The sequence below is a fragment of the Mauremys reevesii genome, linkage group 10 (assembly GCF_016161935.1).
Source record: "Mauremys reevesii isolate NIE-2019 linkage group 10, ASM1616193v1, whole genome shotgun sequence".
In the NCBI taxonomy this organism is placed as follows: domain Eukaryota; kingdom Metazoa; phylum Chordata; order Testudines; family Geoemydidae; genus Mauremys; species Mauremys reevesii.
In genome coordinates, this window is record NC_052632.1 from 53,290,199 (window position 1) to 53,426,449 (window position 136,251).

Sequence of the window (136,251 nt, forward strand, 5' to 3'; positions counted from 1 at the left end):
AGGCTAACAAATCTTGCTGTCTACGGGGACAAAGCGGCTGAGATGCTGACAAGCTGGGTTAATGCTTACTGCCTTTGCTGTAAGCTGCTGGCCTGAATTTCAGAATCTAGCCAGCATGGGTGGCTGCACAGCCCAGTCAAATCTATGTGGAAACTAGCTCTCCCTTTATCAGGGCTGCACTCTCATTTGTGCTGGGAGTGCTGATGGCTGGATTCCAGGTGGGGAGCTGGCTTTTACACTTCAGGCTCATCAGCCCCTTTAAAACAAGGCAGAGCTGCGGTGGTAACCTGTAGCTGTGTGTGGCCAGACCTCTGCAGGAGGGCAACACTGTCACAGTACCAGGTTTACAATGGCTCCATTGAGCTGGGTCCATGCTCAGAAGAGGCCCCAGCCTGCTCTGCTTGCATTATGCCTCAAGATCCCACTGACTCCCCTTGCCCACCACTTGCTGCTCTTGGCCTGTCTGTGAGCTGGCCCCATCCCCTGCTCCTCTCAGCCCCCTGGCTGGACCCCAGTGCACCGCTGGCTCAGGGCAGTCTCTGCTTCCCCCCACCTGTCTCTCCAGAGCTGCGCTGCCTGGGCCTGGTGCAGAAGCCTGGCCAGTCTCAGCCAAGGGTGGGGTAGGGTGGGGGGAAACAGCATGAAGGGCTTGGCTGGGCCCCTCCATGCAAGTGCATCTTGAGGGACCACACCAGGGCAGGTCCTGGCCCTAGCTGCGTCATCTCCCAGCAGGGAGACAGAGCTGGCAGGGCTTGGGGGAAGGGAGTCAGAGGTGTGTGTGTGTGTATGGGGCTGTGACAGGATACGGAAGATGTGTGTGTTAGTGCACTAGGGAGTGGGGGTTCTGTGGGCAGGAGTGGTGGTGGGCAGGGTGCTGTTGGTGGGTCAGGGGTGTGTGTGCTGGGAATAGTGGCTCCAGGGGGCCTCAGGCCCTAGGGAGTTGGGCAGGGGAGGCTGTGTGGTGTTGGTATAGGCCTGCCCCCAAGAGGAAGGGTCATGCTGGGAGCACAGGGCAAGGCAGGCCCCTGTGCATCTGCAACTGTCAGTTTGTAAATAGTGCCCTTGCACTGGGCAAAGCAGGGCTGCCCCTTACCATGCCCCACTGCTTCCAACTGGCCCCTCACTCCAGAGACTGGCCTCTCCCCACCATGCTCCATTGTGCCTTACAACTATGTTTGGCATCAGGCCCACAACTGGTTAATCCAGCCCTGACAACATACCCCAATTTAAGCACCAGAATCTATTTGTCCCAAATGCCATGTGAGCTGCAGCAGTTCTGGACCTAAGTGTAAACCCTTATCATCCCTTTAGCAGCTGTGCTCCCTGGTACTTAACTGCTTGTATCTCCCCTCCAACAGCTGTAGACCCATGGTAGAGAGGGGTAGCTCAGTGACCCAGGGTTGTGAGTTCAATCCTTGAGGAGGCCATTTGGGGATTGGTCCCGTTTTGAGCAGTGGGTTAGACTAGATGATCTTCTGAGATCCCTTCTAACCCATATAATCTATGATCCCCCAGCCCTGTGCTGTCACTGTTGAGGCAACAGTGGCTGCTTGCATTTTTTGTGTAGCCACGCTCCTAGTGCCCAGTTGCTGCTGGAAGTGTATGTCCAGGACCATGGCTGCTGGCAGAAGATTGAGGGGGCTGGGTATATTACCATTCACCAAGTGCAGTTTGTACAAAATGGGGACTCTTCTCCCAGGAGGAAACCACCTTTGCATAGGCTGTTGCAGACAGTTAAGAGGTGGGGATGGTTGGGAGTAGCAGTGAACTGGAGCTCAAAAAGCAGGGGGTGGGTCAAACTCAGCCCCTTAAACAGCTGCTCATTGAGTTATGCAAACCTCTTCCACAGAAGAGACAGAAAAGTCACACACTATACTGCACAAGCTGGGAGGGTAGTTAAATCATCCCTTGTAAGTAAGTGTTGCAGCAGCACTAGTGATCTGTATGCTGTGTATAACCTGGGTGCTCAAAAGGTCTGTTACACCCCGCCCCCAACACACACACACACAGTCTCCACTCCCTCTTTGAATACCTGTGAAGTGGCTTTTCCCCTCCCCCTCCCTCCTGGAATGCTTGTGGGATGAATAGGGTGCTTGAACAGCTGGAAGATCAGAAGAGCTTCCAGGTAGATAAGGCATCTGGGACTCTAATTAGGCAGCGCTCACACCCCTAGTGCATGGACACTGTCCAAGGTGGAGTGTGACCAACCAGACACAGCCACATTATCTCTAGTTGCAGGGGAAGGGGCCATGTGCTCAGCAATGCACTCACAAGCTTGTACCTCCCATGAAGGCCCTTCACCCGGAGTGCCTGCATTCCATTGTGCCTCCACCACTGCCTGTGAAACACCTTAAAGACTCCTGACCTCTCCAGTGCTGTGCCTGTCCTGGGAGCATGAGTATACAAATGTGATGCCCCCTGTCCCCCCTTTGAGCTTAGCTATCAGTATAATAAACATGCTGCTTTCCACCAAACTCTAGTAGGTCATTAGTCCTCCCTAAGCTGACTAGCTGGCCCAATTTCAGGGAACAGTAAGCCTCAAGGCCCCTGTACTAAAGCAGCCATTGCATGCTGAAGTCAGCTGTCTGTTTTCCAGCATCACAACTGACACTAGCACAGCTGTTAAATGTTTGAGGGTACATCTACACTACAGGATTATTCCGAATTTACATAAACCAGTTTAGCAAAACAGATTGTATAAAATCAAGTGCAAGCAGCCACACTAAACACATTACATCAGTGGTGTGCGTCCATGGTCCAAGGCTAGCATTGATTTCTGGAGCGTTGCACTGTGGGTAGCTATTCTGTAGCTATCCCATAGTTCCCGCAGCCTCCCCCGCCCCTTGGAATTTCCAGGTTGAGATCCCAGTGCCTGATGGGGCAAAAATCATTGTCGCGGGTGGTTCTGGGTAAATGTCATCAGTCACTCCTTCCTCTGGGAAAGCAACGGCAGACAAGCAATATGGGGCAAGTGTAATAGAGAACCCGTGTATCATAGAACCAGAGAGCACAGCTGATCTCTGTCAGATCCTGCAGAAATTATGAGCTGTATGCTATTCACAGGGGGTCCTCCTGCAACAACTGCACCTGTTGATTCCATTCTCCCCCAGCCTTCCTGGGCTACCGTAGCAGTGTCCCCCCACTTGTGTGATGAAGTAATAAAGAATGCAGGAATAAGACACAGTGACTTGTTGGTGAGAAATGAGTGGAAGGCAGCCTCCAGCTGCTATGATAGTCCAGACAGGACATTAAGCAGTGTGGGGGAGAGGAGCCCAGCATCCCGCTGCTAGTCCAGGGACAATTGAATCTTTTTTTTACACATGAAGGCTGGGGGCTGATGGAGCTCAGGCCCCTGTTGCTATGATGAAGACGGTTACCAGCCATATTACACCATCTACCATAAAAAAAATCAAGAGTTTTTAACACAGGCGCCCACAGTCGACCTCACTGGATGCTAGTCAGCATGGTTACCAGTCCTTTTGCACTGCCCCATGTGCCAAAAGGCTGATGATGACGACAATGGATATCAGCCATATTGCACCATCAGCCATCCATGGCGGGGGGAGGGGGGAAGTGAGGATGTTTGTGACTGCTGCAGCATCACGTCTATCTGCAGTATTCAGTAAAGATAGGGTGACATGTAAAAGAGTTAAGAGAAGATTGTTTTCCCTTTCACTTCTGGGGGGGGGGGGCGCATAAATTGCCGAGCTATGCCCTGAACTACCACGGACACTGTGTTTGACCCTAGAAGCATTTGGAGCTCAGCCAGGAATGCAAATGCTTTTCGGAGACTGCAGGAACTGTGGGATTGCTTGAGTCCTCCAGTCCCTGCTCCCTCCCTCCATGAGCGTCCATTTGATTCTTTGGCTTTCCGTTACGCTTGTCACGCAGCAGTGTGCTGAGTCCCTGCTATGGTGTCTGTGTGGAGAATTTTTAAAAATGATTTTGAATTTCATCTTCTGTATGGAATCATAGAATCTCAGGGTTGGAAGGGACCTCAGGAGGTCATCTCGTCTAAGCCCCTGCTCAAAGCAGGACCAAACCCAACTAAATCATCCCAGCCAGGGCTTTGTCAAGCCTGACCTTAAAAACTTCTAAGGAAGGAGATTCCACCACCTCCCTAGGTAACCCATTCCAGTTCTTCACCACCCTACTAGTGAAAAAGTTTTTCCTAATATCCAACCTAAACCTCCCCCTCTGCAACTTGAGACCATTACTCCTTGTTCTGTCATCTTCTACCACTGAGAACAGTCTAGATCCATCCTCTTTGGAACCCCCTTTCAGGTAGTTGTAAGCAGCTATCAAATCCCCCCTCATTCTTCTCTTCTGCAGGCTAAACAATCCCAGTTCCCTCAGCCTCTCCTCGTAAGTCATGTGTTCCAGCCCCCTAATCATTTTTGTTGCCCTCCACTGGACTCTCTCCAATTTATCCACATCCTTCTTGTAGCGTGGGGCCCAAAACTGGACACAGTACTCCAGATGAGGCCTCACCAGTGCTGAATAGAGGGGAATGATCACTTCCCTCAATCTGCTGGAAATGCCCCTACTTATACAACCCAAAATGCCATTAGCCTTCTTGGCAACAAGGGCACACTGTTGACTCATATTCAGCTTTTCGTCCACCGTAACCCCTAGGTCCTTTTCTGCAGAAAAGCTGAGCACCCAGACAGGGGCTGTAATGGAGTGCTGATAGAACACATTTGCCTGCCCTTACAGCGATCACATCTGCATGGTCCATGCTGGAGCTCTTTTATTTTGATTTTTAACTGCATCGCTACACGTGCTGATTAGAGCTCCACGCTGGGCAAACAGGAAATATTCAAAAGTTCGCGGGGCTTTTCCTGTCTACCTGGCCACTGCATCCGAGTTCAGATTGCTGTCCAGAGCGGTCAGTGGTGCACTGTGGGATACCACCCGGAGGCCAATACCGTCGATCTGCGGCCACATTAACCCTAATCCGATATCGGAATTCCGATACTAGCGCTACTCCTCTCGTTAGGGAGGAGTACAGAAACCGGTTTAAAGAGCCCTTTCTATCGATATAAAGGGCCTCTTAGTGTGGACGGGTGTGGCGTTAAATCGGTTTTACGCTCCTTAAACCGATTTAAATGAGTAGTGTAGACCAGGCCTGAGTGAGGGAAGGCAGAGAGGATTGGCAGTTTCTCCATGCCTGTAGCAGGGAGGGTGCTGTCCAGGCTAGGCTAGCAGGTGAAGCACATAGCAGTCTAGCCTAGTCCCATCCAGCCTAGGAAACAGCTAATTCTTCAGTGTTTGGTCATGTGCCAGCAGTGGCAAATGTTCATCTCCCAAAATTGGACACCACCATATGCTGAAGCTCATTCAGGTTCTCTAGTGATAAAGGAATGAAGACCTCTTCCGCTGTTAGCGGAAGGGGTGCTGTTTCAGGTCATGCTGCCAGGGCCACTGCTCTTCCACTAACATGCAGCATTTAACCTACAGCCTTCAAAGACAGCCATCATTGAGCTACAGCATTTTCCACAACATCATATAGCCATGACGTATTGCCCAGCCTGTGCCTGCCACCATGCTGGCCCATGTCAGAGGCTGGAATATTTCCCAGTGAAAGAACTGCTTTCTTTGTTAGGCACACTTCATGCAAGCCCCCCTGTAAATCAGAGCATTAGATTAAATGAGTAATATATTGAATCAGTTTCCAACTGCTGGGATTTAGTCCAGTCTGTGCAGGATTGGGCTCAGCAGAGCACAGGCATAATCTCCTTGTTTAAGGAGAGTTTCAGAGGCCAGGTCTATGGATTTGGGCACACAGGACTCACTACAGAACTAACACTAGCCATGTAGAGATTTGTGCTCAGTCTGGAACTTCAGCTCTGAAGTTTAGGGAGTGGGGTGGGTTCCATGCCCCTGCTACTTACTTCTCAGTCATGGAGAAGTGGGTAATACGCAGGCATTCAGTAAGCCCAGCATGCAGATGATCCACACCAGATAATTCATTGCTGCCAGAGTTTCCACATAAATACTCACCCACTTATCACCTTTATTCTTGACAAGGTCTTCATTGCATCTCAATCCCAGGTGCTGAATTTTTTTTTTTTTTTTTTTATTCTCGCTAATCTCCAAAATGATCCCTGATAATGATCACTGGAACTGATCACTGATCTTACCCATCAAAACTCATACAGAAAAAGCTCCCCTTCCCAGCCTGCTCGCATGGGCTCTCTTCTCACCAGGAAAGTTTCCTACCCTCTTCCCCCTCCCCAGAGTTCTGGTGAAAGCCCCTTGCCTTCTAATGAAGTCACTTTGACCTTTTCATGTTTTTATCGGTTTTAACTTTTACTCACACTTTCATGTGGGAAGGGGTCCAATCTGCACATACAATTTGTGTGCCACATTACAACAATTATTAATGCCCTAAAGGGAAGTCTTTCTTTTAGCCCCAGACAGTACTGCAAGCTTCCCCAGTGCCAGTGCCCCTCAGGCATGGCCTGGCAAGGCAAGGCAGGAATTTTCAGTCCTTGGTCTCCAACCAAGAAACTGTCTGCCAAGGCCTGGGCTGAAACCCACTGAACAGCCATCAGGTCAATGCTGCCCTGGGCTGGCTGTGTGCGCCACATGCCCCAGCCTGGAAAGACTGTCACTACCATTCCCCTGAGTCAGCCAAATCTCAGAGGGCTTAAAGAAGAGCAGCACAGTGAAATCAGGGTCTGTCTTTTATTTATATACAAACATCATGTAAAAGCGCCAACAGTTTGCTTTTCTAAGCACAGAATAATTCACTCCTGACATCAAACAAAGCTGACACCTGAACCACAAGTCAGAACTCAACCCCGAAGGAGTTCATTTTAAGACTTCCAGTTGGTTTAAAATGTTTACTCGAATATACAGAGTACAAATACCCTTGCACTGGAGCAGTTTAAAATCAGGGTCTCACTTTGGGCTGTGTTTCTCTAACCAATCAGCTTAAAGAACAAAATCAACCATTTCACATTCATAAGCCAGAGGGCCAGAGCCCCCGCGTGCATACATCTGACCTAGTTTAATGACAGGGGTGACAGACAACCAGAGAAAGAGCAGATGTTCACTGTGTTTTGATGGCATGCACTCAAGACACAAACCAGAAAGGATTACATCAACTGAAATAAACTGAAGTACAGAGCCACTGAAAAATGGAGATTCGGCAAAGGCTCCCTGAATAGCTTTGGGTTCAGCATCTCAACAACATCAGCTAGTTTTAACCCTCAAAATCTACATATCCTCTTCCTAGTATAAAAAAAGGAACCAGAACAGAACCGCGTGCATAGAATAATTCATACCATACCCATTAGCGATGGACCTCTGGGCAGTGACTCTTCGTTTTCATGCAAAAACTGATTGGGCTTGAAGGGTAGAGGATTCACATTTCCAGTAAGTTAGTTACAACCTGGTGGCCATTTAATAATAATATAGTTAAATTAAGTTAAAAACAAGCCCCCCTACAGTGCTGCGCTGAGTTATCTACACACTTGGATGCACTGCCATTAGTGGGGAGAAATGAAATGTCAGGCTCTAGGTAGCACAGTGAAAAAGTGCATTGAGGGAGCTTCATCAGTTTTTCTATCCCCCAAACATAGACATTAAACAAACGTGAACAGAACAAAATAAGAACAAGGCATATGATGCAAACCTACATGTCTAGGGAGAGAGCAGCACAGTCAGAAATGGCTAGAGCCATACACCTTCCCTTTCACTGCACCGTGTGGGTTCGATAGACGGGTGTTTCATTAGGGGGAGGGAGGGAGGCTGACAGCATCGGCTAGAGCTGAGGGTGGTGAAGGCGGACGAGTGTGGCATCCAGACTGCATCCCCACCTCTTACTCCGATAGGGGAGTGCTCTTGGTGATGGATTTGGACAAGCCATCCAGTGAGGTCACCAAACCCATTGCACTTGTGATTGGCCACCGATGTGAACCCAAGACGCTGGTGACAAAGGCTAATGGCTACACCACTGAGTCCCAGGTAAAAGCTTATTAGAAAGTCAAGGCAAAGGAAATGCAGATGCACACACAGTTTCTATTATCTTACACTAGACAGCTCCAGCTCATCCATGTGGCAGCTCGGAGCACAGAGGGCCCAAGTCTCCTGAATTCCATTGAATGAATGGGAAAAAGATAAGGCCCATTTTTCTAGCTCTCAAGCTCACTGTCCACTAGATTTGGGGGTGGGGGTGGGGGAGGAGCAGGGAAAAACTGCTACTTAATGCTGAGTTCCAGAGAGAACCAACCCTCGCCCCTCCCGCAGGCTGAGCTTTCTCATCCCTTGGTGACACAGGCTCTGTTCCCAATGCTAGAGGTGTATGGTGGGGTTTACAGAACCCAAAGGGTTAAAGTGGCTTCATGATTCCAGCAGACTCACGGCAGGAGCTACTGCTCCATTCTCCATCCCTGGCTTTGTAATGGAAGTTTCTCAAGACTACAACTGAGGATGAGAATTTCTAGTAGCTGCCAATTTCCGTACAGAACTAGTGGGTTAATGCCTGCACCCGCACTGCAAGTAAAGGCCTCTCTCTTCATCTGTGCCTCAAGATGGCAGATGCCCTCTGTAACCCACTGCCTCTGGGCTGCTGTGTAATCACCCTGGGGCTACAGGAGCCATTACACCCATGGAAGAGCCAGACCTAGGGAGATACAGCCAGGGACTGACACCTGAGGCTCCAAGAGCCCAAAGCACTTCAAAAGAAACAGAAAACATCCCCTGGACACCTGCAAACTAAATAGAGCTGCTGCTTCTCCATCTCCTTCAGGGCAAGGCTGAGCCGGCTGGGCGCCAAGGCAGGAAACAAACATTAGCTTTGCTCAGCTGCATAGCACAGCCAGATGTAAAAGCACAACATACAGAACTGAATGAACACTGGCCCTAAAATAAAACCTTCCCTTTCACACCACATAGTCCAGCAACGTGCACCCTCCGGTTGCTAGCCTACAGACAAAGCAGGGAAACGGAGCGAGTCTAAGCGTCCAAAGAAAGCAACCAGTCAGAGACACTGCATTTCCTGCAGACAGGTCGCCTCTTCCTGGGGCTGGATGGATGCGCTTGCTTTGAATCTGTGGTTTGTAGAGAACTGCAACAGTCAACTAAACTACAGGATCTGTCTGCTTTAAAGAGACAGAGCTGGTGAGCACAGGAGCACCCCAGCACCCCACCGTCCCCGTGGGAGCAGACGGGACATCTCGGCGTATTCACAGCTTCTAGAGAAATAAGCGAGCTGCCTGCATGGAATGGAAGGACAGCACCCCCGTTTTGCAATGGCTCAGTCTATCACTAATTGGGCAAGAGCCCGTTGGAATGGCCGCCCCCCGCATGCTGCCAGCTGAAGGATGTCTGCCTTACATCACTTTAACAGTGGCTACCGACAGTGACTGATGTGGGGGATGCAAGAAGGTGAGGTAGGACAAACCACCAGAGGTGGCTCTGACGGGCAGACATAATCCGGGAAAGTCTCTGTGCAGTCTGATGCCTCATTTGCTATCCTGGTTCTAAGCCCTCTGCAAACAGCTGTAAGGGTGAGAACAAGATGGGACGGCTGGAACGGCAAGGCGAGTGTCGCAGCTATTCAGTCTCACAGCCTAGACAAGCTACTTGTCAGAGCTCACAGCTACACACCAGCTCTAGCTGTTTGGGGTGGGCCTACGGCTTCCTCGTCAGCATGTGAGTACCGTCGCTCTACTACAGCTTTCTAAGCTCTTTACAATGGAAGGGGAAATAAACACACACTACCAACGTAGGGCTAAGCAAAGGAGCATTCTGCACGTGTAGATCGGCGTGGAGGAGGGGGTGACGTCATTCCAGCAGGTGTGGCTCCCGGGGGTGCTGTTAGCACATGCGCTTGTATGTGTAGATGTAGGCTTTGCAGTTGGGACAAGTGTGGGTCACATCCTTGAAGTCGTCTATTAAACATGGAATCAAGCAGCAGCCCAGATCACATCTGGAAAAAGAGGGAGAGATTGAAGCCAAGTGAGCAGGGAGGGCACAGCAAGCACCGTAGGGGCCTCCACCCCTCACAGCCTGGGCAACTAACTACACACACGCACCCCCCAGAACAGGGACACTGCTGCCACCCCAGACACCCAGTGAAACCTGCTCCCACTGAACCCTGGTGGCTTCCCTGGTAAGTCCTAGCATCCCTTTGGAGCCTGGTACAGACACCTCCCCTCCCACTCCCGCAGGCTGAGAAGAGCAACGCCTTTTAAGGGTCCATATTTAAAGAACACAGCAAACACCTGATTTAACGTCTCTCACTGCTGGATGGAAGCTCACGATTGGGAGTGCAGGGACGCCCAGCAGGAAATTCCCCTTCCAGCTAAAAACCAGTCCCATCCCCACGACAGGCGCTCTCCTGACACCACAGTGAGTGCAGTGGGGGCAGCTTCCTGCTAGCACCAGAGCCGCCGGAGCAGCAGCTGTACTAGGGAGTGGCCAGAGCCCACCAGCAATTGGCCTCAAGCCCAGCTAAGATGGAAGGCAAGGCAAAGGGCACACACAGGGACGATCACACACACTGCAGCTCGGGGTCCCCATGGTGCCTCACTACCTCCTGGTCCAATTTCCTCCTCCGCCAGCAGCAGGCGAGAGGCCCAGTCCTGTGTGGGACTCTGTAGGGGATAAAGCCAGCTGGATGAGTAGCCAGTTAGTGGAGAGGAGAGGTCAGTGCTGCTTGGGCAAGTCCATGGCTTGCTCCTTTAGCTCTTCCCTCCCCCAATCCATCAGTGACCAGAGTGGAAGGCACCAGAGAATGGTAAAGTTCCTCCTCCTCCCGGCACATACCCAACAAAGCAGCAGAAGAAGCCGAGGAGGAAGTTCATGAGCCCTATCTCATGTGTGATCGCGGTGGTGATGGCCTGCTGGCAGTGAGGACACACTGTCTGCACGGGGCTGCCCTGGAATATTTCTCCCTGCAGCACGGTGACGGTGGTTGCAGCCCCCGATGGTACAATGACAGTTGCTGTGTGGCCACCAGGAGAGGGGTAATGTCCCGCAGCCGGGTAATAGCCCATGGGAGGGTGAGGTCCTGGGGGTGGATAATAACCTGCCAGTGATAAACACACACAGTGAGAGGTCTTGGCACATTAACAAGCGATCCCTATGCCACGTTTCTGAGCAGTGGGATGACGTTAGCACCCAGCTGCTCAGTACTCCCCAGCTGGCTGGCTCTGTGGGCTCAGGACTGACAGTCAGTACACAGATTCTGGTAATGCCTAGGGCCAGCCAGGATCGGGGCCCCACTGAGCTGGGTACTGTACAATGAGTCGTAGGCACGTCGTACCCCAGCGAGTGCAACCGAGGACGCTGCAGCCCTGTAATTGCTAACCCAGCGCATGGCTCTGCGCAGAGTGGGCAGTGTGGAGAGAGGAACCACACAGAGTCTGTTGCAGATTACCATCGACGCCTCTCCGGAAAGTCAGGCTGCAGGGGCCCGGGAGCTAAAGCTCCTTCCTTGGTGCTAGGAGACCCCTAGTGAACATCTCTCCCCACAGCACAGAACCCAGCACCAAAGTTCTGGGAGCTCCTGAGAGTACATAGCAGCCACTGTGTTTGCCTGCCTGGTCCTGACAGTAACTGGCACCGCCTCACGTGACACCAGAGCCTATCCTGCCATGCCACAGAGAGCTGCGACTGTGTATTCACTAGCAGGGCAGCTGGCATGGTGAGAAGCCCCGGCTGCTGCAGAGAGCAGGCAACAGCCCAGTCAGATTTCTGGGCTCCCCTCAGTGCACCAAGACAAGGCGTCTGGAAGGAGCACACATTCATCGGAGCTCCCGCTGAAAGCCATTCTCCACATTACCCAGCCCCTCCAGTACTCACCATGGGGCATGTAGGGCATAGAGCCATCTGCAGAAACGGGAGCGGGGATGTACCCCGGCTGCAGGGGTGGCTCATACGGGGGTGGCCCAAAATCTGAAGGGGGCACAGGCATCCCATGGGGCTGGACTCCAGCAGTGGAGACTCCGTCTGAAAGGAAAGGCAGAAGGCATAAAGGATTAGCTGGACTGGAAGGAGGTCGCTGGGGACAGTGGAGGGGCAAGGCAGCGAGTGGCAAAGCAGAGCTGAGCTGAGCGTTCTAAGCCAGGCTGCAGTGGCAGACAGGCCCCCAGCATATAGAGTGCAACATTAAAGGGGGCCTGGCAGAGACCAACCAAGTGGAGAAGACCAACTTAATGTTGCAGTGAGGACCACACCTACAACCCACAACTGGGCAGTGCCAATAGGAAGAATCCAGCAAAACACTGGAAACCCTATGCTGTGCTGTGCTAGAGGGAATTGGGAAGTGTGTGTCTCAGCCAAGTAAGCTCTGCCAGAGAGACCCCAACATCTCCCCTTGCCAACTCGGGGGCTTTAACACCCACCATGTTCAGAGAGCAACTCATCTCCGGTGAACATATTTAGCAGGGGGTGCCCCTCCCTCCCACCCTCCCAGCCAGTACTGGAAGTCCCCCGCACAGGCAAAAGGTGCTGTGCCGATCCGGTTAAACCTAGAGCAGATCCCGGAGCACTGGGATTAAAGGCCCAAACTGTGGAAGGGGCATTAGCTGGAGACCAGCTGCATTTCGCTTGGGCACTGGCCTAACAGCCCACTGCAGTTCCAGCCAACGTCTATAGCTCAGTGCCTCACTCCCTGCTCTGCGACCATCTGAGCCATGGCTGATGTGAGTTCTGTTGCAGAGCACTATGGACTCTTTGGGAGGATAGTTATGAACTACAGGCGAGTCTCATCTTACACTGGGGTTACGTTCCACTGTCAGCGCGCAAAGCGAAAATCGCATATAGTCAAAGTTACATTGAGTGTAATGGCAGGAGAAATCGCCCGCACTACAGGTACAGTATTTAAATTGGTATTTTTCTCTTTTTTTTGTTTTTGCCGACCGCACAAAGCTGAATTCGTGCATGTTAAATGTGCGTAAGATGAGACTCGCCTGTACAGTCATTCAGTCTGGCCAGCTGGGGGAGCAGCCAGGATGAGAGGGGGATGGGCAGGACCATTTGGGAGCTGAACTGCCCTGCCAATACTCACACAACGTCAGACTCGCCTGCATCTCCCCTCTGGCTGCAGCTGTGCTAGACAGGCAGGTTTCAGCCCCAGATCTCCACATCTAGCTGGGCTCCGAGATGGATGGATGGATGTGAACTGGGGACCATGGAGTCCCAATATATATGCATCCACTCGAGGGGTGCACAGCAGGCCTCCACCAGCAGCTTGGCTCCTTTTGCTCTTGGAGCACTAGGATTTTAGACCTGCCACGCCCACCCTGCCTCAGACTAACATGCTTGTGCTGCATTGTGTCAGCCATGCCTGCAGAGGCATCCCGGTGCTGGGTATCTCAAGGGCCTCCTCGAACCCTGGGGAGCACCTGATCCACGCCCCAATATATACAGGCACTCGCTACTCAAACCAAGCTGTAGTTACCGGGAAGCACAGCTCTCCCCCTCGCTCAACACAGGGGCAGTGCCAGGGCACGGGCTGATACTCAAAGTGCAGTAAAGTCTCCCTCAAAGCTGATTTGTATTAAGGAGCTAAGAAATCCCTGCTAGCCGTTCCTCTGCTTTTTTGGGAGGTACAAAGAATGCTGGGCAGCCACCCTGAGTCCGGCAATCCTGGGGCTGAGCGTCTTCAAAAAGGAATTCTGGGAGACTCTTGAGCAGCCAATCACTAACCCTTTAAGGTAAAGGGCTCCTGGCATGCTGGGATTAATGCCTTCCTACCGGACAAGAGGTGCAGGAATATGCACAGCCAGATGGGTTTGAGGAAGCACATCTTGGTATCTTTTCAGCAGAGCAATGGGACCGGCTTGGGGCCCACCAAACCCCAAGTGGCCAGGAGAGCAGTGAGGAGGCAGTATGGGAGAGAAATACAGAAGTGGAACAATTCTCTGGCTGCTTCAGCTCATGGAAACCCTCTACAAACCCCAAGGAACTGTGCTGCATGCTCATCAGTTCTACAGCACCATGCAGCGGTGGCAGGATTTTGGGCAGGGCCTGGGTGTGAGGGGAGAAAAAGGGAGGATCCAGGCAGCTGGTACTGGATGGGATGGGAGCAGCTGGTACTGTGAGAAGCAGGAGGGGAGAAGGCCCAGTGGGAGAGCTCAGGGACTTTGTTTTAGCCATGCTGGGTCTAAGGTGGCAGCGAGCCATTCAAGATGGGACATTGGAGAGACAGAGAAACAAGACTGGACTGGAGATGAGAAGCAGATTTGTGAGGGGGTACAGTGGAGTCACAACAGCTGGTGAGATCATCCAGGGCAGGAGGAGTCAAGGATGGACCCCTGAGAGACACCAGCTGAGAGGCAGAAAGTGGGAAAGCTCCCAAAGTTTGGGTCAGAACCCACAGAAGAGCAGAGTTACTTGGAAGCCCAGAGAGACAAAGGACAGGCTGCAGGAGGGTGATCAACTGAGGCAGCAGCTGGGTCATGGAGCACAAGCAGAGGAGAGGAAGCGAGATTTGGCCAAGGGCCCTGGTGAGAGTAGCCTGCGTGAAGACAGAGGCAGGGGCTCCTCTACAGAGAGGAGTGAACCTGCTTTGACTAAGTCTGTCACTCCTTGGGCCAGCAAGACGAGGACGAGAAATACACTGCTCAACTGGCCAACCGCTGAGTCACTGGCTGGCAGGTTCAGGAGAGAGAGGCAGGCCCTGCCACACTGGGCTAGAGTCTGGCCTGCACATAGAGTCACTTGGGTGGGTGACCAGACCTCTTGGCAGTCGGGAGATCCTGGGATGGTTTTATTACAGCTTCTCCAGCTGCCCACTGCATAGCTGCACCACAGACCTCTCCTTGCCTCCCTGTTAGGGAGTAAAGGGTCTGAAATCGAGGCGGAGCAATGTGCTGATTTCACTGCTGTAGCTGCTCTGCATCGACTCCAGCGCGCCCCACCCAGCAGTGTGTCTGTAAGGAGACCACCTGCCCCTGGGTTTCCCCTGCATCTGCCCTTCTCCCTCTGCCATTGGGACTGGATTACGACATAGCCAGGATGCCCCATCCTCTGCAACTTACCCGACATGGTGGGTGGGCCATTCTTCTCTTGTAGTAGCGGTGCTGAAGGTCCCCCTGGGTAGGGTGGGGGCGGGTCACTGGACATCGCTTACAGCTGGTCTGCAAGGAAAAGAATTACAGTATATACAAACTCATCACCCTTGGAAGTACAGAAGCATCCACCCCCCCACCCCACCCCACCCCACCCCACACACCCGCAGTGCAGCTCAATGCTGGCAGACAGGGAGAGCTTTAGGGTTACCAACAGGAACCAGATTTTTCCAGAAGTGTTATTTTGGTGGGATCCTAATCCAGCTCATCGATGGACACTCACTGCAACCCTAACACCCTGGGCTATGATCTTGTCCTCATATCTCCTGAGCTAAGCAGCTGAATCCGCAGCCGCGGGTTTCCCGTGAGTTCGAGCTGGGGCCAGAACTCATGGGAAACCCATGGTGCTGCAGACAGCACGGCTGCGGATTCAGTGACCCTCAACTCCTGGAGCAGCTGCAGGTCACTGATGCAATTCCTGCATATATTTCCTAAATGCTTTGGGATTATTCAGGATGGAAGCTGCTCTATAAAAGAGATCAGCATCATCACTGTAGGATCAGAGATAGAGGATGCACGTCTGAAATAAACATAGGCCCTGAACTCTGGATCCACACTTCATTCATGTTAGAATCAAAGCTTTGTCTTACGTTAAAAAGAGCAACACCTAGGGGGCAAGAGCAGGAAGAAAAAGCCCATAGATCACTGTAGGAAATTAAATATTTGTTCCTAGAAGTGCCTAGTCCGCTTCTAAGAGAGGCCTAGGAAAAGGATCATCTTTAGTTTCCAAATAGTTTTACCTTTCTTCTCCCTAGAGCAGGGCAAATCAGATGCCCTGATTCAGTCAAGAAAATGACAAAATTCTTGTCTAAATTCTGTAGTCTGAAAGTCATGTTAATCTGATGAAGCTGTGCGAGGGGAAACACACACACACTTTATCAAATGAGCAAAATGATTTCCCCACACCCCAGAGGTGGATTTACAATAAAACTCAGGGTGCCCTGGCACGGGGCCCCCCCAATGATAGGGGGCCCCAGGGCCAGGCAGCTGAGGGGGCAGAAGCTTGGTCCTGGTTCTCCTGCTGCAGGCTCCGCACCCAGTGGCATCCAAGCTCCCCACTCCCCTTTCCTCCCAGTGCTTCCCCCACCCCCGAACAGCTGTTTGCCAGTGCTCAGGTCGCTCCGGGAGGGAGAGGGAGGAGCGGGGCGCAGTGCGCTGGGGAGGAGGCAGAGAAGAGGCCGGGGCATGGCCTTAGGGAACAGGGTGGAATCGGGGGAGGGCGGAGCAAAGGCAGGCCCCCTGCACTCCCCCTACACATACCCCCTCTTCAGCCCCGTGTCATGAGCAGCTCAGGGCGGGGGTTGGGGTAGGGCGGGGTAGGGCAGGGAGCACCCCTACAACTCCAGCCCACACCCCCAGCTCTGATCTCTGCATCCCCCTCACACACCTGTAGCCCCCTGCCCTCCCTGGCTCCTGCACCCCCCACACATACCCTGCCCCTCCCACCCCATGCCCTGACTCCTGCACCCCCTCACATTCCCACCTTCACCCCTCGCACCAAATGGGAGCTGCCTCAGATAAGCACTCCCACACCCCAATCTCCTGCCCCAGCCCTGAGCCCCCTCCCGCACCCTAAGTCCTGCCCAGACGCCGCACCCCAACAGTTTTTTATAAAGCGCTCTTATCCAAAGCGCTTTACAATAGTTAGCCAACAGTACGAACAATATTTGGAAAGACCATTAAGTGGTCCGCCAAGACCCCCAGCGATTTTCAAGTGGTCTGTGGAAAAATAAGTTAGACTACAAAAATAATCAAGGTACCTCACTTTATTTTCATTTACTTCCTATTACTTATAGGAGAAGGATGAAGGGAAAAAAGAATGAAAAACGGGGGTGGGGAAGGGGAGATAGAGAGAATGTTCTTTTTCTTGGCTGGGTCCCCAGGAGGGGCCCTAAAAATGAAGCTGAGCACAGGGTCCCACTAACTCTAAATCTGCCACTGCCACACCCCTTTCTGGATGTGCTTCTGTATACATGTGTGGAGAGTGGCACAGCTCCTGCAAAAGAACTGTGTATCTGCACAAATCTCCATTCAGGCCAGTGGTTGTTCCCTCCCTGTGAATCAATAGGGAAGATGCCTGGGCGGAAGGTCAGGATCCAGAAAGTCCTGGGTGTTTTATTTGCACTTACTGGGAATGGCTTCTTTTCTGGATGTTTTAATGACTAAGAAAGCATGTGCCATTGCTGGGGGCTCTCTAGAGCCCCACTCCTGATGGGGACAGTGCACGTGCCAGTGGGGAACCAGGGCTCTCAGGGTTAGGACATTCCTTGGCAGATTATAAATGCATCACAATTGGAGCCTACATTCTGTCTTTTCACTAGGAAGCCCAGTTCAGGTCAGGTCATGCAGTCCCAGGCTGGTGTCGAGCACACTGGCAGCACTAGTGGTGACTGGGTAGGCATGTAGATAGCACTTTGTTGTGGGGCAAGAGCTGGGACTTGCCCTGGGGCTAGACTGAGACTGTGTGATAACAACAGATTACTAATCATGGAGACCAAGCACTACCATACAGCCTTGTGTAGGTCAGACACATTCCTACCAGTATTTCAAGACAGCTTTTCTACGTGGGTGAGGAATGCACTTCATATGGGAATCCATTTGGAAACTTCTCCCCAACCAGGATCTTTCCCTTGCTTCAGTCCGGACAACAGGGTCACCGGGAATGATCTGCTGAGCACCTCATGCTGAGGTAGGGCTCCTTAGTGGGAAGGGAAAGGGGGTGGGTATCAGTTTACCCGTAGGGCACTCATTTAGCAAAGCTTTAGATAAAGAGATTAAGAGGGTGGCTTATACACAAGTTTATACAGCATTTCTTTCCCCTTGAGCAGTATTTCACAGTGATTGGCAAGGGGTAAGAAAAACTATTTCCCCTCCAAACAGAAGCACATAGATCTTATGCATGCTGCAGCTTGTTTTTCAAAATAGCTATCTATTCCCTGGTCCTCCAGCCCCCAGGAACAGAGTATTTTTTAGGGTCACTGTTAACCATTGCTGGCTATTGGGGCAAACGGCACTGAAATGCAGCAATAATAAAACAGCTCAGACTCTGCCAGCACAGAATTCACTGCATCACAGCCAGTTCTAGGGCAATTTCATCCCCTTAGCCAAGTCCAGCACTGAAGGACTGGGATTCCAGACTCCCACTGCAGGAGAGGAGGGGAAGAGTGACTTGGCGATGCCTAGAACTGGGATGTAATTTTTTGCCTGCTCTACCACCACCTGTCTCTGAACCACACGTCTGCTAAATAAGACGGATGCAGACAAAGCCTTGACATGAAAAATTAAACAAGGCAAGTACCTGAGTATGGACAAATCTATACAACAAACACTCACCTTTCTCAAAAAACTTCAAACATGCAGCAAGTGTCCCCTGTGAAGCATTACACCCATTTCACAGAAAGCCAAACTGAGGCAGAGGTAGACTAACTTCCATCTGTTAAGACTTATAGCTCCTTTTACCTGTTTAGTTTATTCTGCTCATATTTTTCCAATGACCTTCCCTGTTTCTTTTATAACAGATCATTCAAAGCGTAACCCAGTCAAGGAGAATTTTGTAGGAAACTGCAGAAAAATCTTACCACAATCAATCACCCTCTTGTCTTACAAACTTTTACTCATCCAGGAACCTTCTCATATCTCCAGGGGAGCAAGGGAATCCATCAAGGCCCATATGTTTTCAGCTGTCTCTATTTATTTACTTAAGCCAGACTACACTACAGACCTATATCAGAATAACTCCATCACTCAGTAGTATGAAAAATCCGCACCCTGAATAACAGTTGTACTGACCTAACCCCACGTGTAGATAGCACTACAGTGGTTCTCTCATCAGCACAATAACATCTTCACTAAAGCGCTACAGTGGCACAGCTGCACCAGTACATGAATACAAGCCCTCAGATTTATGCTCTAGGGCATCCTTGACGTAATCTCAAAATGCATTGTAAGTGCAGCGCTTGGGGAAAATCCATCAAACAATTACAATCTTCGTCAATCTCCATTTTCAAATGCCTGGGGGGAAACAGTACTTATTTCAGAGTAGCTTAATCAATTTGCAGCATCTCTCTAGAGCGTCATTCTATCAGAGTGACCTACAAAGACAGACATTGGTTTTAAGCCCTTTTTAGCTTAATTGAAATAACAGGAATGTCAGGTCTGCTCTTCCCCATTTGTGCTTGGGATCTCCACGAGTGACTCACATATGGATTGAGAGCTCTCTCAGCACTGAATTGAAGAGGTATTAAATCCTCCTAAGAGACCTGTTTTGCCTCAGAGGCTGTGGCTACACTTGCATTTCAAAGCGCTGCTGCGGCAGCGCTTTGAAGCGCTAAGTGTAGTCAAAGCGCCAGCGCTGGGAGAAAACTCTCCCAGCGCTGTCCGTACTCCACCTCCCTGTGGGGAATAACGGACAGCGCTACACTGGCGCTTTGTAGCACCGCAATTTGCAGCGCTGCAGAGGGTGTGTTTTCACACCCTGCTGCAGCGCTGCAAATTTGTAAGTGTAGCCAAGCCCAGAGTGTTTGAGTTAAACAAGTGATAAACAAAAGCGTTACATTTGAAACACTGATCTTTTCACTAAAAGTCACTCTCCCCTCAGTTGCTCAAGTCCCACTTACTTGGTACATGTAATCCCAATTATCTTAATAGTTCACGACTCATCCAGATAGGTCTTGTCTGCCCTGGAAGACTAAATGTCTTATGTGAAAACCCAGGGAGGGGGCAAAAAGCCCAGGAGGCCTTCTTTATAAATCATAAAGCAGCGAGAGAGCACAAACCCACATTTTGTGTTTGCCAGTCACCTTAAAGGCTCTACAGATTTTGGTAGGGTAGGGCAAGAATTAAATACAGTAGATCTCTTAAATCCTAACTCTCAGTCCAGAGATTATCCTGGCCACAAGCCTCTCTCCTGTTTTTAGGGCTAATACACTTTTTTTCAGGGTGTGTGACAAATTTCTGCTCACTGGAAATAGGGAATAAGGATGCTTAAGGAATAACCCATCTTTTAAATACTCAGAGGGACTGACCCTTCAAGCAAACATTAAAACACCAACTGCTCACCCCTCTCTGCCTGTGGCTGCTAAACTGCCATTTCCTCCAAATTGCAACAAGTCAGGATGCTGCACTACAACATGTAAGTCACTTTCATTCAGGATGTTAGGAGGGGAAAGAATGGGGGGGTATCAGATGTGCCCAAAACAACGCTTTTGGCCCAGTGAAGAGGAGTGCTGACTGATGCATTCCCAAAGGAATGCGTCCAGCCCCCCTGGGCTGGGCAGGCAGTGGCGATACCAATCGGTCGGAGGGCTCATCACCTATATACAAAGTTTCACTGCTTTAACTCAAGGTGCTATTTTAAACTCATGCAGTTAAAGGGCTGCAAAACGTATGTGGACACTACCAGTTTAAACTAGGCTTATTTCTGTTTAGTTTAAGTCTAGTCTTAACTGATGGAAACTAAACTGAAATAAGCCCCCTTTTAAGCCAAAACAAGTGTGTCAATAAACTAAAGCAAATGTGTTTAGACAAAGCCTAAGGTGCTATAGGATCGAGGCAATGAGGTAGGACAGAGAGAGGATCTCCAGGGAACTGAGAAAAGGGACATACTAAACTATAGTCCCACAGGATCTGCCCATTCTAATAGACCAGGAGTCGCCGAACTGTAGCTCGCAAGCCACAGGCAGCTCTTTTACCATTAAAGTTCGGCTTGCAGAGTCCCTCCCATGGACCTCATTCTCTACCTACCAGACTGGAGGTGGGGGGAGCTCAGGACCTCTGCCTTACAGCAGGGTGGTGCGGTAGGGGCTTCTGCCCAGCAGGGAGGTGGGTCTCGGGGCTTCAGCCCTACAGGACGCACCTGCCAGGGCTCAGGGCTTCAGCAGGAGCGGGGCTGAAGCTCCAACCCCCAGCTCCCGGCACGTGCATCCTGGCTCTCAAACTTCTGAAGACTGCCATATGTGGCCTGGAGGGCCAGTAAGTTTGACCACCGCTGTAACAGACAATGTGATTAAAGCGTTGGTTTCAAAGATTACGATGGCCCCAAGGGAGTGCTACGGCTGTGTGTGTGGGGGGGGAGGGGGTTACACTTCATTTGAAGAATTTTATCCATATGGCTCCCTTTCAACAACTGAACCCCACTGATGGGCGCACCAGGGTGTCATGGAAAATAACCCCCTCCAAGGATTGGTTTGGCAAAAACATGGTGGGCAGCAAGATAGCTCTCCTAAAATAATCAGAAGTGAAACAGATCATAAGGGTATGGCTACACTTGAGAGTTGCAGCACTGGTGGAGGCTTTCCAGCGCTGCAATTAGTAACTGTCCACACCTGCAGGGCACATCCAGCACTGCAACTCCCTGGCTGCAGCGCTGGCCGTACACCTGGGTCTGCTTGGGGAATAAGCATTGCAGCGCTGGTTCTGCAGCGCTGGTCGTAAAGTGTGGCCACACACCAGCGCTGTTATTGGCCTCCAGGGTATTAGGAGATATCCCAGAATGCTTTTAACTAAATTATTCCCTTTGTTTTGTTATGAAGCCTCTCTTTGTTTTGTTGTGAACGGCTCGGGGCTCTGGGAGCTGCTTATCTAAAAAAAACAAACACAGCTCCTGTTTGCTGTGATCAATCTGTGAACAATCAAATGAGATATCCCCCTCCCTGCATGATTCATAGGGGTTGAGTGTTTGCTTTTTGCTTGACCAGCAGCAAGAAAGGGAGTCGGCAGCTGCTTATCTGGTCTGCAGGCTTTTGCAGTTAAAGAGTAAGGGGTCGGAAAAAGTTTCTGATTTTGCAAGTCAGGGAGCTGATACACAGTGTTGGCTCCAAAAATCCACTCTCTCTCTCCCCTGCTCCCTGTCACACTACACTCCACCCCACCCCCCCTCTTTTGAAAAGCACGTTGCTGCCACTTGAACGCTGGGATAGCTGCCCATAATGCATCACTCCCAACAGCGCTGCAAATGCTGCAAAAGTGGCCACACTGCAGCGCTGGTAGCTGTGAGTGTGGCCACACACCAGCACTGTCCCTGCACAGCTGGACGACAAGCGCAGTAACTCCCAGCGCTGCAACTCTCAAGTGTAGCCATACCCAAAGGCTGGCAACTAAAATGTCACCATTAGGCTTCTGAATCACCAGCCTCTTAAGAGGAACAGAGGCAGTTCACACCTTGCCAAGCTATGGTTTCAGGCTGTGATTTTGCAGGTCAGGGTCAGAATGTTTTCTTTGCTACAAAAAGGGCTAAGAACTGAATTAGTTTGTAAATGAAAGTTTAAATTCTGTATAAACTAATGAGGCCATCAGAAGTATTCATCCCTTTTCCCATTGTAAGAATGTGCCCATAAAGAGAGACATGCAAAAGGCAAGAAACATCTGTGCATGCCTTGTTGTTCCCGTAAGGTGAAGGCAGAAAGCCTGAAAGTTGCTAGCCCCCTAAAAAGAAGCTGTCATTTTTCCTGCTTGTTTTTAACACTAGAAACATATGGCTTGTTCTACCCTGTTACTGCTGGAGGACTCTACGCTGTCTGGAGAGCTAGTGGCAGGTGACACCACAAGATGCTGAAATCGAAGCTATAGGGGGAGGAGGGTATTTTTGTCAGACAGTTTAAAGCTCTATTTTTCCATTTGCCTTTTTTTTTAACAGCAAACTCAGAACACTGGCCAATCTGTTGGAAGCTGAATCTTTAACAATTATATTTCCTTCCACCTTCACAGGAGGGCTGACAGCCCTCTTGGAGGACTAGAGAAGAAAAACGGGGAAGGCAAAACTTGACATGCCTGACATTGCTAAGATTAAAATAATAATAATAAGTCAGGTTTCATTTATACATCATGAAGCAGCAAAAAAGCCATGAACAATTTCCACGTTCTTTGCAAGTCACTTTAAAGTAGCACCACACTGTTCAGTATGCCAGCCTTCAAGACAGATCAGGAGCTAAACTCCCTTCTGGGGATCATTCAGCTGGAATGCATCCGAAGAAGTGAGCTGTAGCTCACGAAAGCTCATGCTTAATAAATTTGTTAGTCTTTAAGGTGCCACAAGTACTCCTGTTTTTTTTCAGCTGGAAGGCTAAAGCAGACATGCAAAGGAAACAAAACATGGGTTTGTGCCCTTTTTTGCTCCTGATGTGTTTGAGAAACAAAAACTCAGGCCCTTCATGTTTGTTTTTGTTTGTTAAGCAGGGAGCATTCTGCTTGATTTTTCATTAGAAATTCAGGTCTCGGCTAATGTGGCAAAACTAGGATTACAAGTCAGTATCATAAGCATCAAGGAAACAAAATGCAAGCCACTGAGACAGGGAATCTGAATTAAAATCACTTCCTACATCTTGTTTGGTTTAAAGTTCATTCAATTCAAACACCTGAGAAACCCACAGAATTAAAACTCTGTTACAGATTTAGCATCACAGGCCCTTCAATTAAGGACGGAGAATGCTTCCAATGTACATCTCTGGGCCCTACAAGATCTCCAGCACAGCAGAGAGCAAAAGGCTCAAGATTCCGAATACTGCTAAACAAGCAGAATCCTCCCACGCTTCCCATAAGAACATAAGAAAGGCCGTACCGGGTCAGACCAAAGGTCCATCTAGCAGAGTATCTGTCTACCGACAGTGGCCAATGCCAGGTGCCCCAGAGGGAGTGAACATAACAGGCAATGATCAAGTGATCTCTCTCCTGCCGTCCATCTCCATCCTCTGACGAACAGAGGCTAGGGACACCATTCTTACTCATCCTGGCTAATAGCCATTTATGGACTTAGCCACCATGAATTTATCCAGTCCCCTTTTAAACACTGTTATAGTCCTAGCCTTCACAACCTCCTCAGGTAAGGAGTTCCACAAGTTGACTGTGCGCTGCGTGAAGAAGAACTTCCTTTTATTTGTTTTAAACCTGCTGCCTATTAATTTCATTTGGTGACCCCTAGTTCTTGTATTATGGGAATAAGTAAACAACATCACTCATGATTTTATATACCTCTATCATGTCCCCCCTTAGTCTTCTCTTTTCCAAGCTGAAGAGTCCTAGCCTCTTTAATCTTTCCTCGTATGGGACCCTCTCTAAACCCCTAATCATTTTAGTTGCCCTTTTCTGAACCTTTTCTAGTGCTAGAATATCTTTTTTGAGGTTGAGGAGACCACATCTGTACACAGTATTTGAGATGTGGGCGTACCATGGATTTATATAAGGGCAATAATATTTTCTCAGTCTTATTCTCTATCCCCTTTTTAATGATTCCTAACATCCTGTTTGCTTTTTTGACCGCCTCTGCGCACTGCGTGGACATCTTCAGAGAACTATCCATGACGACGCCAAGATCTTTTTCCTGACTCGTTGTAGCTAAATTAGCCCCCCATCATGTTGTATGTATAGCTGGGGTTATTTTTTCCAGTGTGCATTACTTTACATTTATCCACATTACGTGATTGGGCAACAAAATGGCAAATGAAATTTAGTTTTGTGAGATCTTTTTGAAATTCTTCACAATCTGCTTTGGTCTTAACTATCTTGAGTAGTTTAGTATCATCTGCAAACTTTGCCACCTCACTGTTTACCCCTTTCTCCAGATCATTTATGAATAAATTGAATAGGATTGGTCCGAGGACTGACCCTTGGGGACCACCACTAGTTACCCCTCTCCATTCTGAGAATTTACCATTAATTCCTACCCTTTGTTCCCTGTCCTTTAACCAGTTCTCAATCCATGAAAGGACCTTCCCTTTTATCCCATGACAGCTTAATTTACGTAAGAGCCTTTGGTGAGGGACCTTGTCAAAGGCTTTCTGGAAATCTAAGTACACTATGTCCACCGGATCCCCCTTGTCCACATGTTTGTTGACCCCTTCAAAGAACTCTAATAGATTAGTAAGACACGATTTCCCTTTACAGAAACCATGTTGACTATTGCTCACGAGTTTATGTTTTTCTATATGTCTGACCATTTTATTCTTTACTATTGTTTCAACTAATTTGCCCAGTACCGACGTTAGACTTACTGGTCTGTAATTGCCGGGATCACCCCTAGAGCCCTTTTTAAATATTGGCGTTACATTAGCTAACTTCCAGTCATTGGGTACCGAAGCCGATTTAAAGGACAGGTTACAAACCTTAGTTAATAGTTCCGCAACTTCACATTTGAGTTCTTTCAGAACTCTTGGGTGAATGCCATCTGGTCCCGGTGACTTGTTAATGTTGAGTTTATCAATTAATTCCAAAACCTCCTCTAGTGACACTTCAATCTGTGACAGTTTCTCAGATTTGTCACCTGCAAAAGCCAGCTCAGGTTTGGGAATCTCCCTACATCCTCAAGCGTGAAAGACTGAGCAAGAATCCATTTAGTTTCTCTCTCCAATGACTTTATCATCTTTAAGCGCTCCTTTTGCATCATCATCATCAGGCCCCCCTTGTTTGGTTTAGCAGGCTTCTCTTGTTCTGATTTTTTATTTTTATTTTTTTATTTTTTTTTTTTTTTTTTTCTTTCTCTCTTCTTCTTTTTCTCTTTTTACTTTTTTTTATTTGTTTTGTGTTTGTGTGTTTTTTGTGCTTTTCCTCTTTTTTTTGTCTTTTTTTTTTTTTTTTTTTTTTTTTTTTTTTTTTTTTTAATATTTTTTTTTTTAAATTATTTTTCTTTTTTTTTTTTTTTTTTTTTTTTTTTTTTTGGTATTGGGTTTGGTTGTATATTATGGTTTCTTTAAAATTAAAAGGGCCCCATGCAAACTTTACTTTTTCTTTTTTCACTGTTTTTTTTTTTTTTTGTAACTAACCCTCATTTTTGTATTTTTTCCCCCCAAAAAAAAAACAATTTTGAGTTTTTTTTTTTTCTTTTTTTTTTCTTCTTTTTTCAGAAATCTTTTGGAATCCTTGGAATTCTTCAAGATCAAGGCAGCAGGCATTCAAATATATTTTAGAAAAGTATAAAACTAAAGCATGTTCTGCAGTCTGGGGAACATGCTGGGAAGCGAGGAAAAGAATAAATGACATCTGAACCTGACATCACACTCTGTCACACGCTATGTCGCACTCTGCCTTTATCTGACCAAGGCACTTACATTGAGAGTACCTACTCACAAATGAACACTTCTTGTTACCAGATACTGGGCAAGACAGCAAATGGGTGTGACTACAGTTTACATGAACAGTGGAAACTGTTAGAAATCCAGTAAGATCTAATGAAAGGTCAGTTATATTTTTGAGCTACTCTACTGTATTTTCCTAGGCACAGGCTGTGCATATTTAGCATTATTGTCCAGGACCAGAACCCCACCATGCTGAAAGAGCCAGCTCTACACTGGCACACTGTGACAGGTTGGATCACAGAAAACCCCTTGGGAGCTGCCACCCGATGTGCCAAGACTACTTCTATTCCTGTTTTCCCTGCCAGCTCAGGACTTCAGCACCCTGTTTTGCCGAGCCAGACACTCCTGTCAGCTCCAACAAAGACCCAGGGTCTGAATTACCTGTCCCAAAGCTGTAGGTTATCCTGAAAGCAGCTAACAGAAGTGTGCTTGTCTTGAGCACTCAGATGCCCAACTCCCAATGGGATCTAAACCCAAATAAATCCGTTTTTATCCTGCATAAAGCTTATGCAGGATAAACTCATAAATTGTTCGCCCTCTATAACACTGATAGAGAGATATGCACAGCTGTTTGCTCCCCCAGGTATTAATACATACTCTGAGTTAATTAAAAAGTAAAAAGTGATTTTATTAAATACAGAAAGTAGGATTTAAGTGGCTCCAAATGGTAACAGACACTACAAAGTAAGTCACCAAGCAAAAGAAAATAAAATGCGCAAATCTATGTCTAATCAGACTAAATACAGATAAGGTCCTCACCAGTTCCCGAATGCTCCCTTTTACAGGCTAATCTTCTTTTAGCCTGGGTCCGGCAATCACTCACACCCCTTGCACACTGTCCTTTGTTTTAGTTTCCCTTTCAGTATGGGGTGGGGGGTGGAGAGGCTCCTTCTTTAGCCATCTGAAGACCTCTTGGAGGGGTCTCCCAGGGATTTAAATAGACTCTCTCTTGTAGGTGGAGACCCCCTCCTCCCCGTGTAGAATCCAGTCACAAAAAATGGAGATTTGGAACCACATGGGCAAGTCACCTGCCCATGCATGACTCAGGACTTGCAGGGAGCAGCCATTAGCCACATGCTACCTTGAATATCCTCAGGTAGACTTCTTATGTGGATTGGAGTCTTCCAAGCTCTTTTGTCTGTTAAATGCTTCCTGATTGGGCACATTCCTTTCCCAAGAAGTGACCAAATGTTCTAACTAAAGCTATGGCTACACTTAAACTTCAAAGCGCTGCCGTGGCAGCGCTGCCGCGGCAGCACTTTGAAGCGCTAAGTGTAGTCAAAGCGCCAGCGCTGGGAGAAAACTCTCCCAGCGCTGTCCATACTCCACCTCCCTGTGGGGAATAACGGACAGCGCTGGGAGCGCGGCTCCCAGCGCTGGGGCTTTGACCACACTGGCGCTTTGCAGCGCCGCAATTTGCAGCACTGGAGACGGTGTGTTTTCACACCCTGCTGCAGCGCTGCAAATTTGCAAGTGTAGCCAAGGCCTAAGGCTACTTAGAAATCAAGCAATTATACAGCCAATGTTCATAACTCTGAACACACAAATGGTGCCTACATACAACTAGGATGAACATAACCAGTAGATTATAACCTTTACATAGATGTGTTACATGGCATATGTAGCAAAACTCTATTCCAGTTACATCATATATACCTTTGTAAGCACCCCCCCATATGCATTTTCCTGAGCACAGGCTGTGCGTATTTAGCATTACCATCCAGGACCAGAACCCCACCATGCTGAAAGAGCCAGCTCTACACTGGCACACTCTTCCAAGAACACCTTGAAAAATAATTTACCACTCACACCCTGCTGCCAGCTTCCAGCTGTAGAAATATGGCTGCTTCCAGGGTGGCAAGCTTCTCTGGTGCAGGGCTGGAGAGATCCACTGGCAGAGCAAGACAAAAGCAGCATGCGCGCGCACACACAAAAATAATGACATTCACCTTAGCAAATCCATCTAGGGTGACCAGACAGCAAGTGTGAAAAATCAGGACGGTGTGTGTGCGTGTAAGTGCGTGTAAAATAGGAGCCTATATAAGAAAAACACCCAAAAATCAGGACTGTCCCTATAAAAATCAGTACATCTGGTCACTCTAAATCCATCCGAGTCAGACAGATGATGCTTCCCATCTCTGTTCTACAGCCTGCCTCTCTCTGCAGGAAGATCTTGGGTTCCAGTCACCACTGAGACACGCATTCTATCACATGACCTTGGGGTGACCTTCCATGTGCCTCAGTTGACGCAGCTTGAAAACTGAATAAGCAATAGAAACCTCACTGAAAACCAGATGCTGCATCCAAGGCAAGATTCCCAGGGAAATAAATTACAAGCAGAACGAAACAAACAGCATGTTGCTGTTAGGGTTCACCTGCTCCTTGGCCAAAAAAAATCAGATTTGTTTTTCCCCACCCAGCTCCCCAACAAGAGAGATCAGGAAAAACTGTAAATAAATTCTCAACTAAAACAAAGGCTAATTCTCCCCCAGCATCCCTCAAAGAGTTACACTATGGGAGGAGCACTCAGAAGGACCTGTGCTGCGCCATTTGTGCCTCCAGGTGGGCTGCTTTGATCATGTACTGTTTGTCTTCAGCATTGACAATGCCAGAGCCGAGTTAGCAGGAGATGGTTAACTTGAACATTTAAAACAAGCCTGCTTAAAAAAAAAAAAATTAAACAGCAAATTAGGCTGCAGCTCTTTGCTCTACACTTAAAACTAAAACCTTAACCAGAAACCAAACCCCAGCCTTGATACTGCTAAATGGGAGCACACAAGGACAGCTCAGGCACGCGTTCTACTTCGCACCATCAAAGCGGTTGTATTTGTTTCTTCAGACATTTTTCTAAGTATAACATGGAGACCGAGAGCACAACACACACCAGGCTGTAGCATTAATCACTGAGAAATTAATATCCCCACAATTATTTGCTGTCTTGCCCTGTGCTGACAGCGAGGTGGACTCAGAACACAAAGGGCAGGCTGCAGTATTCTGGGTGTTATAGTGGATGTAATTAGCTCACTTAAAATGAACAGCACAACCCAAATCTTAATTCTTCTATCCCTTACAAGTCTCTGCTCTAGAACGGCTCCAAAGCTAGAATGGCAGGGGTGCTGCAGGCCAGAACTGACACACATTGGCAGAGAAGTTTGCACATCTCACTGTGGGCCAATCCAATGCTCCATAAATTCAGTGGAAAGTCTCCCCTTGATTTCAATGGCAATTGGATATGGCCCAATATCCAGATCTAATCTGGAGTCTAAAGTTTCATAAACCCCAAATCACATAATCTTGTCCATAGCACTATAACTAATGTAGTCTAATAATCTGTCCGGCAGTAACCTATGCTGGGCTTGTTGCATTGTTTTGTAGTTCAACATATTATTGAGTGAAATAAGATAAATGTTCCTATTTTAGATAAACTCCAAATGCAGCAATTCTGCAAAGCATTAGAAAGTTCATCACTGCATATACAAAGTGCTTCTCTTCCTATTTTCTTCTGCTGGAATGTGTAGTATAATAGGTTACTGTTTATTGCAACAAACAGATTTATTTTTTTAATGTATCCCATGAAACAAGCAGGAAGGACAAGGCTGAGTTCATGACGGAGTTGGCTTGTTTACACTTGAAATATTGCAGCCGCACCACTTTGTGCTTCAGTGTAAAGTGTGGACACAATCTACGCTGGCAGGAGGGGTCTCCCATTGGCATAGGAATTCTTCCATCGACCTAGCACGGTCTATAACAGGGATTAGATCATCTTAACGACATCGCTCAGGGGTGTGGATTTTTCATTTTCTCTCTCTGCAGATATTCTTATCTTAGCACTAGGGAAGCTGTGCATGCTTGCTTGCTATAAATGTCACGTAGCTGTTGTTACTGAAGACTTGTGAGAAATATCCTCTAAGTCATTTTGATTTTTCAGATTCCATGGTCATTTCTAGCAAGGACACATGGTCTTGCAGTTAAAACAGAAGCCTGGGAGTCGGGAGATGTGGGTTCTTTTCCCAACTCTGCCACAGACAGACACCATGGGCAGGTCACAGATGATCTGTACCTCAATTTCCCCCTCTGCAAAATGACAACACTAATTCAGTGATGGTGTGAGGTTTAGTTAATATTTGCAAAGGGCCTGGAGATACTCAATCAAGGCTTACGAAAGATAAAACTTGCAGCTAGAAGGTGGACTCCTGACAGTGAAAGACCTTAGATTTTGGATAGCATGCTAAGCTAGGCACAGCTTCAGGACACCTTCCTTGGGCTAACAGAGATGCGGGTGGCGCATAATCACTAAGGCAATGTTCCAGAGAAAGACTATATATAAACACTCACTAAGGATGGTTCAATGATGAGGGCACTAGCCTAGGACTTGGGAAACCAGGGTTCAATTCCCTGCTCCACTTCCTTTGTGACCTTGGGCCTCTCTGTGGCTCAGTTCAGATGGGGACAGCCCTGCCCTACTTCACAGGGGTGTTGCAAGCAAGCATTAAAGATTGTGAGGTGCTCAGATACAATGGTAAGTACCTAAGATAGAGAAACTGAATCCCAATTAAGCAGACCCTGAAGCCTTGGAGGAGGTTGCTTGCTTCTCACCAGATGCTGCATTGGTTTTGTGGAGTTGTCTACCAGGAGGATAAAGATGGGAGAAAAGGATGAATCAGAAGCTGAAAACCCCATGGCTCCCACTCAGGTAGATCAACGTAATGAGTTGTGGGCCATGAGATGATGCTAAGTGAAAAGGTGACACACAGACGCTGCTAGAGATATCTCCACTGGAGGGAACTTCTAGAATCATAGAAATGTAGGGCTGGAAGGGACCTCAAGAGTCATCTAGTCCAGCCCCCTGTGCTGAGGCAGGACCAAGTAATCTAGACCATCCCTGATAGGTTTGTTCAACTTGTTCTTAGAAACCTTCAATAACGGGGATTCCACAACCTCCTTTGGAAGCTTATTCCAGAGTTCAACTACCCGTATAGCTAGAAAGTTTTCCCTAATATCTAACCTAGACCTCCCCTGCTGCAGATTAAGCCCTTTATTTCTTGTTTTACCTTCAGTGGACACGGAAAATAATTGAACACTGTCCTCTTTATAACAGACTTTAACATGTCACACTGTCTGGAGTGGCTCACAAGCGTGAGCGCCTACCTCAGGGCAGACTGTCAGTAACAGAGCAAACACCCCCAAGCTGGTGGCATGTTCTATAATTAGATTCACCAAGCCAATAACAAATGTGAACGGATCACTATAGCAGTCTTACCAGGGAGTCGCAGACAGCCTCCTGAGACTCTCCAGTTTATCCGGCCACCCAAACTGGACTTAGTGATCAATGGTCACTTACGCCAAAAAAATCACACCACATTCAGGTGGCTTCCAGTCACTTACCCCCCAGATCAGTTGGTACCCTAGATCTTACGCCAAAGACAATGTTTGTAGCCAATCCTGTAATAAATTATCCATAGGTTTATTCACTAGGAAAAAGAAATAAGACAGTTATTTACCAGTTAAAGCAAGCAAATATATACAGTGAAACCTCGCTATAACGCGATGTTTGGGGTCCAAAAAATTCCATCACGATAAATGCAGGGTCACGGTATAGCGGGGTTTCAAGCCAGTCAGTTTAAGTCAGTGGTCCCCAACACGGTGCATTGATGTGCGCCGCCCAGTGCTTAGTGCCCAGCAGGGGAGAGAAGCCGCGGCCCCGCGCCTGCCGGGGACAGAGAACTCCAAGGCTGCGGGCACCGGTGCTCTCTGTCCACGGCAGGCGCGGGGCCGCGGCTTCTCTCCAGCTTCTCTGGGGCTGCAGGCACCGGTGCTCTCTGTCCACGGCAGGCCAGAGAGAAGCCGCGGCCCACGCCTGCCGGGGACAGCGAGCACCAGCGCCCACAGCCTCGGAGTTCTCTGTCCCCGGCAGGCGCGGTGCTGCAACTTCTCTCCCCTGCTGGGCACTAGACGGGGGCACATCAATGTCCTGGCAGGCGCCATGGTGTTGGGGACCACTGGTATTAGGCCTTAAAAGGGAGCCAACTTATGATCGCGTTATATGCGATTTCACATTATGGCAGGGCGCGTTATTGCAAGGTTTGACTGTACACACAAATGAGTTATCATCTAAGTCCTAAGAGTGACAGAGTTGTAGTGATCTGTCAGTTAAAAGACAGGTTTCAGAGTAGCAGGCAGCCATGTTAGTCTGTATCTCAGTTAAAAGTGTCTTTCAGGGCAGATGCAGGAGGCAGCCCCTGCAGATCTCTGGCTTCAGTTTAGAGTCTCTGGTCAAACAGCCAAAAAGATGAAGTTCCTTGTCAGGGATTTTTATTCCCTTCCCCCCTGAATTCAAGATGATGGACAAGTTCATGTGCATATCTCCTCTTCATGCAGGTGTGGGGAGAAGCAATCAACAAAGTCTTTTGTCTTCTGATGTTCCACAATGGTTTGTCTGGTGTCTATGGACCTTCTTTTGCTGGGAAGGAGATAACACCTCCTGTGTTTCACACTGGGTAATGTTTCTCTCCCGACTGTGGGGGCTGATAGTTAAGTGTTTGCTCTGCAACTATTACCTTATAACAAGGGACATAGACATTATAAGTGAGATTAATGCACGCAGCAACATACAAGCATATAATGGAGTCTAAATACATTCTTAGAAGACTAATATCTGTTTTGAGCAAAATGAACACACAGGTAACCTGGCCAGGTCTCCAACTATGATACCATCAGTCCTTAGCTAATGCCCAAATGGCTTAGGCAAGAGCTAGCATCTAGTCTGTCAGTGTTGTAACATATTTGAAGATGGCTATTGGGTCCCACTTCAGTCTTCTTTTCTCAAGGCTAATCATCTCCATTTTTTTTTGACCTTTCCTCATAGGTCAAGTTTTCTAAACTTTTTATCCTTTTTGTTGCTCTCCTCTGAGCTCTCTCCAATTTATCCACATCTTTCCTAAAGTGTGGCACCCAGAATCGGACCCAGTACTCCAGCTGAGGCCTCACCAGTGCCAAGTAGAGCAGAACAATTACCTCTCGTGTCTTCCATACAGCCAGCATGGGATTAGCCTTTTCCACAACTGCCTCACATTGTTCACTCATATTCAATTTGTGAGCCACTATAACCCCCAGATCCTTTTCAGCAATACTACCACCTGGACAGTGATTCCCCATTTTGTAGCTGTGCCTTTGTTTTTTCCTTCCAAAGTACTTTGCACTTGCTGTACTGCTGGCTTGTGTGCTGCATCAAACACTAGTTACTGCTCACAGGATGTAATTAGAGCTTTCTGTATTCACGAGGTAGGGAACACAACAGATGGTGCAGGCTTATTCTTAAATGCAGAGGCACTGGAATGACCCATGCTTCCAGCAGCTCTTTGCCAGAACAGGGATTTAGTTCCTTTTTACAGTTTGGTGGTAGCAGTCACATTGTATTTTGCTCCTCACTAAGCCCCCTCAAAATTTAGCTCAGGATTAACACAGGGACACACTGGGAAGGTCCCAGATCACACATGGGGTAACACTGTGATACCCTGAAAAATGTTAGGGGTGCCCATAGCTAAGTCTACTCTGCCAGATTGTGGTGCGCCTTACCCCTGCACATTTCTGGGTGCTAAAGACATAGCTACATGTGTTCATACATACCAGGAGCACACATAGGCACTGTTGCATATAACAGCAGCTAACAGAACTCCCCAGCTAAGCTGATATGCATTTGGGGAGACAGCTCTAAGAGGGGCAGAAGTGAGAGCACCAACCTGTCACCTCTGGAAGCCAGTTTAGATCACAAGTGCTTGGGAAGTGCTCAGTATAGCCACTAGGGAAAGTTCAGTTACATCACAACACAAGGCTCTAGTCCCATTCTGGAGGAGAGACTTTCTTGTTCACTTGTCAGAATTTCACATGTGTAAATGTGTAGGAAGTACTAGGCTCTTTGCCTTCCTCTCATGCCCCCCTTCTGTGCCAGTTCACAACCCCCAACTCAGCATTCTTCTCAGCCCCAATTCACTACTCATTCTTCTGTGGTTAGGAAGAAAGGAGGTTGTGACCTTCTACTCTGGTGTTGTGTGGACGGGTGCTCCGCTAGGTCACTCTAATCCTTGACTCTGGGAGCCAGCCTTACCCTGCTCTGCTGTGAGAACTCCCACTCCTGGGCTGTTCACACACAGCCTCTGGCATGTAGGCTGCTCCCAGCTACGTGCAAACGAATAACACTAGCCAATATCTCCAGTCCCAGACACAACCCTCCGTCTTGCAGTGTCCAGTTATCCCCGCTGGACGCTGCAAGCTTATATGAGTTTGATCAATTTCTTTGTTAAATTGATATGTACCAGGCTTGTTATCCGAAGGGGAGTCTCTGACATGCTTCAAACCAAACGCACTGCTTCAGGTAGAATAAAAAACAAATGTATTAACTATAAAGATAGATTTTAAGTGATTATCAGTCAAAGCATAAGTCAGATTTGGTCAAATGAAATAAAAGCAAAACGCATTCTAAGCTGATCTTAACACTTTCAATGTCCTTACAAACTTAGATGCTTTTCACCACAGGCTGGCTGGTTGCTCTTCAGCCAGGATTTCCCCTTTGATCAGCGCTTCAGTCGCTTGGTGTGGTGTCTGTAGATGTATGTGGAAGAGAGAGGGAGAGCATGGCATATGTCTCTCCCTTTTATCATGTCCTTTCTTCCCTCTTGGCTTCCCCCCACCCCCCAGGTCCCTTCAGCGTCAGGTGAGCATTACCTCATCGCAGTTCCAAACTGAGCAAAGGAAGGGGGGTGACTCCCTTGAGAGTCTAACGGATTCTTTTGTTGCTACCTAGGCCGCGTCTATTCTTCCTGTGAGTCTGAGCTGGATTTGTCCCATCTATGGCCTGTTGAGGTGTGAACTGCCGTTCTGCTTCTGGAGAGTTTTTGTCTGGGCTCGCTTTAAGCCATGAGAATACATTTTCAGCCTCATAACTATATACATGAAATTATAACCTATAACATCACTATAGTAACAACGCTCAGTACATCATGAGCCTTCCGAAGCCACCCGATATGATAAACTTTGCATTGGATACCCCACAATCATTTTACAAGGATGAACATGGGGGTGCTGGGTGTTCTCCCGACGTACAGAGGTCTCTTGGCCTTTGCATGAATGAGTCTTTCAGGGAGAGGACAACTTCTCTGCCAGGCCACTTCCTTCTCCCTGCTTCTAACTGCGCTGTCTCCCTTATCAGAGCAGGGCTAGAGCAGCAGGTCACCTCCACAGGTGAGACGAATGGCAGTGAGGCCTCAAGACCCTCCGAGACCTCCAGGCAGCCACTCAGCAGATGCCAAGAAGGGGCACAGCCTGGACATGGTTGGCCTGGTCCTGTAGATACATCAAACAGGATCAAAGAAAGTGCAGGATGAGGTGAAAAATATGTGAGCCCCATAAACTCATGCTTAACATAAAGCCATGCCTTCGTTTGACATAATTGAGGCTCAGTAAGCAGGGCACTGAAGAGACGTTGTAAGTCAGGACTTCAAGGTTCATTGACAGATCTGGGATAGGGAGCTCATGCAGCACTTACCAGCACTAGACTAAGCCAAGTCTGTTACAGCAACAATGTTCACCCAAAGATCTCAAAGTACCTTACGAGGGAAGGCAAGTATTCCCATTTTACTGTGGGGAAACAGGGGAGGGATGGACGGATCACTTGATGATTACCTGTTCTGTTCATTCCCTCTGAAGCACCTGGCACTGGCCACTGTCAGAAGACAAGATTCTGGGCTAGACAGACCTTTGGTTTGACCCAGTATGGCCATTTTATGTTCTTAAGGAAGGTTAAGTGAGTTACCTAAGATCATTCCATGAGCAGGTGGGAGAGTCAGGACTAAACTAAGCTCTAAACTTCCCCCTTCTCTGTGTGACACTTTCATAGACACCAAAAATCACAATAAAAATATTTTCAGATTGCAAAAGGATGCAGACTTTTGATTATAAGCTCTTTTGAATCCCACTGCAGTCAGGGCATATTCTACAGCAAGCCCTACAAGACCTTGGACTAACATCACCTTCCAGTCGCAGCATTTCAAAGAACCCAGCAGGTAATCTGGAGTGACTGAATCACAGAGAGACACAGGCTTGGCCTCTGTCCCCTTCCCCACTTCAAAATGACACTGATCCAAATTATTACACTGGCCCACCAGTGCAAATTTCTCTAGTGTAGACAGGCCTATTGTGAAGGCATTACAAATCTGTGAAAGTGTTCCCTAGTGCTGTTTGAAACAGTAGTACATTAAAGCACACTAGGGAACATTACAAAGAAATTACACATGACAGCATATACTGTACAAAAAGAAAGCCCACCCAACCCCCCTGATTTTGGACATCTACATAAAACTCAAAAATTGCTAAAAAATAAATCCTGAAAAATGAAGTTAAAAAACACTGAAAAACAGAAGCCCTACTTATGATGGATGTTTTATGAGAAGCTACGAACACTTGAGACAGATCCTTGGGAATACAATAGTTTGATCTCTACTCTTGCACTGATTCAATGGTCAATAATTTGACAAAACTGGGAACTTGGTGGAGTCTGCTAAGGCCCTCTACAATAGGGATGCCAACTGCCACCGCCAAGAAAGAAATCAGAAATACTAATCCCCTCTCTGTAATTAAGTTAGTAATAAGGACCATCAACACAAGAGATCCTGTAGGAGAGAAACATATTATCCATTTCTTAGTCAAGGTTGAATAAAGCTTTCCTACAGAGAGAAATGCAGCTTCCTGTTGGGTGCTGGACAAAGTTACCCATTCTAGTTCTGTCTCCCCTCACCTGACAAAGGGAGCACTACTAAGGGGCTACCTGAGTACAAGCACTACCATCTATGTGGAGTGGAAGGAACACCTCCTGCCAGCCAAATCAGGACTTGGTGAGAGATTTCCCCATGCCTAAGCTTGGGGTGATTCTAATTCCCCCTCCTCTCCTTTTTGTCAGTGTAAATTAAAACATCACTGTTTGGGCAGGGTTAATGTATTATTGGCGACCAAGTTTCTAAAAGTCTAAAGCTTTCAAGACTAGCCACTCCTTCATGAGACTAATATCACATGCCATGGCTGTGAAACCCTTCCAGCGAAAACCCTCTTTCTGCCTTTTCAATGAGAGCACACTTTTAGCCAGTTTAGAATCGAACCCCTATCAGTCTAATGCATCTTACAGCGTCTCTTACCAACCTGCATGAATTGGTGTAGCCTGAAACAACTGCTAAAGGATTTTGACTCATGTCAATCATACTTTGAAGCAGAGTGTTTCAAAGGAATCTCTCAACCCTCAAAGGACAAATGTGTTCAGATAGCATCTCCAAAGAGGAACTGTAACAAATCTAGTGAAATATTTTCCCTTTACACTCTGCCTCCCTTTCCCATCCACAAAAAGCCCTACATTAAAAGCAACATTTAGGGCTAGCCTCAAAATCCCACACACCAATAAATTCAGAGTGAAGAAATCTTACTCCATCCTTAACTTACACCATCATAATCAATGGCATCACACAGAGGTAAAAAAAAAAAATCTGTGTTCTTTCCTGGACCTTTTGCGGTAGATGAAGATGGAATATACAGTTTAGAAAATACTTCTGATTTTTGTTAGTAGAAATGGCAGGCAGCTCAGGTCCTGCCTTCTCGCACAGTACTGGCAGAGTTTGGCAAGATTTTTGGAGGATCAGGATGGCTGAAAGCCAACTTGCAGCTCTTTCCAACTTCAGGGAGAGTATTCTGAGCCTTCAGAAAACTTGCTCTGTTAAACTGAGAGCTCCTCTTTTTAATCATAAGGCAGCAGTAAAGGCACAAACTGTGTTTTAAAGATTAATGGCAAACAATAACTATATGCAAACCAGGCTATCAGATATGATCCCATTTGGCTCATGTAAGGATGCAGTTGGAAGCTTCAACTCTGAATTTAGTTTTTGCAGGTTCACAGCTACTATTTAAACAGATTGTAATATATAAAAAAATGTGTACTGCAAATGTGACACAAATGGATGTAGCATTGCATCAAATAATTTATTCTCAAAGGGGCTAATTTACTCCTGTAGTGGAACATTTATAGTACTTTCTTGGCTAGGAAGGTTTTTAGTTTGGTTGGCTAAACATGGAATATCCAAAAACATGGAGGGGATTCTTAACAGAAATGCAACACTCTGTGTTCCAAGCCCTGTCCTATTTTTGTTAGTCTAATGGCTATTGGTAACCCCAGTCTTTGAGAAAATATACAATGCATCAAGACTCTATAAAAAGCAGCTGTTATTTCAAGTCAGGGGCTGCAATATCTCAAGAGTCTTGATGAATATAGTTTTGTTCTTTATACAGTGTTATCTTAATCTGTCTCTGGTTGTGTCTAATACAAATTAACTTCAAACTGCCCCATCAACAAGTGATGGGAGACAGCATGATCGGCCCGGCATGTGCCACATGTCATTGGTAAGCAAGCCTCTTCCAGCCAGTGATGCAGTAAGCTGATGGACTCCCAGAAGAAGCTGGCTCCCCCACACACATTTTTTAAAAAATTACACAGGCTGTTTCTAACTAAGAAAGACATCAAAAGGATTCACACTAGTTCACATGATCTCCCCAACTGTGAAGTTATATAGAAAAAAGTAGGCTCCCAAAATGATCCACATCCATTAGCTTAAAATGGGACAGCATTTTCCTCTAGTCCTGTGGTCAAAACTTGCAGTGTTTCTGCGATGCTGAGATACAATACAACAATACAATGTTGTGATGCACTGTGGGATTGTCTACAACCTTCACAATTTTGTCTTGCATGGCAGATCAGTGAAAACCCAAGCTTGACAGCAACCCGAGAATTAGAGGGATACAGTCAAGGCTTTAAAAAAGTATTATGATATACATATGGATAGGTGCAACAGCGTCAGAGAAAGACGATCACTTCAGACTCTGAAAGAGTTCCAAGCAGTGGTACTGTTTGTAACACAGAACTGCAAAAGCACAACCATGCAAACAACCAGCTGTACAATGCAAACAGTCCCTGGAGGATTTGTTTACCATAATATTGGGGCAACAATATGCCCCTGCTCCAATCCTGCATCTTAAAACAAACAGATGATTGGGAAAGAGAGAAAAGATCACAGAACAGATTGAGAAAATCTTTAACAGCACCCACTGTCAGTCAAAAGCAGGAAGCACTGTCAAGAACTATCATCTCAGGCACTGGGAAGCACAGAAACATCAAGAAAGCACTGAATCACAAGAACCTGAAAAATTCAAAGGAAGGAAAGACAGGATAACAATTGTCTCAGCATTTAAATGTCATGCAGACACTCTGGCAGAATAACCTATATTTGCCTTGCAAAATATGGATAATGTCCAATTTTAGGGACACTGCTATTCGATTAAGAGGAACTATTCCCACCACCCACATCAAAAGAATGCAACATGCAGCGTGACATATCGGCAGACTTCACTACAATACAGCTCAGGACCTCCCAATTTCAAAACAAAAGGATGAGAGCAATTACAGCAGGTCTGCTACCTGTGCAATTATTTTGCAGCCAACCTCAGTCCTGCCCACAACAAAGCAAATGAGTCCACCCCCAGAGCTAAGCCACAGTTAAGTTTTGTTAAAATCTGTCCACAACACAATCTTTAAGTCTGTGAGCTAAATTAAAAATCAATATTTCAATAATTCTCTACAGGAATTTAAGCTTATTTGTCTATAGATTATACCTACTCTTCCAGCTGCATGGCTTTTGGAGGGAACACAGGGGATTTCTGAGTGATGGTGGTTTAGGTTTAATGTAATTAATATTCAGCTGTTCTTCACATCCCATCTGGAGGATTCTACTTCTCATGCAATGGCTATTTAGGCCTCAAACCACCTTTTTTTTTGGGGGGGGGGGGGGAAGAAATTGGATCTAATTTATCTGGACAGTCTGACGCATAATTAAGTTAGAGAAACAATGAAGGCAGGAAGACTGAGGTCCACCAGCATACGCCCCCCCTCACTAAACTGATTATGTGAGATGCATCCACTTAGAGACTGATGGATAATTGTGACTCAGAGTTTAAGTGGAAAGTGGAAAAAGCCAAGGTTTCTGCCCATATGCCTAGTTCTACTTGAAAAGCCATCTTGCAAGGAGGACTCCTTAATGATGGCATTTTACAGGACATACACACAGCTCACACCCTTTCCAAACATATTCATTGTATTATTAATGTTAGTGAGCACATCACAGGCTCAAAACTAGCCAAAACTGGTGATGACCAATGACTGACCATATGCATCCTGGATGGCTGCCTGTGTGAACAATCCAGTTCCCAGCAGCCAGATGTACATGTTACAAAAATACCAACACAATGGGCATTTCTGACTCTCTTTAACAGAGACAGAGGACTGAATGAGTCACAAAGACCAAACTGCCCTTCTTACACCTAGGCCAGGTCCACACTAGAAGCTTTTGCTGATATAGTAATGTCAGATAGTGGTGACTTTTTTATGACATTTTTATACTGGCAAAAATCCCTAGTGTAGACAAAGTTATACTAGCAACAAAATGCTTTTGCCAGCAAAGTTTACAAAAGCAATCTTTTGCCGGTATAGGCTATCTCTCCACTAGAAGGGGTTGCCAGTATAGATACACCAGTAAACCCTTTCCAGTATAGATCTAATGTAGATCTGGCCCTAGAGTTGGTGCCTTCAGGTCAGGTTTGGAACATGGAGGAAGTTTGCCTCATCACTCCCTGCACTTGCTACTTCTGTCTTGAGGCTAAACACAGGCTTTCAGTCCAAGTCTGTCAGAAAGGCATCTTTCACCAGTATAAAAACCACACCACAAATTCAATAATATCTATAATGTCTCCCCAAAATTAAAGAGCCCAAAGTGACACCATAGCACAGCAGCCAAATGTTTCCATCATCATAATTTTATGTTGAGAGTGCACACAGTGCTCTGAACCCTCCACCAGGGGACTCTCTGTACTAGTGATAAAATGATGTATGTATGTATGCAGTGTTCTTGTAGCCACTTCCCCTTGAATAGTTCATTGAAACATGTGTTAACTGCTTATGTTAAACAATCTGTTCCACCCTTGTATTTAGCTGTGACACTCTGAGTGAATTTCCCAGCCATGAAGAAGTGTAAAATCGAAAACTTGTTTCTCTCACCAACCGAAACTGGTCCAATAAGATATTACCTCACCCACCTTAAAACACTGAATGGTCCATCATGGCACCTACACTATGTTGGATCATTTTAATAGCTGAAAAAGGCCTATGCTTTGTTCCACATTTAAGGGTCTAACATAACTTATGAAAATCAAGTTGCTTTCTTTCTGGTTTGCACATGATCACAAATTACTTCTGTCAGAAATCAAAGCACAAGAAGAACAATGTAAGTATCACATCAAAAGATAGAAGTTGACACACTTGCTCTCTGAAAATAAAACTGAAGAGCCTGCTCAAGAGCCTGATCCTGCAGTCTTTATGAAGGCAAAACTCAGCTTTATTTTAGTGAGCTTTGCCTGCATAAAAGCTGCTGGGTCAGGCTTAATCAACCTTTTTCCTATTTAAAAAAAAAAGTTGACAATAGATATGTTTCATATAAAATACCATTTCTGCCATATGGGGGAGGATGGAAGAGAACTAGGTTTAAAGCTTTCTTCTATGATGTCACAGATACAGAGATATCATCTTACTACCTAAGAGCTGCAACACAAAGCTTGCTTCTATTAGATTACTTTTTCACCCCTCTTTCTCACCTTGGTTGCAAGCAGGACATCCTGTCCAAGCGTTCTATGTAGTTAAGTTAGGAGAGATGGTTCAAGGTTGTGTGGGGGAGGGATTAGAACAACAGAATCAGCTCACAGTCGCAAAAAACAAACAACAACTTCACAAAGTTCAGTCTGAGAAGCTGTGCACCCGCAATTACAAGGTTTGTTTTTTACCCAGCAGTTTGGTATGCCAGTTTAGAAGCTTGAAAATGTAAATTCTGCCACTGTTGCATGTACCTCCATTCTAATGATTTCATTATAATCACCATGTTACCAGGCTGCCATTTTGTCCTATTTGCACTTTGCAAACATTACACAACGTTGACATTAACATGCCTGTTTGTATTTAATAACTACTAGAGTGCCTCACAACCTCAAACTCTTTGTTCAGCCACATCAGACATTATGTTCACAGAACTCTGGAAGTGATGACTACAGGGGAGCACAAAACACTGTTTTGTTCTAGGTCCTACAAAAATCATTGCATTTTATTTTTTTGTTTAAAGATTAGGAGATTTTAATAAACTTCTTTAGAGCCCAACACACATTCTTTCAGATTACAGCAATTGTCTATATTATAGCCTATAGCTCTAATATAGGTCTTTTAAGGGGGCAAAAGGGTCCAGTTGCAACCTCTTTGCTACATATATTCCAACCAAATATCTCTGGATCAGAGAACATGCTAAAGGACTGTGTGTATCCCATATCTCCTTCCAAAACCAAATCACCCGCAGACTGGGAAGAGCTGTGCATTAGTCACCGCTCTTAACAGTATTTTCTACTTGGACCAACAACAAAATAATCAGTTTTTACATAATAAAGTTCCTCAGTGCTTTTTGCTTTCTAACCTGACAAGTACCCAGTAAGGTTAGAACAGAAGCTTGAGGAATTTAATGGCAGACACACTTATTCTATCCTACTTCCCAAACTGATTCAAACTCATGCCTTTCTTTGAGTTTTCTATTATCAAAGAAAAAAGGCCCTCCCCCTCCACCTCTCCCTCTTTCAGGCTTCCATCTGTGTGAAGCTGCACTGACAGAGGCAATTAATGTAGGTTTGACATTACCGCCCCATTTTTAAACACAAATGAGACAATTGCATTTGCCTATGCCACACACATTCCGATATGACAAGGTGAAAGAATGAAAAAGTGAGCTCTGGAAATTACCAGTGCCATGGACATGCAGGGTTAGTAACATGGCTGAAATACCCCCTTCTCAACTTCAAAAAGGAACAGGCACCACTAATTACAACTTCCTCCTACTGTCTCCCCAATACTCACATCGCTACTCTTGTGTTTCCAAAATGCACCTGTTAGAATTAGGATCTTGCCCATCATTCAGACCATGTCATGCCCATCTTTGAATTCCTTCCCTTGCTTCCCCCATTATCCACCACATCAAGTTTAAACTCTTGTTCTCGCTCTCAAAGTCCTTCAGAACTGTGCTCTGGCCTGTAGTCTCTGAACTAGTTTATATGCATGAACTTCATCCACTGCCTTCCTCCATTGATGACTGCCAGTACTCCACTCATTTCCTCTCACTCAGTGCCTTTACCACATTGCCAAGACACTCCCCAGCCCCTCTCTGGTTTCAAACCCCTCCTACAGATTCACTTCTGACATGATACCCGTAAGAAATGAAAAAATAAGTCATTTTAATCCTGTCTCTGGGCCTATAGGGGCCTGCAGTCATCTCAATTACAGATTTTTGACTGAAAGATCTTTATGGTAGGATCTTATATAAGGGCAGAGCACATCATCAGTTTTTTTACAAATTAACAATAACTAATCACCACTTTCTCCCAAAACAGTCATTTCCTACCCCAGCTCACTCAGGTTTACTTGAAAAGGGGGAAGGCCTTTTTTGTAAATACATAAAGGTGAGCTCAGAGCAATACCATGTCAAAGTGGAACTCCAAATATTTTGGAGTATTAGGCCCAAAGGATGCCAAAGGGGAATGATCTTGATATTTGAAGTGTTCACAAAGTGCCTCTGAATGAGTTATGAGTGCCTCAGAATAACTTCTATTATAAAAAAAGAGGGTTTTTTTACCTTGTATTAGAGTTCTAAAGTGTAACAAAGAAAACATTACCACATTTAACCAAGTCTGTCATCTGTTAAAAGTGAACCATTTTAGTCATGACATGGAATGCTACAATTTACAAAGCACTCACAAAAAGTTTAGTGGAATTCTTCACTAGTGCATGAAAAAAACTGTACTTATGAAACCACTTTCAAACTCAGTAAGAATATGTCTGTAATCAAAGGTCTTATACCCACAAAACCAACACTGACAACATTTTACACCTACTTTCCTTCATATGAGTCATACCAGGAAATATCTGAAAACTACAATCCAGGATATTTGGAAAAAAAATCTGGGATATTTGGGAAACAATCCAAGGCACACCTTTTAAAATGGTTGAAATTCCAAAAATTTGCAATTCTGTGTTTGACAGAATGGAAAAAATAGTAGCTATTTTGCTAAAAATTAAAGGACAGTTGTTAGCGTACAGGACTTCTGGCACTGCATTTCTGACTATACCACTGCCTCATTCGGTGACCTGGGCAAGTCACTAAGGCCTGCTCTACCCACAGATTTTGTGCCAGGATAACTATTTTGGTTAGGGGTATAGGTTTTTTTTAAACCATTGTAGCTATCCCAGAACAACCTCAAGTGTGGATGTAATTCTATACTGGTACAAGCACTTTGATACCAGGTCCATGCCAGGAAGTTGTCCCACTTTCATTATACCAGTACCGTTAAAATGAGAGAATTTTCATGCACCACCGAGGCCTTACACTCAATCTGTTTCCACCTATTTATGATTTTCCAGTTTTCTAAACCACTTTCTGATGCTCACGCTGAAGGAGCTCTAGAAGCATAAAGTATTGTTATGGCTGTGTATCACGAGTGGGGTGCGTAGCTGGGAGCCTGACCTTTGCTTTACCTCACAAGATACGAGGGTGCAAGACCTAGGTAACGTTTTCCCCTGGGTCATGGTTTACGGACAGGGCTTAACTGGGCACGCAGCAGCCCGACTGATTTTCATCAGTTCCATTCAGGAAAGTAAACAGAGACGCGCGGGGGGGGGGGGGGGGGGGCCTGCCCCGCAGACAGACCCCAACAACATCCTCCAGGCAGCTCAACCCGACTAGCGACTCCTCTCATGCCCCAGGCTCGCCAGCCGCCCCGGCCCCTCCAGCCTGCCCCCCGACTGGTGCCCGGGGCAGGGGACGCAGCCCCAGCCCCAGGGGGACGCAAATCCGGACAGTGCCGGCTCCCCAGCGAGCCGCCAGGTGGTGCCGCAACGCGCCGGAGTCCACAACCCCCCCAGGGACGCCCCGCAGCCCGGGGCTGGCTGCCGAGCGGCGCCCAGAGACACCCCCCCCCCAAAGGACCGGGGCCCGCGCCTCCCCCCGAAGCTTGCTGCCTCACAGGGGCAGGTTGTCGCGTCGCGGAGGTTGCTGGGAGTGGTAGTTCTCGGCCCCTCCCCTCTCCCGGCTCTCCCTGGAGCGCGAGGCCCGGCCGGACTACAGCCCCCGGCATGCCCCGCGCGAGGAGCGGGGCCATCCTGTAGGAAGCGCTCGGGTCCCTACTGCCCCAACCCTGCCGAGGGAGCGCGGCGCAGGCACCGAGCCGAGGGCGCACTGCCTTCCCGCTGTCGGAACCGCCAGGCCCCCCTCACCTCACGCGCCACCTACCGGATAGCAAGGCGGCGGCGCGGGAGGTCCCCGACAGACCCAGCGGCGGGAGGTAGTGGGAGAATCCGCTCCGCTATACGCCTTGCTGTCACTGAGTATGCGCGCTGAGGAGTGGAGCATGCGCAGTAACATCCGCTGAAGCCGCGGCCCCGCTCTGCCCTCACTTGGGATGACAGCGGCGTCCCTGCGGCTAGCGGCGCGGGGCCAATCCGAGGGCGTGGGGGTGGGCGGAGCCTGTGCAGGAGCGGGTCAGACTCAGCCAGCTGCCGGCAGGGGGAGGGGCAAAGGGAGAGCACGGGGTGAAGGTCAGGCCAGCTGTTGTTTAGGTGCCTCGTGGGGCACCTGGGAGCACCTGGCTGCCCTTGTCACTCGCTGGGAGCCCACACACCTGGACAAGCCTGTACCACGGGGTTCTGTGGCTGCTAGCTGGTGTGAGATCCTTCTGTAGACAGACTCCACTGTAATTCTTACATAGATAGATAACCCTGAGATAGATTGACAGCCCCAAGAGTTCAAAAGTCATGGGTTGTGCACCAAAAGTTATTAAATTGAAAAATATACACACACACATTTTTTTATTTGCTTGTTTGTGTCCAAGTCGTTGGTGGTGCACCAGCATCACACTTCTGCTGTTACCCTTCTCAAAGAATCTGCACCCTAAAATCCATATACTTAAAACATTGGTACATTCCTATAATATTCAGTACTGTTTTGGACTTCCTTTAGCATGTGATTCTGCCCCGCTCCTTCCCTTTTTAACTGAAAATTTATTAAAAATCCTTATTTGTGTAACTAATCCCCCAACACTGAACCACATGCTTTACTCATCTGTTACTTCACTTGTTGCATACATAGATGGTGAATTTTCTACTGAATTGTTTATATTTCTAAATGCATATCTGACATTTATAGCCTTTTATGTATGTTACATATTTTGCTATGATACATAAAGTGATATTTTTCACTCCGACAAGTTTACTGTTTTGTACTGCCGAAATCAGGGATTTTTTAAAATAAATGATTCTGTTACGCCTTTGCATTGGTGAGCAGGAGGCATAGTTTGTCTTTTGGTGAAATTAAAATGCCCTGTGTCCACTATGTTTTTACAGTGGGATAGTTCATGCATGTTAATTACCCTCTGGTAAAAACACATTTTCTTTGCAGTGAGGGGACAAACTATAATGCTGACTCAAAGATGTTAAATGCACCATTATTGTTTATGGCTTGAGAACTCTGATACTGATTGTTCTAATAACATGCCCCCTTTGCCATCAGAGGTATTTGTGTATGAGTATCAGCACCCTCTTCCCCATTTATGTGGGTATCATTGAAAACTAGTTACCGCATTTTAAACTAAAAGAATTAACAGAGGCTTTCCCCGACTCAGTTTCCCTTATTCCCTTTCCCTTACTAAGGCGATGTCTACACTATGGACCGCACAGCAGCACAGCTGTACCACTGGTGCTGCACCCAAGGGCGGCTCCAGGCACCAGTGCAGCAAGCACATGCCTGGGGCGGCAAGCCGCGGGGAGCGGCATGCTGGTTGTTGTGAGGGTGGCCGTCAGGCTGCCTTCGGCGGCATGCCTGTGGGAGGTCCACCGGTCCCGCGGTTTTGGCGGTAATTCGGCGGTGGGTATGCTGAAGGCGCGGGACTGGCGGACCTCCCGCAGGCAAGCCGCCGAATCCGCGTTACCAGCAGACCTCCTGCAGGCAAACCGCCGAAAGCTGCCTGACTGCTGTGCTTGGGGCAGCAAAATACATAGAGCTGCCCCTGGCTGCACTGCTGTAAGGTCTGCTGTCTAGCCACTCGGCAGGAGATGCTTTCCTGCTGACATAGAGCTGTCCACACTTGAAATTTATGTCAGTCAGAGGTGTGTTTTTTTCACACCCCTGACCAACAAAAGTTTTGTGGATGAAAGTGCTAGTGTAGACAAAGCCTAAGGGTTTATCTACACAGACACTCTAAAGGTATGAAGTTAATGCACATCACTTACAGTGCCTTAAACCCCTGTGTGGGTGCTCTCATTCAGAAATAGTCACCTTAGTTTTGGCAATGGCAGTCAGGGCAACCATAAAAAATTGCTTGAGTCCTTTCCCAAACTACTACTAATCATTAGGCCGTTGATCTGTCTTGAACATTTTTAAAGTTTTGTATAGTCCGGGTGTAACCCACATTTGATTTTTTAAGTCCAAAGAGAAGAAGGAAAGCAGTGGAGCACTCGCCTTAATTTTCCGAAATGCTCCCCTTTGTAGAAAAGCTTTTGAAATATTTCACAGGTATCAGTTTTAGCCTGACAAAATTTCAATACATGGTTTTAGATTCAAATTTAAGGTGTTCTTACTCCTTTTCTCTGCCCAGAACTGGTCAGGACGTTTTTTATGATCAGGAAAATGAAGGCCTGATAATGTAATGGTAAATTGTGATGTGCACACAGAGAGCATTGGCCCAGATGTACAGTTATCCCCTCTATAAGCAACGTGCATAAAGTGATGGCACTTGTGTCCCATTAGAATTAACCAATTGATCCACCTTTTTCTGGTGATCTAAATTGTAAAGATTCCTCTTTGATTTCAGGTTCTACCTGCTCGCAATCACTTGATGTAAACCTTATCCTTTCCTCTGTGCTCCCAGGAAAATGTAAATAAAAACACTGCGTTGTCTCTTACACCTTTCTTACATGATGATGATAATAATAATGAGTCCATGACTGCAATAGCCACAACAGTGTGATGACACAGTCCAGTAGGCTGCAACAAAATATTGTCAGCTCACTTAAAACATTTAGATGTTGCATCTAAGTATACATGCAGAGTGCAGGGCTGATCACCTGGTCCTGGAACATCCAGAAGTAGGGTGTGACAATTACTAGATATGCTCTGAATTTGTTTCTGAAGCCGTATAGGATGTTTTCATTGCAAGCAAGACACCTTGGCAAGTCATTCCTTGTTTACTCACCTGATAGCTGCGCCAATCAGGTCTCAAGAGGGGAAATGTTATAACTATATCGGCTTCAGAGTTAAGACTTGACATCAGCGGCTGATCAGGGCTGTGCGGGATGGGTTTGCTGACAACATTGAGAAGTGTTTTGAAAACAAGGAGGTTGTTGACATTCTTATCAAGAACTCAAGAAGCCAGGCACATACACTGGAGAGATGAGTCACACTGGAGGGATGAGTCATGGTACCTATTGAGTTCCTGGGGCCAAAAGGCCCCTCCCGCAGCCTAAGGGGAGGAGCTACTGGACACATTGCTCAAATACATTCAGGGGATAACAAATGTTAAAACAGGGATGGGAGTGAGGGTCACAGGGCCACAAGCAGGGAGTCATGGAGGGTGGGCGTGAGTCATGGCAGCTGCATGAGCAGTCCTGGTCTGACTGTGGGGTTGCCTCACATAAAGTGACTTGAATCGGGCACAAAAAAATGGAAGCCCCCAATAATCAGAAGGAGCTTTTAAATCTTTAGGCCTTAGTGCCGTGTGGCCAAGGGTATGTCTGCACAGCATCTGCGATGGTGCTTCCCAGCATGGTTAGAGGTACACGTGCTACCTCTGCTTGAGCCAGCATACTAAAAATAGAAGTGCAGCTGCGGCTTCCACTAGCTGCCTAAATACGTACCCAGGTGGTTGGATGGCAGGACTGTACACCGATGGCTAGCCTGAGCTGCCACCCATGCTCCCACAGCCACACTGCTGTTTTGAACATGCTAACTCGAGCAAAGCTAGTGCAGGTATTTCTACCGGGCCTGGGAAGACCCCACACAGCTATTGCATAGATGTATTCTTGGTAGCTAGCACCCTGGACTGGGATTCAGGAGATCGAGGTTCTGTTCCTGGCTCTGTCACTGAGCTGCTGTTGGGCCAGTCATATCCTTCGCTATGCCTCAGTTTCCCCATTTGTAAAATAGAGATAATGATGCTAAATCCCCAATGCTTAGCCTGGGTTAGCCCTAACAGCTACATAGACCTTGCTTATTACAGAAGCTTTTATAACTTTCTCAAACTTAAGCTTGTAACTCATTTGTGTGTGTCTGTTCATCTGTTTAACTTGGTGAATAGCTCTCATTTTCTTTTCCTATTAAAAAATCTTCATGTAGCTTATTATAGGATTGGCTACAAGCGTTGTCTGTGGGGCAACTGATCTGGAGTAAGTGACTGGTCCTTTGGAACTGGGAGTAACCTGAATATTGCTGTGATTCTGCATGTAAGGAACCATCTATCACACAGGCCAGGCAAGCTTACCTGGGTGGCAAAAGAGTCCCCATGGAAACTCCCACTAGTCTATCTGTGACGCCATGTTTAGGCTGTTACAGTTCCTTAAGAATTTACACTTTTCAACTGATTGGTGAATCTTAAGTACAGAATTGTAACAGGGAGAACCTCGCCTGCGAGCCTCCTCTCAGCTGGGTGTGGTACTGTAATCTTTTTTTCCTCCAGCTCCAGGCACTCCCTGTAGGTTGCCAACCTTGCTAAGTGGCCTTCAGCAGCTCAGCCGTCCAAGTGAGTCACACAATCAATAATGGACAATGTCTGTGACAGATTTCCCCAGGGTGCAACCTGGGACTGGGGTACCACTGAGCCCTCTGGCATACCAATCTGGGGGTATGGCTACACTTGCAGGTGTGCAGTGCTGGGAATTACAGCTGTCTTCATACAGTTGTGTAGGGAAAGCGCTGGTGTGTGGCCACACTCACAGCTACCAGCACGGCAGTGTGGCCACATTTGCAGTGGCATTGGGAGTGGTGCATTATGGGCAGCTATCCCAGCATTCAAGTGGCAGCAATGTGCTTTTCAAAAGGGAGGGGGGGGTGGAGTGTGACAGGGAGCGGGGGAGAGAGAGAGAGTGGATTTTTGGAGCCAACACTGTGTATCAGCTCCCTGCCTTGCAAAATCTGAAAATTTCCCCGACCCCTCATTTACTCTTAACTGCAAACAGCCTGCAGACCAGATAAGCAGCTGCTCCAACGGACTCCCTTTCTCTTCCCCCCCGCCCATTTCTCTCCTCAAGCAAACACTCATCCCCCTGCCTGCCTCATTCACAGCAAGGTAGTGGGTTATCTCAATTGGTTGTTCACAGTCAGTTACAGATTGATCACAGCAAACAGGAGCTGTGTTTGTTTTTTAGATAAGCAGCTCCCGGAGCCCCGAGTTCACAACAAAACAAAGAGAGGCATCATAACAAAACAAAGAGAGTAATTTAGTTAAAAGCATTCTGAGATATCTCCTAATACCTTGGAGACCAATAACAGCCTGCTGTGTGGCCACACTTGACGAGCAGTGCTGCATCACCAGCGCTGCACTCGTTATACCTCAAGCCAGGGAGTTGCAGCACTGGATGTGCCTTGCAGGTGTGGACAGTTACTAAGGCTATGGCTACACTTAAACTTCAAAGCGCTGCCGCTTTGAAGCGCTAAGTGTAGTCAAAGCGCCAGCGCTGGGAGAAAACTCTCCCAGCGCTGTCCGTACTCCACCTCCCTGTGGGGAATAACGGACAGCGCTGGGAGCGCGGCTCCCAGCGCTGGGGCTTTGACTACACTGGCGCTTTGTAGCGCCGCAATTTGCAGCGCTGCAGAGGGTGTGTTTTCATACCCTGCTGCAGCGCTGCAAATTTGCAAGTGTAGCCAAGCCCTAAGTTGCAGTGCTGTAAAGCCTCCACCAGCGCTGCAACTCTCCAGTGTAGCCAAGCCTGGGTCTCCTTTGAAGCTGTCAGTCTGTGACAAGCTGCAATCCTCTCCAGGTCTTACACTGCCATATACAAGCAGGGACACACCCAACTGCAGTTACATGAAGGCTTCTCCTAGCCACTCATGAGCTAACAGTAAAGAGACTCCAGCCAGCTCCCGCCCACCCCAAATCTCAGAGCTGTCCTGTCCTAGTCAAAAATCTGAACAATGTAAGTTTATTACCCAGTCCATCCCTCAATGCGGAAAGGACAATGCGCCAGTTTTTTGTTCCTAAGCAGATTCTGCAAGCACAACACACTGTTTTAGGGAAAAAATAAACAGATTTATTAACTACAAAAAGATAGATTAAGTGATTATAAGTGTACAGATCAAAGTTGGTTACGTCAGAAAAACAAAATTCCAATCTAAATTCAATAAACTGGACTGGATTTTAAATAAGTAAGGCTAAGATTTAGTCATGGGTATTTTTAGTGAAAGTCATGGACAGGTCATGGGTAATAAGCAAAGGTCACAGGCCGTAACCTGTCCATAACTTGTACTATAAATACCCCTGACCAAATCTTAGGTGCTCTGGGGGGCTATAGGACACTGCTGCTGCTGCTCCTTCAGGGCAGCCCGGGGCTCCACTGCTGCTCCGGAGGTGGGGGCAGCCTGGGGCAACACTGCTGCTCCAGGGCCACGCCTAGGATTGCTGCTGCTTCAGCAGCCCCGGAGACCAGCTGCCTGGGGCTGCTCCAGCAGCAGCCAGTGTGGCTGGCCCCAGGCTGCCTGAGCAGCTGGTCCCAGGGGCTGGGCCGGCCCTGAGGTCAGCCACACCAGCTGCTGTAGAAGTCACAGAATCTGTGACTTCCATGACAGACTCGCAGCCTTAGAAATAAGCAGTGTCGCACCCTGATGGTACAAACAGTCCACCAATCTTCTGTACAGAGGCAGGGCTTTCTTCTTTCCCGCCTGGGACCCCCTTCCCCAGTTTAGTCTTTGTTCCTAAGGTGTTTCCAAGTGTTGAGTTGAAAGGTGATGACGTCACTTCCCCCTTTTATAGCTTCTTCTATGTGGAGAGAACTTCATTGTCCCAAAGCCCCAGAACAGTTTCTGGAAAAGTACAGGCATGGAGTCTAGTATCACATGATCTAGTCACATGCCCTTGCATACTTTGATGAGTCATAGCAGCCATTACCCATATACTGGCTGAAGCATCCACAGGAAAGTTATCAGGTGAGGATAAGTTGTTCCCCATGCCCATTGTTTTCCTTAATGGGCCATTACCTTGAATAGTCCCTTCACAACATGCTGGCTAGACTGGATATAAACTACCTTATCCAGGAGTGAGCACATTTTAAATACAGATGTATAGTCAATATTCATAACTCCAGATACAAAGAGCTATGGACAGTGGGCCAGCAGATTTGCTGATCGGAGCCAGGTGAGGCAGGGCAGCCATAACTCCAGTGCAGCCAACCAGTTGCACTGAGTGTAAAGCTGCTTTGCAAAGCAGACAGAGTTTACCGGTCAATCAGGTGCTGTCTTTATTATATTAGGGTTTGTATTTTGGAGTTAGTGTTGCCCAAGGCTAGAAATACAAGTTAGGAAGTCTTGGGTTTTACATAAAGATCATGGGGCAGACCTTGCTGTCAGTTACACCTGCCTAAATCTGAGTAACTGACTCTATTGGAGTTATTCTACCCTGGGCAACTCCAGTCAAGTCCATTGAGTGACTTGAGATTTACCCTGGGCTAACTGCTGGCAGAATCTGGCCCAGACGTGTTGCTTGTAGTGGCTGTCATCCAGGAGAATCCCTGAACACGCCAAGCCAGAGAGGGACCCTTTCATCCATCTTTGTAATGCAGCCACCTCTGGGGGTGATCCGCTTTTCAAAGCAATTATTACAGGGAGGTGGGGACAGAAGAGTGCAGGAAGGAGGAGGTCTAGGTGGGAGCCAAGAAGGTGCATTGGGGAGAGATGTGGGAGCTTGGGGGGAGGGGGAAAGGGTGCCTGCCAATTAATTATTATTATGCCACCTAAGGGATCTGATGGTATCAGGGTCCTATTGAGTTAGGAGCCATATAAACAGAGAGGTAGACACAGTCTCTTGTCCAAACGGCCTTACGATCTCGCTCTCTCCTTCCTGCAGCCATATATCAGGGCTGGGAGCAGACTTACAAACTGCCTAAGCTCTCTGGGGCAGCGACTGTTTTTCTTGTTCTGTGTCTGTACAGCACCTAGCACAACGGGGCCCTGGGACATTCCTGCGGCTCCTAGATGCTACAAAATAATAACCCAGGGAAAAATGCTGGGGCTTGGCAATTCCCTGTTTGGGTCGGGGGTCATCCTGCCAGATGGCAGCCCAGAGAGGCATGGCCCAGGGGACCCCCCATTCTCAGCCAGCTTGTGGCGTTTTGCTGGCTCAGCTGGCCAGAAGCTGCCTCAGGTTGCCAGAGTCTGATGAGGGCTGCAAAAACCAGGACCAGCCAGTTGTTTCTATAGAAGTGACCGGGATTCCAGGCAGGCCCTGAGAACACAGACTTTCCTGGCTGCCAGGGAGGTGGAATTACCCTGAAGTGCCAAGGACAGAAAAGCAAGGGGCATCTTTTTCCAGACAACATGATGAGGGTCAGCTTAGGCAGGTGCTATATAATCCTTCCCACTGGAATCTGGTCAGGCTGCTGGGGCGAACACTCATTCTCTGATGAAGGACGTCCCGGGCCTGGGTGTTTTACACAGTCTAACTCTCCCACCAGAGTTGGGGGCTTTGCCTTTGCCAGCGGTTTGTATTTTATCCCCAGGAGCTGAGTAAAATCCTGGGTGTGAGAGAGATAAGCACGGAATCTCAAGAAGAATCCCTAGGTAACCAGCCACAGTTACCTTGTGCTCTCAACAATCGGGTTTTCCTGCTTCCAAGAGCACTTTCCTTTATTCCCGTACCAGGTGTCACCGTGTTTGTGATTTTCCCTGGTCCACAGCCAAACAGCACAGTGACTCACCCCATTCATCACCATCTCGCCACGTTTCTTACGTTGTCCATCTCCTTTCAGATCTCAGCACATTCCTTGGTATCCTAGCAACCAGCAGAAACTTTCCGAGGAGAGCTCAGACCAGAGTGTGACTTATTAACTTTGAGCCTATCAGGGTGTGTTATTGTGGATCCCTAGGACGACTGGTCCTGGGAACTAACCTCACTGTATCGAGGCCGCCTCAGTGCTTGCAGCTGCTGGTCTCCCAAGGCTAGAGACTGAACGAAAAATGAGCTTCTCCGTTACGTTCGCAGAGCTGGTGAACATTGCGATTGGCACGCCTGAGCTCGGCAACGTCAACTTCAATGCCCTTCATGTCCTGCTGCATGGCCTGTTGGAGCACCTCCAGCTCCAAGGTGTCAAAAAGGAGATCTCCCAGGAGGAGAGGGATTTTCTCCAGCCTGCCCCTAGCTTTACAGCAGAAGGCCAGGTCCAGGAGCAGGTCTCCCTGGAGAGGAAATCCAGCTCGCTCTTTCACCAGCTTCAGGAGAGGCTGACGAGGATCGAAAGTCAGCTGTTTTTTCTGAATAATCCCCCTACCACAGAACAGCTGCTGTCTCGGAGCCAGCCCCTCAACAAGCCCGCCGAGGAAATGTGGCAAATGATGCAGTTGAAGAAGAAGATGGAAATGAATGAGGAAGGAATGACTAAGGTGAGACAGCCCTGCTTTGGGAAAGCTCCTGCTTCCCTTCCCTCCAGTCTGTCAGGGCCAGATCCTCACTGGGTGTAAATCGTACTGCCTACAGCTCCTGCCACTGCCACACCCAGGGCAGTGTCCTGCCAAAGCCAGCTAGAAGGGGTGTCTGGTCCACAGGAGTCCAGAGAGTGCAGCTGGGAATCATTAGGCCATGGACTCTGCAGGGAAATGTCTCCTAGGCATCTGATCAGCGCTAATGCAGGTTTATCTGAGAAAGTTACAGCCCAGTTTGGTCCAGTTCCTAGAGGAAGGATCAAACTGAGTTGAAGAGCACTGGTTTGATGTGGTCTATTTCATAGCATGGAGAGGACTCCCTCAGACTGCTGTTAATCCACTCCGGGCAGAAGACGGGACACCCAGAACTGGGTTTCAGTCCCTGCTCCCCTGGAATAGGCTCTTGCTATGCCTGTCCCTAGCAATAACTCACTTGGGGGCTCCTCTGGAGTCCCAAGAAGTCCATTTCAGTTCTGCTTTTGACTCCACTGGGAGCAGGCTCAAGTCCTTAGCAGGCCTGCAACCCCTGAGAAAGGTCTCTCCTAGACCTTCCCCACAGTACATTTCAGTATTGATAGGTCATTACTGTGATCCAAGATCCTCTACCCATTGACACACCATGCCCCTGGTAAGACTCTGCACTGGACAAGGAAACCAGAGGGCCTGCTTCTCTGCTGCCCCACACCTTGTGTTATCATTGACAGCAGGGCAAGGTGGGTATAAAACGCCACCGAATCAGAATGGTCTCACATCCCCTCTGCACTGGTGGGAATGACTGCACAAGGTGCAAGGCAATGGGGAAGCAGGCCCCAGGCCAGGACACATCATCTCCTGGCCTGAGCTAAAGATACACACAGCCATTCTGGAGACATGGGTTCAAGGGCAAGAGTGCAGTGTTAACTTTCCCGGGAAGTGGTGGTCCACCCACTGCAGAAGAGCAGTGCATTTGGTCTTGAGTGACAGGCCGAAGAGGAGACTTGAGCATGTAGTTAATTGGCAGCCCCTACGTGCTTTGAGTGACATTACTGATGGCAGAGCTGGAAAAGAACTAGGAGAAAGATGGTTCCTCTGGTACCTCCTCTTTATCCATCACTACTGTGTTATTTCATTATTAAGTACTATCAGTTTGTCCTGTCCTTCACAGATGTAGATGGAGTCAGACCGTGACCCTGGGAGCTTATCTATCACTCTCCAGGCAAGGAGGGACATTCTGCGGTATCTAAAACCTGATCCTTTTTAATTCTGTTCTCTGATGTTAAATCGATGGGCTTAACTCTTGGAGACCTCATTCGTGTTAAAAGGCCATATTGTACGTAGAAAACGCGTTGCAATTGCACAGGGAATTTCAGTTTGCTCAGAATGCAGCTTATTTTGTTGTTAAAGTGCAGTTTGTCACCCTGATATGTGACTATGTAAAAACAGCATCGTCTTCTAGCCATGACTGCTTAGTGCTTTACCCTCCCCTCCGCCCTGCTCGGCTTTGGGAGGGGTTGGAATCCACACCTCCTCCTGCATCATCAGAAGTGCCTGTGAGGACATAATTTACCTGCAAAGTCCTCACTACTGTTGCTACTGATGTGCAGAAGGAAGGAGCCCAGTGTGACTCTTGGAGTCCACGGGGAGGACACAGGACTGACAAAAAAAAATCTCTGTAGTTGTAAACAGAGCCCATTTGATCTGGCAGTTGGGACCGAGCCCCTCTCCAGAGCAGAACCACATGCTAAATTCTTCATTTATTTGCTCAGGAAGGGAGTTTGAAAGCACAAGAGTCTAGTATAGTCCAGTATAGTCAGAGAAAGCCCCTTCACTCAGAGCTCTGCACAGACAGAAAGCAGCACAACTAGCTCAGCTGTTGCTTCCCAGTTAGGATCCTCCATTCCCTATCCTCCCATGGTCCTCTTGGCTTTCTGTCCAGGTAGCAAGCGCTGGTGTTCTCTCACCGTCTGGGCAGGCAGTTTACCCCTGACCAGCATTGTTGTTCCAGGAGTGTTTGCCTGAACAGAGGTGTTCAGTCTAGGTCCAGTCCAGTTGCCTGGTTAGGGTGTAGTTGAGGATGTGAAATAAGGGAAAGTTGTGAGTTCTCTAAGAACCATCTCCTTGTCCTGTTCCTGGTCAGATGGGGAGGGGCTTTCCTTGTCTGTCTGCACATGATCTTGTCAGATTAGCAGCCAGGTTAGCAGAAGTGGCAGTGCCAGTGCCTCTGGGCCAGGTTAGCAGAGAAGGGGGTGCCAGTGCCCCCTGAGCCCGGTAAGTTGGGACACTCATCCCACCTACAGCTCTTGATGTAATCCTTGATCTGTCTCTGCAGTTCCCCTTGAGTATCATTCATTTCCCTTCTGGGAAAGGGTGTGTGGGGGTCATCCGGGGGATGAATCTGTGCTTTCCCAGAGGAAATGCACAAGAATTGCCCTGTATGCCCCACCAGTCCCATGGCTCATGGGCTGCCATGCCCCAAGCAGGAGGGACAGGCTGGCTGTAATGGGCTGTTCTGAAGTTTCCCCACATGGGTCCCATGTGCTGTTCCAGGGTCATTTTCCTGCCTCCTTTCTCCACTGTGGGCAGAGAGTCACTTCTGTCCACTTCTTACTCTGCATGCAGCAGCATTTCCATTAATCTAACTCAGCTATGAGGGTTCAGAAACAGTGTGAGCAGGAGCACACAGATGAATGTGACGTGCCCTGAGTGGGGGGCACCGAGCCCTATCACCTGAGAAGGCCACCTTGGCAGAGCGCGCACTTCCTCCCCGTGACTGACAGGTGGTGCTGCTGTGCCAGGTGGGGTAAGAGAAAGGAGTAAAACAATGGGGCAGTAGGAGAAGAAATAGTGCAGACCTACACTCCCCCTGCAAATAGTACCATAGCAGTCTGGGCAGCTGGCAGAAGTCCCTTGTTCAGGCACATGCCAGACAGCACATCACATCAGTAGGTTGTCTCCCCGAAGGGGCACACAGCCAGTACCACCAGCAACCACACAGCATGGTGCTAAACATACTGCAAGTCACAACACTAATAATACTCTGCACTTCCATAGCACCTTTCACCTAAGGGCCTTGCTGTGCTTCACAAATGCTAACTGACTACAACTGACAACACACCTGTGAAGCACATGAAGGACATGGAGCAAGGACTTTACCCACCATTGAAATGTAACCATCTCTGGGGTGGAATGCGGCAGCTGCTTAACAGCACACAGCAACATCACACAATACTTTAGGATGGACAGGAAATGAGATTCATTTGAACCTGCAGGGGGAATTTATGGAGGCCAGAATGTAATTGCCATATTTAGTCATCTTGCTTTTTAAGATTATTATCCCAGCATAAGCCCATGTTGAATTAGTACTGACCTTGCTGGCTAACAAATGTTCAGCTGTGTCTGTCAAGCTCTAGCCAGTTAGAAACCCACTTCCTGGGACTTGACATTTTGTTTCACTAAATTTCAGTCAGATGTAGCATTCCCGTTCACATCTTCTCATCAATTGTTGTGTGGCGATGCAGCTGAGTTTCTTCCCAGAAGTGGCTGCATTTCAGTGGTAGGTGCAGTGATTCACACGTGCACCATACTAGAGTTTGCATATCACTGTAACAGTCTCCTTTAGGGCACTCTAGTCTAGAAACAGCTGGTATTATTCTGTTTTTAAATAAACATTTCAAGGACAAAATGGAAGCATTTTTGATAGCAGCACTAGGTCATAGAATTATAGAAATGTAGGGCTAGGAGGGAGCTTGAGTGCCATCTCATCTATCCCCCATGCTAAGGCACGATCAAGTAAACCTAGCCTATCTCTGACAGATGTTTGTCTAACCTATTCTTAAAAACCTTCAGTGACAAGGCAAGGATGCCATGACCTCCCCAGATGACCTGTTGCAGTGCTTAGCTAGCCTCCCTTTGTTTGGTGCTTCTCCCTCCCAAGTTAGGAATATGAGAAAGTTGTTTCTGTGTAAACAAAGAGATTACCCAGCCCTGCTGCCCAGGGTTTGGGCACAGGGATTGGCACAGGTGCACAGGGATTGCTGTTGTGTCAGCTCCTTATTTGGGACAGTTCTGCTTGCTGATACACCAACACATGTGCAACCAGCCAGCTGGGCTCGCTGCCCCCTTCTGTTGGCGTGCCAGCCTGCCAGCCTGCTCCTGTTGCTTGCCTGTGTGTGGCAGCAGGGGACAAGCAGCATCAGGGCAGAGAAAGTTAGCAAGCCCTTAGGAGGGGTTAATGCAACAGATTCAGTGCTGGCTTGGGGCAGGCGATTGCCCAAATTTCTTATTTAATTTGTTTGAATCAGACCTAGAGGAGAGGGATACGTTTCTAGCTTCCCCTTGTCTGGCCAGAGGGGACATTTGGGAGGAAAGCTCTCTGTGTGAACGGCCAACTGTGTGGGGCAATCAGCTGCTGTGTGTTGGGGTGGAACCAGCTTGCCTCTAGGCTGTAAATGCATTATGGCACAGGGGCTGCTGTTGCTGGAAGCTACCAGGCACAGTCCGATCTCTTGCTGCTGCTATAATCTGGCTCCTAACATGTGTTGGGCCAGCTGCCCTCCTTATCTGTGAGTGCTGCCAACCTGTGGTTTGATTCAAAGATGCTGAATGCCCACAGTGCCCACAGAGTCAATGGGAGTTGTGGTGCAAGGTCAGGCCCTGGTAACCTCTCACCCCAGCGGAACCAATGGGGCGTGGACTCGAGAAGTAACTATGCTCCATGTTTGTCATGTTGTTACCATGGTGATGCCTGGCCCCGCCCCTCCCTGGCAGCCCCTCTGGTCAGGCTTGGGACAGGAGCCGATCAAAAATGTTTTGTTTTTTTTTAACCAAAAAATGGGGATTTGAGGATGACAAAACTCTAAGGTGCCACAAGTACTCCTGTTCTTGTTGCGGATACAGACTAACACGGCTGCTACTCTGAAACCTGCAGAAAAATGTCATTTTTAATCAACAGCTCTTTGTTTTCCAATGAAATTTCAAAAGGAAAAATTTAAAACTGAAAAAAAATCAAAATTTTTATAAATGTTTTGGGTTGAAATTATGAAAAATCCCATCTCTCTCTCTCTCTCTCTCTCTCTCTCTCTCTCTCTCTCTCTCTTTTAAACTTTTTTTTCCAGTGGAAGGAAGGAAAAAAGAAGGGGGGGGCCAGGAGAGATTAAAAAAATAACAGTGTGATTTTCCCTTCCCACAGTAGTATTAAAACCTTGTTTAAAATGTTCTCATGAAGCATCATTCGCAGCCAGCTCTTCCCGCAGTCTCTTGCGGCAGGCTGGCTGTTGTTTGGAAATGTGCTAGCTCGCCTGTTTGAGCAATCACTATTGGCACAGAACTTTGCACCTGGCCTAGGCAGGGCAAATTGAGTTAAATTATTATTTATTTGTATTACCCTAGCACCTAGGACCCCTTGTCATGGGCTGGGGCCTCAGTGTGCTAGGTGCTGTACAGACACAGAAGAGAAAGACAGTCCCTGCCCCAAAGTACAAGACAAGAAGTAACAAGTGGGGACGACAGGGGAGCACAAGGAAACAAGAAGACCATGAGACAATGGTCTCAGCACTGTGACAGCTGCAGGGGCCAATCCAGGCTCCTCCCAGGGTTGACCTGAGCAGGGGGCGTTTTTTAAAACATGGCCTGTTTTCTTAGTCTGAATGTGGCCTTAAAGGGCCTGCAAAGCCTTCTAACTGCAACTTGTTGGGATGTTGCAAGGGCCAGTGAGGGAGCCTGAGGCCTGTCCCCTGGTGGTGCCATGGGACATATCCACTCCAAAAGGGCATTCCCCAATTCACAGGACAGCTGGCAGGCTACAGAGGGGAGCTGCACACTCCTAGAGGGTGGGGGCAGTCCCCAGTATGCAGGGAGTTCGAGGAGGGATTATCTCCTCCCCCCCCCCCCCCCGATTGTGCTGTAGGGAAGCACAGTTCCTGGCTCCCAGAGCTCTCCATGGGATGGGACTGCTCTGCATTGCACACCCATCCTGGGGCGGGAGTGGCAAGGGAGGATTGCCAAGCAGTGTCAGACCCAGGGGCGGCTCCAGGCCCCAGCACGCCAAGCGCGTGCTTGGGGCGTCATGCCGCAGGGGGCGCTCTGCCGGTCGCCGGGAGGGCGGCAGGCAGGGTGCCTTCGGCGGCATGCCTGCGGAAGGTCCGCTGGTCCCGCAGCTTCGGTGGACCCTCCGCAGGCACACCTGCAGGAGGTCCACTGGAGCCGCGGGACCAGTGAGCGGCAGAGCGCCCCCCGCAGCATGATGCCGTGCTTGGGGAGGCGAAATGTGTAGAGCCGCCCCTGGTCAGACCTCTTTGTGCGCACACACCTGCCCCCTCCCTAGGGTTGCCAATTTTCGCTGGACATATTCCTGGACTTTTCATCACATGACATCATCTGTAATTAAAGATTAATCTTTAATTGCTAGCGACTTCAGGACAATCCTGGAGGGTTGGCAACCCAACCTCTCTCTGGGGCATTCCTGTCAGGACCTGAGAGACACTGTGTCAAGTGCTAGCTAGGAGCACAAGCCTGGACATGTCAAGATTGGCTTGTGCTCAGCATGTGAATCCCGCTGTGGGGGCTCTGTTACCAGTGAACAATCTCTCAGGCACCCCAGCTGAGCCCGAGTCCGACGTGCTCCGTTGTGTAGGAAGCGCTGGAATGCAGCGGGCAATGTCTGCCTCTTGGAGAGATGGGCATCCCCCAAAGTTAACTGCCCCTGGGTGTGAGCACTGCAGTGGACCTGGCACTGGGCCTTCTAGGCCTGGCAGGGCAGCAAAGCAGTGGACTCCCGGGGAGCACTCGGTTCCCCCCGCTCCTGATGTTTACATCTACAATGCAGGAGCCACCCAGCCTGCTATGGGGTCTGACAGGTCAGAGTCAGAGCCTTGAACTGCAACTGGAAGTGAAGGCTCTAGGCCACCCTTGCCCTGCAATCAGGGCAGCCCCGCGCTCTGCTGAGTGCTGCCGCTGGGTCAATCCCTTGGGGCCCTTGCTAGCTTGCACAACTTTACACAGCCTCCAGGCTGCTCTAAATTAGGCTGGAGACCAGCTCGATGTCCAGCCAGCCCTGGACTGAGCTGCACTGCGCAGTCCTTGGCCATAGCCGAGGATTGGGGCCAGAGACTCAGCCTTGCCTTTGGATTGCCTGGGCCTGATTCTGATCTGATGGGCACTGGTTTCACACTGGGTTACTCTGGGGGAGTTACTCCTGATTTACACCAGCATGAGAGAAGAATCAGATCCCTGACTCTAGGCACTGAGAGGGCTTGTCTGCATGGGAAGTTTTACCAGTGAATCAGTCACAGTTATACCAGTCTGATCTTACATGTGGCTACTCTTATACGAGCAGCTTTTTCAGTTTCGCGTTAATCCCTTCCCAAGCAACATCCATTGGGTGGTCACAATCCAGGCCCCACTTCCCCACTCCTTGCAGGGGGGCTCTGCCCTTTGTGGGCCTCCTTAAGTCTCTCAAGCTGGGGGATCACAAGGAAAGTCATAAACCCCCCACACACTCTGGAGGTGGAAAATCTACAGTGCTGCTAACAAACCAGCGCCCGTGCAATGGCTCTGGCTGAGACTGGGAGGCAGGCTCAGTCTGTCTGTCTTACCAGGGAGTCTACTGTACTCTCCTCGGGGCAGGGTGAAGGGTTCCTGCCTGGCAGTTCCCTCCACAGCTTCAGGAGTCACTCCTAGGGCAATCCCACTCCTTCCCCTCACTGACTGCAGCTTCCTCCCTTTTAAAGGTCTCCTCTCCTCTCTGTCCTGCGTGATTGACAGGGCCAGAGGGGTGGAGGAGCCCTGCCCGCAGGAGCTCTCTGGCCCCTTCCTCCTCCGCATGGGGTCTCTGCATCCCCCTCACAGCTCCGTTGTAAAGTATCCAGGACCTGATTCTCTTCTGACCTACAGCAGTTCATACTCACCGTGATGTATGGGGCTGGACTCTCCCCCATGGAGCCATTTACACCCATGCCAAGCAGGTGTGACCGCATGGGGGGATCTTGCTTGGTAGCATTTTAGAACCACATTGCACGAGTGTAAATGACATCACAGAGCCTCAGCAAGGCTCAGCCCTGTCCGCTCTGGCTCCAGCAGGCCAACAGAAGAGAGCGAATCCCTTCTGGAAACCAGATTTGGGGATTGTTTTTAAGCAGAGCCTTCTGCTGGGTGTTTTGTACATGAGAGACTGGTCTGCATGGACTGAGTCCTGAGGGACTCCCCAGGGAGAACAGCCAACGGGCTGCCATGTGCATATAGTCAATATCACCACTGCCAAAGATGGCTAACACCTCTTAGGGCATGGCACTGCTCTCCTAGGTGTCCTGGCAGAAGATGTAGGGTCTGATTCTCATTTGCACAAAGACCACTTGACATTGCTCTGTCCATGGTAAGGGCCCTTACAGTGGGAGGAAACCAATGACTTGAGAGGAACTGGGAATTGGGCTCATAGAGGCTGAACTGAATCAACCTGAGCGATGGCATGGATGCTCGCCTGATCACAGCCCGGCACCCCCAGGATAAAACTGGAAGCCCGATTTCCAGCAGGGAGGCATGGCTATTTCAGCTGTACCTTAGGAGAGAATAGGCTGTGACAGAGTCAAGAGAGCCCTGGGCTCATTGAACCACTCTCCATCACTCTCCAATAGTTGTCACCACCTGACAGGTCAATGGGAACGCCCAGGGGCTGTTTGTAATAAGCACATGGTGGCAGGTAAGGAAGCGGACCATTCCCAGAGGCCCCTGAGGGTGTATTCTGCCCCAGTTCATCTGTGGCCACTCATTAATTTCTGCAGGATGGACAATGTGACCTGGCAGTCTCCCACGGAGTTTGCACCAGCTGCCCTTTAACACAGAGGCGTAGTCCATGGAAACTACAGATCCCAGCATCCAATGCTGCATCTTGATCCCAGGAGAGGCTACTTGGCTCCAGATAGAACATTGTTTTCTGGGCTCCTGGAGTCTCCACGGCTGCACTCCGGGTTAAAGAAGAGGTTGGTTGGCTGTAGTCGGCTCTGTCGGCAGCAAGTTGGGTATGGCCCTCTGGCACCAGGGTGGGCAGAGTGTGGGCTCCTGCATCATGCCAGGCTGACTGTCCATGCAGAGCGCTCTTGGCTTGTTTCCAGTCCTGCCCAGTCTGCTTCGAGCTGGTGCTGACTCCTTCATTTCCCTGTCCTCTTTGCTTCCTCAGGCCATGAACACGCTGCAGGAGCTGCTCACCAACATCTACTCCCTGCAAAGCACTGTCAACACCTTCCAGGAAGAGCTGGGGGTCTTGAAGGATAACTTCCAACGAGTACGTACGTCTGCCTGTGGCAAAGGGGCGGCTGGGGGTGCTGCCCCTGGAGAGCTCTCTTGGCAACGGGGCACCCTGGTGACTCAGGAGCACTGCACTGGCCTGCAGGGAATCCGGCTTCCCTGACTGTGGGCTCCTGCTCGCCATAGCAAAGAAAAATGATGGGGGTGGGGGTTGGAGTGAGACCTGGGTGCTCTGATGGGGGGACAGAGGAACAACAAGCAGGGCCAGCTCCAGCTTTTTTGCCACCCCAAGCAGCGAAGAGGGGGAAAAAAAAGATAAAGCCGCGATCGGCGGCACTTTGCGGCAGCCTTGCTGAGCCGCACTGCTTCATTCTTCAGCGGCAATTCGGCAGCCGGTCCTTCCCTCCGAAAGGGACTGAGGGACCCTCTGCCGAATTGCCACCGAAGACCTGGATGTGCCGCCCCTTTCCCTTGGCTGCCCCAAGCACCTGCTTCCTGCGCTGGTGCCTGGAGCCGGCCCTGACAACAAGCCTCCCCCTAGACAAAGTTAAGTAGCCATGAAATCCTGAGTCGAAGCACAGCCCTGAGATCATGGCGTGCGCACACTCTTGCTGCAGTGCTGCCGACATCCTTCCAGGGCTGCTCCACGGGGCTCCTTTCACACTTTGGTCCATGCTTTTCTTGCCGAGCTAAGGCATGAGGCCTGGTCCCCCTTGACAGAGTTGGGTGCTGACATGTAGCCGGAGGCTGCCCCCTGCTGGGGATTATTTTACATGCTTATTATCTTTCAAGTGAGCCAGTTCCCTTTCCTGCCTAAGTGCCTCTGCTTTGTTCCCTGCGGGACCCTTCCCTCCAAGGCCCTGTCCCCCAGCTCCCGTCCATCCAACCAGTGAAGCCAGGACACAGCGTCCTTGGCCAAGGGCATTCCTGAATTACCTGGAGCGGGCCCCGCTGAGTCTCAGAGAACATTGCCTCACCATCAGAGGAGCTGAGCTGCTAATGTGAGGAGCACAAGACTGGGCTCCCTGCATGGCTCAGCCCCAGTGCAGCCCTTCTCCAGCCCTCTAGTGCTGTGGTGTGTGCTGTGTGTAACCTTAGAGATCAGTGAGCCTCGGCTAGCCCCGGCTCTCAACTGTGCAGTTAGTCAGGTATTCCCTGGCCGCTCCAGAGCCAGGGCACAGGCTGGAGTGCGGAGCTGGCAGGACGCCACTGGCTGCTCGTTCCCGCTGCACGTCACGCCGATGTGGTTTGTTTAACAGGTCAGCATGGATGAAATGAGAGAGCGGCTCGCGCAGCTGGATCAGCAGAGCCAGCTCATCCAAGCCATCCTGGACAGGCTGGTGAGTGGGGAGATTCTGGGAGTCAGAGAGAACCGGGTGGCAAAGTGCTCTGGAGAAGGCCCGCACACTCAGGGAGCGCAGCTAAGAGGAGCCAGGCAGGGCTGCCTCAGAGCCTGCTCCAGCCCGACTGTGGGCATTGGCCCCTTCGTTTGGGAACCGCGGGAGATAGCTTTTCAGAGCCTTGTGCAGGGTGCGAGCTGCCCCACTCCCCCGGCCACTCCGCTCAGCCCTGCAGAGCACAGTGCTTAGTGATACCACATTTTTAGTGCCCTTCGCATAGACCCCAGAGCGTGGCCTTTCTGAAGGGTTAATTACGCTGCTAAGTTCCATACCACTTGGTGCAGGTGACCAGTCCCACGGCACTATCTGTGCCCAGCGCAAGGGAGCAGCTCACAAACAACCCCGGGCTGCAAAGGCAATCCAAAGCAAGCGTTAGGAACAACGGGCCAAATCCTCAGCCGGTGTAAAAGGATTCCACTGACTTTGGCGGAACGAGGATGATTTACGCCAGTGGAGGATCTGGACCCACAGGTTCACCTCCCCTGGTGAAATCCATCTCCATTCCCTAACCAGCTGCCTGGCTGTATTTGTGATAGCATCTGTCACAAACAGCTTCACCAAAGGGCAAGCTAGCTGCAGTGTATAATATACACAGTCCCTGCGGCAGTCTTTACATCTGGTCAGTCCAGAGGCTTAGATGTCTCCAGCTCAGTACCCATGTTACCTGTGCGCTCGTTGAAATGGAAGCCGGGCTCTGTGTGAGTGAGCAGCCGACAGCACAGCCAGGCCTCTACACCAAAGGCTGCGCAGTCAACATTCATGCAGCCGCTTCACACCGTCCACTGGCAATGGGGGAACCGACTTGTCTTCATGGTGGTTGGACCTGCCAGCACTGGCCTGTGTCCCACTGCTGCGCTGTGCAGCCCGAGAAGAGGGCAGCCTGTAGTACTGGTGCACCCTGCCCGTCCAGTGCAGGTAGCTGTAAGTAGGGTGCCCACAGGAAGGGTGACAGAGGCTCCTGCTGCCTTTGCACTCAGTGGGTGAGTGTGCGGAGTCCGGAGTGTATCCTGTCCTCGCCCCACCCTCTGCTCCTGAGAACGGTATTGGCCTGGGGCCCTGGCCCCTGATTATCTGCAGTAATGTCCCCTGCTGCTCACAGGGTGTAGCAGCCGTACTCAGTCCATGGCCCGTGAGCCACACGCACCTTTTCTGGGCCTCACATTCTGCTCTGAATTTGGCAGCTCGGATCAGCTCTCGCTTTGCCTGGGGCTCGGGCAGGGAAGTTGCATTCGGCCCAGCAGAGCACCCTGCACGGCAGCGGGTGGTGGGCGATTGGCCTGCCGGTTGGGGAGTTGCCGGCTGGGGGAGTGCCTAGAGAAGGAAGGCTGGCTCTAGAGCAGGCTAAGGGTGTCACTGCACAGGGTGTGCCCTGCTGTGTGGGTGCAGTGTCCCAGGACGCCTCTCTGGTGTGACTCCCCCCCTTGTGCTTCCCAGCAGTGATGACCCCTACACACACCGTGAAAGAGTCTCAGGTTCTCCTCCCAGTCCCCTCTGATCCCCTTTGCAGAGAACCACCTCCAGCCGCATCCCTGAGCAGTGACATGCACGTTGGTCTCTCCCTGCCTGTGTGGCCCCAATGGACCGCCCTCGGGCACCTTAGAAGGCCACTAGTTCCTAGGGCCGGTCCTCTCTCCAAATTCCTGGGTCTGGAGATCCCCCACAGACAGGCTCCATCATGGTACTTCCGCACTTCCAGTCCCAGGTGGAACCTGAACTCCATGGCCACGTGCAAGGGAAAGATACTGCGGGGATGATGCCATTGCTGAATCTGATGAGAGGATTGGGTCTGGCAGGAGGCAGGATTGGGTTTGTTCCTGCACGCTCTGTCCCGGATTGCCCATCCCTCGCTCCAGTATAAAGAGCAAGGCCATTCCCCTCTGATGTGCAGCTCCTTTTCTCTTCCTCTGCATGCAGGACAAGACGGAGGCACAGCTGACTTCTTTCCCCGAACAGGTGGACATAGTGCAGTGGAGCTCTCTCTTTGATTCGCTCACTGACAAGGTAGGTGCAGATTCCCGCCTGCCTGGGGGACCTTATCTCCAACTGAGTGGTCACTCAAGGGAGAGTTGAGCAGAAGCATTTTGGGAGCAATGAGAATTGTGTTCCTGTGTCCATCACAACTCTTTGAATGGGGCAAGCCAGCTCCCTCTGGATTTGCTGTGGGTTATTGTTCACCATTTGATCAGATTTTAAGAGCCTGCAGGGTGAGGCAGGGCTACTGTACTGACTCATGCTGAGATCAAGATCACGTGGGTCTCATCACTGATCAGCTCCAATTCAGGGCACAAGAGTGCTGGTGTCTCTCTCAGAGAGGGAAGAAAATGCTGCAAAGTTGAAGCCTCTGGACTCTCAGGGTGTGCTAGGTCACACTAAACTCTTCTGCCATCACACACACTTGTTCTGTAACCCAGCAGTCCATGCCCTCTGCTGTGATCGGCTCACCCCTTCATGACTACTCCTCAGCATCTAGTAATGCCCCCTAGGGATTATTGCAGGGGTTGGTTATAGTCCCCAGCCAATCGCTCTACTACCTGTGCTACTGGGCCTCTGAAATCTATGGGGGACCTCTAGAGCCACAGCCCTGCACCCTGAGTACAGCAACTGGCACCAGCCTGCATCCTCACTCAAGACACCCCTGAGCCCGCACACTAACAAGGGTAGCCTGGATACCTGGCTGATCTGAGCTCCGTAATGCATGGTGGTGTCATGATTGATGCCGTAAAGGGAGGAGTGAGTTCAGTGTCTGTATTAGCCGACCCCTATGGTTTGGGGAGGCCAATGAATGGCTCCGGTGTGGGCACAGTTCTTCTCAAAGGCAGAAGGAGGCAGCTGGGCACCGGTTGCTGCTTTGTTCTTCCAATAGCGAGAACTTGGAATCTGCGAATATGACCCAGCTGCCCCGACCAGTCCCCTGCACCACCACCACCACCCCCCTCTGATCAGCACCCCCTTTCTGAGCTCTCTGCAGGAACCAGCCTGCCATAAAGCCAGCGTGGGGGTGTTTTCTTTCAGAGACCCTCAGACCCTGTGCCCAGCCTCGACTCGAAACGGGAAACGGTCAGGGAGGCCTTTGGCAAGCTGTGCCAGCTGCCGGACAAGCATGAAGCCTTGGGGACTCGCATCAGCCTGCTGGAGAATGAGCTCAAGCAGCAAGCAGATCACCTAGGTGAGGCCCCAGCGTCCAGCTTGGCTCCCACCCCTGGGCTGGGCCTGTCTTCCAGGAGAAACCCGGGGCCTTAGAAGGCAGCAAGGGCCCAGACCTGAGTGGGTGCAGCCAGCTCCTTCCTGCTGGGCAGTCAGAACCTCTGCCTGGAGGGAGGGACACAAATGAGATTGGACGGCTTGCCAGTACTGCAGAGCCCAGCCTGGCTCTGGGGGAGGGGAGTCAGGGTCTAGTCGGGGCCCAGCCCAGCTCTGGGAGAGGGGACCCAGGGGGAGGATGTCTGTCCGGCAGGGCCCAACCCAGCTCCAGGGGAGGGGAACTGGGATTTGTCCTTGCAGGGCTCAGCCCGGTCCTGGGGGAGGGGAACTGGGGTTTGTCCTTGCAGGGCCCAGCCCGGTTCTGGGGGAGGGAAGCTGGCTCTCAGGGAGGTGGAGCTCTCAGGGAGATGGAGCAGGGGACTATCCTGGCTTGGGGCCTGGGCACTGTCCCGAATGCAGCATCTTTCTTCCTGCTGGTGATGTTGAGAGCAGAGGGAGCCCAGCCCAGGGGGAGCTTGTAGGGCTGGGAGCTGGGAAAAGCATCTTGCCAGGGCCGTCCTTACCCATACGCAAAGTACGCAGCTGCATAGGCACCAGGAAATTTGGGGCACCAAATTTCCTGATGCCCTGCGCAACTGTGTGCTGCTCCAGCTCCTGCTCCGGCCTTTCCCCAGGGCCCCCGCCCCGCCCTGGCCCCACTCCCCTGAGCTCTGCAGCAGGGCCAGGGCTGCACTCACTGGTGGCAGGAAGTGTAGCAACCCGGCTCCAGCCATGCTGCCCGTGAGTTCTGGGGGGTGGCTCCATCCTCCCCCCAAGTCAGCCCTGCCCCCCCCACGGAGGCCTGGGGCCAGTCCCCCCATTCCCCTCTCATGGAGGCCTGGGGCCAGCCCCCTACTCTGCCCTGCAGAGGCCTGCACCCCTCACCCCCACGGAGGGGCTGCGTAGGGCCCCAGAATAGCTAGGGACGGCCCTGCATCTTGCCTCCTGAAAAGTGAGGAGATCTAGGAATCAGAGATGCAGTAAGTGCGGGAGCTAGGCTTGCCAGATGTCCGGTTTTCAACCAAAGGGAACCTGTACAGTGTCCGGTCAATACATCTGACCGGACACCAAAAGTCTGGTTACCACGGGCAGCGGAGGGGGCGGGGTGGGGAGGGAAGTGCTGGGTCATCAACCCACACCAGTCCCTGCTCCGCCAGGACCACCTCCTACCTGCATCTCATGGGCAGCCAGGCAGCAGGTGCCACGTCAGGCTGCAGCTCCCATCCCAGCCCTGGAGTAGAGGGAGCCCAGCTACTGGGGAGGGAGGTGGGGAGGATCGAGCTAGGGGGATGGGGGAGAGAAGTGAGCAATGGGGAGTGGGGAGAAGAGGAGTTGGGGAGCAGGGGCCTTGGGGGCAGGGCCGGCTCTAGGCACCAGCATTCCAAGCATGTGCTTGGGGTGGCACTTTTGAAGGGGCAGCACTCCAGCTCCTTTTTTTTTTTTTTTTGCTTGGGGTGGCAAAAAACCTGGAGCCGGCCCTGCTTGGGGGAAGAGGAGGGGCAGGGCCTTTGGAAAGAAGGGGGCTGGGGGTGAGGCCTCAGGGGAAGAGGTGGTGTGGGGGTGGGTCTAGTTTTCAGAAATTAGAAAGTTGGCAAACCTAGCAGAAACCCTGACACCAGGTCTATAGTCTGTCTGCAGAGCTGAGTTGCCTTTGATGACCTTCCCTAGAGCTGACTTGCCAGGGAAACATTGTTCTTGTGGTGAGGCTGCTCTCAGCAGGAACACCCCCCCCCCTTGGATGGGGGCTCTCGCAGGGAAGCCCGAGGGCAGGAGGACAGAGTGCTAAAGCATTGAGAAGTTCCTTCAGCTACCACTGCTGGCCTCACTAGCACCATCACCCTTTATCCCACAAGACGATGACTTCTCTCCAGCAGCTCTGTGAGGCATTGCCTGGTCTTGAGTTAGCTTTAATGATGGGCTCCTACTATGAATCCAGGTCTGAGGAGCCCCCAAAGGCAGCTCTGGATTTCAAGCAAACCTTCCTTCTGTGGTTCCTTTACTGCTTGATCCATTCAGGACCTGCCCCTATGGAGAACCATATACATGCTATAATTGTGGGACATTCTCTCACCTCAGCTCTAGCACACTGGTGCAGCTCACCTGGGACTGGCAATATTGGGAGCACTAGTGTAGACAGAGCTCTGGCATCTTCATCCCTGGACGTGCCCAGAGCAGGACTGGGTGAGCCAGTGGTAGAACCACTAGCAGTGGACTACAAGACCATTGCTGGCAGGGATGGAGCTGCACTTGTAATGTGACAGTGGTGGGGGGATTCCCTAGAGCTCTCCGTGCAGACACAGCTTTGGTGTCTTTCATTTGGTTCCAGCCAAAGTTGGGATCTCAGATGACGTAGCTGCAGATCTGGAGAGAATGAAAGACGAAATAAGCAGCCTGCAAAGCAAAGAAGACAAGGTGATCTGGGTCCAGGGCTGTGCGTGTTTGTTCCAAGATAGCGCTGTAGCTCAGAGCACATCTTATTTCTCTCATGGTCTCTTGCAATGGCTACAATGAGAGTGGGGAGGGACCAGGAGCAGAATGGGACATAGATGCAGAAATGGGGTGATTGCAATGGTAGTTGTGTTCCCTTGCCTAAGTGTGCATGCATGCCAAGTGCCCCATGTAAGGGTATTCTCTATTGCATGGGCACAGGGTGTGATTTGCTAATGCTCCCATGCCTCCTGTGCACCCCCCCGTGGCCTGGGATGGCTGTGCAGCTGCCCTCAGTTTCCCCTCTTCAGGGCTCTGTATTAAACTTCACACACATTTTTTATCCAGTAATGCTCTTCCACTGGAGCCAGTTTATTGACATAAAACTCAAAACAAAACTCAGGCCTGGGGGCTTTTCTTCTCCCCCTTTTCCCCTGGAGTCTGCTCTGGACAGCTCTTCCTTGCCTTTGCTGGCCACTCTGGCTAGAGTCAGCTGTCCCTGGCCCTCAGCCTTCTTCAGCCCTTTAGCTCTGGCTTCCAGGCCCAAACCTTTCACCCTGGTCAAGGGTCTCCTGCAGGCGCATCCTGCTTTCTCATGCCTCTGTCACAGCTTCCTCTCCCTGTTTCTTTTTGTCTTTTGTTTGGTTTTGATGCAGCAGTCATACGAGTCTAGGACCGCCACTTTCTTCATTCTTTTTTTGCCAGGGTTTTTTTTATTCCTTTGCACTCAGTCTAGTATCCTGTAGAAAACGCAGTAAGGCTTTTGTTGCACTATTCCATTTCCCTGACATTCTCATTAGTCCCTTTGATTTCAAGCCAACTTAATTTTTCATAAAGAAATTTACTTTCCATGGACTATTGCCCACAGTATACAATCAACAATTTCTTTGGTTTTGCAACATTACACAGCCCATCTTTCTGTCTTTTTAATCCATTTAACTTATTATTTAAGGCGCAATGACATGTTAACCCTATAAAAATGACTACTCCACTTTTTCTGGCATGACTGAGGCGCATACAGTAGAACTTCAGAGTTACAAACTCCAGAGTCAACCACACACCTCATTTGGAACCAGAAGTACACAATCAGGCAGCGGCAGAGACTCACACAAAAAAGCAAAATTACACAGTATTGTGTTAAACATAAACAACGAAAAAACTAAAGGGAAAGCAGCATTTTTCTTCTGCACAGTAAAGTTTCAAAGCTGTATTAAGTCAATGTTCAGTTGTAATCTTTTGAAAGAACAACCGTAATGTTTTGTTCAGAGTTATGAACATTTCAGAATTGTGAACAGCTGCTGTTCCCGAGGTGTTCGGAACTCTGAGGTTCTACTGTAGTATTATCTTCGATTTTTGAGCATACATCAAACCTTCATCCTTTTGTTTCTTTAGTCCATAAGTCTTGCCATTCCTTTGTGAGTACCTTCATGACCACACTCTTGTCTACGTAAGAGTATTTTAATATCCACCTCCCTCGTTTTTTAGAGCATGCTTTGTTGTTTTGTCAGCCATCTCATTTCCTGGTATTCCCATACGCACGGGACTCCATGCTATTGTTACACAGATAGCTAGAGCCCTGCACAGATACAAAATTTGTATCCAGATCCAATCCACAAACATGGTCCGTGGATATTATAGAATCATAGAATATCCGCAGATATAAAGTGGATATCCTCAGATTTACCGGGCCTTACAGATGGCACACATTATTTCTGTAGTTAGGAACATTACTTCACTTATTAGGTCATTTCATCTTTCTGAAGTTCCTGTTCTGATTGTCATTATGCCTGACAAGTATTTGGATAAAATTACAACTGCAGCCAGTTACTCAGCTCTTATTCAAGTTAGTGCCAACATTACCCCATTAGTTCAGCTGTCAAAATGGCACATAATTTGATAGCCTTTTAGATGTCTGGGTTCCAAGCCTAGGAACACAGAAGATTGTTCCCACAGTATCCACATTGTCATCTTTTGATCTGTCTATATAGACTTGGCAAAGCTGTCCCCATTTTCCATATGTAAATGCAGAAATGTCATTGGTCATAAAATGTTTGGGTTTTTTTTCTTCCCTCATTTTTCTTTTTCATACAATTCCAAATCCACAAATGGGGGAATGATTGTCCAGCTATAATTGGACTTCCCATGACTAAAAAATTTTCATTCTTTCCATCTGTCTTTTGTACATGTCACCTTTACCCGGTTTTTGTCCCTGATAATATGAGGAAGTCTGTGGGATTCCATATTATTTTGTCTACTAAGCTCCCAGCAATCCTCATAAATTTGTACTTCTATTTCATGATTCCTTTTACCTTTGCCCAAAAGGTTAGATCTAATAGTTTCATCCTTAGATTTATAGGTGTTTCTCCAGTGGCTATTGGCAGTGCATACACGGGTGGGATTATCATTACACCACATGCCAAGCAGAGCTTGAGCCTGAGCAGTTCCAAATTTCTAAGAATTGTTTTTGAGGCTGAATCAAAAGCTTGTCAACCGTAGTCTAAAACTGGCATCCATAAAGCTCTATATATCATCACCAGTACCATCTTATCTGTACTTCATTGGTTTCCAGCTACACTTTTAAGTAACTTCATCCAACTTTTACACTTCTGTATGATATTATCTATGGTCAGGGGTGAAAGTAATTTACAGGATTTACCGGTACTGCCGGAGTCCTGAGGGAGGCGTGGCCTCATCCGGAAGAGGCGGGGCCTCTCAAGATTTAAAGGCCCTGGGGAACCAGCTGTGGCTGGGAGACCCAAAGCCTTTAAATCAACCAGGGGCTCCCAGCTGCAGAGGTGGCTGGGAGCCCCCCGGGGCTCAGGGGCAAATTAAAGGGCCCTGGGCTCTGGCCGCCAAGGGGAACCCCGAGCTTTGCAGGGCTGGGGCAGGGATTTAAAGGGCCCAGAGCTCCTGCCACTGAGGGAAGCCCGGAGCCCTTTAAATCCTGACCCTAGCTCAGCCGCCATAGCCGGGATTCAAAGAGCTCTGGGCTGCCCACAGCCGCGGGGAGCTCTGAGCCCTTTGAATCCCAGCCCCAGCCCTGCTGCCGAAGCCGCGGCCGGGATTTAAAGGGCTCTGGGCTGCCTGCAGCCGCGGGGAGCTTTGAGCCCTTTAAATCCCAGCCCCGGCCCGGCCGCCAGAGCCGCGGCTGGGATTCAAAGGGCTCTAGGCTGCCCGCAGTGGCAGGGAGCTCTGAGCCCTTTAAATCTCAGCCGCCGCTGGGATTTAAAGGGCTCTGGGCTGCCCGCAGTGGCGGGGAGCTCTGAGCCCTTTAAATCCCAGCCACAGCAGGGATTCAAAGGGCTCTGGGCTGCCCGCAGCGGCAGGGAGCTCTGAGCCCTTTAAATCCCGGCCGCCAGAGCCGCGGCAGGGATTTAAAGGGCTCTGGGCTGCCCGCAGCCACAGACAGCCCAGAGCCCTTTCAATCCCCGCCGTGGAAGTTGATGTGGTCCGGCACGGCATACTGGCTCTTGCCAGTACGCCGGACCGGACCGGACCAGACCGGCTTACTTTCACCTCTGTCTATGGGACCTTTCCAAGTTAATTTATTATCAAACACTACTCCTAGGAACATCAACTTTTGAACTATCTGAATTTTTTCACCATAAAAAAATAAGTCCCATTCTTCCCAAATTTTCTTCCTGGTTGAAAGCACTCCGCTGGTTTTTGTAAGTGAGAATTTCAATCCCTAATCATTTCCTCACTTGGAAATTCTCTGGAGTTTCTCATTTGTCTTTCTGTGGTTACTTTAAGTCTTTCATGCTTAGTCCCTAGAGCACAGTCATCTGCAAAAAGGGATGTACCTATTCCCATCTGCACACTTTCTTGTTCCTCTCTGGCTCTTTATAGAGACTAGCTGCCCTCTACCAGGCCCCATTTGAAAGGCTGTTAATGAGGCACAGGTAGGCTGGACCAATTACCTCCTAAAGGGTCCCATCCAGCCTGTGTCAGCTTTACTCTATGAAATCCATCCACTGGCCCCTAGTGAGGTCTCATCCTTGCAAGGCTTCATGTTTTACATTTGACCCATCTAGGCGTTTGGGGAATTCCTGATGTTAGAGCATCTGAAAGCCAGGCGTTGGAGGGAAGCTGCTTGGCAGCCTTAGCTTTAGAGGGCATGAAATGGCGATCGCTGTGCTGGGTGTCTGAGATGGCGCTGTGCCTTGCTCTCTTCAGGGGAAGGAGTTTCAGAGGGACTTGCTGGCCCAGGTGCAGAAGCTGAAGGAGCAGTATGAGAAGCTGCAGAAAGGCTCGGAGAGGCTGCTGAGCAGCATGGGGGATTTCCAGGTAAGAGCAAACCCACGGCGACCTTCCAGGCACCACCCAAGGAGGGGTTGGGGGAAGGCAGCCAGGCGCAGGGCCCCTTGTGTGTGTCTGACCAGCCTTGCTGGGCACAGAGCCTCCCGCACCACCATAGGGGAGGCCGGTGCCCACCAGGGCACCAGCAGGGACAGCCTTTGGCCTGCCCCCCATGTGAGGGAAGCAAGGGGTGGGGAAGGCTTCTTGTGCCTTTCTCCTCCTCACACATGCGCACTAGAGCCAGCAACAATTTGGCCCTAACCAGGGAAAATTCTGGGTTCCTGATCCCAGGGGCTTTCGCTCAGGAAACTGGCCTCCAGCTGCTTTGGGACCTCATAGGGATGTGGGGGGAGGGTTAAATAGTTTGTATGAGGTTTTCCCTTGGGCCCTTCATGACTCGTGGAATGCCACATGTGGTGCACGCACCAGGCACAAAGGGAGAGCTGCCCAGATTTCCCAGAAGGCACTGGGACAAACACAGTTAGGCAGCTTGGTGGGGCTGCAGCACAAACATGGCTGACGTATGGTCAGGGCCAGCTCCAGGCACCAGCCCAGCAAGGAGGTGCTTGGGGTGGCCAACGGTGAGGGGCGGCACATCCGGCTCTTTGGCGGCAATTTGGCGGCAGATCTCTTAGACCCTCTCGGAGCGAAGGACCAGCCGCCAAATTGCTGCTGAAGACTGAAGCTACGGCGGTAGAGCTGATCGCGATTGCAGCTATTTTTTTTTTCTTCTGCTTGGGGCGGCAAAAACCCTGGAGCCGGCCCTGCGTATGGTCGTGTGGTGAGAAAAGCAGCAGTGCAGATGCAGGTCAGGCCGTGCTCCTTGTCACTGTGCCTTGTGAGAATGCCACAACCCCTCTGTGCCAGGGGGTAGATGGGGCACGAGGTGCCCAGATGGGTGGGAAAATGACATGGCCAGTTCTTGCCACTCATGGCCACAGACTGTGGGATGATTTGTGACCCTAGCATCCGCCACCCCCCTGTGGCTTGGTTGGCCCTGAAGTTCTGTGCTGACTGTCCCTGCCCAGGACTGACACATACAGGCAGCTTGACACTACAGGAGAAGAATGAGGCAGAGCTGAGGGCTAGTGAGAGACTAAAGAAGCGCAGTCTGTTTAGCTTATCAAAAAGATGGTTAAAGAGTGACTTGATCATGGCCTCCAAGAGTCTACATGGGGGGGAGGGTTTCTGATTTAATCCAGCAGACAAAGGTAGAGTGAGAGAGACCGAGTGGCTTGAAGCTAAAGCTAGACAAATTCAGACTTTTTTTAAATGAGGGAATTAACTATTGACACAACTTGCCCAGGCACCTGGTGGATTCTCCATCCCTTGAAGCTTAAATCATGAGTGGACATCTCTTTGTAAAACAGCTGCTCTCACTCAGCCCTGAGTTCCTGGGCTGGACGCAGGAAGGTGAGGTTCTGTACCCTGGGTTATACAGACTAGACTAGAGGGTCGTAGTGGCCCCTTCTGGCCTAAACATCTAGGAAACGCTTGACTACAACAGCGTGTTTTGCCTGCCCACAGAACCTGCGGGCGATGGTTCAGCAGCTGGACCTGAATAAAGCAGACAAAGCCCTGCTGGAGCAGGAGATGAATGTGGTGAGTGGAGACACCCTGTGGCACCGATCTCAGGGGTAAGGGCTTATTCCCTCCTCCTCCATAATATGTTTGGCCTTGCAGTACAGGGTCCAGCTCAGCTCTCACTGCACAAATGGCCCAGGCACAGAACACATTTCTCCCGATGGTGCCCTTGAACTTGCAGGGCATGAGCCTGGCACTTATCTCACCCCATGTGGGCAGGTCCTGAAGCTTAGGAAAGAACACAGCAAAGGGAATAAATCCTAGCAGCTGCAAGCCTGGTGCCTGGACCTTAAACTCTGACCATGGTGCATAGAGCGGCCCAGCCTTTCCTGGGTGATCTCAGTTAGCCCCAGTCGCTGCGCTCCTTGTGGGCTCACAGGGGGCGCTGCGACCGCCTGGTCTCAGAACAGAAGGCATTCCCTCCGCTATGGCTGAGATGAATTTCTCAGTATCTCTAATTCGCTCTCTCTCCGGCTGTGAACGGAGCGGGGTCCAGGCAGGTCTTTTGAAGTGTAGCTTAGTCACCTAGGGAGGATAGGTACCTCTGTTGCTTTAGGACCAGGGCCTCAGTGCTAGGCATTTAACCCTTTCTGTTTCTTGCCTGGGTCGGGACACCACCCGTCTCTGACTGAGCCCCAGGGATCTGCTCCTCGTTTCACGCTCTGGACCCTAGCCATGCCCTGTCACCACTGCTTGTCTCCTGGGCAGTCCCAGCCTCTCCCTCCAAGATAGGATGGGAGCTCACAGCACCGTGCAGGGGTTGTGCAGCACCTGGTAGAACTGGGCCCTTAATCCCCACTAAGCAAGAGAGGTGGGATCCTGCAGTTGGTACCAAATCCAGGTCTCCCATTACATAAATCCTGGCTCCTCACCACTGGTCTGGCCCCTGAGGCCTGAGGCACCTGGACCAGCCTTAAAAGTTCTGGGTCTGGTTCTGTTCAATATCTTCATCAATGATTTAGAGAATGGCATAGAGAGTACACTTATAAGTTTGCGGACAATACCAAGCTGGGAGGGGTTGCAAGTGCTTTGGAGGACAGGATTAAAATTCAAAATGATCTGGATAAACTGGAGGAATGGTCAGAAGTAAATAGGATGAAATTCAATAAGGACAAATGCAAAGTACTCCATTTAGGAAGGAACAATCAGTTGCACACACACAAAATGGGAAATGACTGCCTAGGAAAGAGTACTGCAGAAAGGGATCTGGGGGTCATAGTGGATCACATGCTAAATATGAGTCAACAATGTAACAGTGTTGCAAAAAAAAGCAAACATCATTCTGGGATATATTAGCAGGAGTGTTGTAAGCAAGACACGAGAAGTAATTCTTCCCCTCTACTCCGCACTGATTAGGCCTCAGCTGGAGTATTGTATCTAGTTCTGGGCACCACGTTTAAGAAAAGACGTGGACAAATTGGAGAAAGTCCAGAGAAGAGCAACAAAAATGATTAAAGGTCTAGAAAACATGACCTATGAGGGAAGATTGAAAAAATTGGATTTGCTTAGTCTGGAGAAGAGAAGACTGAGAGGGGACGTAACAGATTTCAAGTACATAAAAGGTTGTTACAAGGAGGAGGGGAAAAAATTGTTCTTCTTAACCTCTGAGGATAGGACAAGAGGCAATGGCTTAAATTGCAGCAAGGGCGGTTTAGCTTGGACATTAGGAAAAACTTCCTAACTGTCAGAGTGATTAAGCACTGAAATAAATTGCCTAGAGAGGCTGTGGAATCTCCATCACTGGGGATTTTTAAGAGCAGGTTGGACAAACACCTGGCAGGGGTGGTCTAGATAATACTTAGTCCTGCCTTGAGTGCAGGGGACTGGACTAGATGACCTCTCGAGGTCCCTTCCAGTCCTGTGATTCTATTAATTCTTCCAGAAACCGCTTCCTTACAGTAACCGCCCCTTGGCTCACACCCCTTACAGTGCCTTTGCCCACGTGCTAAACCAACTCTGTCCTTAGTGATGCTGCACATGCAGCCTACACAGAGCTCAGCAGCCTCTGCTCCAGAATTGCAGGTCCCACCCTTTGAACGGAGGGAAAGTCCTAGCTTGTAGGGTATCTGCTTTGTAGGCTGAAGCCATGGGGCAGGGGCAGTGGAATCCCAAAACCCACCAGGTCTGAGTCCTTGCATCACAGCCACCTAGGATGGGACGAGCCCTTTAAAACGCTGCCTCTCCACTAGAAAGCGGACAAGAGTGCGCTGGAGGCCATGGTGAACCACAGGGAGCTGCAAAGCGCCACCACTCAGCTGAGCGAGATGATGCAGGATCTGTTGCAGAAGATGTCCCTGCAAGACAAGGATTGGCAGAAGGCACTGGAGAAGCTGTTCAGTGACATGGACTCCAAGGTAGCAACTTCACCGGGGAGGGAGGGAATGGCCAGCGCATGAAATCACTACACTCCAGAGCAAGTGGGGAGAGGGGCCTAGGGTACAAGCTGCAGTTGAACAGGGTGTAAAGCACCATCAGCCTGATCTTCCTTTCACACCATGTAAATGGAAAGACACCGGACTCTGCTGGAGTGAAACTGGAGTGAGACCAGGATCACTCTCCCTATTGCCCTCCTTCCCTGCAGCCAGCTCCCTGGGTAAACAGCATGCTGCATGGGGACAGGCCGACCAGCTCCCCTCTGTGTGAGGGGCAGGGGATCAAGGAAACATGCAGGGTAGGCCTGGCTCTGTTCCACTCGAGTAAATGCAGTCCCTCCCAATGGCAGCAGAATCTGGCCCACATACTCCCTTCTACCCTAGGGCTGCTCCGAGCTCTGATGCCTTGGCCCTGGGGCACTAATGTGGCAGGTGTCTCCCCATGGAGGGAGTGTGCTGCCCCTGCTTTCGAGTCCCTCACTGAGGGATTGTAGTGAGGCGGCCTGGTTCCCAGCCTCCTCGGAGGGGGATGAGCCCCTCCAGACGCCAAAGTGGGTGGAGCCAGTGGAGCTTGCGCCCGTCCCCCAGAGGTCAGGGCGCAGGACAGGAAGTACAAAAACCCAACCCCAGAGCTCACTAGAGGCCCGGCTGCTGGAGAAGCCAGATGCCTGTGGCCTAGCTCCCGGTTGGGAGACTCCTGCAGCTTGCGGCCGACCCGAGGACTGGCCAGACGCTGACTAGCCCCCGGAGAAGCTGGTAAATCTGCCGCTGGCAAGTTACCCAGAGGAGCTGCCAAGCCTACCCCCCGCCGGGTACCCAGAGGAGCCCATGGTGCTTGACTCCTTGGAAGACTCCATCCAGACACAAGGGGAGGGATAGCTCAGTGGTTTGAGCATTGGCCTGCTAAACCCAGGGTTGTGAGTTCAATCCTTGAGGGGGCCACTTAGGGATCTGGGGCAAAAATTGGTCCTGCTAGTGAAGGCAGGGGGCTGGACTTGATGACCTTACAAGGTCCTTTCCAGTTCTAGGAGATTAGTATATCTCCAATTATTACCTTTTAGGTACCTCTAGAGGGGGAGGTAGGAAGTAGCCCGGGGGCAGACGACCCGAGTCTGGCTGCAGCACACCCAGAGCCAATGTCAGTGTGTTGCGGCCAGGATCCCCACTGATGCAGCAGCAGGTCTTCTGCCGCTGCTAGGTCCCCGGGCTGGGATGCAGTGGAGTGGGAGGGCCTGCATCCTCCCTGCCACCCAACTCGCGGGTGGCCATCTCCCCCATCCCTGGTCCTTCGGAGCTAGGACCTGGGCGTCCTAAACTTATTTGTCTGCTCGGCCCCTGCCTGAGGGCCTGAGCTCCTGACTGTTCGTTGCCCCGTTCTGACCCAGGGCCGGGGCTTGCTAATATTAAACTGTTTGCTCAGCCCCTGCCTGAGAGCCTGAGGTGCTGACTGTTTGCTGCCCAGCCAGGCTAATTCCCCGACTCACTGGACCTAAGTAGTGAGGCGGCCTGGTTCCCAGCCACCCCTGAGGGGGACGAGCCCCAGCCGAACCCCTACAGGGATCCATTCAGCTGGCACAGGGATGGAGAGGAAAGGGCACAGGCCTGGGCTCCATTCTCTAATCACTGCTGACTGCACTGTGCACTGATGGGCTTATCTGCCCTGCCACCAGCAGGAAGGGACTTTTCCATCTTTGCTTATTGTCTGTACCCAAACCCCTATTTGTGGTAGGTGGAAATTGCACTTTTCCTTGTTCAGCTTCAGTCCGGACTGACTGATTAGGCTCAGGACTTTGCTGAGGGTTTTGTCTTGTCCTTCCATTGAAGACCCACATATCAAAATATTGTCCATGAAAACTACAGCTCCATGTGTTTGTTCGTTAACAGTTCTGTTGTCTTTCTGTGAAAACATTCAGGTGCACTAGCAATCCCAAAAGGTAAACTTCAAATGCAAAATCCCCCAAAGGGTGTGATAAATATACTCAGTTTAGCACTTTCTTTAGCTAAAGGAATTTGCCATAGTCCACTTGAGACATCCAGTTTGGAGAATATTGTAGCTCCTTTCACTCTGAGGGGAAGTCATCCCATGTTGGGAGGATATATTTTTCTCTGACAACTGCTTCATTAAGTCTTTTCAGATCCACACAGATTGTATCTTTCCATTTTTCTTTGTAACCGATACCAGTGGGGCACACTATGCTGTTGGTTCAGACATTTTTCTTGATAGTCCAGTCCACTCCATTCTCTTTAACTCAGTTTCCACTTTATGAAGTAATGGGATAGAAAGCCTGCCAGTTGTAGGGTTTAGCATTGTCTTTTCAGGTGATTTATACCGGAGCTCCTTTCAAATTCCAATATCACAAAATATTCCATCAAGTTCTTCCACCTGTCTCACTGGGCCCATCAAGGGTGCCACACTGCAACTGAGAAGGCTGTTGGTCTGTGGTCCTTTGATCACATACATTCTGAATGCACAGCTTTTGTCTTTGTAAGTTGTTTCTGTGGTGAACTGGCCCTTGCAGTTCACAATACCTCCAGGGCTATTCAGAGCGGTGTCAGGTGACTTCAGGTCTGGAAGGGGTTCAAGATGATTGTAAGTCCCTTCTGAGATGACTGTCAGCTCCTGAGTCAATTTTAAAGTCAATAGTCTTTCCATGAATATTCAGTTTCACCCTCCAGCCAGGTTCTGTATCATCACAAGTGATAGATCCCAGAAGCCATGGCACTTGAGTCAACTCCTTGACTGCTTTTGTGCAGCAAACAGCTGCAAAGTGTCCATATTTTGTGTCTCTGAGTCCCATTTCTTGGGATATGACTTTTTCTACACTGTGTGTACGTAGGCTGGAATTTGACCCTCTTAGCCTGGGAGTTTTCTCTCCTTGCCTCGGGGGTTTCATGATAATGACTTTTAACAATCAAATGTGTGTTTATAGCTTCTAAGCTAGTTTCAGGTTTTTCAAGTAGCTCCTGCCTGTGATTCTGCTGTCTGACTAGTTTAGACTGCTTTGTTATCTGTATAGCTGTAGCTAGGGTTAAATTTTCATGTTCTGCAATCCCAAAATCAGTTTTCAGCTAATGCACGTAGAACTCTTATAAAAAAAAAATCAATATTTTCCCATGGTTAATGAATCCTCTGGTGAAAACATGCTCTTTCATAAACCACATTTCTCTGAGGTATAAAGTATGCATCAAACATAGCCAGAACCCTTTCCTAGTCATCTTTGTGCCTGTCTTCAGTAAACTGAAAGGATTTAAAGATATGCTTTGCCTGCTTCCCCATAGTATACATTAAAAATGATACCTGTATATCTCCAGTTAACTGGTGGGGCTTTGTAGCAATTTGAAATCTTGCAAAATCCTGCTTCCACTGTGAAGGTTTGTCAAAACTGAGGTTCTCTGGGGCATTGAAGAGTGGCACGTTGATGATCTCCTGCAACCTTTGTTGCTTTGTTCCTTCTGTTTGTTCCCCTCTGGCACTAGTTTACTTCTGACACCATGTCATGTACTTCTTGTATGCGGTAGGTTGCAGGGCTGCTATTAGCAGGTCAGGCTTCTGCATCAGTTATGGACTGACTCCAGAGCTTACTTCTCAGAGAGGTACACATCAGATGTGTTCACTATGATATCCTTTAGTGCTCTGCCAGGTGTGGCTGAGGTTAGCTTAAATAAGGTCTTTTACAGACAGTGCCATCTAATGGCTGAACAGTATAACACAATTTAGCGTTCCATTACAGGGGGAGTAAAGTGCAGACTGGCAGATGCCTGCTGCTGCTGGCAGGGCTCCTTTCTTGGTCACCTGGCTTCTCTCTCCTCCATCTCTATGCAGTTGGACCACATGGCCCTGGACCCTCTGCGGAAGCAGCTGGAGGAAGTGTGGAAGTTCATTAAGAAGTATTTGAGTGAGGGCCCCCGCTTTGATGCTGACAGTGCCGCTGGCTTTAAAAGGTGAGTGGGTGAGAGGCAGGGTGCTGTGGAGGGGACTGGAGTATTGGGCCCTCCCTCTGGCTCTACCTTGGAGAGATCACAAAGGAGCAGGTGGGCTGTGCCCTGCCAAGGACTGTGTGGGCAGGCAGCCCAGAGTTCAGGGCTGCACTTTGCTGGATAAAATGGAGCCAAAGGCAGCCACGTTCATAGAGATGCAGCCAAGTGAACCACTAGTCCCAGCAAGCAATGCTGCATCCTGCTGCTAGCCACCAAACTCCTTGCACCATGATGGAGCCCCGATTGCCTGCTGGGAGCTGTAATCTCTTTGGGCACCTCCCTTTAAAGACAAGGGCAGCTGTGAAAACATTGTATACACAAGGGCTTCACCAGCCTTGCCATGACCAATGGTCTGGATTCTAACAGGCTTGTCAGTATCATGTTTGATAGACTCTGGCTTCACACACAGTCAGTCACAGACCCTTAGTTATGGGAAGTCCTGCTCTCTCCTGAAGCTCAGGATTTAACCTGGCAGCTTGCAAGGGTCTCAGTGAATCTGGAGCAGCTGCTCCACATCCCCTCCAGTTGCCCCCACACACAAGGCCCATGTGTCAAAAGCGAAGGACAGATTGGCCTCCTCAACACCTGCAGCAAATGCTCAGTCTCACCTAGACTGTTTGGAGAATGGAGTTAATGTTTCTCTTTCCTCTATTACTCATGCCCAAGGCAAGAATCACTGACCTGAGCTCCTGGGGTTGATTTATAGAGGGGGCTCTAGAAAGCCACTCTGGCCAGTGGACAGAGCACTGGGCTGGGACTCAGGTGACCTGGCTTCTGGTCTTGGCTCTGCTCCTGAACTGCTGAGGGACTTTGAACAAGTGACTTCCTCACTTTGGTTCCTCCTTCCCCTTTGTACAGTGTAAGCTCTTCGGGGGAGGGACTGGCTCTCACTGTACATGTCCAGGGCCCTGATCTCTGGGATTTGGGATTTCCAGGTGCTACCGTAATACAAATCAAAATAAATGTGTTTATAAGCTACGGTCAGAGCCACCTGTGAGCTCTGCTGTAGGCTACAGCGTAGCATGAGCACGGCATAAGGCAAGTCACTGTGTCTGTTTCAGGCAGCTCTTTGAACGAGTGAAGTGTATTTCCTGTGACAGACCCGTGGCCATGATGACTGGGCCGTGAGTATCAAGCAATGCCACATTTCCTGTGGTTCTGGCTGAGCCAAGTGAGCATAGGGTGTTTCCACTAGAGGGCACTGTTTGACTTTTTTTATACCATTACTTTTGTGCAGGCACCTGGTGACGGTCCGAAAAGCAAATCTGCTCTCCCGGCCACGTCCGGCTAGTGCCAACGGTTACGAGTACCTGGCACTTCAGCAGCGAGCAAGGTGAGCAATTCCCCAGGGAGCTGCAGGTCCCAGCATGGCTAAACCAGCCAGGAGGCTCCTCTCGTGCAGTTGCGTCTGACGAGGGATGTGCCATGTACCTGGCTGCTCCTGGGCCTGCATGGCGGACTCCTCACATGCTGCCTGTGTACTTCCCAGCCCTCTAATTTGGGTGACCAGCTCGCCATCTGGCTCGCCGGGGCACCTAAATCAGCCCCTCTCTCACTCTGAAGATCTGCAGTCCCGTTACAGGCTCATGCTAAGCCACTTGCCTCCTTTCAGTGGTGCCCCATCACTGGGTGCTAGATGCTCTCTGCTCTGCTGGGGTCAGGCACCTGGCTCAGCCCTTGTGTCCGGCGAGGCATTTCAATCCTGTGAGTGACTTGAGCAGGAGTGGAACCAGGTTTCCAGTCCCTGCCACAGGGCTCCTGCACTGCCAGTGGATGTCACCCCTGCAAGACACCTGCCACGGGCAGTAGATTTACGTAGCCCTTGCTCTTGCACACCCTACCCCAGGGCACTGCTCTGCAGGGCTGACGAGAGGGGAGAGAAGCCAGTACAAATTATCGGGGCTCGGCAGTCCGGAAGGGGGCCCTGGGCCCGGCTTCCCTGGCCCTGTTTAGCCAGTCCGCCTTTGCTGGGGGGCCTGAAAATTTTCTTCACCGGGGCCCAAACCTGTTGTCGCGGCCCTGCTGCTCTGACCTGGGGAGAAACTCCTTGCCCACTGGGAACTTTAACCAGATTGTAGAGCTGTCACCTTGCTGCAGGCCTGCCCCCTGCTGGTGCTGACACCCATCTGCAGCCTGAGGGAACGGACACCAGCACGTCACCCCTGAAGCACCTGGCTTAGCATGAAATTTCTCTCTCTTTGGAACACCAGTTGCTTCTTACCAGCTCTCTGAAACTCCCTGAGCCAGTCCAAGGGAGCTCCAAGTTCCCAGCAGCACAGGCTGGCTAGATTGCAAGATCCATGCAGAGCCCTGCTCATCTGCTTTCCTCTAGGAGACTGGCTGATTCTTGGCTGGGCAAGGTCAGGGTTCTGCAGCAAACTGCCTGCTTTCTCCTTCCCCAGGGAGCAAGCTGTAGAGGGCAATGACGGGCGTGAAATGACTAGCCGTGGGCAGCTCTCCTCCCAGCAGTGCTGGCAATGCCAGGCACATGCCGCCTACCCCATCAAGCGATTGTCCAAGGTGAAGGCTCTTACCACCATGTACCCCTACGGAGACCCGACAGTCCTCACCTACGATAACGTAAGCCAGCCTGTGTTGCCCTGTGTGTTCCCCTCCCATGCTAACCTCAGCACAGCACTTCCCTGAGACCAATTGCCTTGGGGCCTTGTAAGGGTCCGCCTGGGAACCAGGCCGCCCCACTACAGGAGGCTGAGTAGCCATTCAGTCTTAAAGTCCACGTCCTAAATCAGGGCGGGGCAACAGGCAGTAGTCCTAGGCTCAGACCCTCAGGCAGGGCTGAGCAAACAAACAGTACTTTAAGCCCAAGCCCTAGGTCAGGGCGGGGCAACAAACAGTAGTCCTGGGCTCAGACCCTCAGGCAGGGCTGAGCAGCAAACAGGTAAGTCCAGGCTTCTAAGCCTGAGCGTTGGGGGTGAGCGGGAGACTGCCACCCGTGAGGAGGGTGGCAGGGGGGACGCGGGCCCACCCACTCCACTGCGTCCCAGCCCGGGGCCCTAGCAGCGGCAGGGATCCGCTGCAGTCAGTGGGGATCCTGGTCAGAACACACTGACATAGGCTCAGGGTCGGCGGCAGCCAGACTGGGGTCGGCTATCCCCGGGCCACTTCCAATCTGCCCCTCTGTTGGTACCTGTGTCGTCGTGGCTTCGGCAGGGGGGTCCACCAGCATGGGCTCCTCAGGAGACAGGTGCACGGGTGGGCTCGACTCCTCCTCTGGGTACCGGGCTCGGGGCAGGCTCGGCCAGTCCTCCTGTGGGTACCGGGCTCGGGGCAGGCTTGGCCAGTCCTCCTCTGGGTACCGGGCTCGGGGCAGGCTCGGTTCAGCAGGAGCTCGGGCACCAGCATCTGTCCTCTCCAGCGGCCGGGGCGCAACTGAGTGTTGGGGCCGGGACTTTATACTTCCTGTCCCGCCCCTTGACTTCCGGGGGACGGGGACAGGCGGTGGTGACTCCGCCCACTTCGGCTGCTGTGCTGGTTCGGCCCCCTCAGGTGCAGCTGGGAGCCAGGCCGCCTCACTACAGCCCACTTCTCCACTGGAGCATCGAGCCGAGGGCCAGCATGGGGAGATGGGGCCACCAGGAGAACCTGCTGGAGGGGATTGATCTGGCAGGGAGGTAGGAAGGGCAGTGGCTGTGGATGAGAGGGTTAAGGCAGGCAGTGTCAGGAGGTCGGTGACGGGCGGGGGAGAGGAAAAGATTAGCAGCAGGGAGGAAGTCAGGGTGCCCGGTGTGAGGAGAGCAATGTTCAGGCGAGATCTCCATGCACATTGTGTTCTTCCTTGCAGAGCGAAGTGGATATCCTGGGCATTAATGGAGTTCTCTACAAGGGCAGGGTGAGCTCACAGCTGGCAAACCGGAGTGTCTCTCTGGAAAAGGAGTTCTCAGGTTGGTTGGAGGGGCAGCTCCTCTGGCAGAGGGTGTGGGGCAGGGCGAGGGGTGCAGCTCATGGGCTAAACGCAGCTGGGGCCACTTGCACTTTTAGAGTGAAGATGCGCAGATGACCCCGCCCCCGGCATGCAACACGCACTAGCTCCAGGCATTCGAGCTACTCAGCCCAAAATGGAGCATTGCATGCTGGGATCTGTAGTCAGCATAGGTGGCCCTGAAGATGAAGGGGGCTGCAATCAGCTCCATTGTATACACATTCTAAGTGGCCTTAGTGGGTTCCCAGTGCAGCCCCCTGGGCTGGGCAGTTTGGGCACCGCGGGGTACCTGATGGACATACGCCATGTGCCCAGCCCGACTGAGTGAAGCCATGAGGCATGAGCAGAGACTCGGAAAGCTGCTGTAGGGAGTGCCGTGTGGACAGCAACTCAGACATTCCCATGGGGGCTTGACATGAATCCCTGGCCCCACCCTTCTCCATACATACACAGGGCCAGAGCCCAAGATGGCTGCTCAGGGGTGAGATCTCCTCCTGGTAGCCATGCACCCCCAGTCTTGCTCTGTCCTGGGGATATCCCTGCTGGGCTGGCCTCCCTGCACTCCCCGTACTGCTTGGCCTCTTGCCACGCTAACCGGTCTCTTTCAATTCTTCACTCTGCAGCAGCAAAGACCCCCCGGCCACCCTCCAAACATGGGATGGAAAGGACCCGCTCTGCCACCTATGGCAGCCACTATGTGTCACCCTATGCATGTGAGTGCTGGTGTCCCTGCTGGGTGGCATTCCGAGGGGCTGGTCAGGGCCTGCCTCTCCTGGCTAGCATTAAGAATGGCTCCTGGCTCCAGAGCTCTGCTCTGTGAGTGCACAGTGAAATACGTGCCTGTGATGGCAGGGGGAGTGCGTCTGGCAGGCTCATGACATTGGGAACTGCCAAGGTCACACAGCGCAACACTATTCTTGTGTACTAGCCTGCACACAAGCTGTGCAGAGTCAGGGAATGCAGGCGGAGGGAGCCGGGCATGGGCAAGGGGCAGTAGGAAAGACCTGACGCGCGGGGGCATGACACTCTATGGAGATCTGGCAGTGGCTGCAGTGCAGAAGGCTCTCGCACCAAGGGAGAGCGGGATTGTGGGGAGGGTTGTGCAGCGGCGCAGGGTGAGTGGGTGCTGGATGAGCAGAGGCAGTAGGGAGGAGACTAAAGCGAGGAGGGGCAGGGTCTGGAGACAGTCTGGAGCAAACCCAGGAGCGGGTCTGCAACTATGCAGGGTCGATCTGAGCTTCAGAGACTTGCAGGCAGTGGAGAGGAGAGCGAGCTGCTAGGCCAGCCAACCGGCTTGCTGCCCTGGAGCAGCGCAGAGCTCCAGCCACCCTCGGCCAGTGGCCAGCAGACCCCGCTGGGGACGTGGCTCTCCCAGGTGGACTTGGTGGCTGCCGTCCTTGTCGATGTCAGGGGATGGGGTTGGCCAACCCAGCATCCATGACATGCACAGCGAGTGCCTTGCCGTGGTGCCAGGCAGCTCCTGGTGGTGAGAGTGGTGTGGCTGTGCCAGCTGCATGCGAGGCCGCCAGAGGAACCCCACTGAGGTCAGCGCTGAAGAGGGGGCAGGAACCAGGCCCTGGCTCTAGGTCATAACAGCTGTCACATCACTGTGGGCTCTGGCCCACTCAGCTCATTGTCTCACGGGCAGAGTCACAGCTGAGTGAGGGGAGGCAGATCCCTGGAGCCTCCACACAGCATCCCCTGTGGACCAGCTCCACCCCCTACCCCAGGCTGCCAGGGAACTTGGGGGTGGGCAGGCTTCCCTGTCTCACCCAGGGGCGGCTCTAGGCACCAGCAAAACAAGCTGGTGCCTAGGGCGGCCAAATCTAGGGGGCGGCAGGCTGGGCCGGCGGACGTGCCGCAGTCATGCCTGCGGGAGGTCCACCGGAGCCCCGGGACGACTGGACCTGCCGCAGGCATTACTGCGGAGGCGCTCGTCCCGCGGCTTGGCTGGACCTCCCACAGGCATGACTGCGGCAGCTCAAGCGGAGCCGCGGGATCCGTTAACCGTCCGCAGCCGAGCCACGTGGGACCAGCGGACCCTCTGCAGTCATGCCCGCGGGAGCTATGCTGCTCCCGCGGCTCCGGGGCACCTCCCGCGCATGACTGCTTGGGGCGGCCAAAACGGTAGAGCCGCCCCTGGTCTCACCCTCTTGAACTCCAGGGGTGGTTATAAAGCACCCCCTTGCCAGCTGGTAGTCATGACTCCCTGGGGCTGGGGGTGCCTTGAGTCACCCAGCCCATGGGCTGAGTGTGTTTTCTTGCCTCTATGTTTTGCAGCCTCTGTCATCCGGACGAGGGCCACGTCCGCAGGGAGCAAGTCGCAGCTTGCCCAGGAGCTGCCGGCCTGCACCGTGCGGGTGAAGACCGAGCTCCCCCCGGGACAGCTGCCAAGCGAGGGGGCGGTGGCCGGCCTGTGAGCCACAAGGGACTGTGGCAGCTCCACAGGCCCTGCCCCCACCCCTTCCTTTACCCACCATTCCTTGTGTAAATACTGTGCTATGTCGCTGCGCAGGACGGCCATCGCCAGGCATCCCTGCGGAACATGGCCGTTGGACGGCACCGCCAGCAGGCCAGACCCACCGTCTCCCTTACAACCGGGCCAACGAGAGGGGTTTCTTCTGGGCAGGGCTCCATGCAGCAGGGACTTACCAGCCATCAGCTTTACCAGGAGCTCTGCTGGGGGCAGCCATGCGGGGGCAGGATTGGGGCTGGGAGGGCTGCCCCTGGCCGCATGTGTCACCTCATTATAATCTCTGCATTAACACAGAGTCACAGCCAGGATCCACGAGGCACAGCGGGACCCCTGGGGCAGAGCTGAGCCAACCGCCCTACCAGCAGGATTCCCCAGGCCATGGGAGCTTGTGATGAGTCCAAAAGGCTGCCCTGCTCAGGGGCCTGTGGCTAGCTTGGCTGTTGAATCATTATAATGATCACCCAGGCAGGGGCGGCTCTAGCAATTTCGCCGCCCCAAGCACGGAGGCACGCCGCGGGGGGCGCTCTGGCGGTCGCCGGTCCTGGTCCTCTGGTGGACCTGCAGACGTGCCTGCGGAGGGTCCACTGGTCCCGCGGCTCCGGTGGAGCATCCGCAGGCATGCCTGCGGGAGGTCCACCGGAGCCGCCTCCCGGCGACAGGCAGAGTGCCCCCTGCGGCATGCCGCCCCAAGCACGCGCTTGGCGCGCTGGGGTCTGGAGCCGGCCCTGCACCCAGGCCCAGATATGTTGCATTGAGGTCCCGGGAGCTCCTCTGGGTCTGCAGTGGGAGATCTCTGGCCCTTACACAGCTGGTTTGCCTCCCTCCATCACCCTTAAGTTCCCAGGAGAATTCCCGCGCTCTGTCCTGCCACCACCAGACCAGCAGGCTCCTGCTACGTCACCTCCAGGGCCCCATACAGCTCCAACAAACTGGGTCCCTCCACCAAGTGCAGCACTCCTGGCACATGAGGATATGAACCTCCAGCGGGGTGCATCACTGCATGGCTCACCTTGATCCACGAGGCGCCGAGGCCTGGGGTTCTGAACAAGAGCCCGAGCACGGCAGCATGTGCAGGCCTCCACCAGACAGCGCCAGCTCGGCTTGCTGCGCCTGGGCCTGTCTGCTCTCCAGATCCAGCAGGGACCCTTTGGTTTGGCCTGCAAACACACTCCCCCTTTCCCTCCCAGCACTGAGCTTGGAAAGCAGGTGCCCCGGAGCTGCTGGCCGCCCTCGCAGCTGTGCATTCACAACAGACTAACTTAAGGAACTCCATAAAGTTTTCACTTTTCTAAGCGGCTTTGGGTGGGATCATTTCTTGCTGGCACCAAGGCGAGAGCCCCACTGTGGGTGGGGACAGGTTACCGATCACACGCTCATTGAGGCCTGGGCGCTGGGCCAGAGGGCATGAGGGATGGCTGGGGACATCTCCTTTTACCATGAGTAGCATCTTGTAGCCTATGCCTGCAGAGCCCCTGGGGCCAACGCTGACCTTGTTTATACCAGCGTAAATCCCAAAGTGACAGGAGTTACACCCGCATGAGATTAGCGGCCAGCCCTTTGTATCAAGGTCAGAGGTTCTAATCCAATCCAAGCATGGCAAGAGAAAAGCTGTTCCCACCTGGCAGCTTTGTGCTAGCCTTGGTCCATCTCGTAGTATTCAGTGTCACACCAGGCCAGTGGGGCCAAGGACAAGAGAGCTGTGGTGGCAGAGCAGCAAGGCACATTGGTGCTCTTCCTGTGTTATGGCCTCAGGGGGAGCATATCAGTCCAGTGCCGTGTTCCCCCTACACACTGAGGATGGCATTTCTCTGGCTGCAATGGTTTGAAATCACTAGACTCTGTCTCTCCTACCTGGGACTAGTTCTGCCTTTGCTTACACTCATGTACCCCAATTGTCCCCCCCATTATGGGTGGGGGAGAAAAGGTGGAGACAGGTGAAGTGACTTGCCCAGGGCTGTAAGGAGGAGTTGGTGGGAGCAGTGCGATTAGAATGCAGGTGATCCTGGCTCCCAGGTGTCAGCACAGCCCTGCACTTCTGAGAGACCGGCATGCTCTTGCCCACCAGTCAGGCCTGTGGTGTTGGTGCCTGTAGCTGGGGAAAGCTAGCTGGGAAAGACTGAGAGCACCTGAATCTGGAGGGGTTGTCCCTGAGAGGGAACCAAGAGCTGGGTCCTCCAAAGCAACATAACAGAGCCCCATGGAGCAGAGTCTGTGGCCAGTGTTGCAGTGCATTGGGCTGTGAGACCTGGTCCTGGAGCAATGCCAGGACCAGTGCAGGCACCAGAGCATGCAACCAGTGGCAGCAGCATTGCTGAGGTGCAGAAGCATTGATATTTAATGCTGGGCTCCCTCTGACAGAGCCAAGGCACACGTTGTTCTGGGAACAAGTGTCCTTGTCAAGCAAACACAGAGAGCAGAAGACAACAGGACGGCCATGCAGCGCATCCCTGCTAGCCACTGGCAGCGTGTCAGGCCTACGCCCGCACAGAGTGGGAATCGCATTTATAAAATTCAGCCTGGCAAGTGGCTCCTGTTGTGCGAAGCCTGGACACCACCAGTGTCGCTTCTGGCTCACCCAGAGCCTCTCTCAGGCACTACGGCCTGGTGGTTCGGGCACTGGCCTGGGGGAGCCCTGGGTGTAAGTTCCTGTACTGCCTGGTTCTGAGTGGCCTGGGATAAAAAAAATCTGCTCTGAGTCAGGCAGAGCAGGGCCTTGAAGCTGGCTCCCCCCTCCCGCCTTCCCGGCCATTTCAACACAATCCCGACCCATTTCACAACAGAGCAAGGGGTTGGGGTTGGCCCAATGAGGCGCCAGGTTTATATAATTTTTGGTGGTGTCCAGAACAGGCAACTGCCCTGGCCCTGCGCTATGGAACAGGGGTGGGAAGAGGTGGCGCCGTGGGGGAAGGCGCGGAGTGGGGCCAGGAGGGAGCAGGGGCGGGAAGAGGTGGAGTGGAGCGGAGCAGGGCAGACTGGGGCCGGGTCACTTGCTGCTGCAGGCACCAGGCCCCCGCCCCAGCTAATCCCCCAGGCTGCCCTGGACCGCAGGGCCCGGGGCAGTCACCTCAGTCCGTCCTATGGACGGGATGGCTCTGAAAAGATAAGCCCAAACATTGGTGGAGCTGGGCCCACCTTCCTGAATACTGGTGGAGCACGTGCACCATGGGCACCACAGGCCCATATAACTCACCACCTATGAAGGCACTGGGTCGCGACGGTTATGGTGAGCACCTTTGACCTGCTGTTAAAAGTCCCGTTGGCGGTGCTGCCCGACTAAGGCAGGCTAGTCCCTACCTGTTCTGACACCGCGCTGCGCCCTGGAAGTGGCCAGCAGCAGGTCCGGCTCCTAGGCGTGGAAGCCCCTGCCCTCAGCACCAGCTCTGCACTCCCATTGGCTGGGAACCCCCACTGCACCGCTGACCGGGAGCCGCACACGGTAAGCCCATGACCCAACTCTGTGCCCCAATCCTCTGCCCCAGCCCTGAGCCCCACCCCAAACCCAGATTCCCTTCCTGCACCCAAACCCCTCATCCCCAGCCTCACCCCATAGCCTGCACCCCCAGCCCAGAGCCCTGACCCCCTCCCGCATCCCAGCCCCTTGCCCAGCCCAGAGCCCCCTCCCACACCCTGAACCCCTCATTCTCAGCCCCCACCCCACAGCCCTCACCCCTGCACCCCAACCCTCATCCTAAGCCCTGAGCCCCTCACACACCCAAACCCCTCATCCCCAGCTCCGTTGGGTCACGGCCATCAACAATTTTCTTCAACTGGATTGCCAGAAAAAAAGTTTGAAAACCACTGCCATAGGGGGCAGAGATGCCCTGGAAGGCCCAGCTAAGTACTTGTACCCTCGCTAATCTAGCCCTCAGCATAGTGACGCATCCCCTCTCCCAGCAGTCCTGCACCCCCACGTTATGTGATGGGGAATCTTTAATATACAGGGGGGAAAATTACACCGAAGTGCCTTAAAAATATATTCATTGCTGCCTAATATGCCAGGCATGTGGGGCAAAGCAGCCCTGCTGCACTGTCCCATGGTGCCCTGCTGCAGGGCCAGCAGCCCAGCAGAGTAGGGCCCAGCAGCGAGGAGGGGAAGGCCAAGTGACACTGATTTTAGGTGCCTCAACCTGAGACATGGCAGTGCCCAACTTGAGACATGGCACCCTGGTTCCCAGAGGCACTAAGCACCTGCTGTTCCCCTTGACTTCAGCTGGGGTTGGGCTTCCCCCACACCCTGGGAAATCAGGCAGCCCGAAAGCAGAGATTGCCCAGAATGAGAAACCTTTAAGCCGTGTGGGGAGCACAGGGCAGCCTAGGGCCTTACCTGGAAAGCAGGTGCGGATTTCAGTCGAGTTCACTGGAAATGAGGCGTGTGTTTACAGTCAGTCCAAAGTCACCCGGGCAGTCAAATGAAAAGGAATTGGATTAATGTCATGGCCAGGTCGTGGGCAGCCAGACCAGTAGTCAGAGTCCACAGTCACAAGATAGGAGCCAAGAGTCAGCTGGGTTAGGCTAGCGTGGAAGATCAGAACCACAAGTCAAGAGCCAGAGGGTCAGAGGCAGGTGACAAACTGGAGGTCAGGAACCACAATCAGACGCCAGATGTCACGTGGGGCCAGGGTGCCTGGAAGTCAGGCCAGGGGAGCAGGCACAGGAAGCACAAGGCACACAGTCCAGAGCAGAGTGGAGCCCAGATGCTCGGACAGCTTCCTATTCTTGCTGCTGGCTTAAGTAAGGCCAGCAGGCCAATTAGCTGCTCTGGGACTCTTCCAATAGGACCTCGGGGGCAGAGTCTCAAACTGGGACTTGGCTTCATGGGTCCTAGGTAAGTGATTGTCAGCAGGCTGCTAGATGGAGGGTTGAAGCATGGCTGCTCCTACAGACTCGGGTTCAAGACCCAGGAGTCATGACATCAACCCCTCCCCTAGGGGCATCCCTCACCAGGCAATGTTGGTCCAGATTTCTCAGGGGCACTCCTGTGGAAGGCTTGAACCAGGGCAAGAGCATGAACATTTTCAGCTGGCTCCCAAGTGTGTTCCTCTGCGACGTAACCTTCCCAATGTATGGGACCAGGGTCTGGGCTAGTGGTCACAGCTGAGGTCTGACCACCAGGGATTGCAGTTGCCAAGAAGGAGTTGGAAGAATCACAAAAGCCAGGCCCCATAAGCAAGAATCAGGGTCAGAGTCAGGCCAAGGTTGGAGATCAGAGGCTAGAATCAGGAGGCAAGGTCAGAGTCAGGCTGGAGTCAGAGACCGGAGATCAGGCAAAGTCTGGTGTTGCAACAGGCCAAAGTTTGTGTGGTTGCCCAGACAACTTCAGGCAACCCTGTGGTTTAATATGGCTGTTGGCCAATCAGCAGACTACAGGGTACCATCAATCTGGGTGTCTTGGGTGGTACTTCCTGTGGCACCTACTCTCCACAGTGCCCCCAGCTGTGCTTCCATGCGGTCTCCTGGTGGCACTGTGGGAACATCAGCTGTCCCAGGTTGTACAGACCCAGATTCTAGTCCCCCGATCCTTACATAACCCTCCTCTGGGTGGGTGCTGGGCTCGGTTTATCTGAGTGGTCTTGATTAAACCTTTCTACCAGATCAGGAGCATGGACAGGTTCCCAGGAGCACTTTTCAGGACTGTAGCCTTCCAGTTGATTAGATAGTACAGTCTCTCCCTCTAGAGTCAAGCATAGCCCCTTTACACATCTCCAAAGTGGTCCTTAAGCTCCTCCTGGATATGGTGAATTTGCTGGATCCAGTTGGCAGCTGCAAGGTTCAGGGAGACTGCTGGCAAGGCTGGGTGGAAGTAAGAGTGGAAACCATAATTGGCAAAGAAGGGACTGTGCATTGTTGTATGAGAACTCAGCATACAGAAGGAGGAAGAACCAGTTGTCTTTATGGTAGTTGACAAAGCTTTTCAGGTACTTGGTCTACTACTTGGTTTACCACCTCTGGCTGCCCGTCTGTCTGGAGATGGTATGTGGAGGAGGTAAAAGCACGAATGTTGATTAGCCAGAGCACTTCAGCATGAGACAAATTGCGGGCCTCAGTTTGAGGTGATACAGTCTGGAAACCCATGAAGATAGACCACATGATCAGTTCATCTACAACAGTCAAGAACACTGTGAGGCCATCAGAGTCACGATGAAGTTCAGGGTGATTTAGGCCCAGGGTCTAGATAGGATCTCCAGAGGTACTAGAGTGCCAACGGGCTTAGCACGTGGCATCTTGGTGCATGCACACAGCTCACAAGAGTTAGCTGTCCTGGACTGACTTTGGCTTGCATACATGGCCATCAGAAGAAATGGGAAGCCACGTAGAAGGTCTTAAGGTAGCTAAAGTGGCCTGCCAATGGAGGGTCATAGCAGAGATGGAGCACTTCTAGCTGGGGGTGCCCTGGTGGAATGTATATGCACCCATCGAGGTAGGTTATCCCATCCTGTGTGGAGTGTTGCATCTTGGTTCTGGCTTTTGTTTGCTCAGACTGTTCTGTCACCTCCTGGACTAATGGATTGCCCTGCGAAGTGGACCAGATTAGATCAAGCAAGTCTTGGTGTAGTGTGGCACTGAGAACATTACAAGGTTTTAGGAGACAGGGTGGTTCTTGGCTAGGCTCCTCACCCTCTTGGTAGTATTCCCCCTTTCGAGATAAGGCATCAGCTTTCCCATTCCAGGGCAATAGGTGATGACAAAAATCAAACCGAGGGAAGACTAATGCCAACCTGAGCTGTTTTGGGTTCAAGGCTCATGCCTTCCACAGATATTCAAGGTTCTTGTGGATGGCAAACAATGCTCACAGGGAGGCATTCCAGTCTGTTAACACCAGGCTGCCCTGCTCCAGCAGTGGGGAGGCCCAATCCTGCACTTCTCCACTAAGCAAAGTAATCACTAGTCCCACTCTGGCCTGGTCAGTTGGATACATTCGAGGGCGGAGCAGGAAAGGGAGACTGCATTGGTTCAAGAATCCCATCCTGGCTCCCATCAAAACATTCAGGTAGTGATAACATGGGGCTTGGGTCAGAGGGTAGTGGCCCAACCTGGGCCTGGATCACAGAATTTTCTGTCTGGAACCATGCTAGCTGCTTGCAGAGTGTCTGATTTTCTGCTAGGAGATGTGTCATTTGGGACTGCAGCAGATAGTTCTTGGTTTGGAGTTGCACAATCCATTCCTGGGGATCCAGTACCCCACGGGATCCAGTGGGTGATGGCAGACCTGCCCCTTCCATATCTCTGTCAAGGGGCTCCCATAGAGTGGGTGAAAAGTGGGTCTGGACAAACTGTAAGGGACTGGCGCATAGGCAGTCTGAGCTGGCGGTCACAGCTCGGGTGAGGTCTGCCCACCAGGAATGGTAGTTGTTGGCCAGGAGTTGGAGGAATTGCAAGAGCCAGGTCCCATAAGCAAGAATTAGGGTCAGAGTCAGGCCAGGGTTGGAGACTGGAGATCAGAGGCAGTACCAGCCTAGAATCAGGGTCAGAGTTGGAGATCAAGTGAACGCTTGTGTTGCAGCAGGCCAAAGTCTGTGTGATTGCCCAGACAACTTCCCAGGGCATCCCCTGGGGTTAAATAGGGCAGTTGGCCAATCAGAGGGCCACAGGGTACCATCACTCTGGGTTTCTTGAGTGGTACGTCCTGCAGCGTCTACTCTCCAGAGTGCCCCAGCTGTATCTTTACAAGGTCCCCTGATGGTGCTATAGGAACATCAGTTGTCCCAGGCTCTGTAGACCTGGGTTCTAGTCCCTAGGACCTTACATCAGGTACCTTGATTGATCTTAGAATCAAGGAGTTCATGAACAACATAATCTTACTGACTGTTCTTGCACTGATGGGAGCAGTGATTGGACTCTATGGGGATGTGTTCTCAGTGTAGGACTTTAGAAATGAGAGGAGGAATACAGGGTGGACTCTAAGCGATCGAAGGAGCTAGAGCTTGAAGTTAATTGGGTTTGTTTTGTTGCCAAATCTGGTACAGGCTGAGAAACTGATAGTCTCATTTCATGAGAGGGTGTGTCCATGTGGAGGTGTTCCGTAGAAAGCCATAACTTTTGTCTTACAGAGTAGGCAAGGCCTTGTTGTCTTTGCTTGTCTGCTTGCTTTTTGTAGCCCTCTTTTGCCTTCTCAAGGTGTCCCTTCACCTCCTCTTGGATGTGATGGATGTGTTGTACTAGGTCTGAGGCTAATGGGTTGTAGGAGGATGTGGGTTGTTGTGGGTGAAATCGGAGGTGGTAACGATAATTGACAAAGAAGGGGATGTGGCCTGTGGGTGCATGGTCTGCATTATTATATGAAAATTTGGCATATGGTAACAGTGAAGCCCAGTCGTTCTAATGATGGCTGGTGTAACATTGTACGCATTGCTCTAGGATCTCGTTGTTTCTTTCTGTTTGGCCATTTGACTGAGGGTGGTAGGCAGAGGACAGGTGTACATAGTTGCCTAATAGATGTGCGGCCTCATGCCAGAAGCACCTAGTAAACTGGGGCCCCCGTTCAGAGGTGACATGATCTGGGAGGCCATGAAGATGGCCTACATTGTTTAGCCAGAGCCAGGTGGTTTCCCCTGTGGAGGGTAAACCCATGCAGGAAATGAAGCGGGCCATTTAGAAAAGTGATCTACTGCTGTCAGGATGGTCATGAAACCACTGGATTCCAGTAGTTCCACCACAACATTCAAGGAAGTGGTTCCCAGGGCCAAGGTAGGGTGTCCAGAGGTTGGAGGAAAATTCAGGGTCTCTGGTGTGGGATCTTGGTGTGGGCACACACCTGGCAGGAAGTGACAAGTCTCTATTGTGGAACTCATCTAGGGCCACCAGAAGTACCAGGATGTCAGTTGGGTTTTATATTGCTCCAAGTGTCCCGCTAGGGCAGAGTTGTGGCACAGTTGAAGAACGCCACCCTTGCAGGTCCTGGGGGGACAGAGATGTGTTCCTGTACGAATGTGATCCCCTCCCAGGTGTCCTGCGGTTTTCAGTCAGTGGCCATCTCGGTGGATGGAATTCCAGAGATTAATTCCCCCTGGAATTAATAAAGTTGCACTTGTTCAACTTCACCTGCATTCAGTGTCACAAAGTTATGAATGAAACAGGAACCCTTGGGTTCTGCCCAGATTCCAAGTGCATCCTGCTATCTACACTCCCCTGCAGTCTCTACTAGATAGAAGACAGTGTTGCTGTTTCTCTTTAACAGCCGTTGTGCCATCCCCCAGAGGTGGTAGCATTTCAGTGGTGGGTGAAGCGACTCTGATCTGTAGAGTGCTTTGGGGAGCTTTCAGCCTATAAGTGGATGGACATATGGGGGGAGGGCCTTTCACCAGCAGAAGGAAGACAGTAGGCCGCATGGATGGTATTGTTGGTAGGGCCGGCGTTTATTTTAGCAACACACAAAAAAAGGGATTGAATTATTAATGAGAGTCCACAACTATTGTGGGAGCAGCATTGTTACAGCCCGGGGAGACGCCGTGGCAGGGCCCCTTGGAGTGACAGTATCCCCTGGGAGCAGGAGAAGAACCAGGGCCCAGGATAGGTGTGAAAGGAGGGGGATGGGCATGCAACTAGTAAGTGAATCCAGACTGAAGGGGAATCGGAAAATTCTCCCAGCGCTGCCGGCAGGGCAGAGACAGTGCTAGCCCACTGGGGGCCCCAAGAAGAAATATGTTTGTCCCTCCCCACACACATCGTACACTAAAAAAGCGAATGGGGGCCCCCTTGAACTGCTCGGGGCCCTAAACCATTGCTAAGTCTCCTCATGCCTAGCGCTGGTTCTGCGGCCAGGAGTGGAGGCTGGACTGGAGCTGTGCATCCTGGGCCTGGCTCAAAGGGAGCCCCGTGCTGTAGGTGATGTGCTGGGAGCCCCAGCGCTACCCACGCCAGTAACATGGCACTGACCTGGCTGTGCGCCCTCCCCAGGGGGAATGGAAACTGGGGGGTGCAGGTTGGGTTCAGCACTGGCAGGAAACTGGCCCTCCCCCTAGCCTGTTTTCTTGCCCTCCTCCATGCCCTGCCACCCAGGGCGGGTGCCTTCTCCGGCTGGAAGCCAGTCCCTTTCACGCTGCTCCTCTGCCTTGGAGACCTCACGGCTGGCCCTGAGCACGAGAGAAGCCATGGCTTAGGGTTTCACTGTGCCGACTGCTGGCAGCGGGACCAGCATGGAAGGGTTGGGCCATTCTAGCGGCCAGCCCTGGGAAGCATTACTGTGCCCTGGGCCATGAGGGCGGACCTGGAGCCTGCTAACTAACCTGGAGACGCTGCATGTGAAGTGGTCCCATCCTAGCACATCTGCATATGGCAGCCTGCTGCTGAGCCCGGACACCATCCCTCAGTGGGATGGATCTATGGGCAGTCCTGCCCAGCCAGTGGGCTACGCCACATCCACTAATACCCAGTGAGATCCACAAAGTGGCTAAAGAGGGGACTTGGGGGTGCCAGTGCAGCTGGGCATCTGCTTCCTGCACTGTGCAAGCCCCACCTAGCCTGGGCCCATTTTCTGTCACTAAGGGAACTAAAATGGGAGCACAAGCGCCTGCTTCCAGAGCCAGCTGCCACACTGCAGAGGGAGCAGGGCTCTGAGGGCATTGGGAGCAGAAGAAAGACAAGGACAGCATGGGAAAAGCTAGCTTCTTCCAAGGGCTGGGCATGGAAGGATGGAACTCAAAGATGTTGCATGGGCACAGAGCTTCCTCTGCCGGCAGTGACAGCTCATGCCAGGCATCAGGCATTGAAGAGGGATGTGCCTGCACTTGCGGTGGTCTCACCCAACACACCAAAGCTGGTCACTCCTGCCGACGTGTCCCAGGATCATGTAGGAAATGCCAGCACGGACCCTCCGTCGATTCCCCATCCCTGCATCCTGCAGGGTGACCTTCCTGGAAGGGCTGCCAGCTGCTCAGGGCAGCACCAGAGGATGGCGGGACAGATGTGGCCCATGCCACGGACTGACCTTACATGAGGGGACAGCATGAGGGACCGTCTCACTCCTGCTGCACATGAACACTTCTCCTCCTGACTGCCAGCCCTAGGGCCCACACGGAGCTGACTGCGTGCTCTGCCCTCTGTGCCCATGTGCAGACACACTGTCACCTCCCCACACCAATGCCCTGTGAGTGAAATCTACTGAAATCCCTTCTGAGATCCCCTGCCACATGGGTCCACAGCAGGACAGACCCTACAGCAATGGGCACAGCCAAAGGGCCAGTGCAGAGATCCACCAAAGCAGCCATGCATTGGGCTGCAGGCACAGAACTCCCAAGGGCTGTATGGAGCCTGCAAACGGTCGCATGGGTGATGCTGGGTTGGGCTTCTCCCCATCCCTGCCCCGAGGCCCGTCTGGGCTAGAGCATCTTCTCCTTTCCAAGCCATTTTCCAGATCCTCCCATACACTCGACCCAGGTAACACGGGCAGCCTCTGGGCCAGAGCACCGACCCCGAGCCCCCAATCAGCAGTGCCCCTCAGCCAGCTAGAACGGGCTTAAGTTCCTTGACTCTCTGGCAGGCCAAGAAAGCTGCAGCAATTTGGGTAGAGAAGTCCTGGTTTCGAGGGCTAATTCCAGGCCATTGTTCGGGGGGAGGGGCATGCTGGGCATGAGGAGTTCTGGTCCTGCCCAGGGAGCTGTGCCAGGCTGGTCTGTGCCACTGGCTGCTCCCCAGAGACCCGTCCTGCTGCCAGGACATGCTCACGCTGAGCCTGTTGCTGGGGGGAGCCCTGAGAAAACCCAGCAGCACGCCCCACTCTGCTGGGGTGTGTCATAGCCCAGCCATGCTTTTTTGCCCATCAGCCCCCCAACATGCCAGCCCCAGCCCCTGTGGATATGCTTAGCCCATCCTGGGCTTCCAGCAGCCACGACACCTGGAAGGATCAGAGCACTGGCTACTGCCACAGCCAGAGTCCAGGTCCTGCTGGCCCCAACCCCGTACCTGTCTCCCACGTCAGACCCACGGCATCAGCACTGAGCAGGCCATGCAGAGCCATGTCCCAGCAGTTACCCACCACCCCTGGCTTCCACAGGACAGAGCACTAAGCAGTTCAGATATCTGCATCTCACTCACAATCCCATGGGGTTCATTGTTTCAGCCACTCCAGCTTTCACTCCTGGCCACCAGCCTGTCCCCTCTTCGCCCCACTGATTGCTCCTATCCAGGGCCTCGGCCAATGTCCTGATTGACTGATCGAGGGATGCCAAATGCCCATGCTGCTGAGCGCTGGCTGGGCAGCACCCTCATACGAGGCACACAAGCAGCTTTGTCTAATGCTCTGCCTCTAGGCAGAGGATGCTGCCCCTGATGCCTGTGGGAGGTCCTGCCATAGCGAGGAGCAGGGTAGCCTTCCTAGCACGCTTTGCTTAGACACCAGCAGTCACTCAGGCTAAGGAGAGCTTGGGGAGTTCTTAGTGGCATGGCCTCTGGATGGCTCCTCTCCCGCCACCTGTATGGAGCCTGTCTGTCTCTGGGCCACACAACTCTGGATTCCTCAGATATGGTTGCAGCAAAGTCCTTGGGAAATGTCGCTTTCAGTTACCTCTGCAGCCTGAGGGCTAGTTGCTTTCCTGCTCCCCCTTGGTGCAATTCCCCACACATAGCACCTCACCCTCAAACAGAAGTGCCTCTCAGGCCAGAGACACCCCCCCCCCATGCAGCCACCTCTGGGGTAGAACGCAGCCACAGTATAACATTACAGCAAGCCCACCCAGGCAGCGAGGGGAAAGGGCACTCCAGCCAAGCTGCAGGGGTGATTTATGGAGGTAGTAGATGTCTCCTTATCCCAACTCTCCTGGGTCTCCCTGTCGGGTGGGGCGGGGGGGGGGGGAAATCTCTTGCTGACCCCTGGTAAGGAGTTCAGCAGCCCCCAAACTCTGGGGACCCAGGGTTTCCCAGCCTGTCAAGCTTCCCCTCTGAGGTCTTTAGTCAATACAGTTGTGAGGCCAGGGTGAGTGCTGCCCCATGGCCCAGGCCTGGGGGTGAGGAGGGAGGAAGCCCCACTCCCCTCCCCCATCACTGCATCATAAAGCAGAACTCCTTTCCTCATGAGCCCTGTCTGCGTGTGACTGCCTGGCTGGGCATGCACCACGAGGCATCGGCTGAGGTGAGGTCCCTGATCCCAGAAAAGACATTCCCACCTCCCCAGGCCGCTGAAAACGAAGCACAGACACTAGGGTTCAAAGCAGAAGAGCGTGTATTGCAAGCGGCCACTGCGGAATGCCCAGGCCTGGTGCCGCCAGAGCGCATCCGAAGGGCCTTCCCCCCGCAGGGAGCAAAGAACAGAGGGTGTCAAAGCAAGCCCAGCCTCCATGGGGCATACGCTGTCATGCAAAGGGCGCCAGCCCCCCATCCCGGCGGCATGAGACTGCCCAGTTGCGCCCAGCCAGCCTCACCCACACGTCTCAATGGGAATCTGATCCCCCAGGCTCTGAGAGGGGGTGCAGGTCCCCGCCCTGGGGAAAGCAGAAAGCTGGGGTCATAGAAAACAAGTGGCTATATTTCTCCAAAGGAGCCCCCATTCACCTCCTTCTCAGTACAATGCAAGCTCAGTGCATGGGTTCGAGGCCCACAGCTGAGCAGAAATTGATTTTTTCAATTTTTCTTTAAAAAAAAACCCTTCAGTGGGGTTGGGGGAGCCGTGTAGGGTGGGGGAGATGTGTATTACCCACAGTCCCATTCTGCCTGCCAGTGGGACCCCTCCAGGTGCTAGGAGGGAGAAGTGGGTCATGAAGAAGAGATTGACCACTCCCCCCCAAAAGTCACTCGCATGCAAAAATCCAGCATCCCAGCAGGAAAGATGGGAGGGGGGTCCCCTCATTGAGAGATTCCTATAAAGTCAGGCTCCGGGAAGCAGAAGCCAGAGATGGCTCTTGCATTCAGCGTGGCCTCCCCGGGTCTCTGGGGAGCTCCGGTCAGCTCTAGGACAAGTAAAAACTACTTCAAACCAAACCCATGCAAGGTGGCTATTTGCTCATGTGTCTGTCTGTCTGAATGTGGTTGCCAGTCTCTGAGGCAACAAAGTTCCTCCCCTCCTCGGAAAGGGGAAAGGGAAATGAACGCTGGGGCCATGTGGGCCCTCCCCACATTGTGTTCCCGCTCCCCCGCGGCCTCATCTCTCGGCCTCCATGGTCACATTGGCCTTCTGTTCTGACGTGGCTTGTTGGGAGACTGTGGCGGGCCAGCCCGACGGCTGCGAGGATGGGGGTGAAGTCCACATGCTCTGCTGCTGCTGCTGGCTGGAGGGGAGAGCTGCAGGCCAGGCTGGATTGAAGCACCCGGGCTGGGGGAGCGGTGGGGGTGGGGGAGGAGGGGAGGTTGCCATAGATGCTACAGGGCTGCTGCTGTGGAAGCTCTCGGAGGCCTTGAGGCGGGAGAACATGGTGAGGGCGTCGGGGAAGTTGGGGGGCGTGGCGGGCGTGTTGGCTGGAGTGCACATCTGCAGGGGAACAAAGAGACAGAAGCTAGTCAGAGCCACAGCTCCTCACGCCCAGGGCCAGACAGTGCAGTGCACAGCCAGTTCTGGAGCAGAGCGTGGGTGCAGTGTAACAGCACGGAAACACCCCACCAGTCATGAGGGTGAGAACTACGTCCAAGGCAGGCTGCCGGGGCGGCTAGGGAGGCTGACTGCAGGAGGCTGTTAATGACCCAAGGGCTCAGGGTCTCCCCCAAAAGCCAGCAGCCCAGGACCCCAGCACCACACAGGGGCATCAGTGCTAACTCAGCAAGAGCACCGGTAGCTGGATCACCAGAACAGTTCCCTGCCACACCTGGGCCTTTCCTGGGTGGTCTCTACCCAAGCACTAGCCAGGTCCAGGCAGGCAGGGCTGGGGGAGAGCTGGCGCAGGCCAAGCAGCTGGAAGAGGGCACCAGGGATGGAACATTTATCTAAGGCTTGTCTATGCAGGGAAATTAATCAGCATAATGAGCCCCCAGTAGTTATAGCAGGGTAACTCCGGGAGCTGCAGTGCCCCCCGGGGAGTGCTGCTAGCAGAATTACGGCAGTACTGGTATGCTGGCACATTCCTCGTGCAGTCCACCACTGAATCTGTGCGTCAGTTTGATGCCTGTGGAAGCAAGGGGCTCGCAGCCCTAGCTAGAGCTGGGCATGGTGCACGGTTCTGCTGGGAAAGATCTGCTGGTGTCCCTCTATCCCAGTGACTCTCAAACTTTATTACTGGTGCCCTCTTTCACATAGCAAGTCTCTGAGTGCGACCCCCCCTTATAAATTAAAAACACTTTTTTATATATTTAACCCATTATAAATCCTGAGGCAAAGCGGGGTTTGGGGTGGAGGCTGACAGCTCGTGACCCCCCATGTAATAACCTCATGACCCCCTGAGGGGTCCCGACCCTCAGTTTGAGAACCCCTGCTCTATCCTAACCACAGCCCCCTGCAATTCCAGTCCTGGGCTCCCCCCACGCCCAGACACACATAAAGCTCTGCCAAGGTCCCTCAAGCCTGCTATGCCTCTACTGCTGCCCGGTGGAGTCAGAGGCTCTGCACTCCTCTCCTGCTCTGCCTTCCCAGCAGCACTGGTCTTCGACAGAACCTGGAGCTGGCTAGGAGCCACCGCAAGGTCAGGCAGGTCCCTGTGGCTTCCCCGTCACTGTGTTTGGGAAGATGTGGTCTCCACAATGCACAGCAGTAGGGGGAGGACACTGCAGGCCTCTGCCTCCCCACTGCCTGCACTGGCAGGGACCGTTCGGGGCGCGAGGAGCACTGGCAGAACTTGGGACCGCTGCGTCCCTGACAAACTTGCCAGGAGCTGTCGTCTTCCCTTACCACTGGGGCAAGGGTGCGACTGATTTGTGTTAGCCCAACCTGGGCCAGAGAGGATCCCAGCATCCAACCCCTGGGCATGACAGGCAGCACCCCACCCCGTAACTCCATGGCAAAGTGCAATCAGTAATCGCTATTGCTACCACAACACCTCCCCCTCCAGGGCTTTAATGAAGCCTGCCAAGGTCGAGATATTCGGGGATCACATCACTCAGCAGTCAAATGCATCCACCCCTGGGGCGTAGCCCTGAGCGGCAAAGCAGCACCTCACCACAGTCTGGGATGGGAAGTGAAGAGCACCGTACCTAACTGAAACTGCAGGGGGTGGATTTGGGGAGGAATTCAGTCCAAACGCTGACATGAACATTCACACTAACACCCAGATGGCAGCTCGCACATGTCTGTGCACAGCTTGTGAGTTGTGCTAGGTCTGTACTAAGCATTACACTGTTATTATTCGAGAAAACCGTCTCAGAGCCTTACTCCACAAGGGTGCAGGGCAGCCATTTTATGTCTCATCCTAAAGCCCCATGCAGGACAGCACCCACTAGCACCACAGTGCACTCAGCACTCCCAGCAGAGAGTGCCCCCTACTGACCCACGCTGCTTGCTGCAGCACTGCACCCTGTAATGCCCTGGGGTCTGCACTAGGAAGGAAAAGGGCCCCTAGCTCTGCATTGGGGACAGCACTGACTGCGTAAGGAGAAGTCCCCCTACTGAGCCCCCATCCCAGTCCCTGCAGCACCCCAGTCCCTGCAACACAGTGCCCCCTAGCATTGCATGGGGGCCAGTGCTGACTCCAACCTTGCTCCCCATGCAGTGATTACATCACTCGTCATTCTGACCAGTGTCTGGGGGTGGCCAGGCGAGGCGCAGCAAGGTGCCCCGCACGCTGCACTTAAGAGGGGCTGAGGCTCTGCTGGGTCCTGGCACGGGGGCTGCAGTGGGGGCTGGGGTGGACGATTGCACCTGCAGCCTCTCCCTCTCCTCAGGTGGCGCAGTGCCCACAGCAGCAGCTTCCCTGCAGGTTTGTGCAGGCAGGTAAGCGGCTTGGAGCAGGCGCTCGGCAGGGGTGGGTATTGGAGCCAGCACATCTGGGTGGCTCCGCCAGGCTGCCAGCTCCTATCAAGGCTGCTCCCTCCAAGAAGCAGTTATTTCAGGCTGACAAGGACTAATCCTCTTTCAAGAGCTCATGTCAAACGTCCCAGACAGGAGCTGTACATGGTACCCTTGAGATCCAGCCCCTCCCTGCACCCTCATCCCTCCCGGGGACAGACCCTTCGGGGGTGCCCATGAGGGAGTATGAACGGCGAAGCTGCATTGGGAGGGAGGAAAGGGGAGGGGTAAGTGGGGGCCTCAGCCCCACTGTGGTTTATGACATATGCCAGGGGCCCTTCTGATGCACAGAAAGATCTCTAGGAACTGTCAATACAACCCCATTCCCCCAGTCCAGATGCCCTGGCCCCCTGGCGTATGCTCAGCCCCTGCTGCCCATCACCCAGCTCATAGCAGGATCCCCCTCCCATCTAAGCAGCTGGGGACACATCACTCAGTTTGGGAAGGATGGTGGGGGGTGGCCCCCCTGCCTGAGAGCCCCTGCTCTGGGATGGACTGGACTCCAAAGCCAGGGCTCCCCCTAGCCTGCGAGCTTGTGCCACCCCAGGAATCAGCCGGCCAGGACACCATCTCCACACAGCCAGCCCCTGCCCTGAGCTCATGGTCTGCAGCCCAACGGACTCCAGGGTGTCCAGCCCCATGCAAGACTGGGCTTTGCTCCCTGCTGGGGATGGGAGGGGGCGGAGAGCTCATCCCCACCCCCTCGGCTGCCAGTGCCGGAGGCTCTTTGCAGCGCGGCTCTTGCTGGGTGCTCGCTCTGCATGCTCACTGCATGCGCCAAATCCCTGACTGCCCCAGAGAACGGCGAAGTCAAATGAGGACACGGCAGTCAGCAAATCCCAGGGACCCATCTGCACAGGCAGATTACAGGCTGCCCAGGCACGAGAGTTAAAGGGGCAGAGCACAGGGACCCCAGGGGCTGCTGGGGGGAGATTTAACAGGGAAAAGCATTGGGCAGAGGATAAGGGGGGGAGGGTCACAGGCTGTCAAGAAGCAAATTGGCAGGGTGCTGGGCAACCCAGGGGCTGTTGGGAAGAGAGATTTAAAGGGAAATAGTGTGTGTGTGCCTGTGACTGTGTGTCTACGCCCGGGAGCACATGTGTAAGCAGGCATTTGGGAGAGCATACATGTGCAAACACACAGAGACATGCAGAAACACATGTCCGTGTATCTGCTACGTTACAAGTGCAGGGTCCCTCTGTTCTCACCTGTCCTGCCAGCAGAGCCCAGCTGCAGCTCCCAAGGAGGGGCAGGGTAGGTGCAGAGCAGACTGTTTTGCTGTGGACTCACAGTGGAACCAACACCAGGGCCCACAAGGTCCTTTTCTCTGGGGGGTGGGGGGGGGTGTCAGTTCCTTCTCCTGGACTCCATTCAGCCCACCAGCCTCAGGGCGCTGCTGGGGGTAGAGGCTCCCCGGAACTGAGTGGCCCAACGGAGACATCAACCTTGCGCTGCTGGGTCGTGCAGGACGTGTGGACCCGCTGCTGGGCTGCAGGTTAGGCCCAGGCAGCCAGGAGCCCTGCTCAGCGGGGCAGGGAGCATTAACCAGCCACTGCCCCTCTGTCTGGGATGCCACTCGCCCGCCCCTCACCTCACTCAGCACATGGCGGCCAAGTGCTGCTGGACCCATGCAGGGGTGGCTCTGTCAGGGTCAGGGATTCTGTGGGAGGCTGCAAGAGCCCCGCCCACCTGCAGGCTGCTCTGTTGTTCCTCAGTTGGCCTCCAGGCGGTGCCCAGGAGCAGCACAACCTCCCCCTGTCCTGGAGCCCGCTCACTGGGGCTCGGCTCTGCTGTAGCAACCCAGAAGACAGGCCAAGAGCTGCCACCCGAGTTGCTGCCCCCATGCCGTTGGCCCGGGGGAGGAGCTGATGATGCTCAAGGCATCAGGGCTCTCACAGACCACCCCACCCCCCGCCCACACACATTCCAGCCCCATCTCCAGAGCCAGTCACCCTCTCTGCGCTGCCTGGAGCAGGGCCCACTCGGCAGCAGCTGTCTGGTGGGACTGTTTGCACCCAGCAGGGGAAATGGCCGAGCTGGCTTTGCCATCCCAAATCCCTGGCCCTGCCGCTGGGCCACTCACCTGAGCCCTCCTGTGGTGGGGCAGACGGGACAGGTGCCATCAGCAGTGCAAAGAGCAGAGCAATGCGGAGCCTTGACCACCTGGCCCCTTCAGGGTCTCCAGGCCAGAGAGCATCACAGCTGCCTCCATGGAGCTGGCAGCTCCTCCAGGCACCGCTGGGAGCTCCCGTAACACTGCGGTTCTGTGCAGCCTTAGTGTCAGAGGTGCAGGCTGCACTGTGGGCTCTCCTGGGACCCAAACTTCCCCAGCCAGCAGCAGAAAGGGCCTGGCTGGCTACCCACAGTGCAGGGCAATGGGATTAGCCCCAGCACGCAGCAGGAGGGGCAGGAAAAAGCTACATTCCTGCTCTGCCTGCTCATTCCAGCACAGTAGCTCATGGGACATTCAGTGTCACCACAAACAGCAGTGGGCCACCAACACCCGCCTCTGGCCAGTGCACTGATCAGCCTTCCAGACGAGCCTGGCTTTGCTCTGAGCGTCCCCTCCCAGCCCCTTCCTCTATGCCTGCCCCCCATCTCTGCTCCCTCCCACCCGCTACGCCTGCCCACCCATCCCTTCCCTCCTGCTGCAGTCTCTGCTTTGCATTATCCGACAGGTGAAAGTTACAGCTTTGTCCTCCTCCCATTTCCCTATAGAGCACCCTCCACTGTACAGGGCACACTGCATGCTGCTGCACCCTGTCTTGCAGGCCTCGTTTACTCTCACCCCAAATAAGCCACACTGCCTGTGGCCTTTGGCTCCCCCCAAGTGATGTTTCCAGAACACAGCCCACCCCCAGCTTCTCTCGGCAGGAAGCGTCCTGCCCCTCCACTTCCCCCGCCCCGTGGCTTTGCTGTGTATTTCTGCCCTCCCTCCCGGAGGGGTGGAACAGAGGCCTGGACATTAGCAACATCAGCCCAGCCGTGCAATGCCGGTGCTGCTGCTGCACCGATTTAGCAGAGGGAAGGGTCAGGGAAGCACTTACCATCTGATGGTGATGGCTGTAGGGGATGTTTGTTTCTTGGAAAAAAGCACTGAGCGCAGTCTGCAAAAGAGGAAGGAAGAGATTTATCATGTGGCTGGGAATGAGGCGCTCTCTCCCACCTGGCCCTCTGGAGCGCAAGCCTAGGCCTTGGTCTAGCTCCCTCATTCCCAGAGTAGGGCTCTGGGATCGGGGTCTTAGCGCACAGCTCCACTCTCGGCTCAGGAGGGGTGGATCGCGACTGCCAGCCTCCTGCTCTCTGTTGGTGGGTGGGGCTCCTGGAGCGGGCAGGGCAGCGGAGAAGAAACCCACCTGTGTGCGTGCGAAAGCAAAATCACCCCTCCATTTGCCACCAAACTCCAGATCCAGTGTCACTTCCAACCCAACTCATGCGATCAGAACCCTGCAACCACCCTGAAATAGCTGCTTTGGGCACTGGCCTCCATACCGTGCAAACACAGGCACAGCCCCCTTGGTCAGCACATGCCATGGCTCCAGAGAAACCCCACCGAACCGCCACTTCTTCTTAAAAACACATGCACAACGCTGCATGTGGAACAGCTCCAAGGGCCCCTGCAGAGCAAACAGTGTTTGCCGTTTAGTTTCACAGACAGATGCTGCACATATGGACAGACTTCACCCACTGATGAAATGCAGCCACTTCTGGGGTGGAGCCCAGCACTAAATTATGCAGCAGTTTGGCACAAGAAGTGTAGAAGACTACCAAATCCAACTGGGGCTCTAGGGAGAATTTAGGTTAGTGGAATGTAATTACCCAAGCTTGAATGAGACAAGGAGACCAGGGTGAGCACTCCTATGCTCATGGAAAGTGCCAGGGGATTTATAATGACCACAAGCAGTTAGGACCTTGCTGTTATGTCTCACCTCCAGCAGCACAGCACCCCCTCACACCAGGCTGAGGCACTGGTGTAGAAATCCCCATTTAGCTGACATTCTGAGGAACATCCAAATCATTTGGGAGTTTGAGAGACCCTGGAGAATTAAATAATCAAACAGACCAGGGGGAGTGTTGGATGGAAGGGGCTGGACACTCCTCTCCCACTGTGTAAATTTGGAGTAACTCCAGGTACGTCAGTGGTTCACACTGTATAAAAACAGAGATGAGAGAAGAATCAGGTCTGTGGTGTTTTACTGTATGTCCCTGTGCAGTGTCTTTTCATCATATTGTTAACTGATTTCTGTAGCAAGTTTTTGCCACCCTTGCAGCATTTTACAGAGTCTCAAACAATATCCCTATAGGAATCAATTCAACCACCCTCCAAAATGCAGCCACTTCTGGGCTAAACCACAGCAGCTGTTGACAGCAATGCTGCAGAATAGTTCAGGGGCAGAAGTGAACAGTGTGCCATGCCCAGTTAGTGCAGAGGTGCCAATGTTTGCAATACTAAGGGCCATGGTGGCATCTGCTTGGCTAGCTGCTTGTCTAAGCGCACGGTGTGGGGTAACAGGTGTGCCTCTCTCCAGAGGTGATATGGGAGGACAGAGGATGGGCTCCTACCGGATAACAGACTAATATTCATATGCTGCTCTCTGGCTCCCCCTATAGGCAAACTGGGAAAGTTGAGGGTCTCCGTACCTGCTGGCAGGTATAGTTTGCTTATACCTCTGGGGGTTCAATAGCATGCCCCAAACTGAGCAGTCTGGCCTTTCCCTACACTCCCAACCTGTGATCTCTTTATTGTGCGATGGCAGGTATGTGAAGGGGGAAGTGAATGTGAACACACCTGGGGTTACCTAATAGGGGAAATGGGCTCAAAGTAGGTAGCCAGGACCAAGCTTTGGGTGCTTGCCTGAGGGTCTGTCTATACTGCAATCACTGGGTGTGAGGATAGCCCTAAGCTAGCTTTAATCCCACTAGTTCAGGTCTTCGTGGCTGTGAAGCTGTGGCAATGTGTCAGCATGGCCTCGGCCCAAGGCTAATTGTGCATGTTCTAGGTGGGTTTGTACAGCCCATGCTGAGAACACATCGCTGCAAACTGTAATTATACCGTGATTACAAGGCAGACATACCTTAAAACAGGGGCTGGGGCCCTGGCAAGAGGAACTGCAGAGGGTAGCTTATCAGTTGAGAGAAGTCACATGAGCTGGGATGGACGGCTGAGGTGGGGCTGGGAGCTCAGGTTTTATGGGAGCTGGCTACCAGCCAGTTGGTTGGTCTAGTAGTCATTAAGCTGGCTTGTTACATCCCCGTAAATGTTAACAAAACTCAGAGAGGGGAAGGCAATTACTGCTGAAGGAGACTAGGGAGTTTAAGGGGTCTTTTTTGGTCCCAAACCCTTGAGGGGCATATGGTTTTAGTTAAGGGCAGGCTCCCTCTGTTGGCTGAGCTTCTGAGGCCCTACACTCAACTTGCTGGCATTTGGCTGTTTGGATGTAAAGTGATAATTTTTAAATGCTAAATCTGACCAATTGCAAAATTCCAGGCAATGTTCTAGACCTCAATGGTCAGAACCCTGTTGAAAAGTGGAAAACTGGGAGGGGGAAAATAGAGGACATATGGAGCCCCTGGCATCTGGTTGGCAGACCCCTTAGCTGTAATCAGGTCTGAAATTGTCAGTGGATCAAAGAACTGGTGGATGGAGCCATTAAAACCTTCTAGCAGAACAATAACCCATCTCACCTCTGCCCTTCCTCCCAAGGACTTTAAAATTCTGACACCCAGAAAGGAAATAAGAATGGGAGGTGGGGAGAATGGAAGGCACAAAGAGCCTCTAGCATGGGGGAAAGGGTCAGTGGGGAGGGGCTCCCAGAGACCCTGGCATGGGGGAAGGGTGAATGAGGAGGAGCCCCCAGAGCCCCTGGTGAAGAGAGGGGCCCCCAAAGCCCCCCGGTTGGGCTAAAAGGGTTCAGCAGTTAACAATGGCTCTTTGTGCTCCCTGCTGAGCTGCCTCCCAGCAGCAGGGTGAGTGCTCAGCCAGCAGTGGAGTCGGGGGCAAAGAGAGCAAAGGAGACTTCGTTCACAGCCCTGCCCAAAGTCTGCTCCAGGTTGGGGGCGGGAGGAGAGGACACCAGCTGCCCACCCCTCCCTTCTGTCCAGGGGGATGAAAGGTCCTTTGGCGCAGGAGAGAAAAAGGAGACAGCCCCTAGCATGGGGAGATTGGAGGGCCCAGAGCTCTTGGCATGTGGCCATGGGGGCAATGGAGGGCCACAGTGGCCCTGGCATGAGGGAGGAGGAGGGGGTCTGTAGCAAGTCTACTTGGGAGGTGGGAGGGTGGCCCACAGGGAGTGCCTGGTGTGTGCAAGGAGCTCGGACACAGAAGCTAGGAAGGGTGAGACTCCCTGGTTTTAGTTCATTTAAACAGGACTCCAGGCACTCTTTGATCCTGGTGCCCACTGCTACTAAATGCACCTGGCAGAGTTACTAGTCTTCCTGCCTTTCACCAGAGAGGCCCAATAATTGCTCGTTAGCTGTGCTCCCCAGCAACAGAACAGGCAGTAGGTCAGTTCAGCAGTTGGAGGGCAAGCACGGGCTGCAGTTTCAGAGTCTGGGGGAGAAGGGCAGCAGGATGCGGCCACTGGGCAGGACTGCGGTTTGCCCTCCCTTACAGCAACAAAGGAATGTAAGTGGGTGACGTGGATGGTCCAGACATGAATCTAGTCAGGACACAGAAGTGCGTGCACACATGCAAAATGAAGCAATGAATCCTCTTCTCGTTCACTCTGGTTTCACCCTGGTGCAGCCCCACTGACTTCAGTGGTGTCTCTCCTCTTCCTCTCGCCCCGGGCAATTTACAGCAGCAGAAGGGAATCGAGCCCTAGGAATTATTGTAAGCTCTTATATTTCACAAACAGCCCCACGTGTGCTCTGTAAATATCTCAGCAAAACCCTTTTCTGGTCCTTCCACTGGCTGGGTGGAGTTACTGTTCCTGGCCCCTCAATAACAGCCTGGCCCATGAGGAGAGTCACCCACCAAGACGGCTCCTGAACGTGCCCCTCCCTGAGCTCTGGAAAGCCACCAGTCTAATCCAAGGATAGACGCCTCCACCAGGAGGAGGGGCACTGGGAACAGCCAATCCCCTGGTGGCACACACCCTATCCCACCCCCTAAACTGTGGCAACAAAGTTGACATCATTGCAACAGCAGCAAACTTAACAAAAAAAAAAAAAGGCACACAGAGAAAAATCTGCCCCGGTTTCCGTATTCAAATGGGAGCGAATTTAGGGCTAGTGAAAGAGCCAGTGATGGAATCCTCAAAATACCCCCAACTCCCAGAGCCACCCCATTCCCTAGAGACAGAAAAATGTTCCTTCAAAATGAATGGTTTCCTTCTCAGACCTTTTTTAATGTGTTACAGGCTGTGATCCTCTTACATGGATACAATCTAACAGTTTCCCAACCTCCTGCCCCACAAGCGTGTGTTGTCTTTGGTGATGTTTCCCTCCCCACTGATATGAGACACCCACTGGGAGCTCCTGGCCTGCTGGATCTGACAGGGCTGTATGGAGACTTGCAGGACATTGACAGCATCATGTAACATTGCTGGGGACCATGCAGTGTTCTGACCCCGTGGCAGTGCATCACAACACAGTAATGTTTGCATTGCAGAAGGATGTCAACAGGTGGGTTTGTCCCAGAGGATGAATGGTTTGAAGGTGCTTCAACCACCAACAGTTACCAACTGACAGGCAGGGCCAGGTTCTACTCTCAGGTACATTGGGATGAATCTGGAACAATTCAATAGACTTGAGTGAGTCTCCTCCTGAAGTACACCGCTATGATTGAGCGGATGGGATCCCTGAAATCTCAGCTTTGCTAGCAACAGATTTAGCTTCACTCATTGGGAAATGCTGGATAAATCCCTTCTGGAGACCAGCCTCTGATCAGGCCAAAGTCAACACACATTTTACAGAGTAAATTACCAACAATCCCCAGCTCCAGTGAATCAAGAGCACCCAGCCCCTTGCTTTGTCTGTCAGCTTTTCCCTGAGCCTGTGTGGGTTACCGGGTACCAGGGCTCTTATGGGACCAGAATTCTCCTCTGATGTGAATGTACAGATTTGGAAATTCCCAAATAGCCCAGAGAGGCTGGGTGGCAAAATGACAAGAGCCCAGAAATTCACTATTAACCCTTACAATGCCGAGAACAAGTGAAGCTCACCCCAAAGGAACTAAAGATAAATGTGCTTGTCCTCAGACAAATGCCTCCTACAGCTCCCCCAAATGCTGATCCCTGCTCCCTCCCATCAAGATCACCTTCCAGTTCCCCTGCCCCGGAGCACCCCAACTTGGCCTCTCCACCTACTGCTAGTTCCCTCCCCTGCTGTGCACCCTGACCCTGCAGAAGGAAATGCCCCTCATTAGTATGATGTGCATTAACCACAGGGCCCAGAAACCAAGTCACGGAGCAGGACCACCATTGTGCTAGGCACTGTACAAGACAGCCCTTGCCCCCAGAGAGTTTGCAATGTATGTTCATGTGATCCTGTGCAACCCGCCTCCCGGTAGCTGGAAACACTTCTCTCCCTCCAGCCCTTAAATGAGCACAGCCCAGGTGTCACATGCTTGGAAACAGCAGTGTTCAAAGGTTAAAGCACTACCCTGCTGCGTGGAGCAGTCCGGAAGGGCTGTAAATGGGTCAGATTGTATGTATTTAAGGGCTTTGTCCAGACGGGGAAATTTACCAGCATAACTCTACCAGTGTAATGATACCACTCTAGTTAAACCAGTATAACCCCAGAAGGATACCCTTATACGGATATCAAAGTGTCCACACAAGAGGTGATACTGTAGAGTTATGCTGGTAAATTTCTCCTCTAGACAAGCCCAAAGATGCAGCAGGAACAGCCAACTTCTGTTGCTTTGTCACCAGACCCTCCGGCTCATTTCAGCTTTGTTGTCAGGCAATTTATTACCTTGAAATGTAAAACGGGAATGGACCATCCTGCCCAAAGAGAGTGGGAGCATCAGCTGCCAGCGAAACACGGGTGGCTGGGCCGTGCTCTCTGTCCCTAGGCCATGGTGTGATGCAGGAGTGGCACGGTAATAATGCTGTCGGCGCACAGCTCATGGGATCATGGGTTACGGAGTTCTGAGTAACAGGAACAATGTGGTCCCCCAAGTGAAAGAGATTGAATGCATCAATACCCTCAGAGTGTGATTCTGCCACCTTTACACTGAGCAATCCCTTGCTGCAGCAGTAATGCTTCTGAAACCAAGGAGACCACTCAGTGGACCAGCTCCTCAGCAGGTGTAAATTAGCACAGCTCCACTGAACTCCACGGAGTCATACACGCCGAGGAGCTGGGCCAGCCTGGAGAAGGGCACCCGTGAAAGGGGGTGGAGTAACAATACTCTGCAAACGCAGATCTTGGGCTCAGACTGAGAGGGATTTGATTTGAAGTACCCAGAAGACAATACTCCTAGAGCAGAGCTCTGAGAAGGGGGCATGCTCAGCAGCCATTTTGCAGAGGGAATTATCTGACCATTTTGCACCAAAAGTGACTGGTAACTTGTCCCATTGGGTTCAGCTGAGCTTCCTCTGAGTCATGCGAGTGCCAAACCAGCACGGGAGACCCGCAGCCAGCACACTGCTGTTTCCACTTGTGCAATTTGCCAAATAGTGGCAAATTTCTGGAAAATGTAATTGAAACAATAACTTTCTGTCGCAAGTTCCTACTCCTGGTGCTTCACCTGTAAAAGGTGGTAGGGTCTGATCCTTCTCTCACACCTGTCTTACAATGTCCAGTCGGGCTGCTCATGATTTACACTGGTGAACAGAATCAAGGTCATACTACACATGTAAATGTGGCCAATATTTGTTTTTGCAAAATCTGCAAATATGCAGGTGTGCTTGCCTTGTGGATGCCTCTCTCAGTGTGCATAGACAGTGCACAGAGAGAGAGTGAGATATTCATTTGTTTGGATTTGCGCACACACACACACACACAGAGTCTGATTTTGACCAGCAGCCTCTGATTTTGCACCCAGAAAACCTGTGACTACAGTATCTGGCTGTCTGAACTACCTGATCAAACCAGCAGTGCAGGGAGTCAAATGACTCCATGCTATAAAATGCACCCAGAATTGTTTCTTTTACAGATCAGGGCTGTAGTGCATATGGAACAAGGGACGCTCCAGCCATGCAAATGTGTGTAATAGAAACCTCTTGCTCTCTACACTGACTCAAACCTCCTTCTGTGTCACAGAACAGACACGCTAATTACAACAGTGCCATTAGTGACAAAACCATCACACTGAGCTGCAAAGAGCTGCTGGTGCCGCATGGAAAACATTTTGTTTGGACACAGCCCTCCCTGCTACATCCCCTGAGCATGCACACACTCCTATTCTTTACCACCAGGGAGCTTTGCAGGACTACTCTGCCTGCACAGTCCGCCTGCATGTTCCCCACCTGAAGCTGTAATCCCGTGTGTGACATCACAGTCACTTCCCCAGCAATCACTGCTGATGTCACAGAGGATCCTGACTCCAGGCCAGAGGAATAAGCAGCTGGAGCCAATTAAGTTTTAACCAGCAAAATCTCTTCTCCTGGTGCTGCCTTAGGAATCAAACCCTAGGAGACAGGAACACAGGAAAGGCCAGACTGGAGCTCTTCAACCCATAGCCACTAAGGGGCATCATTCTGCCTGCAGGGAATGGGGAGGTGTTGGGGGATTGCACATAAGGTCAGTTATTGCTATGCTCCCACCAAGTATAGGTGAGCATGGAAAGACTGCCCCAGCAGTGCCAGAGCTCACCCCAACACTGCATGTATGTCCTGTGTGTGTTCCTTCTACCTCCCTATAAAAGCAAATCCACTCCTGAGTGGGGCCCACAAAGGGGTGGGTGGCCCCTGCGGATCTGCTACAGCCAGCCCGGGGAAAAATTGACCATCAGGGAGCAATGAAAACCAGTCCCACTTTAATAACACAGGCAGAAGACAAGCACACCCCATACACAGACATACACCCCTGCTATATAGTACTCACATGCATGGACAGCTGTCCATACAAACATACACATGACATATATACACTCCTACACACGTATCTAATACACACAGAGCGTACACATATACCCCATCCACATACACACACACACACACAATTCACACCAACACTAAAACAGCACCAGGAGTGACAGTACTGATGGCATCTCCTTTCCCAATAAGGGTTAGAGACAGAAAAGCCACCCCCGGCCTAGGGAGGCTGACCAGTGTGGGCCTGACAAACAGCAACACCATGACAGCATGGAGCATTCCCCATCAGTAGGTGTGCTGAGCACACGCACACGGCACACACACGTATGTCGGTCAGGGCAGCACAGAGATGCTGGCACAGGCAGTCGTATCCCAAACAACTCCCGGTCCCACCACCTGCTCCCTGAACGGTGGCAGTACCCCCAGCCATGGTGCCTGCCATTCCGCCAGACCTGGGGCACCTGCAGCGGTGGGCGGAAGCTGAGGCCCGTTGGATGTGCCCAGGATTAGCCTCCTAATGGGCAGGATGGGGGCACATGGCACTGGGGCCTCCGAGGCACTCTGCTCCCCACATTCACTCCATGGCAGCCTGCTGAGGGCCCCTGTGCGCGCCCTGGGGGCTTGCTCTGGACGCAGCAGCCAGATCAGATGGCTAGGCTCACTCCCTGGGCACAAGGCTTGTCCCGGACTGACCCCACCAGCGGCACTGCCCAGGCCCTAGAGCCCCACGCCCAGGAGCTCCTGCCTCCAGCGCCCCCTTAGGCTCGAGCCCCCGGCCCGCCCGAGGTGCCAGGCTGGGGCGCCAGAGGCACCGATCGGGGCTGGCCGGGCTGAGCGACCCCCCCCCCCCGCGGGCTGTAGCAGAGCGCCAGGAAGCCCCTCCTGCCCCACCCGCGCCCTCCGGCTCGGCGGGGTCTGCTCGCCAGCTGCCCCAGGGCCGCCCCATCCCTTCCGCGGCGCCCCTGGCTGCAGGGCCAGGCCAGCTGTGACCTCGCCGGTGCTGCAAATGGGCTGCTGCGATCGCAGGGCCCCCGGCAGGACACCCCCCCCCCCCCAGCTCTGCCGCGCCCCGGGGGCTCACCTCGAACTGCCAGTGCGCCGCCTGCAGCAGCTGCTTCGCCTGGTCGGCGGCGCAGCCCGCGGTCAGCACGAACTGGTTGATCATGACCTGGTGCTTCAGCTCGTCCATGTTCACCGACATGCCGCCGCCGCCGCTCGCTGCCTGCCGTGCCTGGGGTCCCTGGGTCTGTGCCGCTCACAGCGCAGCCACCATTACAGAGCCGGCTCCTGCTAATACAAATATTTACTGGAGGCAGGGGACTGACTCACCCAGCCTGGCCTCCCTGACGGCACAGCCAGGGCGGGGCTGGGCGGGCAGGCTGGGAGCTGTAGTCCAGAGGCTGGGCTGGCTAGCTGCGGTGCCAGGCGGGTGGGTTAACAGCTGACATTGGACCAGCCTCTGTTGGTGAGAGAGAGAAGCTTTGGAGGTACCCACCCGTGCACTCAGGCAGGCTTGCAGAGCAAGTCTCCCTCTGCGCCACAGAGCAATATGGGTTATTTGCAGGACTTCAACTCCGTGCAGCTGCCATGGGCTGATGGGCTAGCAGGGCCCAGGCAAGGCTCTGTAGGCTGTGTCAAGGCCGCAGTTGTTCACGTTGGCTAAGGAGGTGGGGATAGGCCCACCGCTGGTACCCAGGTGATAGCAGCGTTGCTTCCTAGCATGTCTCCTTTGCTTGGTCCAGTTTTAAAAGCAGAGAGCACCGCAGGGCTGCTCTGTAGGCTCCGCTCCACGCCCATGGGGGCTTCACCCTGCACACACTTGCAGCTGAGAACTATGACATCACATAGTGTGTGTGAAGCTGTGTCTGGGAGCCAGGGCAGTAGCGTAGCAGCCCTGTCTGGCAAGGGATGCCTCTGTCCCACGGCTGCTGAGCCAGCTGCTCTCAGACCCAATGGCAGCACCCACATTCCCGACTCTGGCCAGCAAAGCCAGCATTATGCATAACCAGACAAATCAATTGCTTCAGACCTGGAGCAGCTCCAGGAGTTGTATGAGCAGGGGGGGGGGGGCAAAATATTCCTGCTTAAGGCCCTCAATGGGCTAGTACCAGCACTGCCAAGCAGTCAGTCCCCACCCTGCACCAGGCTGAGCAGCCAGCAGACACCCCGCCTCGAGGTAGGTAAGGTACCCAGCACTACGTTTCCCAGGAGCCCTTGGTTTGTTTGCAAAGTTTTACGGGGGGGCTGACGTATACTGAGTGACGTGTCAGGACAGCCAGTCATCGGCCATGCTGTGTTAGTACCTGACCATATAAGGTAAACAAATCTGGCGGCCCCAATGAGCAGGCGAGGGAGGTGGGCGCGGGGCCGGGCTGGGAACAGCCAAGGCTGTAGTGAGCTTGGCTTTGCTGCACCTGGGCCCATTGCCAGCATGGCAATAGCATGGGAGGGAGTCTCGCACTGTTTACAATCAGCCGCATGCAGCTTCCTGTTTGTGTGCAGGGAGGTTCAGGCTGCAGCCAATGCACTAGCACAAAGGGGCTCCAGGATCTGGCTTAAGCCATATTGTGTGTAAACCCCTGTCTGAAACTAGGCCAAAGCTGGGTGAGTGCCAAGTTATGGTGGGTTCCATGCCATACACCCTTCAGGAAGGCCCTGTCATACAGCCCATCCCCAAGCACTGCCCAGCTAAGGGCTGATTAGCCCGGAGCCAGGGGATGTGAAAGGGAATGGATCAGTGCTCCCCATACACACTGAGAACGGCGGTGACAGGTTCCAGGATACTGTGTTGTATGCATCCAAGCAGAAAGCACCACAGGCTGGAGATTGTCTCCTCTGATCTGACTTCCACGTTGATAATGAGACTCACAAGGACATTTTATGGGTGCCTGGATTCTAGCAGGTTGCAGGACAGGGCTGGGGAGTGTACACTTTAGCTTTCCCCAGGTTCTACTGCCACATGAAAATCTGCAGGGGCAATCAATATGTTGTTCTGGTTAAACCAGGGTAATATTTAACCAGGGAAAGCTACAGCAGTGAATTCATTATTATGAGCAGCTGCATTGTCCATTAGGAGGATCATGGATGTGTTCTCAATGTACATTGTCCTTTATGGTGCTTGTACACACAGTAATGGTCTGTATGCTACATTCACCAGGGGTCAGGAATCCAACTCCTCAGGTAAACAGGTTTGAGTTCAGTAGGGCAGTTCTCTGGCCTGTGTTATACACAAGGCCAGACTAGATGATCACAATGGTCTCACAGTGCCTTGGAACCTATTGTCCAAATTGAAATGTCTCTGAGCTTTGGGAAGACAAATTCTTATCCGGATCCCAATTCTTCAAGTGAGCTCCAGGTGCATAATAGGCCAAACTGAACCCCAGCTCCCCAAATATGATGTTCTGTATCAAGCATTTGGGCCAGGGGCTGTCTTTCTGTTGTGTTGTGTGCATTTCTGGGCACACGACTGGCACCAAACTAGTAACTGTAGAAAGAACGGAAGCTGCTCAAGGCTGAACTAACATCCCCTCCCTGCGGTCCTGCGTCCCTGGACTTCAGCATCTGTGATACAGATCCAAACTGTTTCCCTTGCTCCCATCACTACCCAAGCAGAACTAAAGCTGCTGTGGATGTTAAGCGCTTTGGGGCAGGGACTGTCTGTAGTGGGGTGGCCCCTTACTGAGGACCCCCTCCTTGGCAGGGGTGTTTCTGCAGGCTCCCCACCTCTGTTTGTTTCCTCTCTTCAGGGCCCTTTAAGAACTCACAGAGGCTTTCTCTGATTACTTAACAATACCCCTGCCTGGGGCTAGTTTAATATCAGAACCAGTTCACAACAACCCAGAGTCCCAAACTGAAGTCCATACATAGCACTGTGTTTTTTTCTCAGTCTCAGGGCTTTTCTTTCAACTCTTAGCACCTGGCCAGTCCTCCCAGCGCTCCCTCCCTGGGGCTCTGACATCCAGTCCCAAACACAGTCAGGGGTCCCCTCGCCCGCTGCCTCCTGATCACTGGGCTTTACCCTCCAAGCTCCCACTACCAGAGTCTTCTCTCATTCTTTGGTTCTCTTTATAGGGAAGTGCCTGATTCCCCTCAGGTGGGGCTCATTCCAAAGCCAGGGTTGTCTTAGCCCCAGGTCTCCAGCCCAGCAGGGCAAGCCATCCGGTTACAATGGCTCTTTCTCCTATTTGCACAACACCTAGCGCAACGGGGTCCTGGCCCATGACTGGGGCTCCTAGATGTGACCACAGCACAAATGATAAATAATACTAAATACTACTAATAAACAAGTAAGGCAATATAGTGAATTGCGCAGCCTGCGGGCCCATTCTCACGTCTCTGGCTTTGCTAAACCGTGTTCCCATTCCCTTTACATAGTTGTCAAGTTGTAAAACAAGAGCCCATAGTGGCTGAATGCTCTGGAAAGTGGCCGGGGGCTCCTGGTGACATAAAAGGCTCCTTTGAGAACCCAGCATTACCATAGGAGAAGAAAGCAGGCAGCCAGGCAGGCACTGCTGGGCTACTCGGCACTATCAGCGAGGGAGACAAGGAAATAATGGCGTTGCTAAGTACCAGGGAATGATAAGCAGGCATGGACATTCAGTGTGAAGGGCTGGGAGATAATAAAGCAAAGGGAAAATGGCAAGTGGAGCTGAAAGAGAAAAAAAACATTCCCAAGTCCGCAGTGCTCCCTGTGCTTAGCAATGAGTATGCAGGCCCCCAGCAATGGCTGATTAGTTCTGGCCTCCTTGCTGCGTTTTGTGGTGGGTGCAGAGCACTAGACTAGGAGCCATCTGAGCGCGTCGCTCTCTAACTCCTCCATCCCTTGGCTGCATTTTGGGTGCAGTTGCATATATGTCAGAGCAAGAAGGGTTCATGGAAAGCGCACTAGCAGGTCCCATAGCTAACCTGTGTGATTTGCAGTGGTTTCCATTGCTTTTGTACAGACATACCACAGTATTGTCCATTACTAGTACTAGGGTTTGCTGCAGTCATGGTCAGGGGTGAAAGTAACTGAAAGGACTTACCGGTACACCGGAGTCCTGAGTTGGGGCGTATCCTCAACCGGAAGAGGCATTTAAACGCCCTGGAGCTCTGGCTGTGGCTGGGAGCCCCAGGGCCTTTAAATCACCACGGAGCTACCAGCTGCAGAGGTGGCTGGGAGCTCAGGGGCGAAATAAAGGGCCCAGGCTCCCCACAGCAGCAGGAGCCCCGGGCCTTTTAAATCCCCGCCTGAGCCTGGCTGCTGGGCTCCGGTGAGGATTTAAAGGGCCAGAGGCTCTGGCTGCTGTGGGGAGCCCCGGGCCCTTTAAAGCGCTGCCCAAGTCCCACTGCTGGAGCTCCGGCAGTGATTTAAAGGGCCCGGGGCTCCCCGAAGCGGCTGGAGCACCAGGCCCTTTACATGCCCGGCAGCTGGGCTCCGGTGGTGATTTAAAGGGCCAGAGGCTCCGGCTGCTGTGGGGAGCCCCGGGCCCTTTAAAGCGCCGCCTGAGCCCCGCTGCCAGAGCTCCACCGGCGGCGCTTTAAAGGGCCTGGGGCTTCCCACAGCGGCTGGAGCTCCGGGCCCTTTAAATCCCCACCCGAGCCCGGCTGCTGGAGCTCCGGTGGTGATTTAAAGGGCCCGGGGCTCCCGGCAGTGGCTGGATCCCTGGGCCCTTTAAATTACCACCCAGGAAACCGGTCCAATACGGCCCGGCGTACCAGCTCTTTCACCTCTGGTCATGGTGCAAAGCAGGGCAGGCCTTACACCCACTTGATCCCATTGGTCTACATTTCCACTGGAGGGTGACCATACAATAACAGCAGTGCACTCTATGGGACAGTTACCATCCAGGCCCATCACAGAGTTTGGAGAAGTGCGCCATGTTCCAGGATGCGACTAGTGCTTTTATAAGGTCAACCCAGCCCCCACAGATCAGCCCAGAGGGATCTTTAGCCGACAAGGTGAAAACACGGTAGGGAAAACAAATTTCCCCCCAAAGCTGGTTAAATTAAAGAAAAATAGATATTTTTAGAAACTACCTTTGTTTGGTTTTTTAGGGGGGGAGGCTTTGGGCCCCAGCCAACAGAGGAGTGTTCAAAGTCCTTGAGAGCAGGGTGGTGTTTATAGAGGCAGAGGTCGCAATCAGGACTCCTAGGTCACAAATAAATTGCCTTGAATCTCCAGGACATGTATTTGTTATTCTAGGAGTAGGTGGTGAAAGGTGGCTTTTACAGCTGGAACACAAGTGGCAGTGAGGGGGAAACAGACGCCTAGCAGGAAAGACAAACCAGATTGTTTTAGTGGGTAATAAAATCCTAAAGCACTGGACTTTGGATGAGCCGCTCTGTTGTTCTAGGGTCTGCAGGCAAACACATTTCCTTATTCAAACAAGCACGCCTCCCTCATAGCCCAGGAGGCAGCTGAAGGGCAATTCTTTTTAGCTGGAGAAATACTTTAGCAGTGTTAATAAAGACTGAGGGCCTGATCTACCTCATACTCCACTTTATCCCGGTGAAACTCCATACGCCTCACCGGAGTCACTCCTGATTCACAGCAGGTAGACTTCATTGGAGTTACACCAGTTAACTGCCTAGATGTCACTGGAGTTGTCCTGATTTACACCACTTGACTCCATATACTTACTTGGGGTCACTCCTGATTCACATTGGCGTAAGTGAAGTCAGATTTCAGAACTCAGCTTAGCCCAAATTTTACATGCCAGGTGTGATCTGGTCAAAGAATGGGGCATATGGAAAATGGTCACAGGCACATTTTGGTGTTCTGTGAGTGTGCAAATGAGGACTCGTTCACCTGTCCAGCTGCAGCTCCTTTCAGCAGAGAGACTGAGGGGGCTTCGCTGCTTTTGTTACTCAAGCTAGCTGTGATCACAGCTAGCTTGGGAATGTCTCCTTCCAGTTGCAGTGTAGACAGTCCCTTAGGGAGGCAGCGTGGCCTAGCACAGTGGTTTTCAACATTTTCTCATTGGCGGACCCCTAAAAAAATTCAAATGGAGGTGTGAACCCTTTGGAAATTTTAGATGTAGTCTGTGGACCCCCACAAGTTGAAAACCACTGGCTGAGTATATAGAGCACTGGACTGGGATTCAGAAGTTCAGGTTCCAGTCTCAGCTCTGCTGGTCAGCGACCATGGGCACCTCACGTCCCCTCTCTCTGCCTCAGAGAAATGGGAATAATGACGCTGGCCCCTTTGTAAAGTGCTTTGAAATCCCCTGAGGATAAGGGCTGGGGATTGTTGTTTGTGCCAGGCTCGTCCCTGTGGCAGTGACAGCCTGCTTGCTTCCTGCAGTCAAACTACAACCCAAGCTTCAGATTCATGGGACAGGAGCAGGCTGTTGCTGCATCAGGTGCACATCCTGCCTCTGCTCTAAGAAGAAAGGACCCTTTGCCCCAATTCACCTGGCCAGCAGCGCACTGCTGCACAGAAGCTTCCTCCTTGGCCTCCGTGACCATGCTGCCCAAAAAGCAGAAGACCTGACTGCTCTCCTCTTGCCATGTGCAGCTGCTGGGGTGCTACCGGTCACAAGCACTCCCCTTTCTTTCCCAACAGCTGAAGCCAGCCCTCATTCAGCATTCCCAGGGTGGCGGGATCTGGCTCAGATCTCTATGTGACTGTGTGTTGTGCTGCTGTTCTGGCCTCGAATTGTTCCTGCTGCTTTCAACATGCCACTCGCTGTAATAGCCTGGCTTTCTGTGTGTGACAGCCTCTGGGCCACAGAGGATAAAGGACCTGCTCCTGCAGTCAGCTGAGGGTGGTGCCCTTTAGCTCAAGCAATTCTGGGCCTATGGGTTTTGTAGCAGAAGGGCAACGTACAGCAGGGCCCATATGCAGATATTCTATAACCCAGGCCCCTGGCCTCCAAGATGAGAAATAAACCCTCAGGAGTGGGCTTACCTGGGGAGGCTGCCGGTCAGCGGTGCAGAAGGGGTGCTAAGGCCAGTGGGAGTGCAGAGCCAGTGCTTGGGGCGGGGGCAGTGTTTGGAGCCTCGTGGCCCCCCCACCTAGGATCCGGACCTGCTGCTGGCTGCTTCCAGGGCGCAGCGCGGTGTCAGAACAGGTAGGGACTAGCCTGCCTTAGCCGGGCAGCACCACCAACAGGACTTATAACAGCCAGGTCAGCGGTGCTGACCAGAGCCGCCGCGACCCAGTGCCTTACATTCCACCACCCAGTACTGGGTCGCGACCCGCAGTTTGAAACCACTGATCTAGGCTATATTTTCCTAGTTTGTTTATGAGCAGGTCATGTGAGACAGTATCAAAAGTACTAAAGTCAAGATATACCACCCCATCTACCACTTCCCCCTATCCACAAAGCTTATTACCCTGTCAAAGAAGGCTATTGGGTTGATTTGACAAGATTTGTTTTTGATCAATCCATGTTGATTGTTACTTATCACCTTGTTATCTTCTACTTGCTTACAAACTGATTGCTTGATTATTTTCTCCACTATCTTTCTGGGTACCAAAGATAAGCTGACTGGTCTATAATTCCCTGGGTTGTCCTTATTCCCTTTTTGATACATACTGTACTATATTTCCAGTCTTCTGGGATCTTTCCCGTCCTGAACGAGTTCTCAAAGATCATCGTTAATGGCTCAGAGATCTCTTCAGTTGGTTCCTTAAGTATTCTAGGATGTATTTTGATAGGCCCTGCAACTTGAAGACATCTAACCTAAGTAATTCTTAACTTGTTATTTCCCTATTTTAGCCTCAAATCCTACCCCATTTACACTGATGTTCACTGTGTTAATCATTGGATCATTGGTAACCTTTTTAGTGAAAACTTAAACAAAAAAGGCATTTAACACTTGCTATGTTTTCTGTTCTTGTCTTTCCCTCCTCATTGGGTAATGGGTCTACCATGTCCTGGGTCTTCTTCTTGCTTCTAATCATAGAATATTAGGGTTGGAAGGGACCTCAGGAGGTCATCTAGTCCAACCCTTTGCTCAAAGCAGGGCCAATCCCCAGACAGATTTTTATCCCAGTTCCCTAAATGGCCCCTTCAAGGATTGAACTCCCCCCCCATTTTTAAAATGTCTTTCTTTATGCCCCTAGCTAGTTTAATCTCATTTTGCGCCTTGGCCTTTCTAATTTTGTCCTTACATGATTGTGTTGGTTTTTTAAAATTCATCCTTTGTAATTTGATTTACACTTTTTGTATGACTCTTTTTTTTGAGTTTCAGGTTATTGAAGATCTTCTGATTAAGCCAGGGTGGTGTCTTACCATACTTTCAATCTTTCCTACATATTGGGATAGTTTGCTCTTGTGTCCTTAATAATGATTCTTTAAAAAACTGCCAATTCTCCCGAACTCTTTTTTCCCTTAGAGTCTTACCCAGCATTTCTCTGAGTTTGGTAAAGTCTGCCTTCTTGAAGAACATTATCTTTATTCTGCTATTTTCCCTCCTACCATTCCTTAGAATCATGAACTCTATCATTTCATGATAGGGTGACAGATGTCCTGATTTTATAGGGACAGTCCTGATTTTTGGATCTTTTTCTTATATAGGCTCCTATTACCCACCACCCCGTCCCGATTTTTCACATTTGCTGTCTGGTCACCCTGTTTCATGATCACTTTCGCCCAAGCTGCCTTCCGGCTACCTCAATAGATTGAGCTCTTTGAGTCTATCACTATAAGGCAGGTTTTCCAATCCTTTAATCATCTTGTGGTTCTCCCTGAATGGGTACCAACTTAACAGCCTTTTTGAGTTGAGGACAACGGAACTGGACACAGTATTCCAGCAGTGGTCACACCAGCGCCAGATACAGAGGTAAAACAACTTCTCTGCTCCTACTCGAGATTCCCATTTATGTAACCTACAATCATATAAGCACTTTTGACCACAGCATTGCACTCAGCTCTCATGTTCAGCTGATTATCCATCTCCACCTCCAAAGCTTTTCTGAGTCACTGCTTCCCAGGATAGAGTCTCCCATCGTTCAAGTATGGCCCACATTTTTTGTTCCTAGATGTATACATTTACATTTAGCCATATTAAAATACATACTGTTTGCTTGTGCACAATTTACCAGGCAATCCAGATCGCTCGGTATCAGTGACCTGCTCTCTTCATTATTTACCATTCCCTTAATTTTTGTGTCATTTGCAAACTTCATCAGTGATGATTTTGTGTTTTTCTTCCAGGTCACAAATAAAAATGTTAGATAGTGTAGGGCCAAGAACTAATCACTGTGGGACCCTACTAGAAACACACCCGTTTGATGATGATTCCCCATTTACGTTTTGAGACCTATCAGTTACCCAGCTTTTAATGCATTTAATGTGTGCCATGTTAATTTTATATGTTTCTCATTTTCTAATCAAAATGTAATGTGATACCAAGTCAAATGCCTTGCAGAAGTCTAAATACACCGCTACCCCACTATAACGCGACCTGATATAACACGGGTTCGCATATAGCGTGGTAGCAGCGGGGCTCCGGCGGCGCTTTAAGGGGTCTGGGGCTCTGGCTGCTGCGGGGAGCCCAGAGCCCTTTAAATCACCACTGGAGCCCTGCCACCGCTACCCCGATATAATGGCATTTCACATATAACGCAGTAGGGATTTTTGGCTCCCCACGACTGCGTTATATCAGGATAGAGGTGTATTCTGCTATCACCTCTATCGACAAAACTTGCATTCTCATAAAAAAATGATATCAAGTTAGTTTGACGGGATCTATTTTCTGTACACCCATGTTGATTGACATTAATTACATTACCCTCTTTTAATTTTTTCTTAATTGAGTCCTGTATCAGCCACTCCATTATCTTGCCCAGGATCAATAACAGGTCTGTAATTACTCAAGTTGTCCCATTTACCCTTTTAAAATATTAGCACAATATTAGCTTTCTTCCAGTTTTCTGGAATTTCCCCAGTGTTCCAAGACTTATTGAAAATGAACATTATCGGTCCGACAAGGCCCTCACCCAACTCTCTTAAAACTCTTGGATGCAAGTTCTGCTTTTTAACATCCTCCTGAGATACTAGTGGGTTGGAAAGAGTGTTATCATATGATATGACTAATCATCTGTTCTTTTCCCAAATACAGAACAGAAATATTCATTGAATACTTCTGCCTTTTCTGCATTATTATTGATAATTCTACCATCTCCACCTAGCAATGGACCAATACCATTGTTAGGTTCCTTTTTGTTCCTAATATACTTAAAAAAACTCCTTCTTATTGTCTGTAACTCTGCTGGCCACAGGTTTGTCCTTGTGTCCCTTTGTCTCCCTTATCTATTTTCTACAATTCCTAGCTTCTGATTTATATTCATTATTATCAACTTAATCTTTCTTCCATTTGTTTTATATATATATAACTGCCTTACTTCCCCTCTAAATCAGGTCAGTTTTTAACCAATATAGACTTCTTCCTCAATTGGAGGATTGTGAGAGTTTTGGGGGGGCATGTAGTGAGGTGTTCTTAAACTATTCCCAATTATCATTCACATTTTTCTGTTTACATTCTTCCTTGCAGCTGATTTGGCTCATAATTGTTTTAATCTTTGTGAACTTGGCCCTTTTAAAGCATCAACTATATATATCACTGGTTAGAACTTTATTCTCTTCACACATTATAAATGGGATCAAGTCATGATCACTTGTACCTAAGTTAGCATTAATTTTTAGTTCTGTAGTCAGTTCTTCTTTATTTCTAAAGAGGAGGCTACTATAGAATTCCCCCATGTAGGATGCAACACTTTGAGTTAGGAAATTGTCATCTATAAAGTTTAGAAATTCCAATGTCTTTCTGTCCCCTAGTGTGATTTGACAGTCTATAGCAGACACCAGGTACTACCCCATCTTGTGCTGTATCTGGTAGGACATTGACCCATAAGCATTCAGGATCATTTTCTTATGAGTTATCTGAGACCTGGAAACAGGTAATGACATTTTTGACAGAGTGTCATTCATGGGCTGGGGGAGGCTGTGCCTCTCCAGACTGCCTAGCATGGCCCCACCGATGCTCTGTCCCCAGGCCCTCTCCAGCAGTTTCCGGCATTCTGCCCTGGCCCAGGCTGGCAGGGGCTGGCCAGCCTGCCTCCCGCCCGGTGCTTGGACCATGATGCCTGGCCACCTGGCACACCAAGGCTGGGGGCAACTTCCCAGTACGCCAGGGCTGGGGGTGCTGTGACCATGCTGCCTGGCCTCCCGGCGCACCAGGGCTGGGGGTGCTGTGACCATGCCGCCTGGCTGCCTGGCCGCCCAGCACACCGGGGCTGGGGACACTGTCACTCGGCACTCTGGGGCTGGCTGCCCAGTGCACCAGGGCTGGGGGTTCTGCGACCACATTGCCCAGCCATACGCCACATTCAGGCTGGGGACGCTGCTGCCTGGTGCTCCGGGGTGGGGACGCTGTGACCGCACCACCCGACTGCCCGGGCTGGGGCCAGGGGCTGCGGTGGGGTGCTCTGGGCTCCTGTGGAGGAGGGATGGCAGAAGAGATGGGGAAGGGAAGGGGTATCGGGCACAAGGGGCAGGACCGGGGGCTAGCCTCCCCTAAGGGCCGGGTCACTGGCCACCCATGGTGTCATTCCCTCTTCCCTCTCGCCCACTCGATCCTTCTTATTATGATCATTGATTTGTAACGTTTGAAGTATGGGAATCATCCCACTAGGTTTCAACTACATGAAATTTATGCTAATCAAAGAGCAATTCCAGTTCCTCTTGTTTGTCTCCTGTGTCCAGTGCTCTGTCCACTAGACCTCACTGCCTCCCAAATATGTGAGGTAGCTCTGAACTTCTGCTCTTAAGGTCTAACAACTTCTTTCTTCTTAAGCAAATGCAGACAAAAGTGCACAAAGGGGAAGAGAGAGACAACGAGCAAGAGCCAGGGAAATGCAGTTTCAGTCTCTGACACTCCCAGCTCAGTTGCTGGACGATTACGGACTCAGCAAACAGCTCAGCAAGCCCCTTGCTTTGCTCCCAGCACTGATTAGGTTGCTCTTATGTCCCTCTGGGCCCATCTGTGGGTTGTAGTTTTTTCTACTGAGATCAGGCTGCTTTTGGCTTCTCACACTGCTCAGTGATGGTCACAGCAAGTGATGCATGACTCTGCGTAGATTTCTTCTGGCTGGCTACTTCCTTCCCAGCGAAGTAGCTGCTCATGACCCAGTCATGGAGATTGGGATGTCATCTGCTTCCTCATCCTGGTCTGGCCTGGACCATTTACAATCCTTCCCCATACCTCCACATACACACCCACTTACACATTTTCACCCACATACAGACATCCCACTCGCACACAGAATCTGCATCCAAAAACACTCTCTCCCACACTATCTGATCCACCCTCCCCTACAGCCAAACACCTAGCAGCCCCAGGGCTCCTGCCTCTTCTCTGTTGTTCATTCATGCAGCAGCCTGTGGACAAAGGTATCAGTCAGTGAGGAGAGGGCCAGGTTGGCCCTACAGCCAAGAAAGTGACAGGCCCACTGGGCAAGTGCCTGGTGGGCCAGTCTGATATAATCAAAGGCTGCAGTGACAAATGGTCGCTGCAGAGAAGAAGGCTCTTGCACCAGCAATGGTGAGACTAGGGCTGTGCCTACACTTAAAATGCTATAGCAGCACAGCTGCACGGCTGCATCGGCCCTGCAGCATAGGCAGTACCTACAGCAACGGGAGGGGTTCTCTCCTTGCTGTTGTTAATTCACCTCCCTGAAAGGCAGTAGCTAGGTTGACAGGAGAATTCTTCCACCATTCTAGCACAGTTTACACCAGGGCGAGCGCTTTGCTGATATAGCTATACCGGTATCCTATACGCTAGCTATACCTTGCCGTATACTGGTATAACCGTACGGACCCACTTGCTGGCACAGCTCCCTCAGGCCAAACCCAGGGCCTCTGTTCTTAAGTGCCATCTACTGACACCTGATCTATTAGCTAGTTAGCTGTCTACATAGGCACAGCCATAGAGCGGTGCGATGCTTGGGAAGTAGAGATGTGAGGGCTCGAGAATGTGGCTGATGTGGGAAGGGGAGGGGGAGCAGAGGACGTATGTGTGGGTCAGGGAGAGGTGAGAAGGCAGCAGCACAGCTGATGCCCAGGGAGGCGCTGATGGGATGTTTTGCCCAACTTACCAGCAGGTCGTGGAAGCAGATGCAAAGCAGCTAAGGAGAAAGCCAAGCCAGGCCTTCCTCTAGTGACGAGGGCATGCCCTTCGTCTCCACTCCCTGCTCTGGGAGTGCACACACACCAAGAGCACAAAGTCCAGCCCTGGGACTTCCTCTGCACTCAGAGCTCAGCCTCTACCGGGCACAGGGAGCCAGAAACCTTGACTCTTGGGCCGTCCTCTCAGTAAAGAGTGTTAATGCTGCACTTTCCTTTGCCCTGCCACATGCCTCAGACCCTGCCTCTTCCCTTATCAACCCCCCCAACACCTGTTCTCCCGATCATCCGCCTGGCCCTCGATCTCCCCATCACTCAGCTCCCCACCAACTCTCCTGCTTACATGGCTTGTGAATGGATCAAACCAGTTTCCCTTGTCTTTCTCCCCCATCAGCTTTCCCCATGGTCACAGCCTGCCTCCCTGGCTTTCACAGGTCCCTGTTTCCAGTCCCATCACTGCATGAAGCATAAAAGTCCCATTCAGTTACATCACATGAAGGCCAACAACTAAATAGTGACACATTTTATATGTGCTTGTATACAAATGCTAGAAGCTGAAATACTCACATGGGTGAACTTGAGTGCCTGGTATTAAATGAGGATTTGGATATAACAGGCATCACAGAAACTTGGTGGAACGATGATAATGAATAGGCCATGGTAATACTAAGCTACAAAAGATATAGGAATGACAGAATAGGTCGCACTGGTGAGGGAGTGACACTATAATGTGAAAGAAAGCATAGAGTCAAATAAATTAAAAATCTTAAATAAATCAAACTATACCATAGAATCGCTATGGATAGAAATTCTATGCTTGAATAGTAAGAGTATAGCAGTAGGAAAATGCTACCAACCACCTGACCAGGATGGTGACAGTGACTGTGAAATGCTCAAGGAAATTAGACAGGCTAGAAAAACAAAAAGCCCAATAATAATGGGGGATTTCAACTATCGCCATATTGACTGGGAACATGTCTCCTCAGGACAGGATGCAGAGCTAAAATGTTAGACACCATTAATGACTGCTTCTTGGAGCAGCTTGTCCTGGAACCCACAAGGACGGAGGCAATTCTTGATTTAGTCCTAAGTGACACACAGGATCTGGTCCAAGAGGTGAATGTAGTGAACCGCTCAGTAATAGCAACCATAATGTCATTAATGTTAACATCTTTGTAGGGGAGAAATTCCAAAGAAACCCAGCACAGTAGCATTTAATTTCAAAGAGGGGAACTACAGAGAAATGAGAAAGCTAGTTAAATGGATATTAAAAGGAACACTCACATGAATGAAATGCCTGCAAACCACATGGAAACTTTTAAAAAGTACCATGACCGAGGCTCAGACTAAATGTATACCCCAAGAAGCTTTCTAACCATGGGTTGGCCATTGGTGCCCAAACCGTGGTCCCACCAGGGCTGCCCGGGGGCGGGGGGGGGAAGTGGTGCAATTTGCCTCAGGCCCCCATGAGAATTTTTCGGGGCCCCTGGAGCAGGGTCCTCCACTTGCTCTGGGGGACCTGGAAAACTCTCGTGGGGCTGGGGCCCCCGGAGCTTCTTCCGCTTCAGGTCTTCGGGGGCGGGGGGTCCTTCCGCTCCGGGGCGGAAGGACCCCGCCGCCAAATTACCGCCGAAGCGGGACCCGCTGCCGAAGTGTCGGGTCTTCAGCGGTAATTCAGCGGCAGGGAGCCCCCACCACAGGTCTTCGGGGCACTTCAGCGGCGGGTCCCGGAGTGGAAGGATCCCCCGCTGCCGAATTACCGCCAAAGCGGGGGCCGCCCGCCACTGAAGACCCCAGGCCCCCGGAATCCTCTGGGCGGCCCTGGGTCCCACCCTCTGCACTGCCCCTTCTCCCCTGCCCTGCCCCTTCCCTCAAGTCCCCACCCTGCCCCTTTTCCCCAAGCTCCTTCTCCCCGACGCCCCACCCAGTCCCTTCTCTCCAAGCCCCTGCCCTCGCACCACCCCTTCCTGAGGCTACGCCCCCACACCGCCCCTTCTCCCCGAACTCCTGCCCTTATGCTGCCCCTTCCCCAGAAGCCCTGCTTCCACACAGCCTCTTCCCCCCCAAACCCCATCCTCCCCCCTCAGTTGTTCGTCCTTGGGGCGGATAAAAAGTGGAAGGGCATAGCCCTGCCTCTTTTAAAAGTGTGAAGGGCATGGCGCTTGGCCTCTCCTGTTCCGGCACCCCTGCTCTGGACCCCTTCCTATGGAGAGCCATCTCCTCTGCCGAGGTAAATCACCGTAGCTCATTGACTTTATGGAGCTACACTGATTGACACCAGCTGGGGAACTGGGCTGGCTCGTTGATGAGAAGTCTGAACTGGTGAATCTCTGGTCCCTTTGAAGGTTAGCTGCATCTCTGGTAACACGGCCTAGGTGAATGTATCTAAACAAATATGTGTTTGGGAGGCACGAGATACTTCTGACCTTCTCACATGTCCTGCCAGTGCAGCCCTCACATAGGGCCAGATCCTGGGAGGTGCTGAGCACCCTCCTCTTCCTGTGACTATGGGACCTGCGGGCGCTCAGCCCTTTGCAGGATCAGGCCCACAGATGGGTGCTGTGATGTAAGTCCCCAGGCTGGAAGGAGGCTGCCTCCACAGGTTTCCGGCAGGAGACAATTGCAGATCAAAGTGCACAATGGGGACCCACCCTGGGCAGATCACTGAGAACTTTGTATGAGGGGAGGCAGTAAAAGTCATGTGACACGCCTATTCCTTGGGTGGGTGTTTTAGTTAGCATGAACACGGAGCATCGTATTTCCATTCAAGTCACAGCAGGGGTTCCTGGAGACTACCTGCCCAGCATAGTCTGAGGCCAAGCCCACCACGATTCAAGCTAGACACTGCACCCCAATCAGCTGTCTGATCCATCTAGCCCAGTATCCTGTCTTCCGACAGTGGCCAACGCCAGGTGCCCCAGAGGGAATGAATAGATCCCTTTAGATAACAGTAATTGCTATTATCTGCATTAGATTTTGTATAGTAAAAGATAACTGCTCACATTTGAGCCCCCATTAAAAGTGGAGATGATATGCAGAAATTTTGTGTGTGTAAAATATTATATGTACAAAAAAGAACTAGGTAAGTTCATGCACAGGTGCCGATTATCAGCAGGTAAGTATGCCCAGTGGTCTGTGATGGGATGTTAGATGGGGTGGGATCTGAGTTACTACAGAGAATTCTTTCCTGGGTGCTGGCTGGTGAGTCTTGCCCACATGCTCAGGGTTTAACTGATCGCCATATTTGGGGTCGGGAAGGAATTTTCCTCCAGGGCAGATTGGCAGAGGCCCTGGAGATTTTTCGCCTTCCTCTGCAGAGTGGGGCATGGGTCGCTTGCTGGAGGATTCTCTGCAGCTTGAGGTCTTCAAACCACAATTTGAGGACTTCAATAACTCAGACATAGGTTAGGGGTTTGTTACAGGAGTGGATGGGTGAGATTCTGTGGCCTGCATTGTGCAGGAGGTCAGACTAGATGATCATAATGGTTCCTTCTGATCTTAAAGTCTATAAGTCTATGAGAACAGGTAATCATCAAAAAGAGACAAAGAGTCCTATGGCACCTTATAGACTAACAGACGTATTGGAGCATAAGCGCTCATGGGTGAATTTGACAAAACACAAAGAAGGTATCGATGTGAGATTTCTAAAGATAGCTACAGCACTCAACCCAAGGTTTAAGAATCTGAAGTGCCTTCCAAAATCTGAGAGGGATAAGGTGTGGAGCATGCTTTTAGAAGTGTTAAAAGAGCAACACTCTGATGAGGAAACTACAGAACTCGAACCACCAAAAAAAGAAAATCAACCTTCTGCTGGTGGCATCTGATTCAGATAATGAAAATGAACATGCGTCTGTCTGCACTGCTTTGGATTCTTATCAAGCAGAACCTGTCATCAGCATGGAAGCATGTCTTCTGGAATGGTGGTTGAAGCATGCAAATCTTTAGCACATCTGGCACACAAATATCTTGCGACGTTGGCTACAACAGTGCCACGAGAACCCCTGTTCGCACTTTCAGGTGACATTGTAAACAAGAAGTAGGCAGCATTATCTCCTGCAAATATAAACAAGCTTGTTTGTCTGAGAGATTGGCTGAACAAGAAGTAGAACTAAGTGGACTTGCAGGCTCTAAAATTTTACATTGTTTTATTTTTGAATGCAGGTTTTTTTGTACATAAGTCTACATGTGTAAGACTTATCAACTTTATCAACTTTATCAACTTTCATGATAAAGAGATTGCACTACAGTACTTGTATTAGGTGAATTGAAAAATACTATTTATTTTGTTTATCATTTTTACAGTGCAAATATTTGTAAGCAAAAATAATATACACTTTGATTTCAATTACAACACTGAATACAATATATATGAAAATGTAGA

General features: G+C 51.2%; 3 protein-coding genes across 4 annotated transcripts; 1 reads left to right on the forward strand and 2 right to left on the reverse strand.

Annotated features, from left to right (window-relative positions):
• Window positions 1-6,671: 6,671 nt before the first annotated feature.
• CDIP1 (cell death inducing p53 target 1) lies at window positions 6,672-45,781 on the reverse strand. The gene is made up of 5 exons (XM_039492026.1): window positions 45,601-45,781; window positions 15,000-15,098; window positions 11,818-11,964; window positions 10,780-11,041; window positions 6,672-9,940 (listed from the first exon to the last, which is right to left on the reverse strand). Exons 2-5 carry the CDS (start codon window positions 15,082-15,084, stop codon window positions 9,829-9,831), a joined length of 606 nt encoding a protein of 201 aa, XP_039347960.1. The 5' UTR covers window positions 15,085-15,098; window positions 45,601-45,781; the 3' UTR covers window positions 6,672-9,828.
• An 8,385-nt stretch (window positions 45,782-54,166) lies between these two features.
• Window positions 54,167-90,458, forward strand: C10H16orf96 (chromosome 10 C16orf96 homolog). Its single transcript, XM_039490236.1, has 16 exons — window positions 54,167-54,945; window positions 64,133-64,237; window positions 65,460-65,540; window positions 67,515-67,601; window positions 68,613-68,766; window positions 71,167-71,252; window positions 75,444-75,554; window positions 77,094-77,168; window positions 79,340-79,504; window positions 83,346-83,464; window positions 84,562-84,624; window positions 84,738-84,833; window positions 85,903-86,080; window positions 87,303-87,402; window positions 88,064-88,153; window positions 89,721-90,458. The coding sequence occupies exons 1-16, from the start codon at window positions 54,523-54,525 to the stop codon at window positions 89,858-89,860; spliced, it is 2,073 nt and encodes a 690-aa protein (XP_039346170.1). The 5' UTR covers window positions 54,167-54,522; the 3' UTR covers window positions 89,861-90,458.
• A 12,593-nt stretch (window positions 90,459-103,051) lies between these two features.
• On the reverse strand, window positions 103,052-119,938 carry UBALD1 (UBA like domain containing 1). 2 transcript variants are annotated; one of them, XM_039492724.1, is made up of 4 exons: window positions 119,252-119,938; window positions 118,838-119,043; window positions 109,819-109,878; window positions 103,052-104,311 (listed from the first exon to the last, which is right to left on the reverse strand). In XM_039492724.1, the coding sequence occupies exons 2-4, from the start codon at window positions 118,955-118,957 to the stop codon at window positions 103,985-103,987; spliced, it is 507 nt and encodes a 168-aa protein (XP_039348658.1). In that variant the 5' UTR covers window positions 118,958-119,043; window positions 119,252-119,938; the 3' UTR covers window positions 103,052-103,984. The 2 variants fall into 2 exon arrangements, with proteins under 2 accessions (XP_039348658.1, XP_039348659.1); XM_039492725.1 differs by having other exon boundaries at window positions 118,838-119,046.
• Window positions 119,939-136,251: the final 16,313 nt, after the last annotated feature.

What these genes read in the sequence shown, in the direction of transcription:
- CDIP1 (XM_039492026.1), bottom strand. Translation starts at nt 15,084, where the DNA reads ATGTCCAGTGACCCGCCCCCACCCTACCCAGGGGGACCTTCAGCACCG. An exon ending in TATGCCCTACATGCCCCATG is followed by an intron (nt 11,042 to 11,817) that starts GTGAGTACTGGA and finishes TATCACTGGCAG; the next exon opens with GTTATTATCCACCCCCAGGA. An exon ending in TTCTTCTGCTGCTTTGTTGG is followed by an intron (nt 9,941 to 10,779) that starts GTATGTGCCGGG and finishes CTCTTTTTCCAG; the next exon opens with ATGTGATCTGGGCTGCTGCT.
- C10H16orf96 (XM_039490236.1), top strand. Translation starts at nt 54,523, where the DNA reads ATGAGCTTCTCCGTTACGTTCGCAGAGCTGGTGAACATTGCGATTGGC. An exon ending in GCAGCATGGGGGATTTCCAG is followed by an intron (nt 75,555 to 77,093) that starts GTAAGAGCAAAC and finishes GCCTGCCCACAG; the next exon opens with AACCTGCGGGCGATGGTTCA. An exon ending in TGGAGCAGGAGATGAATGTG is followed by an intron (nt 77,169 to 79,339) that starts GTGAGTGGAGAC and finishes CCTCTCCACTAG; the next exon opens with AAAGCGGACAAGAGTGCGCT.
- UBALD1 (XM_039492724.1), bottom strand. Translation starts at nt 118,957, where the DNA reads ATGTCGGTGAACATGGACGAGCTGAAGCACCAGGTCATGATCAACCAG. An exon ending in CGGCGCACTGGCAGTTCGAG is followed by an intron (nt 109,879 to 118,837) that starts GTGAGCCCCCGG and finishes CCTCTTTTGCAG; the next exon opens with ACTGCGCTCAGTGCTTTTTT. An exon ending in ACAGCCATCACCATCAGATG is followed by an intron (nt 104,312 to 109,818) that starts GTAAGTGCTTCC and finishes GTTCCCCTGCAG; the next exon opens with ATGTGCACTCCAGCCAACAC.